Consider the following 144179-nt stretch of genomic DNA (forward strand, 5'->3'; position numbering starts at 1 on the left):
TGCCCCCTGCATGCTCCGGGTGCCCTGTACCTCCCCTGTGTGCCCGGCCCTGCCCCGCCCCCGCCTGCACTGTGCGCCCAGAGCCGGGCCCGTGGGCAAGACGCTCGCTCCGAGCGTGACACCGCCTCCTGTTAGCTGGGCGGGGCTCTCAGGACCCGAGACAGCAGCACGCGCCCCCCGCCCGGGAAGGGGGCGTGGCCTGTGCGTGCTGCTAGGGAGACGGCGCGCGCCTCCCTGCGCCGGGGCCGGCGGTTGCCATGGTGACGGTAACGCCGCGGGGCCCGGCCGGAGCATGTCGGACCTGGGCTCGGAGGAGTTCGAGGAGGAGGCGGAGAACGACTTGGGGGTCAGTGCGGGCCGCGGCCGCCGGCGCCTCCGGCACCCAGCCTTGCCCCTCCCCCACTCACGGGCCCTGGCCGCGGCGCAGGAGGGCGGAGCTGATCCTGCCCCCTCCCCCCCCCAAGCCCAGCGCCCCTGCAGCCCCGGCCCACTTGGGCCCCAGCAGCTGGGTGGGGCCGCGCCCCTTTCCCCGGGGGCTCTAGGCCATCGCCCCCCCCCCCCACAGAGCCCATTGGCAGCTGGGCAGCCTGGAGAGCAGCTGGCACCAGCTTGCCCCAGAGATGCCCTTCATTGCCGCCAAGGTACGGGCCCCGCAGTCATCAGGGCCCTTTTAAGATCTTCGTAGGCCCCCACTGAAATAACTAATTTGATTTTAAGCTGTTAATAAATAGTTTTTAAATAACAATAAAAAATTATATATAAAAACTTTTTTCGTAGGCCCTGAAAGTTTTGTAGGCCCTAGGCACTGTGCTTAGTGTGCCTAATGGATAATAGGGCCCTGGCTGTTATATTAGCCTGGGGGAAGGGGGTGGGGGGTCATCTGGTTGTGCCTGTGACCAAAGGGAAGGGGAAGGGATGACTTGGTTACAGTCTGTCATTAGTCTCCTGGGGAAACAAATATTTAATAATGGACTCTTCAGTCTCGCAGATAAAGGTATAAACACAATCCAGCGGCTGGAAGTTGAAGCTAGACAACATTCAAGACTGGACATGAGGTGTATATTTTTAACAGTGAGAGTAACTAATCCTTGAAACAACTCTCAAAGCGTCCTGGTGGATTTTCCATCCCTGACAATTTTAAACCAAGATGTTTTTCTAAAAGATCTACTCTAGGAATTATTTGGGAGAAGTTCTATGGTCTGTGCTCTGTAGCGGTCAGATTAGAGCAGTGGTTCCCAACCTTTTTGGCTCGAGGGCCACAGATATTATTTTTACAACCCTGAAGGGCCACCAGTGTCCCCCGCAGACCTCAACCTCCGCCCCTACTGCAGCCAGATGGAAGGAGTCCTCGCTGATTTCCCATCCCCCTGGCTGCAGCAGGAAAACCGCACATATCCTGTAGCCCCATGTGCTCCAACTGGGTCTCTAGGCAGTGGCTCCCTTCTGCAGCCAGGGGGACGGGAAATCAGTGCTCCCCTCCTTCTGGCTCCAGCAGGGCCCCAGTGCCTATGGACCCAGGTGGAGCGCTTTGCGTTCTCCCTGCTAAAGCCAATGAGAAGGGAGCGCTGATTTCCCATCCCTTTGGCTGCAGCAAGGAGCCTGTACTGTTCTTGTAGCCCCATAATAACGCGCTCCACCTGGGTCCTTAGGCAGCAGCTCCCTTCTGCAGCCAGTGGGAGGGAAGCGATGGGCCACTTTGAAAGATTCCACGGGCCACTTTTGGTCCCCAGGCCACTGGTTGGGAAACACTGCATTAGATGATCATAAGAGTCATGTTTGGCCTTGCAATCTATGAATCCTCTCCTTTCCCTGACACAACCCCAGTCCATAACGATGTTGAGTAATAATAAAAAAGGACCCCTTAGACACTTACACCAACATATCTTTGGTTTTGTCATCTTAAAATAATTGAATTTGTGATTACTCACTGTTACATATTTTAAGGTGCAATCTTGCTCTCATCAAAGTTAATGGAAGGGTTGCCACTCCTGTCAATCAAAGTAGGAGCAGAGCCCTGGACTAGGATCACACAGGATGTTGGATGTGTGGTACTAAAGTATGGGTGACTAAAAAACCAAAAAGTTAATCACTGTTATGTTGGGATCCTCAGAGCCATGAGATGTGTATCTCAAACAAAATGTTTTTTGAAATATGAAATAATCTTATAAATACAAAGATGTTCTTATTTCCTATGTTCTGTCAGAGTATATACATTAGTGATACTCAGCCTTGAAGAATTGCTAAACTACTGCATTAAATGGAGTAGTAGAGATAAAAAGGACTTGAGTCCTGCCATTTTACTAGGATATTTAGTGTCTGTTTTAACTTGCTTCAGTTTATGCAGCAAGATTCCAGCCCCCAACAAATTTCAGCAGTTTACAGGCAGAAGACACCTTTGGATACCAGGTAGGATCTGGTGGTTTGGTGCAAGATACTCACTGCAGTTTCCAATAGATTTCTTGCCCAGGCACCTTCCTGAGATTCAGCAAGAAAAGGCAAACGGTTGGCTCTCTCTTTCTACTTATGTTGGATTCAGTTTAGAACCTCTGTCTTTTAACTGCTGAATGGCTTGTTCCATTTAACTAGGAATATGAAGGTGAACGCAATGCAGCAGGTGAACGACATGGACGTGGAAAAGCACGATTACCCAATGGTGATACATATGAAGGAGAGTATGCCAATGGTCTGAGAAATGGAAGGGTAAGATAGAGGATTATGTTGAAAGCCATGCATGTGTTTCAGCAGTTCCATTAATTTAGACATTGAATTAAAATGATTATGAAAAGAACTGTATCTATCTATACCAAATATGTTTCAGGGAACCTACAGATTTAAAAATGGTGCTCGCTACATTGGAGAATTCCTTGAGAACAAAAAGCATGGTCAAGGCGTTTTTATGTATCCAGATGGATCAAAATATGAAGGTAAAATATGTATCTTTTGTGGTTGAACATAATTATAAAGATTTAAATACTTGAGAAGATGAGGCGCTTCAGTGAAATTATGGGAAACAGTGACCTGGGTAGCATATTATTGCCTCAAGAGGTTAAAATTGTCACAAAACTCTTTTTTCCTCTTCATTCTGCCTCACCACAGGTGTTAGGAGAAGAGTTGATTGAAGTTTTTGGCAGCAGTTTATTCCTGCCAAATCATTTGATCAAGTGGAATACTTCAATTTATATTTAGTATTGAACAAATTCTTCACATCCTTAGTTACAATCAGAGTACAAGAGAATAAATTACGTTAACAACATCAACAACCCAATAACAGCATCACAAGAATATTGGTTTACATGTCATGATTATATTGACAGTCAAGTTCAGTCCAGAACATTTTCAGAACCTTTCAAAGAGCTTTAGGTTCTGAGCTTTGTAAAAATATAGAATTCAGTTCTCCATTGCCCCCAAGCAAAGCAGAGGAGACTGAGGGGGAGCTAATCACAGCTCACCGTTTCTTAGCCACCTTGACCTGGTGTAAGTTGAAGCTTCAGAAAGGCAGTTTTAATTTACCTTGTAGAAAATCCATCCCACTTTTTTCCTGGACATGGCTCCCTCACCTGACTTGTCTTCATTATTCTATACCAAACGGAATACTGCCAGTGGAATTAGTGTAAGATGTGGCAGAACTTTACACTGGCAGAGATTCCATGGAATTTTCCAAAGGGAATCTGTGGCTAGAGAGCTTAGACTGAAGAATGGTTTTTTTTTTACCCTTTGGGTGAAACATATCTTTTATTGGTGAGAATGCCAACAGCAGGAGAGGAGACCTTAAGACAGTAATTCAGACCACATTCCTTAACATTCACATACCTAACATCTTTGTGTCAGCTATAGCAAATGCTTACATGGAAAAAATATTGCATATATATTGTTTAATATGATGTTAAAACACCAAGTGACCCACCACCTCTCTGTGGGCCACCAGCAAATGCTCTGTGGTCCACAATTTGAGACTCAGTATGATAAATATCCTAATGCAGCTCCTACTTCTGGGAATAGCAAGAGTCTTTTCCCTCTTCTGTGTACCTCTACAAGTGTGCAGTTCAGGAGAAGTGAGAGATCTCAGAACAGAAAGATTTATTCATTATAGATAGATAAGAAGTCTGCTACTTAATAGGAGCACCAGCACCAAATGTAGGCATTCTATCTGACTGGTGATTAAGTATTCACCAGAGAGCATCACTGAACTGCTTTAATCAGAACATGGATTGGAAGGCATGGGAAGATTAGATTTACACTGATGCGTGCTGCAGTGCAGAAGAAATAGATGTCAGCAGAAGTGCAAGAAAGAATTAAGTGATTTGCACAAACATAGGTTAAATTAATTTGTTTATGGCAGTGTCTTTTGGCCTGGTTCATGTACTAGGAAAGCCTATGATGGATTGTTTGCTCATTGAGGAGCAATTACTTAAGCAGTACCTCATTGTTATGGGGTACAATGTGGAACTGCTATAATCCCTTAACTCTCCAGCCTGGGCTGTTTTTCACAAAGCTATGCCAGTGACAAAGAGCAACCCTACCTGGCACTGTGATCAGTCAGCACTTGGAGACCCACACCCAGCTAAATTGCATGAAGTCTCTCCAAGCCACTCATGAATTATAAAGAGAGGCATCAGCCAATCACCCCAGCCCCCAGTCTTGCACTCCAAAAATATACCATCTTAAACTGCTCAAGACTCTGTTGGACAGTGCAAGCTCATTAATTCCAACCTGAAAAGTCTCAGTCTTATTAATCTCTCTTTATATGGAAGCTTTTCCATACTCCTAATCATTTTGGTTGTCCTTTTTTATACTGTAGGACGGGCTCCTGCCCGGTCCAGTCCTGGCGGCCCTTCCGCGGGCCCAGGCTCAGAGGAAGGCCACTGCGCCTTCCTACACAACAGGGGAATGGCAGGGCGGGCGAGCCAGGAGTCTTTCGCCCCGGCCCTCAGGCAGGGCGGGCGAGCCAGGAGTCTTTCGCCCCGGCCCTCAGGCAGGGCGGGCGAGCCAGGAGTCTTTCGCCCCGGCCCTCAGGCAGGGCGGGCGAGCCAGGAGCAGTGAGCTCGAGTCCAGCAGGCGGTAGAGGCTATTCCCCCTTTGGGGGTTGGCAAGGATCAGGGGGGAGGGGAGGGGGACGCAGGCCCACCCAACTCCACTGCGTCCCAGCCCAGGGCCCTAGCAGTGGCACGGGTGTTGCCACTCAGTCGGCGGGACTCCTGCCGCAATACGCTGACTGGGCGTTACCCCTAGTACAGCCACGCCTCTGGCTGTCCCTGGGCTCCTTCCTCCCCGGGTTCCCCGGTACCTGTGTCTGTCGGTTCCTCCGGGTCGTCGGGGTACCCCGCACGGGGTAGGCCAGTCAGTCCTTCTGCGTCCACGGGGGGGGGGGGGGTAGATTGGGAAGCTCCTCGGCGAGGGGCAGGTCCTCCAGATCGCAGGGCTGGGGGTAGGGTTCAGCCTCCGGCAACTCCTCCAGGTCCGATCCTGCCTCCAAAGGTTGGGCATCCGGCAGCTCCTCCAAGTCCGAACCGGCTTCAGGGCGGAACTTCCAGCTCTCCGGTTCAGGGGGCTCATCCCAGCCACTGCGGCCTCGAGGCTGGGCCCAGCGCTTCGGGCCTGCAGGCCTCGGCCAGTCCAGGGGGCCCGGGGGCCCGACCCAGGCCTTCGAGGTGGGCTGCCGGCGTCACTCCTGGGGCCTCACGGCCGGGAGAGGCTTATCTGAGGCGGAGGCCTGGCGTGGTTCGGCCCTTCACTGCAGCCAGCAAGACAGCGCATCTGCCTCCGTCGGCTGCCTTCCTTTTTCTGAGCTATGGGGCCTGCTTTTTATGGCTGCCGTCCTCCCTGAGGCCCCGCCCCCCTGCTGCCGGGTTGGCCAACCGGCCGGGCCTATTGGAGCCCAGCTGTCCAGTTGCCGGGCAGACTGGGCTGCCGGCCTGTCTAGGACCTGACTGGGTGCTTGCGGCCCTTCCGCGGGCCCAGGCTCAGAGGAAGGCCACTGCGCCTTCCTACATATACCTTTTCCAATTCCAATATAACTTTTTGGAGATGAGGCAAACAGATCTGCACGCAGTATTCAAGATGTAGGCGTACCATGAATTTATAAAGAGGCAATATGATATTTTCTGTCTTATTATCTATCCCTTTCCTAGCAATTCCCAACATTCTGTTAGCTTTTTTGACTGCCACTGCACACTGAGTGGATGTTTTCAGAGAACTATCCATAATAATTGCAAGATCCCTTTCTTGAGTGGTAATAGCTAATTTAGACCCCATCATTTGATATGTATAGTTGGGACTGTGTATTCCAATGTGCATTACTTTGCATTTATCAACACTGAATTTCATCTGCCATTTTGTTGCCCAGTCACTCAGTTTTGTGAGATCCCTTTGTAACTCTTCACAGTCTGCTTTGGACTTAACTATCTTGAGTAGTTTTGTATCATCTGCAAATTTTGCCATCTAACTGTTTTCCCCTTTTTCCAGATCATTTATGAATATGTTGAACAGTACTGGTCCCAGTACAGACCCCTGGGGGACACCACTATTTACCTCTCTTCATTTTGAAAACTGACCATTTATTTCTACCCTTTCTTTTCTATCTTTTAACCAGTTACTGATCCAGGAGAGGAACTTCCCTCTTATCCCATGCACACTTACTTTGCTTAAGAGCCTTTGGTGAGAGACCTAGTCACAGGCTTTCTGAAAATCTAAGTATGCTATATCCAGTGGATCACCCTTGTCCACATGCTTGTTGACCTCCTCAAAATATTCTAGTAGGTTGATGAGGCATGATTTCCATTTATAAAAGCCATCTTGACTCTTCCCCAACAAATTGTATTCATCTACGTGTCTGATAATTCTGTTCTTTATTATTGTTTCAACCAGTTTGCCTAGTACTGAAGTTAGGCTTGTTGGCCTGTAATTGCTGGGATTGCCTCTGGAGCCTTTTTAAAAAAATTGGCATCACTTTAGCTGTCCTCCAGTCATCTGGTACAGAAGTGGATTTAAATGATAGGTTACATACCACAGTTAGTAGCTCTGCAGTTTTACATTTGAGTTCCTTCAGAACTGTTGGGTGGATGCCATGTGGTCCTGGTGACTTATTACTGGTTAATTTATCAATTTGTTCCAAAACCTCCTCTAATGACACATCAATCTGGGACAGTTCCTCAGATTTGTAACCTAAAAAGAATAGCTCAGGTTTGGGAATCTCCCTCAAATCCTCAGCCATGATGACCGATGAAAAAATTCATTTTGTTTCTCCACAACAGCCTTATCTTTCTTGAGTGCTTCTTTAGCATCTCGATGGTTCACTGGCCCCAATGGTTGTTTAGCAGGCAGGCTTCCTGCTTTTGATATACTTAAAATTGTTTTTGCTTTGAATTGTTAAGTCGTTGGCTAACTGTTCTTCAAATTCTTTTTTGGCCTTCCTAATTATATTTTTACACTTCATTTGCCAGAGTTTATGCTCCTTTCTATTTTCCTCAATAGGATTTAACTTCCATTTTTTAAAGGATGCCTTTTTGCCTCTAACTGCTTCTTTTACTTTGTTGTTTAGCCATGGTGGCACTTTTTATGTCCTCTTACTATTGCAAAACTTCATGACTTCAGATATAATGATAGTACATACAGTTCAACAGGATATTAATGTTCAACAGATCAAGACTTCTTAAATGATACTTCATAGGGCATACTTTGTACAAAACATATCATAATCATATCACAGTAGTGAATATGGGGGTTCCAGGTTGCTATTTTGTGGTATCGAGTGTCACACTCATAGTTTGCTTTCTGAGGCTAAAACACTCCTAAAATAAGGTCAGACTATATTTTACGAGTGCAGTCTTTGTTTTATATTTTCCCCTCAAAGGAAAAGGGAACTATTGACTGATGTCATTGTGATCCCCTTATTTCCTATCTGCACGTATCTTCAGTATGATAGTAACCCCCCAAAAACCCAAGAACCCTAAAGCTAAATCACATAGGCCCAATCTACAAAGTTATTTAGCTTCTTTACTGCCATTGAAATCAATAGCGTTCCATTGAAATCAGCACATGCCAATTGTTCTCCTTCCACCCCCAGATGCTCTTTTAGGCTTCTTGTGCAGAATTGTTTGATCTAGATCTTTGCCCTGAACAGGATTTCAATATTAATCTGAAGGATCACTACAGCCTCTTACAAATAACAGATTATTTTAAGGATGCACTTTCCTTCTATATGGTAGCAATGTCTAGGAAAAGCAACAGTTTAAGCAAGATATTCTCATGGGAGAGAAGAGCAGAATATTATTAAAGAGTCTCATGGGATGGAAGTGTAGAATATTGTTTGTCCAACTCCTGAAATAGAAGCCCATAGAGAATATTTCCCCACATTTTAGTATTAGGAATGACAGGTTCAGTGTGATTCCTTTCACTGTCTCCTCTGGAATATGAGGAGACAGATAAGACAAGTCAGACTCCATCTGCTTCATTAACCATCTTTAGATAATTCCTTTACAGGATGGCATTTAATTTGAAGATTAACCTAGTTTCTGCAAAACATCAGGAGGTTGATTTGATGATGTTTTTTATTCATTTCTTTCAATAGAGTAATCTGTACAGTATACCATGAGTTTTGAAAGAGGTCAGAACCAAAGACAAAGTTTTTAAACAGGTGCTTAATTTTAGGCACCCACATCCATATTTAGGGACCTAAATGAGTGAACTGATTTCCAGATTTTCTGAGCAACCCAGCTCCTATTGCACAGTATCTGAAAATCAGAATTCTCAGTTTCCAGTAGGTGCCTGAGTTTAGGCACACAAGTTTGAAAGTTTGGCTTAGGTTGTTCAGAACCCATTAAAAGATTATTTCAGCTATGGTCTAAGACTTCTTGGAAACATTCTGCAATAATCCAACCCTATCATTTAATCTGATATGTGTAAATTCTCTCAGATCTTAAAGGTGACCTGGAAAAGAAAATAATTTGCCTAGTGCTCCCTTTTTTGCTGCCTTCTGATGTGCAAAGAAGGCTGGAAAGGTAGGGGTTGTTTTCTGTGTTAGAAATTTAAATCTTGTATAGACCAGAAGACTCTATTTACTGGAAAGCTAGTGAAATGGTGATAATCTGAAGTGTCAGTGTAGTGAACATTGAGTCAAGAGAAGAGGAATTGTAATTAGATTCTTTAAATCTATAACAGAACTGCCAGCCGCTCCTTTGGGTTGGGAGGGATGGTTGCCCCAACTAAAGACAGGTCCCACAAAAGGAACAATAACAACAGTATTTCAGGCTTAGCAAAGTGAAAATAAAACAGGCACAGAGTAGCTACCTTTGGCCACAGGGCAAATGAAACAAAAAAACACAGCACAGTTTCCTTCCACTTACTCCAAGTATCCACAAAGAACACAGCGGAGCTTTCTTCACTAAAGGGAAACAAACAGAATTCAGTTCTTACTGTGGTCACAGCTTCTTGGATCCAGCATAACTTTCTGTATACAAGGCAGGCAAATAATTCCTCAGTTCCTCCTGTCACTGAGTAAGAAAAAGACAAATAAGGCTATGACCTCTTCCCTTTTTGGAGGGCTTTATTGCCTTTATATGGCATCCTGCCTTCCTAACTTCTCACAGCTGCCAGCACTTCTCTTCAAGTTCAGCAGCTCAAACAGCCGTTAAGGTTGGGTTTCCTCTTTTCTGGCTAGTGAAGGTGTTAACGTGCTGGTTTACATAGGGATGGGGCACATAAACCCATCACAAAAACTTTGCTTTATTTATTTTTGCTAACACCCATTTAGCTTCAATGACTAATTAATATTTTGGGGGAAAGAAAATATCTGTTTAAAGATTCAGCACACTCCACCCTTCAGGAAAGGTGTTAGCCGTTGAATAAGTGATGCCCTGTCATTGTCAAATTAATGCTAATCTACTGGTACATTCCCTAAGGTCTACTTTTAGATTTTGGTGAACGAAATACACAGCCCACACTACAAAATAAGACTATAAGATACTATAAAATGTATAGTCTGGGAGGCATGGACAGCAAGTGCCACATGTTACATCGCTTGGCCTATCCATCAAAACAAATAAAGATATGTATGTAAGTATGAGCATATGTGAGAACAAATGGAAGAATGTGTTTAGAGTGAAAGAAATATCAGGCAACTGTGTAAGTATGTGTAGAGAGGGGCAGAGAGTGAGGAGAGGGAAAAGTGATGGTTGAGATTGGGGCCCAACCAACTAGGGGAAGAGGATGAAAGACTAACATAGGGAAAAGAGAAAAGAGGATAAGAGGCAGAACAAAGGAGCTCAGAATGAGGAAAGAAGGGAGGAAAGAAAAGGTACTAGTTTGTGATAGTTATGCTTAGACTGAGGACCTGTATGGCCCCCTGTCTGATCACATTGCCAGAGCAGAAAGCTATCCTAAAGGGAATCTAAGGATTCCTCCTGTGTGGTAGCATGTTGAAAATTGCCTGGAGGCAGTGCATTGTTGGAAGGATGCAGTGCATTCCACTGATATTCGGCTGGCGGAATAGTCCCTAGGAATGGTCTAGAGGACATAAGTTAGAGCAGCCTTGTGGTTGGGTCTGTGGCCCAAAGAGCTGTGACTTTAAATAAGCCTTCTCATTCTGTTCTTTAAATCATCAACTAAGCAATTAGATGACTTTGCATAGTTCAGACAACAAAATGATTGCATTTTAATTACATTAACAAGGGAGCACACTATAAAGAGCTTTTGGGGCGGAGACAGCTACCATATGGAAATTCTTTATGTGCAGAAACATTCTCCTGGTAGCAAGTAATCTTTCAAGGCATGAGTAACAAAGAGCACAATAACTGAACAGAGGTGCAAAACAACCTCACTAGTGAGAACACTACTTCTCCCATCATGCCCCAAAGTAAAGTAATGCATGCACAGATATCCAACTTAAGAGCAAAAGTTATGGTGTACTCTGTCATACATGGCGATCTATTGTCAGTTCTACACTGTGTCATCCCCAATACCTTTAATTCTCAGACTGTTCCAGAGAGGCATAGTAGACTACTGCTGGCTAATTCTAATTCTGTAGTTATCTACTGGCCAAGAAGATGCTTTTTGGCACTGATCAGTTCCATAGTCCAGAACATTCTCCCTGCCCTTTCTAGAAGAGTGAAGCCCTTCATTTATTCAGTAAGAAAATAAATGTAGCATATCCTATGAATCTGTGCATGCTGATGGCTTTTATCCTGACCTGTCAAATCTTTCCATCTGTTAGAAAAACTGTACTAGTAATATCAATATTGATATAGTGACAAATGGTGGACTTCTTTCTGTCAAAGATTGCCAGCACTTCTCTAATTTAATTTATTCTGGAGTATGACAAGACTACAATATATATAGTTATATTTAGCATTCACTTGGCAGCTATCTTTACCATTTACATAGAAGTTGAAGATTACTGAGTTAGATCTTGCTTCTGCTCCCACTGAAGTCAGTTACAGAATTTACATGATCTGAATTTACATTTTCATTTTCTAATACTGTGTATTCTTCATTCATATCAAAAGCTGACTAGCTGTTTATATGATCATTCTAAAGGCTGACTTATATGACAGATGAAATTTATCACGTCATTCTATTTTTAATCACATCCATTGCAGGAGAATGGGTGGAAGACCAAAGACGTGGCAATGGAGTTTACTACTATGTGAATGGAGACACCTATACTGGTGAATGGCTTAACCACTATAGGTTTGTGACATTACTACAGTGAACTTTCAAGTTTCAAGTTAAAAAAATGTTATCTTTAGAGTTGTGGTTATCTTTTTGAAAGAGAGAGCTGTGGGAGGGCCTTGGCAACCAAATCCAGTTTGGAATGGGAAGAAAGCTTGCAGTAAGACAACAGCTCATTTAAATAGGGCCAGACACAGAAGGCAAATGAGCATGAATGTATGAAGAAGATGTGCTTGGGATTGGAAATCTAGATTAAAGTAGCATTTGTTTTAGTCAGATGTTTAATGCATTACATTTGCAAAGAAATCCTGCCTTTTTAATTTACAGTAATATAAAGTAAAATTATTATTTGTCTCTCATCAGGCATGGGCAAGGTACATACGTCTATGCAGAGACTGGCTCTAAATATGTTGGTGGCTGGGTAAATGGGCAACAGGAAGGAGCAGCTGAACTTATTCATCTAAACCACAGATACCAGGGCAAGTTTGTGAATGGAAATGTAAGTATGTTGGAAAATGCTATTTGAATTTGAAAAACTAGCACATATTGTGGTTCTGGTATGGACTGTTTACACTGAAAAATTAAACCAGGTTGCTCATTTTGCACAATATTCTTTGAACCATAAATGTAACAGATATAACTGAATTAAGGAGGATGCAGTCTCTCCAAAGGTTAGTTTTCGCATTGTGTTTTTATTTAATATTGTGTAAATTACATAGTACAGTGTTAGGTAATCTTTCGTTTTTTCATTTACTCCTTTAGAGTTTGCGAACATTAAAGTCTTGCTATCTTCTTGTTTCTCTTTGTACAGCCGATAGGTCGTGGAAAGTATGTCTTTGATATTGGGTGTGAACAGCATGGTGAATACACACATCTAGACCAGGTAAATAATATAATACAGACTATACTAAATGTTAGAAAACTCAGCAAGTCAGGTTAACCTACTCAGGTGTAGTCTGCCTAGCTCATTACTGATACTGCATATTTAAAAGTCAAATAGCTTTAGAAATATGTGCTTTTCTAAGCACCAGGGTCAATACAAACCTTGTCTGGTTACTGTGCTGTGCAAGCCCTGACACATGAAGGCCCCATTTATGCTCTCATTGCAGACACTAGAAGTTTTGCCATTGATTTCAGTGAAAGCAGGATCAGACCTCAAATATGCTAGCCTTCTGTAATAGAAAAAGCCAGACAGAGTTTTGAATGACTTTGGCCTTTATTTTGACAATATCATGTGTATCAGATATGTATTGGCTACAGAGCTTGCTTATATACACCAGACATGTTCATCATAAGATTCTTTAATGCTGTGCTTGGTATAGTTGTGGTTCATTTAAACAAGGTATTTTACACGCTGTGCCACTTAGTGGCTGAACAGTATAATACATTCTAGCATTCCATTTCAGAAGACCTGAAAATAAAAATGTAGTATTAAGTAATTCTAAAATTTAGTGAAAAATTACAGATGCAAATTTAGAGCCACAACTGAGGCTACTTTTGAAAATGTGCCTCTTATTGTCCTGATCCTGTGAGGTGCTAAGTAGCCACAGCTCCCATTGATTTCAATGACAGTTGTGGGTGATTAGTAGTGGGGAATGATTTTTCTTCCTGCTTTTTTGAGTATGGTCTTTCAGGCTCTTTTTGACTATCTAACCTACATACTCTAGTTATATAACAACAATAATAAAGGTCTTTCTAATTTTTCCATCTTTCTGCAGTTAACAATGTAGTCTGCTTTTATTTCTCCTCTTTCATTGATTTGCTTAGCTAATACAACCCAAGGACAAGAGAAAGGCCAGCAAAGAACTGCCTTCTGTTCCAGGGTATGAGAATCCACCCACCATTGAAGGCGGTATCTTCATGAAGCCTAGTGTAACAGAGGTGCTCTCTGGGCTTGAATGAAGTGTTTCTGCTGCATGGTTTACCTGCATGTAACAAAAACTAGAAAGGATCCCTTCAGAATATCAGTTTGAATGAGAAACTTTTGCTTTACCTTTAAAATTAACTCTACCTGTTCTTGTTTGTTAAGACTGGTTTTGAGAATCATAATTCTATTAATATTTGGAATTGTCATATTTCCTATAAAGTGGGGGAAACAGTGGGTTAAGTTGTGTATTTTATCATTTTCATATGTTAATCAATTATCACACTGCCTTTGTATATGAAATACTAATATAATCATTCTACAGATAGAGAAATGGAGGCACAGAAAAGATAAGTCATTTGCTTAAAGTCATACTGTGAGTCAATAGCAGAGTCTGGGTCCCTGATTCCCAGTCTCTTGCTCTAACCACTAGAAAACTGCCTGAGAAAGTGTTATTACAGTTTTCTTCTGTGCCAGAAAAAGTTACCATTAGAGTAAGTGATTTTAGGATGAAAAGGGAAAATCCTTGGACTTGTACCGTATGGTATAAAGTGATAATGTGAACTAGCAACTACTAGCAACTAGCAACTACTAAATAGCGTACAAATGTATTGCCTAACCCTCACAATTGGAATAATAAGCAGCAGCATTGTCTAATGAATTGAGTATGGGACTGCAAGCTAAAAACTCCTCAATTCAAACTATAGTTCTGCCACTTACTGGCTATGCAGCCTTGGGCAAGTCACATAAACTTTCTATGTTCCTTGTCTGTAAAATCATGATACCACCACCTACCCAAGACCAATGTTGTGAGGATTAATTAATGTTTGTACACTTGAAATATGAAGCATTTGTAACTGCAACTGATTATTATTTCTATTGTATTGCATGTTTTGGTAAACAGCTAAATAAGATGTAAAAAATATGCTTTGGCTTTGTTTTTACTTTCATTTCATAATCAAATTGTATCGGCCTCCTTAAATGACAAATAATGCTGGTTGTTTCCTAAGTGGAAGTATTTATTTCCTTTTTTTCTGTAAAAATACTGCAGTTACATTTTGAAATGTTTAGATATTGTTAGACAGGTCACTAGGAAAAATAACATCCCAAGTATATTTATAAGCAATAAGATCTGAGGAAGTGTGTATGGTTATAATGGAAGATTTATGTGTGGGATGCATGAAACCTTCAACCACCCAAGTATGAGCAGTATTCATTTCTTCAGATTTCTGTAAACAAGGAACACCTTGCAGCTCCACACCAGATCCCTGAACAATAGTGTGTGGTGGTAGGAGTGCCAGAGCCAGAGTCTCTAGTGCTAGGGGTCCATGTTGGGAGAACTTGGGGCTCTTGCAGCCTCTGGGTTCATAGCTGCTCATTGTGTCTGGGAGGAGAGGAGGAAAATATCTCCCCATTCCCTACTTCCCCTGCATCCTCCCAGCACCAGGCCTGGCTACTTTGGGTGTGCTAAGATTTGCCCCTTAGGATGTGTCTACACTGGAACTGGAGCTGTAATTTCCAGCTGAGGTAGACATTCTTATGTTAGCTCTGATCAAGATAGAGTGCTAAAAATAACAGTGTAGCCACAGTGGTGCCAGCAGTCGGAAGGGTTGGCCGCCCACATGCCTAGCATTTCAGATGTGATTGCACTGGGGATGGGGTTCCCCTCCTGCCACTCGTGCCTCTGTGGCTACACTATTTTTAATGTGCTAGCTTGATCAGAGCTAGCACAGCTACATCTGTTTGAGATAGGAAGTATATCCCTAGCTCCAGCGTACCCTCAGGTCTTAAATCTAACTGGTGCTGGTTGAGATGCATTGAAAATTAGGGCTCAATTATGGCCTGTAAGAGCCTGAACCGTATTTGGAAAGTGAAGAGGTGCACTGCTGAGGATGTTGCCTGTGGACATTATGCCTTTGTAAAATTCTAAAAATTTACATCTAAAATTAGGCACTTAACTCCATATTTAGCTATCTGAATATGTAGCTTGACTTTTACAAGTGCTGAGCACCCAGCAGCTCCCACTGATTTCAGCAGAAGCTGATGGGTGCTTGGTACTTTTGAAAATTGGGCCATTTTTATATTTATATGCATTTAGAAGCCTAACTTTAAGCACTCACTTTTGGCAGTCTTAGCCCTGGACTATAGCAATTGCTCTCAAGTGAATCCTGTGATTATTATTTACTATAGATCACAATGCTGTACTCCCATTACAGTAATGAGAATAAACAGTCAGAAGGTTGCTTGTTTGCTGTACTTGAAATAGTTGTAGTACAAGAATCATTTTCAAATAACATTGTTTTACGAAAAGTTAGCTTTCAATACAGCTAGCTATTCTATTAGTTAAACTCTCCCACTTTTGTATAAAACCATTCTTATTTGAAAGAAAGTGACAGAAGGGTCTGATATTGAGAGCACAAAATCTCATGTACGTTACTGAATCCTTCATAAGTTCCATGGGTCTTACCTGAGCACAGACTGCATGATTTTGGGAAGCAAAGAACAATTTCGTATTGCATTTGCTCTTGCTTGTTACAGGACCAGATGGGGATTGGCCAGAGAACTATATCACCTCACTGCGAGAACCAGGATGCATTCTCCCTCCAGGGTTGCGAATGTCTCCCTGAGTGCCTTGTGTGTGCCAGACCTATGGTGTAGACTGGGGTGAAAAGGAGGCGGGTAATGATCCTGCCTCTTCTCCTTTCCATCCCTTTTGTGGCATTGGGAGAATAAAACAGCCCAGTCCCTGTAGGGACTGCTGTTAGGCCCAGCCCTTCTGTGAGTTGCAAAATGATTAGGGAAAAAGGTTAAGGCTCTTTGTCCCCTCATGGCATCTCTGTTCAGTTGGTGCCAGAAAGAACCTGACCATAAGAAAGAAAGAAAACCAGCAAGCATTACTTTTGAGACCAACATTTTAATTGACTGACTGCCTCAAAGTTTTCTACCTTGGAATGGTTTTCTCTCTCTCTTCTAAAGTTTGTGACTATTAATGTTGTTCAGTTGTTGTCACATATTGGCAGCTTATTCTAAAGAGCTGTATTGTTACCATTTCAAACTCAGGGTAAAGAGGTTTCAATACATGGAAACAGGCTCATAGTTGTCTTGACATATCCAGTTGTGATGCTGGATTTTTTATGTTGTTTGTTTTTTAGGATAAAGGGGAGGAAGAAGAAGAGGAGGAATCTTTGTCTATTGTTCCAAAATGGAAAGCAAAAAATATTACTACACTAACCCTGTGGACACCTGGTGTTGAAGAGCCCCCACCTGCTGAAGAGCCCCCGCCTCCTGAAGAGCCTCCACCTCCTGAAGAGACTCCAGCAGCAGAAGAGATGCCAGCAACTGCAGGTTTGTCCTGATGAACTGTTGGAAACCCTGGTCCCCCAAAATTCCCCTAACTGTTTCTGCCAAGTTAACTTGCATATGTTATAATAAGAGAGTTGTACTTTTTGTCAGCTTACAAGGTCCTAGATATTAGAAACAACTAGAACAAGGGTGTCAAACTCATTTGCTATGGTGGGCCAGATTTGAATTAAATGTACTTCAAGTGGGCCATACATACTGTCAATCGAAATACTAGGCACAACCATTTTTATATAGTATTGTATTTTATTTGCTAGATATCAGCGATATAAAAACTGCAGTAAATTAACTTCCACACCTACTACTATTTTACGATTAAAAGAGTCTATCAATGATTAAGAATTATAGTACTGCGTGATGCCCCAAGACCACACTGTCCCCTCTCCCGCCTTTTGGAGCGCTGCACACAGTGCTCCACGTGCTGCCGCCAGAGTACCCAGATCTTGTGGCAGCGCGTGACACCACGACATCTCTCGGTGTTGTACTCTCTGGCAGCGTTGCGCGCTGTCACGAGATCTCGCGGCGTTGTACTCTCTGGCGGCAGCGCGTGATGCTGCGACATCTTGCTGTAGCGCGTGCCGCCACCAGAGAGTACAATGCCGCAAGATGTCGCGGCAGCGCGCGCTCCTGCCACGGGCCGGACCAAAAAGATTGGTGGGCCATATCCGGCCTGTGGGCTGGATGTTGACACCCCTGAACTAGAAGTTTGAAGGTTCATCTTACTGCAGCACATTCATATGCTGCACAATGCATACTGAGTATACTTCCATTGGATATAATGTGTTAACAAGAGACACTGCCCTGGGAATGTTCCTACTGTCTTGTAACATTAGAGACATTATTATAATCTGGTTCAGGGCCTGATACTACAACCCTTCTATAAGCAGTCCCAGTGAAGTTAATGGACTACTTACATGAGTAAAGGTTACAGGATTGGCCCTAAGATGTTAGCTGTTACATAAGAATAAAAATAATGGCAATGAGCAGATCTGTAAAGTTCTTCTTCCCCCTCATAGTTTGGCATATATCTTCTTTTCTCCCATTCCAGTTGCTGAGGAACTAGGTGAGGGTGGGGAACCTCCTGCTGAAGCTACAGAGCCCAGTGAAGATCTGTCCCCACCTAAGGAGGGAGAAGAAGAGGAGGAGGGGGGAAAAGAAGATCAAGTGGATCAGGGTGAGGAAGAAAGAGAGGAATGAGTGATTGTAGCTGGTCATCTGAAATGATGCATATCTACTAGTTGAAAATGTGTCACTGTTTGGGGGCATATTATCATTTTGAAAAGATAGTAAAGTCTGTTTTTCATAAAGGGCCAAATCTTCAGATGGTGGTTTCTAATTTTGTATACTCACGTTTGTGTGCATTACTGTTTGCACATAATGGATATTTGAAACTTGAATGTACAAAAATTAGAGGCCAGGTTGACATGCCTCACAAAATTTGGCCCCTCAGAGTGGAGCTTTTTCCCCCATGAGAGGAATGTTTTCCTTACTGGAGTGAAAAATCAAAACAGAACAAAAATATCCTAAGAGATAATGAAACAAACCTTTTATATTAATGTAAAATTTGTTTGTTTAGAAAGCAATAACAACATACAAGACTTCAAACAACATCACTATCACACAAAGTTTTGTTCTGAAGAAAAGAAATATTACTATTGTTGGGTCTGATCTTTGTAATACACTAAATGGAACACCAGAGCTAGCCAACACCAAAACCTTGGATGTTTGAAATCTACGTATGGATTTTGAGGCTTGATTCCATTGGTTACACGTGCATACTATCATTCAGGAAGCTAAATGAATTATTAAAAGAAAAACTAGTTTTGAAAATGAAGTTACTGCTTTTTAAAGTTTGGATGTTTAAGTACAGTTTCTGAATTTTCGGTATTTTTAAAAATTACTATTTCAAATTATTAATAGTATTTGAAGGTATTATAAAATGAGGCCCGTGTTAAGCTATATTTTATGAGTAAATCTCTGCCTAATTAAAATATGGACAGTATATACATCCAGATTTGTAAACTTTTATTCCAGTGTTTCCAACCACCAAGTGTTTCTCAGTTTTTCATCAATCCATTTCATGTTAAGGTGAGGTGCAGACAGGAGCCAGAAAGACTACTGAATGGCTTGAAAATATGCTGAAACATATCCTAAACATGTAGGGCCAAGTTCTTTGATTTCAGTGGAGTTACATCTGCAAAGAGTTTGGCCCGTAATATACAGAATGTGATGATGCTTAGCGTTCTTGTAATTTTTAGGCCTCATTATTATGTTACTGGTGAATGTTTCCTAGTAATAAAATTGACTGAGCAACCTACCCCTCAGCAATTAGTATATTTTGTAATAAACAGAATCTGTCCATTTAAATCATGTGGCATTCTGTTGATGAGCCTCGGACTATGTGTATGGATTACACACTTATGTCCTTATTTGCTTACCATAGGGTCTTTACTTTAGTAATGTGAATACAGTAAGTGGACTGTAAATTTCAAACAGTTTAACAGTAATAGGGATTTTGTTATATCTCATATATGCCTATCTTCTATGCCCACTCCTAACAAGTAACTAGACAGTATATGTAAGAAGCCCACATTATGTTTTCCCGGACAAAATATGACTGCAATGAATTAATTAATTTAAAAGATTTCAAGCACTAGTAGTTTATTATAAAATGTACCCTAAATTTCATGTTTTTCCTCCAACAGTAAATACTAGTTTAGAAGAGAAGGAGGAAGAAACAAAGGAATCAGAGGAGGCAGATACAACTAAAGAAGAATAAAACTGAATAAGGAAATTACACAGAAAAAAGCTAGGTACCATAGCCCTGTATTATTATTTAGTTGAAAGCTCTATTACGTTGTTTTGAATAAACATATTTTTCTGGGTGCTTTGTGTAGAAAATACATTTTTAGATATTTCTCTGAACTCAGAGTTTATGATTTCCAAGTCCATTTTATTTGCAATATACAGTAGGTGTAACCATTGGATGAACTCACTGGGACTCCTCACATGGATAAAGTTATTCATTTGTGTAAGTGATTACAGGATCGGGGCATATCTTTGGACTCCTTCAGATTATCACTTTAAAATGGAGCATATGCAAACAAGGAGAGAGAAAATTTTCAGTAATTTCCCATAACAGATCATACCATTGTTTGCTGAAGTCCATAGTCTAACTGTGGCAGCGGTCTATGCCTAATTCTTCGCAGGAAGGTGAACCTTGGATCTTATAGTCCTCAAAGTCCTTAAGAGCCATCCCAAAACACCACCTTTATGTTAGAAACTAAATCACACCATCAAAAATAGTTTTGAAATTATGATGTTACAACACAATTAAAATGACATGTACACCTGCTTCTTCAGCAGTTTTACTAACTTCAAAGTCTATGGCAGTGTGGAGTTGAACAAAAAAGATTGCACTAGTGTACAATTCTATAGCAAGTTTCTGTATATCTTCAGTGATTGAGTGGAATAGCACAAAAACAGATGCAAAATCTCAGTGCTGGATTTTTTTTTCCTTTGTAGAAAAACAACATAAGAGAAAACTAACTACAAAATGCTATGTTAATGCACTGTTAAAATAGCAAATTTGACTGAACAAAAATTCAGACAATACAAAATTTAAAGTTCTCATAACAACTAACTCCCCCATGTTGATACAATGTTTTGGCTCTGATCCGGCAAATACTTCAATGCTTGCTTAACTTAAGCATGCAAGCAATCTTATTGACTTCAAATAGGACTACTCATGTTCTTAAAGTTAAGCCAAGCGTATAATTATTGGCAGGTTTGTGCCTAAGATACTTTACAGGTCTCTTTTGGGGTAAAGTAACAGTTTCTAGCCCTGGTGAGTCATGAGATATCAGACCAATGTTACTGAAATACCTAGACCTCAGACCAGGATAACTTGAGTGACATTCCACATTAAAGGGGAAAGGAGGACACATTTTAGTGGCAGGTTCTTTTTATTGTAACACATAAGCTATTTGAAACTGTGATAGAGGTTTGAAATTAATAGTAGATAGTTAAAGGAAGGAAGTGATAGGTGTAAAATAAATACAGTTTATCACTTGGCTTTGCAATGTTTCTCCTGTCTAAAATTTCTTATTAAGGAAATGCTCATTTAATTTTTTTCTCCTATCCTGAATTTTGTTTGCAGTTCATTATTACATTTTAAACTGTGCTTCTTATGCAGTTATCTTGTTTAGTTATTGAATATTCTCCTCTCTCCTTACATGGCTTCCTTGGTGAATGGAGATATTATATTTCCATTACTGGCACTGCTAGATTAAGGAAAGCGTGGCTTACTAGTGTAAACCTTCTTTCTCTTTTAGAAGAACTCACATAAATTAGAATTCTATTATATGCAAGCTTTAATATAGTCTGTTGCAATTTGATGAACAGCTGCATGATATATTTAATTAGTTGCTGCTATCTCAAGGTTGTCTTCAGTTCAAGCTGAGTTCATTCTTGGTAGGTTTATGAGATTACTTTTTCCTCAGGCTCATCATGAACTCTGACTCCCGGAAACAAAAAGCATTTGTTTTGTGAGCATATTTACTGGTGCATTTGGACTGTATTCCTATTTCTGTAATCCTTACTGGGGATATGGTACAATCTCAATGTGCAGAGCAAATTATCAAACCGGAAGCCACCCAGAACAAATAAGGATATAGCAATCAAAGTTCAATCCACAGGCGTATTTTATTTTGCGTTGTTCCTCGTGTTGCTACAGCACCATTTTTATCCTTAGCACTGAGACACGCATGACCTCTAGTGGTATGACTACAAGCTTCACATCCTCTTAGCTATCGTGCAGTCAAGACTGCTAAGAACCTTTCCCTATTTTCCTCATAGGCCTGAACAATATCATTGTTGTTTCAACATCTTTTAGCAGTATGTTTCAGCTTGCTTATAGCTAATGGCTAATGAGAGTTCTGATCCTGAAGTCAATAAAAAGTTTGCCTGAGTAAAGACTACAAGATCAGGGTGTATGTCAGAAACAAGCACCTCAGGAGCCTAAAAATGGATTGCTGAGATACAGCTGCCTCTCCTTCCCTCTTTCCTTCTCATCTTCCTCTCAATTCTTCTTCTGCTGCACTAGGGGCAGCTCATTTTTTAGTGATGAGATTATGACATCACAACAAGATGAGGGCTCAGTGATGGAGTACCATCAAACAAGGTTCTGCAAATGGATTCTGGATACAGATTAATTTACCTTGTTCGATATTTATTAGTGTGGTTTATTACACTTGACTGCACTTCCCTAGCAATTGAAACTACCAAGTATATCGTCTGATTTCATTGTAAATTCAAGAAAAAAGAACATAGGACATTGGACTGGAAGCGACCTCCTGGGTCATCATGTCTAGTACCCAACTACAGCATGCAGCCCCATCACAGAATCCCATTCAGAAATGTATTAATAAATATGTATGCATGCTGTACTGAAAGATTATTTTTTAAAAATATTTTATATTTTAACTACATTGCATCTTCATCTTAAAGAGGTAAAAATATTTACGAATATCTGCGTGTTTCACTGAGATGCTGAAGCCTTTCTCCTCCATTTACCTATTTCACTTTTAACATCACATATTGAGTAGAGACCATGGCAGATAGCACCAGTTCAGCCAGATCTAAGACTACCTCTTCCTAAATATTGTAGTCAGTGAGTGTCTGACAGTGGGAAGGTAACTCTCTTTGGTCTCCAGATATTGTAAATATCTTCCTAGTTTTTTATATTGTGGCATCTGAATGCCTCATTCCTGAAATCAATGGGAGCTGTAAGTACCCTCAGAATAAAAAATCAGGCAATTTTTAGTTGTCTGATTACGGCTTTAAGTGTCTAAGTTTATGCCTCCCAACTTTTAAAATGTTAGCCAATACAGATGAATTTCTGAAGTCTTGATTCAAAGCCCACTTCCAAATATGAATCTGCTTTATAAACAATGTAACAGAGAGCTCACTGATACCCTATGAGGAAAAGGCTCACAGCAGGCTCAGGAAATTCCACCATTTTTAACTCACAGAATTGGAATTTGTGCCCTTTCCAGAGTGGAGAAGGGGGCAGGGCCTTGAGTGACTATTACATTTGCAGCAAGAGCATGGAGTTCTCCCAAGGCCTCCCAAGACAAACCCACACAGGGAGACAGGGACTACCTTCTGGGCCCATCTTTTGGCTAGAACTCCCTCAAGATCAACAATATCATGAAATGCCACTTTGTCCAGGTCAAACTTCCAACCTTACAGTGAGTTTTGCATCACCGACGCAGAGGCAGCACAGGATAATACAGACAGAGTGAGTATTTCCCTGCATGTTTGAGCTGTTGTAGAGCTGCTTCTCCTGTTCAGCCACTTCCTGACAAAACCAGCCAAGCCACTTTTAAAAATACTGAGACATACATGCAGGAAATGCCCCTCCTAACTGCTACACTTTGTCCTGTTTACTGATAAACTCCCTTTTCCAGCCCTCTGCATGTTCTGAGCGATGGCTCGCAGTCCCTGTTTTGTTCTTCTAAAGAGTCTTCCTGGGCAGCAGAACTTAAATGGACATCTTTCTTTCTCCGCTTTTCTAGCAAGATTCTGCTGCACAAGCTCCTCCTGCCAATGTCTGGTGTTTACAAAGAATGTGGGTTCTTCTAATTTAGCAGAAACTTTTTTTAGGTGTTCAGATTGGGGAATATTTTATCCCATAGAGTTTGAAAACAAGGAAAAGATACCAATGTTAACACTATTTTAAAAGACTTCAGAGATCAGAAGTTAAGGGAAAGAAAATGAATAAAGAATCATGAAGTTGCTTCCTGGATTTTATACACATACATGTATACACACACACACACTCTCTCTCTCTCTCTTACAGAGTTATTTTCATTGGCTGCAATTTTTTTCAGCCAACTTCTTCACATACCACTCTTTGGAGATTTTCAAATAGCACGGTTATTCTCCTGAGCTGTACTATGTTACTCCTGAAACATCTTCTATGTTAGTGACATAACAGATGATTTGCGTCCTGATCTTGAATACCATACAAGATAATAATGATTTCCTCAACTAAATCTATAGGAGTACAAAATCCCATTTTATATGTATCTGGCTCATTGGTTTTTAGACTGATGTTTTGGCAAACTTATATAGAATCAAAAGAACTGATTTGCAGCTTCCACTTCAAACTTTTTCTTTTGCCTATAAGCAAAACAAGAAATTATTAATTGATCAGTTTCCCTTTTTCTCTCTCTTCAAAACACACACACAAGACTGGCTCTTAGACTATTCTTAATTTTTGCTCAAAACAAGGAATACTGTATTTTCCTCTATTAATCTGTGAGAGGCAGTATGTCACTTAAATCAGGAATTCATTTAGAGACATGAGATTTTAGTATTTCCAGCATATTCTCTCAGTGTCCCTATAAGTTAAGGATGCTACTGAATTCTTATATAAAAATTCTCAAAAGTAACCTGCAAAGGTAAAAACGAATGGATTGCCTTTTTAAAAAAATATTAATTTTTCTTTTTTATGATTAGAAATTCAGGTCCTGTCTAGCCTGAAAGACTTTAGTGAAATAATGATATCACAAGAGCCAACAGAGAAAAACCTAAGAAATTAAAAAGGAAAGGATTTTTAGATAGACTGTTAAAAAGGAACACAGTTGGTTTTCTTGGACACATATTTGACTTCTGTGATTAACTATTATTTTGGAGAAAGGAAGCCCTATTGAAGATTCAGCACCCTTACTCCTTTAATAAAAATGAAAGCACTAACAATATATGTTCTTCAGACATTTCATAGAGAAGAACAGTGTTGACATTCCGAATATTTCTAAAGCAAAAAGAGCAACCAGAATTTTTTTTATAAAAAAACCTCAAGAAAGTATATAACCCTGTTTAAAAAATTGCTTTGCGGGTTTCCTTTAAAATCTGAACAGAGAGAGATCTAGGTACAACAAATTAAAATACAATAGGTTAAAGTCTATTTCCAAAGATTCATAAGAATCTACTTTTATCTACTTACATGAATCAAGTTGAAAGCTTTTGAAGAAAAGTCCATGGTTCTTCTTTGAGTGGTGTCCCGGTGGGTGCTCCATTCTAGGTGTCAGCACATCCTCGTGTCCTTGATCAGGGATTTTTACAGCAGTGCTCATTGGGTCCTAGATGCACAGCTCCTGTCTCATGGTGCTGTTGGCGCCTCTTTTGGCATGTGCAACCCAATCCCCTCAATTCGTTCTCAACCATCTGCAGTCCAAGATGGAGCCCTCAGCAGTTCTTACTTTAACTCATCCCTTTTTACTTATAATCTTTAGAAATAGTGTTAGTCTAGTCAGTAATTAGTTTCAGTTCAGTCAATAGTTAGCTTTACTTGTCTTCCCCTTCGGGAAAAGAAAAATTATTTTCTCTCCTCTCCCCCTTGATAGAGTAGATTCTGTTTTTTTATAACACCTGACAACATGCTTGGTTCACCAGGTTTTAAAAGGTGTACGTCAGGTAGAGATGCCATACCCAATGTGTCTGCTGCCTGGGTGAGGGTCATGTACCTCAAAAATGCGTACACAGCAAGAACCTCAAGGCAGAGCAAGAAAAGATAGGATCTCCGAACAAAACTTTTTCTTTTGGAAAAGTCGCTGAGTCCTTCCTCTGACCCGGAGCCAGACAATCCTGCTATAGAAAAAACAGAGAGACCCTCAAGAAAGAGAGCCTCAACCTCACCTAGGAGGGAGCCAACAAAGAAGAGGAGTTCACCCCAAGGGGTAACAAAACCCCCAAGATTAAGTACCTATTAGGTGCCAAGTTCCTCAAGTACCATGTGGGCCATATCACCGAAGAACTCGCAACATGTCGGTGTGGAGTCGAGGTAAAATTAAAACGACCTCCTCCAGCACGGCACTGACAAAAGAAATGGAACAGAAACCTCAGGCCAAACCACCAATCGAAAAAACTTCAGTACCAACAGAGTTTATGGCACCGACTGTGGCACCACATATGACAGCAGTGCTGATGATTAGCACAGAGCCGACAGTTGTTTGGCACCAGCGACGGCACTGAGATCAGTGTCGGTGCCAACAACTGACACGGCACAGACAACGGCACCGAAGCAGAGTACGGTACTGATCTGACACACGGCTCCAACATTGGCACCGACTCAAAATCAAAAGGGGAAACGGCACCACTGCGAGCACACTAACATCATCACTACAGTCACCACTACTAGAGAGAGATGCATCCCCAGCATCAGATAGATCACACTTTGCACATGATGAAGCTCTTTCTTCAATCCAGTTTTTTAGCAGAGATGACAGAAGGTGAGGAAGGTGAATTCTCTTCCCAGCATTCCTCCCCCACCAGACCAACTTCTGAAGTGCCCAGACAGGCACCACACTCTGGATGTCACACACATCCATGGTACTGCCCACCATGGTTTGAACCATGTCTTACCCCATGCAATGGCCAAGTTGGGACACGTGGTCAAACTTTACTAGGGCTTACAGTGGAACCTCCAGCCCCTACAGACACAGACCCAGGTCTTCCACAGAATCTGCTCCATCTGTCTCTGAGCCAACACTCGAAACGGTGGAGGAAGGGGAGGAAAGTATCAGCCAGGACACATCACCTGACATCACATGACTTCTCCTCTTCGCCAGATGAAACGATAATACCCCCTTCACCAACCACTGATGACTTTAAACACTTCAACGACTTGTTATAAAGAGTAGTGGAAGACCTGGAATTTCCTCTTGATGAAGTCATGGAATCCCATCACAAGCTACTGCAGATCCTCCACACCACAACCTCATCAAAGATTGCACTACCCATTAATGACACATTGATGGAGCCAGTCAACAATATCTGGCAAACACTGGCTACCATCTCACCTACCTGCAAGAGGGCAGATAAAAAATATTATGTTCTGGCCAAGGGAATGGAATTTTTATTCTCAATCATCCCCCGAACTCTCTGGTTATTGATGCCACAAACCAGAGAGGAAAACAAGCCAACTATCATCGACACCTCACGACAAAGACTGGAAAAGGCTAGATCTATTAAGCAGGAAGGTATATTCATTTGCAGTGCTACAATTAAGAGTAGCCAATTGTGGTACGGTGTGTTGGCCACCGGTGTTTATCAGTGTAGGCTGCGTGCGTGTGTCCCTATGCAGATGCTGTCCTAGCTCTGATTAGGAAACTGATCGAATGAATCAACACGACCACAGATTAGCTGAGCAACGAAGGCACCCAGGCCAGGTTTATTGTGTGCGGCACAATGAGAAGTGAACTACAGAGTATCTCTGGGTCAGTTTCGTATAGGCGGCGTTACAATGGCCACGGCCCAACGGCGGGACTTTCCGTTATCCCCTAGACCAGACGACGTTGTTCCCTCTGACACCCTCTTTTATACATTGTTACATACAATTTCGTTCTGCCCCCTTCAACGTAGGTAGTTGCCACCTTCTTGACGTAGTCTAATACCATCTTTTTCCGTTAATTGGCTGATTTGGGCAAAACAACTCCATTTATCACCTTTTAGTCATTTCTATTCATCAAAGTGTCATTTTAGGAGTTAGTTCTCTTTGGTATCTTGGTGCCTCCTGCACCTGCTACATAATTTGCATTTTAGTAATATTTTGGCAATGTATATGCTTGCAGTATCAGCACTTTCTTGTGCCAATTTCAGTTAACTTGTTTTTTACCCCCTTATACTCCTGTTCACTTGGCTTTTTCCACTTAAGCCTTAGCCTGTTTTACAGGCCTTATGACTACATTACTTAGGTCTGATACTTACTACACAAACTATGCAGCTCTGTTGTCAAATTATGATTACAACAACTACACGAATATACCTGAATTTATTAGTGACATCCCAGTCAACAGAAAAGAGCAATTCAGATCTTTCATAAATGAGGGCCAATTCATTGTCAGAACAATTTTGCAGGTTTCCCTTGAGGTGGCCAACAATGCTGCCAGAACGGCTCCACTCTGCTGACCTTCCCAAGGAATTACAGGCCAAGATAGAGGATCTCCCTTACAGTAAGATCAAACTCTTTGCGAGAAAACTGATGAGGTACTTCACATGATGAAAGACTCACGAGCAACCTTACGCACCCTCAGAATTTATACACCTGCAACAAGGAGAAAACAATACAGGTTTCAACCATATCCAGGTAGGTACACACATCAGAGATACTATGAACCACAAAGGAACAAATAGAGGCTGTCAAGACGTCGACGACCTCACCAAACATCGTTGACCTCTTGACTCAACAACAATTTTTAAATCTCGCTTGAGGGTCTGAACGACCTCCCTCACTATCCACTGCCAACAACAATGAGCACCCGATTCGACTTTTGCCTACGATATTTCTATCACGAGTGGGCAAAGATAACATCAGACAAATGGGTCTTAGAGATCATCCATTCACATCTATACCTCCCATCCAACCCACCCTTCCCATCCCTCTTCAGGGACCTATCTGATGTACAAGCGAGCCAATGAGAAGTGAACCATCTCCTACTTATAGGAGCAATAGAACATGTTCAACAACACAGAGGGAAGGGTTTCTACTCCCACTATTTTTTGATCCAGAAAAAGAGTGGAAGATGGAGACCCATACTAGATCTTTGAAGAATAAACAAGTTTGTAAGACGACAAAGATTCAAGATGGTCATGTCGTCCACCATAATATTGGCACTGGAACAGGGGGACTGGTTTTCAGCCCTCAACATCCAAGACACTTATTTCCATGTCACTATCCACCCAGCACACAGACGTTTTTTCAGATTTACACTGGCACACAACTGTTACCAATACAAGGTATTACCCTTTGGCTTCTCTACAGCATCAAGAGTTTTTTTGAAAGTGCCAGCTGTAGTAGCAGCATATCTGCACAGGGAAGGGATCACAATATTCCCATACCTAGACGATTCTCTATTAAGGGCATACAACCAAGCACTAACTATCTAAGTTACACAACGAACGATATCACTGTTTCAAACCCTAGGACTCAGGATAAACATCAAAAAGTCCACTTTAAACCCAACACAACAATTGGAATTCATAGGAGCAGACCTGAACTGAATAACAGCCAGGGCATAATTACCAGCAGCCAGGTTCGATGCCATAATAGATCTAAGACTCTCTATAAGAAACAGCCCCATATTAACTGTGTACACAGACCTACAATTGCTAGGGTGTATGGCAGCCACTAGCTTCCCAACACACACTTCCCAACATGCTCTGCCTATAGGGATGGCTATCAACAGCTTACAAACCACACAAGCATGGTTTAAACAGAAGACTAATGATGCCAAAAAAGGTCAAAGAATTATTATTATGGTCGACTTGACCCACCAATATGATGACTGGAATTCCATTTTCTCAACAACCACCGTTGGTTATGATTATCACAGATGCATCCCTGCTAGGCTGGGGAGTACATCTACGGAACCATACAATACAGGGCCGGTGGTCAAAGACCAAACCAAGTTTACATATAAACCTCTTAGAGCTATGCACAGTTTGCAATGCGTGCTACCACTTTCTTCCACTCATAAAGAATAAGATGATCAAGATAATGACAGACAACATCGCATGCATGTTTTACATAAATCAACAGGGAGGCGCAAGATCCCACTCCCTATGCACCATAACAATAAAAATCTAAAATTGGTGCATTCAACACAACATCAGTATATCAGTGGCGTACTTAGTATTTAGCCAGAACACCACTGCAGACGCCCTCAGCAGACTATTTGGCCAAAACCACGAGTGGGCATTATATAATGTAGTTCTGAAAAACATTTTTTGACAATGGGGTCATTCAACTATCAACCTCTTCGTTACGATGCAGAATCATAAATGCCCCCCGTGACAGGGTGCTGGGTGAAAGCAGGCTGAGCCAGCCCTCTGCCACTGGAGCCCTAACTGAGGAAGAATTGGAGCCGGCTGAGTAATCCTGCACGGAATGGGCCAATAGGGGACAGCTACTGGGTTAGTTAGCAAGGCGCTATAAAGGATCACTGGAAGGATGTGCGGGGGGAGGGGCGGTAAACAGCCTGAAAGGCAGAAGCTTCAGAAGGAGGGTGAGCTAGCCTTGGTCAGTGGCTGAAACTGTGAGGCCCCTGAGGTTGTTAGGCTGGATTATGTGTCAATAGATGGTGGAGGCTGACAACCTGTAAATAAAACGCACTGGTGGGAGCACGAAGCCGAAGTCTGTGAGTGGTTTGTGGGAGCAGAGGACCTGTGCAGCAGAAGGGCCATGCGCTCACCTGCTACCCACCTTTTCTGCTCAAGAGCAGGAATGGGATGGGGTTTGATGGGGGATGCATTTCTTCTCAATTGGCGTGAACACCTCCTTTACGTAGTCTCACCCATTCCGCTGATACCCACAGTCATCCACAAGATAAGTATGGACAAGGCGACAGTGATAATGATAGTGCCCACATGGTCCCAACAAATCTGGTATTCCTGTCTACTTCAGATGTCGACGTACACACCGATCACTCTCCCACTTCGCAACAATCTCATATCTCCAGACAAAGGTCAGATCGTCCACCCAGATCTACAGAAGCTTCACCTAACAGCATGGCTCCTAACTGGTTCTGCCAAGAAGAGCTAGAATGTTCTGAACAGGTTAAACACATCTTATTAAATAGTAGGATACCGACAAGAAAAACTTATCTACAGAAGTGGGCGGATTTACTTCATGGTGCAAAGACAGGCACATCATCGCCACATTTGCATCCATTCCAACCATCCTGGACTATGTCCTAGAATTAAAAAAATCAGGTTTATTGATTAGCTTTGTAAAGGTTCATCTAGCAGCCATTATGGTCTTCCATGACAAAATCAATGATAAAACAGTGTTTATACACCCAGTGGTAAAATCATTCATCATAGAGATCCAAAAGGTATACCCGAAAATATATACTACAACACCATGGGATCTAAACCTAGTACTGTGGGCCATTACCAAAACACCATTTGAGCCCTTAGCAATGTGCTCACTTATGCATATGTCTATGAAACTGTCATTCTGAGTGGCCATCACATCGGCCCGCTGTGTAGAAGAAATGAGGCACTCATGGCCTATCCACCCTACACAATTTTCCACAACAAGGTCATGCTCAGACCTCACCCAAAATTTCTACCAAAAATTACATCGGACTTTCATATAAACCAGCCGATTCACTTACCATCTATCCAAAGCCCCATCTAATGTACAAGACGCTACACTGTACACTCTGGATGTCAGATGGGCACTAGACTTTTACCTAGACAGGACAAAACCCTTTAGGAAATTTGACAAACTCTTCATATCTATCTCAGAATGCACAAAAGGCATGCCCATCTCTAATCAGAGATTATCAAAATGGATATCAGGTTGCAGCCATTCATGCTACAAACAAAAAATTACAAGCTCCCTATGGGGTCAAAACACATTCCACCAGAACAATGTCCACATCTACAGCATTCCTCAGCAACATTCCAATTACAGACATATGCTGGGCAGCCACGTGGGCCTCAGCACATACTTTTACAAAACACTATGCCATTGGACACGATGTCCATGCTATTGGACATGTCAATAGGCCTGACATACTTTCATTTATTTAACTAACTAACTCTGACGTTCCTTCCACCAAATGAGGGGCACTGCTCTAGAGTCACCTAGAATGGAGCACCTGCAGGGACACTACTCGAAGAAGAAGAGGTTACTCACCTTGTGCAGTAACTGAGGTTTTTCGAAGTGTGTCTCCCTGTGGGAGCTCCAGTACCCCCCTTATTCCCCTCCCCTGTTCTCCCCGCTACTTCAGAGTTTGCACTATGGACTCTACAGTACAGAAGGAGGAGAGAGGGTCGAGTTGCGTGTGCCAAAAGAGGTACCAATAGCGCCATGAAATGGGAGCTGCACATGCGCCACCTGGACGAGCACTGCTGTAAAAATCTATCAAGGACACGCGGACACGCCAACACCTAGAGTGGAGCACCACAGGGACACACACATCTCGAAGAACCTCAGTTACTGCACAGGGTGAGTAACCTTCTGTTTTGCAAGTATTCAGCAGTTGGTTTCACATTTATGAATGCATCACATTGAACAGGGTTTCTATCACTTTATTACGCAATTTAATTACCTAGTGAAATCCCAGTGAATATCTTTTACTACAAAGGCAGTCGTCAGGCTTTAAGGGATATTGTCATGTTAATAATGTTGGACATAGTTTTTCAAACTTGGGACCGAATGTGGGTCTATATTTAGGCACCCAAGTAAAAGAGGCTTGATTTTCAGAGGTGCTCCTGCAGGTGCTCATCATCTTTTAAAGTCAGGCCATTCTTATATTTAAGTTTGAAAATTTTGGCCAGTATTTTTAAAGCAAATTTTCTTATGTATGTGACTGCTATCATTTTAGGCACTGACCCTGCAAGCTATTCTGTGTGTGTGGACCCCGGTGCTCACACAGAGTCCCACTAAAACCCAATGGGGCTCAGTGCGGGGGGTCCTCACGAATGGAACAGCTTATCCATGTCCTTAAATTGTTAAAACTGGAAGACTTTTAATTGTTCATCATTTATGCTGTTTACTCTTTTACCTCACTTGACATGTCATAGTTGCAGGTTCTGCCTGCAGTTCTCATGCATTAGCACAGTGCTGCAATATTTGTATTAAAAACAGCAATGAGATGTGTTTAAATCCAGGAAAACCTTCTATTTTCATTCAAATTAAATAAGTTAAAGTGCAATTCTTCTCTGAAAAATGCATGTGAAACTGGCACACTGAGATTTCATGTTTATTGTCTCAGTGATTTCCATATCAGTTATATGCAGCTTACAAATAACACAATTGTTTATAAAACTGCAAGCTCTACAACCATAAGCTGGAAATTGAGACTCAAAGGATGTGCATGCCTTCTTGCATATCATCACCTGCCATAAAGGTTCTGTTAGATATGTCCTTCAGATACACCTGTGCTAGGCCATTACCTTTAAATTGTGTTCTCAGTGATACCTGTGGAACCTTCACCCCACTCCTGTCAAGGAACTTTGTACAGGTGTAACTGATTGAAATTTAGTGAACAATTCTATTAATGATGCACAATCAGGAATAGAGTCCTACTCAGTGTCTCTTAGCTCCATTGGCTGCGTAGAAGTAATAGGAATAAAATATAATAGATTCATTTCATCGTTATAGTCCCCAGATGTAGCTGAAAGAGCAGTTTTGTTGAATAAGAAGATGCTCTTCTTAAATAGTCACTTTTCAGAGTTGGAAGACTTTAAAAATATTTCTACTTTTTTAAAGCAAAACCTTTTTATGAGCCCAAACTACCTGACAATGTCTGTAGTGTGCCTTGAGATCTCTGCTTGAGAGATGCTATATAAAGGCAAAGTATAATTATTTCAAAAAAGGTAAAGGAAAATGTCCAGTGTTTTTACAAGATAGACCATATTGATAGATAATTATATATCTAAAAAAATATATATGATTTAAAATTAAAAAAAAAAAAAGTTTAGAAACTGAGGAAGTTTTGCCTTCTCCATGGCTGTTAGTTTTGATCGTAAGTCCTGCAGGCAGGTATGCTGCATGACAGGAAGAAAACAGATGTGGCTATTATGAACTGCCTCTCTGCACTCTTTTGGCTGTATCCCCAAATAGGCAACATTCCACAACTCTCCTCTCTCACAAGGTGTCACTTGAGGAACAAATACCCCCTGCAGCCTGGACTTAGAGCACAGCCATCGTTCCAGCTTGAACTCACTCTTGCTACCACTTGGTAAATCTCCATACCTGTTTCATCCTTCTTGAACCAAGCTTGGGAGGCTTGCAATTTCCCTCTCCCTAAAGACAATGAGCCAAGGCCATTCACTAGGTTTGTAGAGGGGACGAGTGTGCTGTTGTGACTGACTTGGCCATTTTTCCATAATAGCAGGGAAAAGTGAAGTGGGATATGAGGTGGGAAAGGAGACCAGAGCGCGTGGCTATAGATCAAGGGGAAAACAAGTTGAAACAGGCTTGGCAGGATCCAAGGTCAGACTGCAAACTTGGTTTGCTGTCCATGTCAGGCCTGGGTGGAGGAGCTCTAGAATTGTCAGTTGGTGGGTGCTGTGGTTGATGGATTACATAAAACTGAAGGGACAGAGCTTGGTTCCAGATCAGGACTAAAAAGCACCTGTCCTGGTTCTAGGTGCATTGGATGTAATTTTACAATGACAATGCAATGACATTTTAAAATAAATAAATACATAAATAAAAACAGCTTCCTCAAAACCAGAAAGTCAAAATGAACCATCCAATGATTGACACTAGCCCACACACACCCACAACGCTTATCACAGTGAAAATCTAGTCCTACGTATATAAAATATTTTTCTGTCCCTTTAATGACCACTCTGACTGTTATCATCTAATTTCAGCAGGCTGGTTGGCACCTATCTTTGCAATGATCTCTTTGAATTTTTCACACATCTCTGTCTCACCAGAAGCCTGAATAAAAAGACAGGCTTTGCAGCACACTCAGAAAGTCAATGGAGACAATGTTAAGGCTTTGTGAGATATAAGGAAGCAATAGAGCTGTGCAAACAACGGATGTTTTGGTTTGGTGGTTGAACCATTAAAAAATGTTTTGGATCAACCAAACCATTTTTTTTGGTTTCCAACTTTTTTGACAATTTTAATTAAAAAAAATAATAAAATTGAAGTAAATGTTTTTTGAAAAAGTTGTTTCAAATTGAAAAGTTTTGTTTAAAAAATGTCAAAACAAAATAGTGTTTTTTCCAAAATTATTTTTAGTTTTTTCAACCAAAACAGTTTACTGAATTCAACACAAATTAGCAAAACGTTTCAATTGATGCAAATCTGTATTTTTTGGAGGAAAAATGTTTAGTTGAAAAATTTTGCTCGACTCTAGGAAGAAACAGAAAATGAACCATGTCTAAGAGTGACAAATAAAACTATATCAGACAACATAAGAGAAATAGGCACCTAATTTATTTCTCATTGAAACAAAATCTCCCATTTTCACATGGAATAGTCCGGGCATTATGAAGAGGATAGTTTAAAGAGGAAATATGAACCTTTTGAAGAAGAGTGTTTGGCACAGTTTGGGTCTGTATCCCTTTAAACAAACAAGTAATTGATAGAAATGGTGTACATGACTGTGGGTAATCAATAAACTTGTTATCGTCATATGTAAAACCATAAGAAACAAAGCTGTGCAATTCTGTCACATGACAGCCATCTCAGGAAACCTTCAGCAGATAGAATTGCCCACAACATGGGCTTATCACCAGTACAACAAAGTATTGTACAATCTTTTCTAGCAACCATAAGGCAATACATTCAGTTTTCTTCAACATTTTCTGCAAGTAATTTATTGACAATGGCACGATATTTGCATTGTTAGAGTCTCGGTGGAAAATCTTCTGTGATGGAATCCGACTGTGCATCAGAAGAAAATAAATAGTCTGTATGATACACTATCTCCACTCATACTCTGGATGAAATAAAAGCAATCAATAAGAAAACAAAATGTCTAATTCTTTATGATTGTATTTTGTTCTTGAAGATATAACCAGACGTTTTCATGAGTGCATCAAGCAACAAGGCTTATAGTCAGTTATATATTTTAAACCTTACAGATGTTAATCTAAATAAAGAGCTTTGAAAGTTCATTCTTCTGCACTGGATGAATTATCATTAGTTTATATGTCATTTAGTAGGTTCTTTCTTCTGAGTCATTGTAACAAAAACAGAACTCAGGCACAAAAACTCTAAAAGTGCCTTCTGTGCATTGATGATTCGTACTAATAATAAAGGATAATTTCCCCAAGTTCTAAATATTTTATACAGACCACTGGCCAGGAGGAAGAATATTTGTCTTTTCTTCTTTTTTGAAATATATCATGAATGAGTATAACTTCTAACTGTCCAGTAAGCCATTTTTCCAATTAAATGCTGCATTTGATCCATGGGTTAACGTCTTAACTGGTGGGTTAATCATCTGCCATCTATTTTCCTCTTTAATCTCTTCACAGAAACACATACCTAGTGAAGGTATCTGAAAAAAACAGAGAGATTTCAACAGGACTTTAGATTAGAACTTTCCTAACGACACTGGAAATGGGGAATACATACCATATAGATTGAAAACACAGTGTATTTAAATAGTTCTAATTGTGAAACACGAGTGTGTACCTTGAGACCATTTTAGGAATTCAGATCAAGATATTCTCCCACTTGATCTAAAATGAATTGGTAGCATAAGGGAGTCCTATGTGTTGGTCATTAGTGGAGCTTGTGTCAACACTACAAGCTCTTCCAGGGATCTGATGATCAAGCTGGGTTCTTTCTATCTCTTGTATCATCACCAATAATAAATACACTGCTAACCAAATTCTCTCCTTCCTAACTCCCGTGTAAGGGAAAATTTGTCTTACAGAATCTTTATTGCTGGTGATTATATACCAACCAGAAAGAACACAGCTTGGTCTTCAGATCCCAGGATGAGCTGGCAACACAGACACCTGTTTTTTCATAAACTGAGCAAATATGATTTGGACTCACTAAGACACTAAATGTGGCACCCCACTGTACTGCTTTACAGAATGACTTTTCAAAATAGAGCTGTGTTTTCATGACGTAGGCCACACAATACCTTGGGGGATGTAGAGGGGACACAGTTATCCATGTTACTGATAGAGAAACTCAGGCACAGAGGGGGAGTGTGATGGGGTGTACAAACCCCACACTGGGCAACAAGGGGTTAAGGAATTATTTTGGGTCCAGCTAGCCCTGCCCCACCACATCTTCAGCACATGCTCTGTTTGGTGGAGGAATTAAAAGACAGGGGAACTGCTCATTTGGTGGCAGACCTGGAAGAGAGCAGATCTGCAACCCATGGCTCCAGCCGCACAGAGCAGAGAGAAGGCTGAAATCTCTAGGATAATGCCCCAAAGGGCCCTCCATGAGGGAAGGAAGGACCCACCCCAGAAACAGAGAAGGAAGCATTCCCCTCTCCCCTGCATATGTACCCTGGACATTGGTAATCCCTTTTTACTTTCTTGGTGTGGACTATCCCAGAAGGGGAAAGCCTTGGACGGAGTTGGCCTGGGAGTGGTGATGCGAGGAAGTAGCCTGGAAGAGCAGCCTTAAGCAGCTTCAGTTGCCAGATCACTGGTAACCCCAAAGAGCTCTGGGTTGGAGCTTGGTGGAGTGGGAGGGCTCGGGCTCCCCTACCAACATTCCCCTGCTGGTCACAGGCTGTAACCCTGACCACTAGGCAACACTTCCTGACCAACCCCCGGGTGAGGACAGTTACAGGGATATTGTCAAAGGTACACCTGCTGGTTAAGTATGTACTTCCCTGTAACTTTCAATGGGAATTTGGTGCCCTGTGTGCCTTTGAAAATCTTCACCAGAGAGATCATGCCATGCCTATGGTCACACGGCAGTTCACTAGTAGAACTCACGTCTCTTGTGGGCCAATTGTGTGTTCGAACTACTGAACGAAGCTCCCTCCAGAATCAGAGAATAACTCTTGTTAGTGAGCGGTTGACAAAACAAACACATAGCCTACTGCTTGAGTAGGTTCCTTATTGAAAATATACCAAGGAGAAAATGGGGAGCAAGAGCTTCCTGCTGGAAAAACTTCTTACCTTTCTAACCAACTGGGAAAAATCATTGCTGTCTCTAGCTTGGAGCCCTAGTACAGGTCGAGTGAAGGAATCCAGGGATGAGCCATGACCCACCATCAGAATGATACCTGCTACATCAAAATAATTGAAGGAAGGAAGGAAGAAAGCTGTAACTTTGCAATTCACTGTGTTTTGGTTATGCTTATTAGCTGTTTTTGTGGTGTTCATCTTTGCAGAGCTGTGTGATATATTGACTGGGCAGGTGTAGCTAGGTGTAGCTGTTATGAAACGTTTGGTATGTTACACGCACTTGAGCTAGAGAGAGCAAGTATTTGCTGGGGGGAAAATTAAGCTAGAAAAGAAAAGTTGCATTACATCATCAAGTCACATCCTGACAAACTAAGACCCAGCATATAATATGATTTAGCAATGGAATATTTTACAGCCTTATGTTTAGTCTTATTTGTATTTTATGTATTATATATATATATATTAATTTAGTATGACAAAGGCTGATGTTTAATCATCTATCTCAAATATCAACAACTGACACTAAATGTAATTCATATGGCAAAGCTCTGTTTCCCATCCAGTCAAAGAAAACATGAGGCACTGAACACGAGAATCTGAAATATTTACCGTCACTTGTACAGGTACTGACAATCTGTTTTATAACTGCAGAGCATCTGCTTACATACTCTTCATAACTCTCTGACGGCACCAGGGAGGAAACTGGGAAAGTACATCTGATAATAAAAATCATAGAGGAGTCACTCATCTAAATAACATTTGATTATGTATTGGGACATTGTCAACATTACCACACCTCAGTAAACAAACTGGTACCTATACACCATCTCTACCTGAGAGACAGCACTGATATGAAACATGGTACTTCAGCTCACACCAAACAGTATCTCTGCAAGTAGTCCCATTGAATCCAACAGAGGAACTCACAGAATAAGTCTGAAGTCCTTACTCAATTCTTACCTGTACAGAACTCCCACTGACACTGATTATATGACTGATTCCAGGATTTGCTTTAATGTCCCTTTTAAAATCCCTACCTACATCTGCTTTGACAAAACAAATTAAACAATAAAAATAAAATCCTTGTTTGCTTTTTACTTAAATAGTCTCACTGGTCTTTATAAAGATTGATTTTTAATAATATGTGGTCACTCTTAGGATTTTGTACAGCTTTTATGGTTTCTTTTTCTTATAGATGCCCCTTGCATGTAAAAGATCATTTTTAAACACTACGGGCCTGATCTTCAGCTGCTGTAAATCAGCTTATCTCCACCGAACAGCTGAGGATCTGGCCTTAAAGATGTAGGGTTCTGCTATCCAGGCTGAAGTAAATGTACAAAGGAAACTTTTTATATCCTTCATTATTTCTTCCTATAATGTCACCTCTTCTGTTAGCTGGAGACGTGCATAGCTGCATGTTGCAAATGTGCTCTGTCACATGCAATGACTGTTTTCCAGGAAACTATACCAGCTAACTTCTTTCAACCACACAGAAGATCAGAATCTAATCAGCTTATCTCACCCATTTAAAACCAGCGTGCAGAATGAACAGTGAATAAGTAGAAAGTAGATTGATGTACTGTAGGGCTATCTGTCATACTGTACAAATGACTTAATATATAAGTGAAATTCAGACTGTCATCAGAGCTTTTAAACCATGGGATCATCCCTGAATAAGAGATACAAGTACATAAATAGAGGGTTAAATGTACCTCCTTTCCTTTTATAGGGACGCATTCAACATAGTATCTAAGCACCAATTCAGAAAGCAAAGAATAAGTGGTAACTAAAAACCTGTGAGGAGTGCAGATATCTTTCAGTGTGTGATCATTGATACTAGATTATTCTGTGTATTACAGTAGTACCAAGAGGCTCCAAGCGAGATCTAAGCTCCATACTGCAGGTACTCTACAGATTGGCTATATGTGGAAGCAGTCCCTGCCGTAAGTAGCTTACAATCTACATAGCAAGAAAGACAAAGCGTGGGAGAGGAAACAGAGGTAGAGAAGTTAAGTGACTTGCCTAACAGATCAGCGGCTGATTCAGGAACAGAGCCCAGGTATCCTGACACCCACTCCATGACCCTATTCACTAGACCACTGCCTCTTAATGTCACAAAAGATTAATTTAGTTTAGACTGAATAACTCTACTGATGGGGAATGATCAGGGACCTGACCATAAGATGATCATGACTTTTACTTAAATAATCTAAATGTGAATCAGTGGATAGAGATATCTTCTTACATGACTTTGCAGAAATCTCACCACTAAGCACAGTCCTTTCAGAAAGGTTACAGACTAACTCTCCTACATGACAGCACCTCAAGGTATGGTATTATCTTCTGCAAACAGTACTAGGAGTGATATGAAACCTTGATAGTGTGTACTAATTTGGAGAGCCCACATGGTGATGGAGTATTTGAGGAATACAATATCTGTATAGTAAGGATCAGCATTACTGAGCAAGAGTCAGTGATGGAGTCAAAAAGCAAAGCATGGACCTCAATTGGCCTGCTGTAAACATAGAAAAGAAACAGGTGCAATGGCTCTTCCCAAAAGAAAGAATAGTGAGGATGCTGAAGACAGGAGGAGCCAACAGGGTTGGAGGGATGGTGTTGTAGATTACATGTATCGGGAGAATATATTAACAGTAGCTACTGGAGCCCTGTGGATTTTGACCCTGGCCATCTGGATTTTAACACTGACTTACGGCAGATGACTGGAGCTAGGAAATAAGAGTCTTTTATCAGCACACACATGGGGACAGAGAGAATAGGAATGTGAGTTGATTGCTGTATCCCTGAACGGAACTTAGAGGAAGGAGTACAGGTTTCATCAGGGAAGGGTTTGGAGAAGGCACCAAGAAGCCAGTCTGTGTGCCCATGACTAGCATGCTAGCTGCAGCTGCAGCATCTCTACAAACAATTCTCTAAATAAAGAGCCAGTTTTGTTTCAGAAACATAGAGACCTCTCATGTTATCCAGCACGCGCTACATGAAACATTTGGGGAAAGAAGCCACACTGTTTTCATTGATGTATAAAATGCATGTTTATAGTTTGTTTAGATAATTCAGTTGCTGGCTGGCTGCAGTGTTGCAACACTTTACAGTTTTCCCCTCCACCTGTTAAATGCTTTACCCATCTTCAATCATGGCCTGTCTCTGCTGTGTCTTATATCAACTGATTTTGGGGGCGGGGGATTAGTGAGTTTGTATGGAAAGTGAGAAACTAGGGAAAAGAGTAATTTCGCTGTGAATGCATTTGAATCTAGGAAAATGAAAGGGTTGGTCTATTCACTCATTCTGAAACTAAGGATTTTTTCTGTGTTAAGAAATACAGTAAAGGCACAACACTTTTTTATTTCTGTACATATGGGAAACCCCAGAGTTACCTACTTTTATTAGCTGAGTGATTTTCTGGGTTTGGCCATGTACTGCAGGTGTAATGCAGCTTGGCACTGTGAGCAAGATCAAAGGGAAGAATAGATCCAATGTCTGTTGTCATTTCCTGTTCTGCTGTGGTTTGCAAAATTCAGAATCAGCACCAAACCACAGAATTGCATCGTGGAAGGCAGGGACCAGAAAAGCAGACTTATACCGAGTGCAGTGATTATTTTTGAGCAAAACAAAAAATACCACAGAATTCAATGTAGAAATCTATTTTAATGGAACATTAATGTCCTGACAACCTATACAGTTAGAATGACAAATGCCTTGCTTTCACCTCTCTTTCCCCAACATGCTTGGGCTGCCCCTGGTTCCTACAACTCCCTGCTCCAGTGTGTGTGGGAAATGGGCACTGCCTCCCTTACACTTGCTATTTAGAAGGACTTAGTTGAAAATTGATGACTTTTTCTCACTGTTGAGAAGTTCATATGTGGAACTGTGAAAACCTTGGCAGCTATGGGATCCTGTGAGATCCTCATTCTTTACTCAGTCTCTGGTCTCACAAAACCCCCACTGGGACAAATTCTGAGGCCCTCACTCAACTTTGAGCTGTGCACCAGGGAAAGGACTTGCATCACCAAATCACAATACAATTCCTTCTTGGCTGAAATGTGACATGACAGGTGAATTTTTCACAATTAAAAAACATGGGTCATATATTTTTTAGTTAAAAGCAAGAACAAAAATATGGATGTCCATCATTAGAGTCTAAAATATTTATATGATCAACCATAGGCCTGATCTTGCAAAATTGCCATTCACTTTAATAGAACAAGATTCAGACTCTATGCACACACTCACCCACTTATCTACATGTATGAATTGTTTCCCTATCAGTATGTCACATTGCCAAATAGCAGTCAATCGTAGTTAAAAAAACCTATATATCTGCACATCCTCTTTTGGGACCACACCACATAGGCTTCATTCAGTCCCCTACTCTGTTTGTTAAAGTCAATGGCATAAATCCAGAATCATTGATTTTTGCAACAGTGGCTTGTGATATTTAAAAACTGCCCAAAACAGAAGAGGTATCAGAAATACACATGAACATACTGTACGTGCAACATTTACCTGTAACTGGTATCTATATTGTAAGTAGCCTCTGTCAGTTCTGTCAGTGCCATAAAGGAAGGAATTATTTTGCTTGCCTCCCATTTGGTCCATTCAAAGAGTCCAGGTTCTACCCTGATTTTAATTTTTTGTTCTAATTTAAGCCCTGTAATAAATAAGAAATTTTTAAAATGGAAAGGTACACTCAGAGCTTTAAGCTATGACTGCATGTGGCACCTGTTTCCCAGTAACAATTTGATTAACAAAATAAAAATAGAAGGTAAAAGAAAGAGCATTAATTACACATAATATCAATTACATGGAGTCTCAATCCTTCTAAATACCTTACTCCACCACATGCATAAACAGTACTTTGTAAAGTTCTGAAGCTAGCAACCTAAGGGGACTAGAAGAAAGTATATTATATTCTTCACTGTAAGTGTAAATTCTTAAACTATTATTATTTATGGAGTGGTTCCTCTGTGTTCTGTGGGGGTACAGAACACAATGGAGACAAGGACTCACCCTTCAGAGGTGCTACAGTGTAAATAAATATCAAGAAGAAAATTGTTTTATGCTATTTTTATATACCCTGTTGTGCAGTGGGCCTATGTGAAGCAATAAATCCAAACTTACAAACATAGTGTTAAAGAAAAATCTCCCTGTTAAAGTCTCAGTTTTACTCTGTATTCTCAGAAGGCCATACTGACTCATGTGAAATCCCAGAAGAAACTATTATCCATTGCTTTGTGATTTTAAAACAAAATTTTTGAGTGACCTATCATGTGGGCTTCTTCATTTAAAAAGACTAGTTTTTAAATAATTTGGAGGTCTCAAACCTCTTGTTTGCAAAGGCAAACTTCCAGGAGAAAGTCCTCTTTCTTTTCCAAGGTACCTGTTCCACAGCATAATGGAAAAAACTTCATTTTTGAACCAAAATCATTTGTAGAAGTGTTAGATATAAAAATTTGAGTATAGCCAATTAGTTAAATTCTACTTAATCTGAAATGCCTTTCGTCTTACATAATGTTATATTCCATTTTAATTTTATTGGACAGGATTCAATTAAATATGATTGTACTGGTACAGAGGAGAAACTCTATTACTTCTTCACATTATCACCTAGTCCTTGCTCTAGACAGAACTATGTGTCATCAGTGATTAAAGGCAAAAGTAAATATTCAAAAAGTGTTTTAGCTGCTGCACTGTCATTGGCTTAGAAGAAGATTGAATAAAAATGTCCAGTGTGGCAAAAGAACATAACCATTTTACTATCCTACCTTCTAGCACTTGTTGAGCTGTCTGAATGCAACGGAGTGCAGGTGAACAGTATATATGGCTAACTGCCTCTTGTTTCTCCAGCAGAGCTTCTCCTGCAAGGGAATGATGAATTGCTCTTTACAATCATTAGGACTACAGCAAAGTATTTTCCACAGATCTTAGTTTGAACTTTTCAATAAACTGACTTCGAATGCGCACATGGCCTCTTTTTAATTCACTTCCCACAAATGTTCTAGTGAACATGTTTACTGGCACAGATGTTTGTGGGAAGAGGAAATATTAAGTGAACACTAGAAAAACAGACACAGAAAGTAAATCTTCAATTTGTAAATGGCACTTAGAAAGTATTTGCACCACAATCTTGTTTTTAAGAGTTATGCTCAACAAAGCAGGGAACAGAAACACAGCACGTGAAACATGTATTCAGTCTGACTAACCAATACAGCTCAAATATCAAATACTCACAAGGAGCTGCTCAGACACAATCTACAGATCAAGAAGCTGCTTGTCCCTCCCCCACTCTAGCCAGCCCACAGCTGCTACAGTAACACTGTATCCATTTCAAACCAGAAGCAGAATGTAGTGTTGTAGCTCATTGCTCTAACCCTCCCCTGCCATGAGGTGGCAGGCTGGCTCTTGCATTCCATGAGCAACTGGCCCTGCTCCCCACCCAGCTGTACTGCTCCCCCATGAAAGAGCAAGGTCACTTTTTTGCTGTCCATAAAGAAAGTCTACCAGTTATGCTGATGGGAAGCATTCCTATGGTAAAATCAGACTTCTGTAATCTGTGAAAGCGCATGCTTTCTTCCACCCCCTTAAGTTCCTATTAGAATAATATCTAAAAAAAAACCCAAAACAACAAGAGTTCTGTAGTACTTTAAAGACTAACACATTTAATTTCAGCAGGCATAAGCTTTCGTGGGCTCCAGCCCACTTCCTCAGATGCAAGTGATAGAGATATACAGGAGGCAACACATATACCAGGCACCATATACATATCCAAGGGAAGTGACAACAATGGGGTAGGTGGATGAAAGCCGGGTACTTGAGGCCTAATTACAACCATTGAGTAGGAGATGATAATGGGTGATCAGAGGCAATTACTTCTTGTAATGAGATAACCACTCTAAGTCTCGATTCAGACCCAGTTTGATTAATAATATCTAGCTTACCTATAAGTCTGGACTGGAAAATACCACAGCATGATAAAGGAGGATCATCTTCAAAATGTTTGATGCCATCTTTTCGTTTTGGCAGACTGGCAGGGAAGTTCAGATCTACCCTGTAGTATTTTCCTAAAACAAAATAGAACATTTCATTCCCAAATACAAACGCAGTAGTAATGCATCCATACACATTTCTGTTATGCATGCACAATAATTTTCTTCTGCATTTTAGGTAGCCAGTTCTGAAAATCTGACTCTAAGTGTCTCCCTGGTGAAAAAAGGAGTGAGTGATTTCTTAATATTACCTTAGGGATGCCCCATTTTACATTTACCAAAGCAAACTAGGAAAACTATTGATTCTCTGTGGCCCAGTCTCATTGGATTCTGGGAAAGACAGCAAGAGGGAGAATCTTCTGACCCAATGACAAATCTCCTCTGAATTCCCAAGTAGTAGAATACAAGAGAAAACAGAGGACTGAAAACCAGGAGAAATTTGCTTTGTAGGATTCATCAGAGACATATATTCATGTCAGAGCTATGGAAACTTTTTTTACCATTGACAAAGTTATCAAAAATCAATGTTTTTGTAGCAAGAAAGAAACGGAAATAGTTCTCAGATTTTAAGGCCAGAAGTGATCGTTATGATCATCTTGTCTGATTTCCAGCATAACCCAAGAGACCATAGGCAAAACAAAATGTCTCCCCAACCCTCATCCCCAAATGTGTATATATAAAACTTTTTTCACATCAGAATCACACTTTGAAGGCCAAAAATACGTCAAACTTGACTTTCCACCAAAGCCAGTGATAACATTTTGTCATTTCCCCACAAAATCTCATTGTTTGCTTCAGTTATCCTTCAGCATTGTAATGTTGAAAAGCAATGTCTATCTGTGCAAAAAGGGGAAATTTGGCCATTGATCAATATTGTAAATTTCTGAAAATGCTGGTGAAAAATTCACATTTTGCACATCAACTCATGAGACAAAAATGTAGAGTTTCACACAGTTCTATTTGTACTACATAGGATTACTATATACGAAGTACAGTGACTAACAGAGTATACATTGACTGTGCATATCTCAAATATAGCTTTGAATGTATGATACTACTAGGCATTCTGCTATGAAGGGTATTTCTGAATAGCTGCTTTCTTCAGCACTAAAGTTTCAGTCTGGTTTACAGACATTTACAAGTAGTAACTTAGTCTTTATGCATCACTGCCATCATGATACAATATTTTCTTTTGAGTCTGGTTTAGCCAAGGACCAGTCCTCCCATTCTTTTACTTACCATCTGCAGTTAAGCATTGCTGAATCCAGGACTTCCCAAAAACCTGATCCACTCTTTCCCCATGACGCATCACCAACAAGCCTCTTCTGAGAGCAACAGTCTGAGAAAGCTGGATGAAGTGATACATTTACATTTTAGTATTTATTAATTTTATCACAGTAGCGCCTAGAACCTGCAACTGAGATCTGGCCTCCATTGTTTGATGTACTGTACACCAATACTAAGGGACAGTCTCTTCCCTGAAAGGCTTACAGTCATTTGAATAAACTAGACCGACAAAGGGTGGGAAGAAGGAAGTATTGTTATTCCCATTTTACAGATGAGATCCTAGACATATCCTAGACAGCGATAGAAGGCCTCATCCAAAATCCACTGAAATCAATGGAAAGAGGGCTGTGACTTAGGTGTCTATAGATTAGGCTATAAAACAGTGTTCACACAAAGAAAAAGGTGTGTTAACTAACCCATGTTAAAATCCTAGCTCAGACAAGGCAAGCTGATCGAGGAGAATTGGAATCCTTATAATATGGACAGATTTTGCTTTCAAATTCAGGCCCTATGCCACCAGCACTCCTAGCTATCTTCGTGATACCACTAACTTCCTGAGAAAACTACAATCCATCGGTGATCTCCCAGAAAATACCATCCTAGCCACTATGAATATAGAAGCTCTCTACACCAACATTCCACACAAAGATGGACTTGAAGCCATCAAGAACATTTTCCCTGATGATGATATGTCATACCTGACAGCTGAACTTTGTGACTTTGTCCTGACTCACAACTACTTCAGATTTGGAGCCAATCTATACCTCCAAGTCAGTGGCACAGCTATGGGCACCCGCATGGCCCCACAGTATGCCAACATTTTTATGGCTAACCTAGAACAACGCTTCCTCAAAATTCGTCCCCAAACACCTCTTCTTTACCTATGCTACATTGGTGACATTTTCATCATCTGGACCCACGGGAAAGAGTCCCTCGAAGAATTTCACTGGGATTTCAATAATTTCCATCCCACTATCAACCTCAGCCTGGACCAGTCCACACAAGAAATCCACTTCCTGGACACTACAATAAAAATAAAGGATGGTCACATTAATACCACCCTATACCGAAAACCAACTGACTGCAATACCGCAATGGAGCTTTCACCCTGGACACATTACATGATCCATTGTCTACAGCCAAGCCTTAAGATACAACTGGATTTGCTCCGATCCCTCAGACAGAGACAAAGACCTACAGGATCTCTATGAAACATTCTTAAATCTACAATACCCACCTGGAGAAGTGAAGAAACTAATTGACAGAGCCAGACGTATTTGAAAATACGTATTTTTTTCATTTCCCTTGCTATTTTTTACTGGCATAAGAAAAGGGTCATTAAGAAATGTAAAATCAATTTACAGAAAATATTGAGATGAAACTAAAGAGTGATATTAAAGGATCATTTAAAAATGTATTTGTATTAGCATTGATATTTATGCACCTGTCAAAGAATAAAAAAATGAAGAATTATTACCTGGAAAGCAAGCATTTTGGTTACGCTCTTTGTCATTATTGCATTATGGACTTCACCATTCAGTTTAGGGATAGGTTCATTTTCATTCTTGGGGAGCAGTCCTGAAGCTGGAGTGAAAGTGTATTCTCTGTGGGAAAAGTAGAAGCAACAGACAGACACACATGGAGAGATGGGATTTTTAAGGCCTGATCTTGTATCCAGGGAAATCAAAGACAAGATTCCCATTCACTTCAGTAGGAGCAGAGCCATAAAGAATTTTGATGTGCTTCACCAAATTGCATCTGACAAAGTCTGATCCCACAGCACTAGTCTAAGTGACAGTCTATTGCTAGAGTTTGGTTAATAAATAATGTTGCCCCTTTTGACCTGCGTGGCTAGTCAAAGTTTGGGGCCCTGGAAATGTTCCAGGGAAGCAGAAATTGATGGAATCTGGTATTTTCTTTGATGCCGTCTTGCTTATGTACAAGAAATGTACGAAGTCCTGCTTCTCTGACTGCAGGAGAAACCAACAATAAAAGGGCAGTTTTTAGTTTATAGCCCCTAGCCTCTTTAGCCAACAGAACCAAAAGGTCTCTCTCTGGCTTTTTCCAGAATCACACTGCACTCATTGACTCTTGCTTGGCTTTCTTGCTTTGCCTCTGCCTCCTTTCCTGTTCTGTCTGTTTTGAGTTTCTGTGTTTTTTGCCTCCTCTCTCACACACACACAAAACACCATACTCAGCAACCTCTCTCTGCTCACTCAGTCCAAACTCCTGAGTGGGTTCAAAATTCTCATTTGTCTTGGGTGGGGGGCGTCTGATTAACTCATCCTGACAGTTAAGTGAATTGAAGGGGGCATTCACACCCAATGTCAAAGAGGTTGGTGATTGATGCAGTCACCAGTACTGCTCAGCATAACCCTCCCCCGGTTTTAACTCTGCCTGCCCATCATTCTGATGGTACCCCAAAATAAAATGACGACGTCCTGTATGACTGATGCCAAACAGAAAGCAAATAAACAGGTTAGCAAACTAAAAATGATAGCTGGTTAACTATCTACATATGTTTGGTGTCTTTCTGTCAAGATGTTTTCACATCACCAACCCAAATTGATTTTAATTCCACCCAAACGCCTCTGGGATTTTTTACTCCCTGACTGATTTTCCTTCAGCCAACTGGGGAATGACTATTGTTTCTGTGGAATTTGCTGGCTGAAGCAGACCTTGCCCATTCGGTGTGAAAGGGGGTTGTGGGATTGACCTCTGTAACAACTTTTCCAGGTCGTGTCTACACAACGGCACTACACCAGCACAGCTACGGTGCTGTAGCTACGCCACTGTAGCACTGTAGTGCAGATGCTTCCTGCAGCAACAGATTGGGTTTTTCCATTGCTGTAGGAACTCCACCCCCCTGAGCAATAGTAGCTAGGTCAATGGAAGCTTTCTTCTGTTGACCTACCAGCAGCTAAACCAGGAGTTAGGTTAGCATAGATACAATGCTTGGTGGTGTGCAGACCAGGCCCCAGCCTCAACTTCCACAAATACATTCTCAGATTCAAAAGGGGGGGAGGGGGGAGGAGGCAGCCAAACTGAAATTCTCTCCCCCAAAATTGTAAGCTCTAGGATCGGTGTCCAATAGGAAAAGAGTTTTGAAATATGGATAGGCCAAGACGGGGGCAGTCCCAAGAGCCTTTTTCAATTCTGCAAATGCTAAAGCACACCCTGATGTCCACTGAAAGGGTTCTCTTTTTTTTTTTTTTTTTTTTTTAAACTATTTGCTGCTTGTCAGAAACACTGAGCAAGCCAACAGGGATCCGTCCTTGTTGCAGATCCACAGGTGCTTTAGCAGCAAAGATTCCCCCCCCCAAGATCCTGGGTCTTAGCCACTCTCTCTTTCCCGTGCTGCAAAGCCACCACAGTGTGATGCTGATAGAATGGTTTCTGTCCCCAGGGGCAGGCCAATTTGTTCATTGCAAACAAACTTCCACAGACTGAATTTGTGAGGGTATGTCTACACTGCCTGCTCCTTGGGGATCAATGCAGCGGGATCGATTGAGCAGGTCGTAGAGATCCTCTCAGTTGATCCCAGAAGTGCTTCCTGGTCGACGCCATTAATCCACCTCCCCGAAAGCAGTAAGGCTGTGTTGACTGGAGGGCGTCTCCCGTCGATGTAGCGCATTGAAAACACCGTGGTACGGGACAGCTTGCGTATCTCCCGTCGACTGCTGGCAGCAGTGTAGATCAAGCCTAAGACTCCTTTCCTAGCACTGATTACACAGTTATTAGCCATAATCAAATCCAAGTCAATTATTAGCTCATCCACTATTTCAGCCACCCAGACTTCTGGCTCTAATTCCAGAGGTCCAGTCTTCAAACCCAGTTTTCCCAATTTTTGGATGGGTTTCATTGCCTCAGTCACTGTCTCTATTTGAGACGAACTAGGGGGTTCAGTGATGGATCCCCTATTCCCTAATTTTTTTTAACATGTCTGGTTTAATCACTATTATATTTGAGCCACTGTCAATCACCACTGTGCATTTTAGAGATCCTATTACACACTCAATAGCCAAAGCCCCATCGTTGTTCAATGGCACAGATTGAAACAAAACCTGTGGGGCTGATGCTTGTACCTCCACCATTTCCTGAATTGAAAGGCTGTCACTACACGCTGGTGACAGTCTGTCATGGCGTGCCTTAAATTTCTAGCAATCTTTCTTTCTGTGGCCTTTTTTTGTCATAATCTCAGCATTTAACTAAATTGTTTCCTTTAATTTTTGCATTATTGCCAATTTCTCTTCTTTTAGGGACAAAATTTAACAATTTTTCTTATCATTCAATAAGATCATGAACCAGATTAGAATCCCTTCTTTCATCTTCCATCTTCCTCACTATCAGCTGTTTCCTCTATTGGTGCAATGTTGCAAAGAAAGATTCAAGTTCTGTGGAAAATTCCACAGCCTCTGAGTGTCTTTGATCTCCTTTCACTATTTTGATCTGCAAGTCCAACTTCAGCTGAGCGTCTATACATTGGTTCATCGCGAACGTATCTTGTATGGCCTCATTGCTCTCTGGGTCTGCCAGGAGCACAAGCCTCTAAAAGATGGGTTTTTTTTCTTTCCCTCTCTTTCTAGATCTTATCTGTGTTCTGGCCAGCTCAGATTGATAGCTATCTCCGAACTGCATGACAAGTGCTTGTACCAGGTCTGGATAACTTTGTCTTTTTTTCTGCAGGTAAGTTCTCCAGCGTTTTCAGAGCTGGGCCACCCACACTGGCTGCTAGTAACCCCCCTTTTCTGTCCATCTGCCCAGCCATTGATTTGAGCTATAATGTTGAACTGAGGCATATAAGCCTCTAAGGGAATTTTTCCCTCCCTTTTGCATTATTTGACCTGGAACAGCCCAAACTCTCCCCTCTGGGCCTCTGTGGATTACAAACAGGGTAGAAATCTATTGTAAAGATCCGGTCCTACCCAAGTCCTCTGGCTGGTTCAATTCCTCATCCAGGTGGGTGGCTGCCTGCCACTGTGGCACTTAGATTTCCTCTGGAGCTGAATTTTCAACTCCTTAAATCCTTGCTGCAACACATCTCAGTCAGCAAGTTCCAAATTGGCCAAAGCCTGTTTGATCTCCACTATTTTGTGGCAAAACTTCTGGCCTATGACAATGAGATTGTTAGTCATCTCATCAATCCATTTTTACCATTCCAGCCTAAGCATGTTTCCCAATCTCTCTGGGCACTTGTAATGGCTCTCCCAACAAGGATATCATCTCAGCCTGATGCAAGTTTTCTCCGAGCACTTTCTAGATCTTGTTTTTGATCTTGTCTTAATTCCTTTTGTGAAGTCTCCAGCTCCTGTTTTAGGCCTTGTTTTAATTCCTAGTAGCCACTTCTGATTTCTGTAGGTATCCCCATTATTTGTTCCATCTTGGTTCCACAGGAATACAACAATCTGTATCACTGGAAACTGGATCCTACTATTAACAGTATTGTCCCTTTTTGACTCATGTGACTAGTCAAAATTCAGGGCCTAGAAGATTAGTGTTAGTTATAATAATAGGGCCCAGATTTTCCTGGATGTGATAGCTGACAGAGTAAAATAGTTGCTGAACCAACAAGAGGGGATGCCATTTTAGATTTGCTATTGGTGAGTTGTGAGGATATCGTAGAAGAACTGGTTGTAGGGGACAACCATGGTTCGAGCGACAATGAGCTAATTCAGTTCAAACTAAATGGAAGGATACACAGAAATAGATCTGTGACTGGGGTCTTTGATTTCAAAAGGGCTAACTTAAAAAAATTAAGGGAATTAGTTGAGGAAGTGGACTGGACTGAAGAACTTTTGGATCTGAAGGCGGAGGAGGCTTGGAATTACTTCAAGTCAAAGTTGCAGGAACTATCTGAAGCCTGCATCCCAAGGAAAGGGAAAAAATTCATAGGCAAGAGTTGTAGACCAAGCTGGATGAGCAAGGATCTCAGACAGGTGATTAAGAGAAAGCAGAAAGCCTACAAAGAGTGGAAGATGGGAGGGATCAACAAGGAAAGCTACCTCTTGGCGGTCAGAACATGTAGAGATAAAGTGAGAAATGCCAAAAACCAAGTAGAGTTGGACCTTGCAAAAGGAATTAAAACAAACAGTAAAAGATTCTATGGCCATATAAATAGGAAGAAAACAGAGAAAGAAGAAGTGGGACTGCTAAGCACTGAAGATGAGGTGAAGGTTAAGGATAATCTAGGCATGGCCCAATATCTAAACAAATACTTTGCCTCAGTTTTTAATGAGGTTAATGAAGAGTTTAGGAATAGTGGGAGGGGGGCTAATGGATTTGAGGATATGGAGGTGGAAATTACCACATCCGAAGTAGAAGCCAAACTCGGACTGCTTAATGGGACTAAATCAGAGGGCCCATCCAAGGATATTAAAGGAAATGGCATGTGAAATTGCAAGCCCATTAGCAAGGATTTTTAATGAATCTGTAAACTCTGGGGCTGTACCGTATGACTGGAGAATTGCTAAAATAGTTCCTATTTTTAAGAAAGGGAAAAAAAGCAATCGGGGTAATTACAGGCCTGTTAGTTTGACCTCAGTAGTATGGAAGATGTTGGAAACATTTTTGAAAGAGAAAGTAGTTAAGGACATTGAGGTTAACGGTAATTGGGACAAAATGCAACATGGCTTTACAAAAGGTAGATCATGCCAGACCAACCTGATCTCCTTTTTTGAGAAGGTAATAGATTTTTTTAAACAAAGGGAATGCAGTGGATCTAATTTACCTAGATTTCAATAAGGCATTTGATACGGTTCCAAATAGGGAATTATTAGTTAAATTGAAAAAGATGGGGATTAATATGAAAATTGGAAGGTGGATAAGGAACTGGTTAAAGGGGAGACTACAACGGATCATACTGTTCACAAAGGTGAACTGTCAGGCTGGAAGGAGGTTACTAGTGGAGTTCCTCAGGGATCGTTCTTGGGACCAATCTTATTTAACCTTTTTATTACCGACCTTGGCACAGAAAGTGGGAGTGTGCTAATAAAATTTGCAGATGATACAAAGTTGGGAGGTATTGCTAATACAAAGAAAAACTGGGATATCATACAACGAGATCTGGATGATCTTGTAAACTGGAGTAATAGAAATCGGATGAAATTTAATAGTGGAAAGTGCAAAATCATGCACTTAGGGACTAATAACAAGAACCTTTGCTATAAGCTGGGGACGCATCAGTTGGAAGTGACAGAGGAAGGGAACGACCTTGGCGTATTGGTTAATCACAGGATGACTATATGCCGCCAACGTGGTGTGACTGTGAAAAAAGCTAATGTGGTCCTAAGATGCATCAGGCGAGGTATTTCCAGTAGATATAGGGCGGTGTTAGTACCATTGTCCAAGGCGTTGGTCAGACCTCATCTGGAATACTGTGTGCAGTTCTGGTCTACCATATTTAAGAAAAATGAATTCAAACTGAAACAGGTGCCAAGAAAGGCTACTAATATGATCCAAGGAATGGAAACTTGCCTTATGAGAGGAGACTCAAAGAGCTTGGCTTGTTTAGCATAACCAAAAGAAGGCTATGGGGAGATATGATTGCTCTCTATAAATATGTCAGAGGGATAAATACCAGGGAGGGAGAGGAGTTATTTAAGTTCAGCACCAATGTGGACAGAAGAACAAATGGATATAAACTGGCCATCAGGAAGTTTAGACTTGAAATTAGATGAAGATTTCTAACCATCAGGGGAGTGAAGTTCTGGGACAGCCTTCCAAGGGGAGCAGTGGGGGCAAGAAACCTTGTTGGCTTCAAGACTGAGCTTGATAAATTTATGGAAGGGATGGTATGATAGGACAGCCTAATTTGGCAATAGACTGATCTTAGGTTACTAGCGGTAAATATGTCCAATGGCCTGTGAAGGGATGTTAGATGGGGTGGGTTCTGAGTTACTATGGAGAATTCTTTCTGGGTGTCTGGCTGGTGAGTCTTGCCCACACGCTCAGGGTTTAACTGATCGCCATATTTGGGGTCAGGAAGGAATTTTCCCCCAGGGCAGATTGGTATAAGCCCTTGGGTTTTTTCGCCTTCCTCTGTAGCATGAGGCACAGGTCACTTGCTGGTGGATTCTCTGTATCTTCAAGTCTTTAAATCATTATTTGAGGAGTTCAATAATTCAGTCATAGGTTAGAGGTCTATTACAGAAGTGAGTGGCTGAAGTTCTGTGGCTTGTGTTGTGCAGGAGGTCAGACTAGGTTATCATAATGGTCCCTTCTGACCTTAGAATCTAGGAGTCTATGTTCTAGTTGGAAGCAGAAATTGATAGAGTCTAGGATTTTCTTTGATTCCGTCTTGTTTATGTACAAAGAATGTACAAAAGTCCCGCTTCTCTGAATGCAAGAGAAACCAGGAACAAAAGGAGCTGTTCTTTAGTTTACATCCCCAAGCCTCTTTAGCCAACAGACTCAAAAGCTGTCTTTGTCCTGGGTCACACTGTACTCGCTGGCTGCTACTTGGCTTTCTTGCTTTTTGCCTCTGCTTCTCTCTCTGTTGTGTCTCTTCTCCCTCTCCTCACACATACAAACACAAACAATACTTAGGAAGCCCCTTCTGCCTTCTCAGTCCAAACTCCTGGGAAGCTTCACAACCCATTTGTCTTTGGCCTGGTCTACACTGAAAAATTAGATGCACTTAGCTATGTCCCTCAGGGCTGTGAAAAATTTTGCACCCTGAGGAACACAGTAAGTTTGAATTAACCCGCCCATGTAGATGTTGCTAGGTCAGTGGAAGAATTCCTCCATTGACCTAGCTACCACTTCTCAGAGAGGTGGATTAACTACGTCAGTGGGAAAAACCCTTCTGTCAACATATGAAGCATCTTCTTATGGTGCTACAGTGGCATAGATGCAGTGCTGTATCTGTGCCATTGTAGATACTGTAATATAGACATGGTCTACATTGGGGGACTTCTCATTAACTCATCTGGACGGCTTTGTTAATAGAAGGGCGTTCATAACCAGTCTCAAAGATGCAGTCACTAGTACCTCTCAGCATAGCAATAATAATACTGTCATACCATATGCATTCCACATGTCCGCCTCTGTAATCTTGTGAACTGCCATATGGGGGGTGGGAAGGCGGCACATTCTGCACCTCCTCAAGTCAATGAGAAAACTTCCACTGACTTCAGTAGTGGATCAGGCTCTATATGGTTTTAAGGCTCACCCCAATATTCAGCCTAACATGACAATTTTGCACCATGGAAGGGATGGGATAATGTGCCAACCAAGAAGATTTCAAAAGATGCACTTTCACGCTTTTCTAATAATTGAAATCCCCAAAACATACATGTTTTTAAAAATCTGCCTCCTTTAATAAATAGGCCACCAGACTATGCAATGATCTGCTGATGTGGGAGGTATGTGTATATTTTTAGCTGCAGTCTCAGTACAAAGAATGAGTGCTTGAAAGAAAATCTGACTAACAAATTACAGTAAAGCCAACTCCTGAAATTGATCACTCTGGGGCTTTTAGTACACTCTAGCAGTGCCCACACAGGGCAATACTGCATAGCAAGCTAGTGTACTGTAGATTCACACCCTGGCTTGCTGTACAGTAACTCGCCATATAGGCAAGTGCTAAGCTGCACCGCCTCTGGGATAGCTTCACGAAGATTGTGCTTCAAAGACACCTATCTAACACAAAAGTCTCCTCCCGCTTCCTCCTTGCTTCTGGAGAGCAGTAATTTACTGCTGGGCTACATCAGCGCCAAATTACTACAGCGCACGTCCCCCACATGCTGGCTCAGCTGCTTGGCCATTGAGTGAAGTGTGGTGGAGCTGAAGTTTCACCCCTCCCTCACCTACCCACTCCTGGTCTGGAGACGTGGGTGAATAGACCTGCTACTTTTACATGGTCTGATCCAAGGACTGTGTAGTTCCAAGAGGGACATAAGTGGGTTCTTAGTCCATGGGTCTGCGTCCTGTTCCAAAGTATTTTATACACTTACCATACCATGCTGTTCCTGATCTAGGAATTGTCCCATGTAATATTAAACAATATTAAGTGATGGTAAAGAGAGTGCATAAACCTTCTGAAATGTGTCAAACAGGAAATTACACACAGTTAGCTCCCTCTCTTCAAGAATATGGCAAGGACTGGTTTGCAGCTTTTTGTGTAGAAAGCTAAGTTCTTATCTATATATACCATCTGCAGAGCTTGCAACTACAGAGAAAAGTTTAGCAGAGAGACAGACGACTTTGAAATGAGGTAAAATCAACAAGATCAAGGTGGCACCTACGTGGGGAGGCAGCCTCCATCTTCCCTCATTTCTTATTATCACTGTAACCTCTAAAAATGAAGAAGAGGAAAGAAGAAACAATAAAAAGATTATATGCCAAGGGGCCAATCTGTGCTGCAGAAGATTTTCTTCTAAAATTCAAGATTTTAAAGTTACATAAGGACCAAAAAGCATCTGCAGCCACAATCCTTTTATTTTAATGTTTCTGAGCACTCTAAACACAACTCACGCCAAATCTGGTATGAAAAGTGTTCCTGGGCTGAGTCTTTGAAGGCCAAATTTCAGTGTAGAGCAACTATACCTGAGTATAATGTATATACCTTCACTTATGCATAAGACACAAATTAGTTTCTGTGCCCACAAAGGAGACTCATGCACTCTGGAATTGATAGGACAGATACTCGTCTCCTGTGACACATGCACAGGGAAACAAACTGGTGAGTAAATGCAGCAGGGAGAAATGGAAATGGGAGATGCTCCAGTTCCAGTGGCTTTAAGTCCATGCAAAGTCATGCAAAAATTCTGCATGCTAGAGACCCTGCAGTTTGAGGGGTTGTACCAGGGCATCTGGAGGGTACAGATCTAGTGAGCATTCTTCAGGGTGTGTTCCCCCTCTAACCTAAGAAGATCTGCTAGCAGAAATTCCTGAAAGATCAACCTTATCTATACTTTCAACAGCTCCAAAAGGTGTGTTCACATGAGAACTTGAGCTACAGAGTCTCCAGCATTTTTCTGTGCATGGTCTCTATGGATTTCTCCATCTTATAATATGTTGAATGAAGAGAGCAGGAAAGAACCTGGATTTTGTTTTCCCCTCGCATTTGGCCCACATCACAAAATCTGATTCTAAAATAACCTGCCAATCCTTCCGGTGCAATAACATTTTGCATTTCATATAAATATAAGTTTATTTGAAATTGCTAATTTAAAGTAATTCATTCAGATTCAGTGAAACTATTATTATTATTATGAAGAAGATGTAATAGTGCCACCATAGTTAAGCTTGGGTTCTGTTTTTCACTTAAAGCAAGGATTCAGCCTATTTGTTTTATATGAAGAATACAGTACACCTTCCCAAAGTTTACTGCAACACCAGTAATGCAATTAACTGTTTTAATGCAACAGTACATAATCTGTTCAGTGATGTTAAATTTTCTATGAATTTTAAAAAACATTAATTAGTTTGAGTTATAATTTATTAAATATCAGCCATTTAAGAAAGTTTCGATTTTGTGTCTCAATTTTTCAGATCTCTTGGCAAACTGATTGCTAATTTTTGACACGTGAATATTGACCCACACGTACATAATGGCAGTATCGGAGAGAATGGCTACTTCTAAAGTTTATTATTATTTGCTTTTGATTTATTGAAAATATTCATCGTCATGTTTTTTCTCTATCAGGATGTAAGTTGACAAATATGTTTTCCTTCAAAGGAATTCCCTTGAATCTCAGCTTTCATTTTTTCAAAAATATGTTTTTATTTCCTATGTTTGTTAATAAAATCTTCAAAACACAAACCAGCATTTTATTCACTGGCTAGCGACGTTACATTTTTTATTCGCTATCTAGAAGTAGCTCCTCTTTCATGAAAAATAGGAACTAGTTGAAAGAATCCAACAGCCATAATGGGGTGTTGGAGATCCCTTCTAATATTGAAAGAACTGGGACATTCATACACAAGAACACAATCGCTTCTACACAGTTTTAGGAAAACGCATTTTTCGTAAAAGTGATGCTGGGGTATGTGTGTGTATGTGGGAGTCTGATGTGTTTGTGTGTTGTGGAGAGTTTATGAAAGGGGGGGCTGGAAGGCTGACATCCCTACTGGGGCAGAAATAAGGCTGTGGCGCAACGGCTGTGGTGCATGGTGTTTATTCTAGAAGTGAGGTGTCTCTCTTTGATGGGGGCATGCCGGAGCACAGCCCCTCCCCAATAGTTAGTGGGGGGTCATAGAGCTCCTCGGTCCTCTGATGGGGGCACAGAATGTGCCCCTCAATGCGCTGGAATTTCAGTTCCTGTGCATGCCCCTGATGTTTGGGTGGAAGAGTTGAAGGTCTGTACTGTCAGAGGTCTTACATTTTCATTGCCTTGCTTATGAGGTACATTTAACTGATGTACAATGTAAAGTTATTATGTATGAATTTATATTGAGGTAGTAACTAAAATACCCTAGACATTTTCAAACACATAAGCAGACAGTTTTTTCTCTGACAAGCTTAAAAGATCAAAAAAGAAAGTGAAATACAGGGGAAATGAAACATCCCACAGACACCGTGAGGATAAGCCTAGACTTTACTTCTTTTGGTTTGTTTGTTTGTCTTTGTTTTGTTACATGAGGGAGGCAGCAGTGAGATACAGAGAATGTCATGAGAGAGTGAAGTAAGAGGGGAAAAAGAGTTGAAAAAAGAAGGGAAGGAAAAGAAAGCCCCACAACTGATCCATACATGGTACAGGGTCAAAATTAAACTTCCCGCAGCTTGGCTTAATAACAGACAAACTAATGACCTAATGACAGTGTGACACAAATTGAAAGCTCACACCTTCTTTCCCAAGGTTTGATTGCTCCTAGCTTTCCTCACTGAGGACTGTTCAGCCCTCACTGGGTTACTTTGTGTAGTTATGGCTGCCACCACACTATACATTTGTACACTACATGCTCTGTTGTATATGAGACCCTCTCTGTCCAGAGACCGACTCTCACTTTCTCATTTTCCAGGTAGTGTTAAGAGACTCACTTCCTGTAATGCAATAATCAACTAGCATCTCTGCAGGGTTCCAGTATCTACCAACAGGGAGGGTCAATAGACCTCTATCACTGTGTTATAATATACAAGGGAACTACTATAAAACAATACCTATAACCATGCATGTATAGCTCTGGAAATTACGGAGAGGAACTTACTAACCTGTGTTTAACCCATGTATCTGACTCATTGGCTTTCTCTGTATAATTTTCAGGAAGAAATCCTCTGCAGCCAGTCCGGTGCGAGGTACCAATCACCCAGCCATCGCTAACATCAGATTGTTGTGATCGGTCAACATATATCAAATCCCCAGCATTCAGCATTAGTTCATCAATGTTCTGAGGCTTGTACTGAAAGAGTGCTCGCAAGATCTGGTGGGGGAAAGAAAGGAAACATCTTCAAATGCATGTCCGGTCTCATTTAGAAAACATTCATGTTATAAGTGATGGAGTATTTCAGAGAAGAGCTGCTTAGCTATGCACCGTAAATTGATTTTCTGTGTTTTTAATACAGTAGCTTGTTCTTTAATGACATTTTCTTTAGCATAGAGAAAAAGAGGGTAGTGGACTCTTACAACTGCAATATATATAAAAATTTACATTTGTTCATAAAAATCTTATTTTCTGTAACAAGCATAGAATAGTTTTAAAAAGAACAAAAATATTTTTAGGTATGTTTTCCATAATTTACAATTTTCTGGCATGTGAAAAAAAAACACACTGTAAGATTCATAGGGACACATTATTCTGTGCTGTTATATTTTGTCTTATAATTAGATTGTAAGGTCTGTGGGGCATGGACTGTCTTTGTGTCCTGTTTGCACAATGCCTAGCACAATTGGGTCCTTGTGATTGACTTGAGCTCGGAGGTGCTACAGTAATTCAAATAATAATACAGATATGCTGGACTGAATCAGCTGAAAAATGGTGAAAATTTTAGACTTTTTTAATGAAAAAACTTCATTGAAAAGTTGAAAAATGTTGAGCAATTTTAATCAAGAATCCTTTGAGCAGAAAATCATCAGGGATATAGTCATGCCTTTCTTTAGGGTATTCAGTCTTTACAGATTTTTTCCAAGGTAGGCACAGTCAAATAACTTCTGTTTTTTACTGTTAGATAGTGATCTTGCCTGGAAGAAAGCCAGTACTTTCAAATACTTCTTGCTTATTTTCTGTCTTCTTATTTTCGCACTCCATAATAAATTAAGTTTTTCCTGTTTGAGTTTGGAACTAGAGCTGGTCCGTCTGCATATCAGGCAGCCATATAATACCACATGGTTATCTTCCACTGATTTGAGAATACAAATTTTCAGCCAAAAGAAGCACCTTGCATTGTACTGTATACTGAAACAATGAGCTATGCACACATTTTTTTCATAAACAAACAACAAATCTGATTTAGGAAGGCTTTTAAATATGTGACTACAAAAGATTGAGTAATACTGAACAATGTACCTGGTAATTTACAAAGCGCATATCTCTAGAATACAGGGCAGCTGTCCACAGGCAGCTCTGTCCTGGGTTGATAGATCTGGCCAATTGTTCCAAAGTCTTTTGATGGTGTGGATAAAATTTATGAGCCAGGGTAAGGTGGAGCTGCTTTGTACAGGGTTTCACATGGCAATCTAGGAATAAAATAATAATCCTATAAGATCACAAAATGAGGTTAAGGTTATCTAGGCTGTTTCTTTAGCACCATGAAGCAGAATTTTATTCCACAGACTTCTGTGCAGTATATGAAACAATGTAGTAATCACAAGTGATCTTTCAGGCTATGACACTATTTCCAAGTGGACATTCTTAATCTGGTGATATGCACAATTCACCCTTGCTGTAAGAAAAAATATTTTCTTTCTTTCTGTTTCACATAATAAATACTCTCGTTTTCTTCTACAAAATATTACTTCTAAAAAACAAAAATTCCATCAACCAAATTCCTTAGGCTGATACTTATTTTACACAGCAGATATAATGTAAGAAAGCAGGACTCAACTCATCTCATCCCCCACCCCTCACTTTCCCCAGACATGATTTTTTCAAAACTTTGGGGCAGGATGGTTGCAGGAAGCTAATAACAGGATCTGATCTAGCCCCATCAGAAATTCAGGAGATACTTAAATTGCTACAATTTCCAATTGACATTGATGGTACCTGCCAAGATCGAAGCCTCAGTAGCAAAAGCCACAGCAAACTCTTTGATGACGTTTGCATGGGCATCTTTAATGAAGAAACCAAGGTAGCTGACAGATGAATGTAATGATAGAGAAATGACTGGTGGGAAACAATTTAAAAACCTGTCACCAACTTTCTTTAGGGCTTCATGCAAGAATTCCACTTTCTGGTCTTCACACTACAAGAAAACATATGAAGAACATGCATTACACACCATCAGTGGCACCCACCATCTCTGGCTTACCTCATAAACAATTCCAAATTGGGCAGGTATCCAAACCACAAAACCACCACCATAACTCGGTATTAGTTGGCAGTCATAGTAGAAAGGACAAGTATTGAATATTCACAGAGGTGAAATTACTTTCTTATCCCTTGAAATATTCCACCTAGAACAGGATTGAGATACATTGTGTGGAAGCTTGAAAATACTGCTACCTATGCATACTTTCTGTGGTTAATTCAGACTTTTATGTCTGACACCTTTCAAGAGCTCTGCATTCATTACAAATTAAAAAATGTTTATTTCCTATAAACGTTATGAATGGCCAGCTAGTACCACAGCATTTGAAATTTTGCTATGAAACTTGTTCTCTTTATTTTGTAGTCTTAGCAGCATTATAGAATATGAAAGTCAAATGAATATAATTTGTTTTTCCAACTGCTCCATCACTGCACTCTTCATGTTGCTTCAACAGATCTCTGATGAAGGTAAGGGTGAAGTGCTGCAAGGATGCTAATGTGCAACTTTGCCAGCAGTGAAAGGTAGCTTTCAAAAGTCTCTAAAACTTTTACAGATCAATATAGTTTTAGTGATACCCATACCATTATTCCACTGAAGTGTACACATTGACCTTTTACGGGGGACGCAGCCCCTCACTATGGTGTTTAAGACTCATTTTGTAGAGATCCTGGTATTCATAGAGCATATTATTTCAATTATATTATCTTTAGATTCAGAAAAAAAACTCTGATCATAGGTCAAATTTTCAAACACCTAAGTGATTTAGGAGGCCAAGTTCCATTTAAAAAACTGATTTAGGTACTTAGGATCTTAAGTCCCATTGATTTTCAGTTATACTTAGGCTCCTTACTGACAAAGGGCCAGACACACTGTCGGTAATGTAGACACTGCAGACAACCAGTGTAGACACACTGAATTATACTGAAGCAGAAAACAGTTGACCGTGTGTATGTAATCACTGTGGACCATCTAATATGCAGCAGTTAGTGCACAAAAACTCAGTGCAAAATAACCCCCCTAGGTAGACAAGATAAAAGGTATTTAAAAGGTATTTAGGCATCAAAAGCATCTAGTTGAGTTTTCTGCTTAGGAACTTTTGAAAATCCCCCTAGGTGCCTATCTGCATCTTTAGGCAGCTAAATATGTAAATCTGGCTCTAAGGTACTTTTGAAAATAGGGTTTAGGTTCCTAAGTCACCTACACACTTTTGAAGATTATAACCCATAGCAATACTAAGATATAGAATGTAAGCTGCGATGGACAGGGGAGCAAATGCAGCACCAGACAAAGCAGGAAGAAAAAGCAGAGAGAACCAACTTTTTCTCTATAGCTATTTTTAGTATGTGGAACTTTCTCAACAGTGAACTGAGAACAGTTACTGTACTTCCAGTCCACATCCAAAACCAGTGAGAAACGAATGCACAGAGGATGTTATGTAGATGATATGTCTGAGGGTTTGCTTTTCTGTGCACAATACATATGCAACTGCTTGCCTAATTTGCATGCTTAGAAGGCAAAAAGATATACTACTGACTACTTGCACACACAAACACAGCCGTGTTAGCTGCACGCACAAATTAGGCGGGCAATTGCATTGACATATTCCTACATAGATTTTAAATGATCAGACCTCAAAAAAGCCTAAATTCTGCCACTCTACTCTCGCAAGACTTGAAAAACTCCCTCTAATCTCTGTTCCTATTCCCTAACATTCGTTGACCTAATCACTCCTCAGTATCCAGCATCCAAATATTTGTATTGATATTTGTAAGTGAAGAGGGAAATAAATGCAATTACTTTAGCCTGTGTCCCAGCATACTCTGTGATGGGAAACTGTTGCTGGGTTTTCAAGACATGGCACTCATTTGAACATACTGAACTTTGCATATTGAATTCCTCGTATACAACAGTTTGTGTATACAACTGATGCATGCAGAAACCCTGTGTGCCTATAGCAAACAATCACACATGAGTTCTATTAATTATGTGAGGAAGTTTTAGTGCAAAATAATTGTAAGCGCAAGTGAAAACACATGCTCAAGAGAGCCCAGATTTCAATCTTAATTTTACATTAGCATGGTTTTGGTGCTCAGTGCAATTGTTAAAGGCTTTCTTACCGTAAAGAAATCACAAAGAGTTATGTGTGGAAAAATCTCATGGGCTTTGTTTCTTGCACACTGGTGCTTGCTCTCTTTCCAAAAATCCTGCAGTTTGTTATACAAGGGACCAGACGGACACAAATAGAGAGTGTATTCCTGAGGGATTGGATCATCCAAAGAAGGATCGTTACAATGAGAGTGCAACCTGAAATTGAGAGCGCATCGCGCAGGGAAAATTAAGGCACAATTGTATACACATTCCTCCATCACTCTGGTGAATACATCCAAAACAAAAGCAGAGAAAGAAAAACAGAAACAGTTGTTCTATGAAAAATACCTCATAATAATATAAGAATAGATTAAAACTAGAGCTAGTCAAAATTTTTCCCTTTACAATATTTATTGATGGGATAAGATTTTTTGTTTTTTAAATGAAAATTTTCATTTTTCTTGAAACTTGAAAATGAAAACATAATTTTCAGTATTTGAAAACAGAAACTTGTCATTTTGTTTGTTTCATTTTCTCCCCCATTTTCTATTTTGCCATTGGAAAAAGGAGGAAAACCAAACCATCAAAAACTGAAAAAAAATGTTGGGAGATAATTTTGAAAAAATAGGTTTAAAAAAATCCTCCAAAACTGGCATTTTTTCCCAGCTCTTGTTAAAACTACAAGAACAAAACAAAACACCCCTACCAAAAAAACTAAATAATAAAAAAAAAAGTATCAACTGAGATTAATAAATCATGCTCCAATTTGTAACGACACTCATTTAGCTCTGGGAATTGCAGCATGATCTGCATCCAGTCTTTTCAGTTCACAGCATAAAATAATTTCAGATGGAGCTTGTTTTGTAGCATAGCTGATAGACTGGACACGGGCTGGGATGAACGTGCAATCCAACACTTGATCACCACTCTGAATGTCAAGGCAAGTACTTGGCACATATCAACATGTTTTACAACACATGAACCCAGATCCAAAAACTCCAGAACCAGTATAAAGGCTAAATAAAAGTCATAACTTGTGTCATCTCAGCCTTGCTGGAAACCACAGCAAAGAGGTACATACAATAGTCCATATTTCAACTGTGCAATGTTCTGAATCTAAGCCTTTGCAACTGGCTGATTAACTATACTTGCCTTACATGGCCCCATTTGGAGCAACATCAGTTGCTTTGTAGGAGGCATTGCTGCTGCCGCCGGCTGCATCTCAGAAATATCAGCAGAGAACGTGGGTTTGAGATTTGACTCAGTCCTGGTCTACATTTAAAAATTAGATTGACCCAGCTACATCACTCAGGGTTGTGAAAAATGTTGTGGCCTGAATGCCGTAGCTGGGTCAACTTAATCCCTGGTGTAAACATGGCGAGGTCAACAGAAGGATTTTTCCATCAGCGTAACTACTGCCTCCCAGAAAGATGGAATAACTACATCAGTGGAAAAACCCCTTTTCAGTGACGTAGGAAGCATCTACACTACGGCTTTACAGTAGCACAGCTGCAGCGTCGGGGCTGTGTCGCTGTAGCGGCTATACTGTAGACATACCCTTAGATTTGTGATTTAAATTGCAAAATAAATCAGCATCATCAATATCTCAGCATTCCATCATCAGCGTCTCAGGCTGGTGAAAAAACTCAGTTGGTTCAAGAGTAATAATTGACATTACCCATGGTCATGCCTATCCAGGATTCTCATGTTTTAAACTGCGGACTCTTAGCTATTCAGCTTGATTTTATGGCTTTTCCCACCTGGGGCTGTGTTCCCTCCAGTCAATGCCTTTTAACTCAGTGTCTTCTAAATGCCTTTACTATTGTAATCTCTCTGATTTTGAACACCTTCTTTTCTACGTTTGCCTTCCTTTCCTCTCAGACTTATAGTCATCATCCAGTTTTGTGAGAATGAGGCTTTTTTGGGCATGAGTGTGAGAAGTTGGAGACATTTTATTACATAATGATTCATCCACAATCCTCCCTTCTTTGACTATGTCAATATTAGGTATCATGACAGTATCCATCCTCCCCTCCACCTCACATGTTCTCTCATGTTCCATAAAATGGAACCATTTTCTAAGAAGCAAAAACTCTGCTCTTGCTTTACTTTGCACTTTTTGCAATTAATTTTATGCCTATAAGAAACATGATCAAATAAAACAATTCCTATAGAGCAAAATAAAGATGAGCTCAGGTTTGATTTCATTTTTACCTTGAAGTCTGCTAAATCCAAATCCAGTGGGAAAATGGCCCATAAGCAACTACATTTCATTCGGTTTCATGTGAAAGTACACCTTGGGGGACTGTAAATCATATCATACTTACCACCTTGAAGCCTCTTCTATTGTCTTGTGTCCAGTAGCAGCCAAAGCTTTTTGTCTAAGGAAAATAAAATGGATTCACCATGAGAAAAAAAATAGATTCAGAAGACAAATGCTAATAGCAAATTCTCCTTTGAGTTCTGGAGACTTTTCCTTAATACACTGTAAGAGTGATTTATATAAGAGTGATTTGTAGTGTATATGGGCCCACATTATTATTAAAGATGGGGCCAAACAAAATCCCAGCTCCAAATATTATAGCAGGCAGAGCCATAAAGGTTAGATTCAAACACTCTTATCCTTGGGATCTGGAAATCTGGATCCACATTTTCCCAAAGGAGTCAGTGTTTGGATTCTGCCCATTAGAGAGATAGATTGGAGCCACAAGTTCAGATGCAAACCCAGGTCTGGGGTTTTGGTTCAGGTCTATCTCTAATATGTAATTACTGTTTCTGGAACCAAATTATATCCGAATTCAATTTCTTTTTCTATCAGGGCAGTATGTTCCTGCACATACACGTCTCTGAGACAAGAGTTGTGTTTCATGGAGTTGGGGAGGTGGGGAGAAGTCCAGCAGAGTAAGTGAATCTGTACATTTCAGCCTGTCCACAGTTCTAGAACTCACTATGACTCAACTGTTTCTTTTGCTACACCCATGTTATCACTTGAGACAATATTTTCTGCCAGTTGAGATCCTGACGCCAAATTTGTAACATTTAAATCCCTTCTGTTCAAGTTCTTATACTGTGCTATCTGCGCACCTTCCATCAGCGCATTAAACAATGCAATAGAGTCTTTGTTTCATGTGCTTATTTCTGTCTCCCTCTCCCCAGGGAGAAAATTGTATGTGGACTTGTAAATAAATAATTAAATGTTTTACTCACATATGATGTGCTGTGGCTTTTTATTACTGGAGGCTCAACATGACCAAAATATAACTCAATCTGTCCGTCCAGCCCTCCCCGCTACTTTCTTTCTTGAGCACTGTGGACACCACCACAATCCTTCCTGTCACTCAGGCCTGTACACTGGGTGTCATCTTTGACTCAGACCTCTCTCTAGGTCCTTACAGCCAGACTATGTGCAAATCTTACTGATTCTTCCTGCATAACGTCTCTAAGGTATGGCCTTTCTCATCCATCCTCACAGTTAAACTCTCATCCACGCTCTTGATTGTTGAGACATCTGTCTCTCTGGCCTTGACAAATGCAATCTCACCCGACGCGTATCCATTCAGAATGCTGCTGTGAAGATCATTTTCCTAGCCAGTTGCTTTGACTATATCACCCCTCTTTTTGTCTCCCTCCACTGGCTCCCCTTTCTCCATAGCATAACGGATAAGCTGTTTGTTTTCACTTCCAAGGCCCCTCACAAGCTATCCCTGTTCTGCCCATCATCTCTCATACATTATCAAGAATTGACTCTTGCCTGCTCTTTGCCAGTGCCAGCTTCCATCACCCACATGTTAAATTTTCAAATGAGCTTTTCTACTTTCTCCCATGCTACCCCTGACTCTTGGGAAGAGCTCCTGTTCAACATCTCCAAAGCCAAATCATTGTTCTCCTTCATTTCCCTCCTTAAAACTCTCCTTTGCCATTAGGATGTTTGGGAAATCAGTGACCTTAATACTGCATTTTTCTTTAACACAGAGTCAAATTCTGCCCTCAGTTTCACTGCTCCTACACAGGGGGTTGCCAGCATAACTGAGGACAGCATTTGCAGGACAGCATTTAGTGCTTTTTATTATTTTTCATGCATATACTATCATCCCCTCCCTCTTGGCATGTAATTTTTTACCATGATTCTAAACAGAGAAAAATTCTTTATGGAATGAAAAAGTAAAAACAACAGTCATGTTAAATAGGTTCATATGGTATTTCTAAACAGGAAAACTAAGTTTTATGAAAAGTAAACCAAGTCTCTAATGTCCTACATATGGCGACATGTTATTGTTGTGTTGTAGAACACAGCATAGGCTAAAAGGTATCTTTAAATTTAACTGCATTACAGCAAAAGAGATGAATGCAAACAGTGACTTGTTTTAGGTAATACCGTGGGAGATAACTGTGCACGTCAAGCGTTTAACAAGTTTTACAATCTCTCAACTCAAACAATGGATAGTTTTTTGATCTTAGATATAAAAAAATGGATGCACAGTTGTTTTTGTTAGGATAAGATCAACACCCCGCAAAAATGCTATAAAAGAAGCCCAAAGCAGGAGATCATCGCCATGTACAGAAACATTCCCATCAAGCAGATGCCTGTTTTCTCTGTTAAAAATGCAAGCTGTCCACGTTCACATTTTATTGAGAAAATTCTTTTAATATATTGAGTTAAGTTAAAAATACTACTCACGCTGTATGTGCAGGGAATCCCATGGATAAAAGAGATTCCAGTAAAGTGCAGGAGCTTTTGTTTCTGACTTTGTTGAAGATCTTTGAATACAGTTGTGTTTCAGCCACTGCCATCTCTTCCACTCCTCCTGTGAATGTATGTTCAGTGCAAGCAGAAATCAGTAGAGAGAGAGAAAGACAGACGCAGCTAAGGTAAAAAACCTCAAACCCCTTGTGATCTTTTTGACAAAAGCTGATATCCTGTTTTCATAGCATGTCAGTCTTTGCATTTTTGTGTTAGGGTGGTTGAAAGGCAAGAAATATAGGCAGTCTTTGTATGCCTACCGTAGCAAAACCTAAGACTAATTTAATATATGTCCACAGCTAATAACAGGGAACTGAATTTCTCACTTTCAGATCACCATTTTAAATCCACCCCAAGCAGTAATGAGGCAGTGAGTGTGAGCTGCTGCCATGTAATGGTTGTTCAGTGGCCCATGTGAAATCAATTGGTGGTCTGAACTTGGGTCTTAGTGGACAGATTTCTGCATCACAAAACCAGCACCACAGCTGGGCCCCTTGTGGGCATCCCCAGCGAAGAGGCCAAGAACTGAATGAGCACGGAGGATGAAGTATAGTTTCTCCTTTAAAGAGGGTCCCTCTGGGTCAAGTTTGAAGCCCGTAGGTTAGGCAGGAAGGGAAGAGTTGTACTCCCACAGCCTGTGCTGCTCTTGGCAATAAATCACTAAAACAAATGATATACTGGATCTCGGCTTAAATTCTCATAGACTATTTCCCGGAGCTCCCTCATGCTCCTGACCCCAACATGCTATAAAAACTCCAGGGCCCAGCGGGGGGCAGGGGCTTGGGACTCTGGGTTTCAGCTACTGGCTGTGGGGCAGAGAAGAGCTCAGGGCTTCTACCTTGCAGTGGGCTGGTGGGGCTAGGGACTTCAGACTCGTGGGAGGTACCGGGGCTCTGCCCCGCAGTCTGGAAAATATTTACCAGAGCTCCTCTCCAAACAGCCCTGGCTGAATTTAAGCCCTGTACTGAATAAACCAAAGCATTCCTTCGATGACCCAGAAGCAGGGAGAGACATGGGTGCCAGATTCTCCAATTTACACAGCGCAAAGCAAGTTTAAAATGGCCAGAGATTGTCCAGAAGAATTCCCCCCGTCAGGGGAATTTCCACTGAATCTTCTCTGCTCCCTGTGCTGCGAGGTCCCTCCTGGCATAAGGGATGGGCAGGGTATATATCAGGGGCTGGGAGATGAAAAGGGTTATCAGGGAACGGGAGAGGGCATGACACAGCAGCCCTTTGCTATGCCTAATTCTCCACTGCTGTAAGGTTCCTGAGGGTCCTTATGTCAGTGATGTAAATTAAAGATGCTCCCACACCTCACCCTGGAAGCTTTAATTTAAGCCAGGTCCTGGTGGCTGAGAATCAGCGAATTGTGACTAGTTCCCTAACAGCCTCCCCTCAAGAACAGTGGGGAATCAAATCCATTTTTTCCAAGGCTGAGCTCAGTGCAGCCAAGGATCAAGCCCATGATCTCTCTCAGTACCCCTGGAAACACTAGGAAAAAACCGAAATATTAGACATTTCTAGGCACAGACAAACCAATTCTGATTTCACTCCTGCCTCTATCTGAACCCAAACTGAACATTTTTATCAGTTTTCTTTCTTCCTTTCTTTCTTTCGGCCAAAATAAGGTAACAAAAGCTATTCTTGTCACCAAGCTGGCCTGACTAAGAGAAGGAAGTACCAGAAATATTGTACAACCTTTTTTTCTTGTAAGAGTTCAGCTTCCTTCTTGCACAGCCAAGTTTGAATAAGATTCCTCTCAAACTTTTGAGATTGTCCCATCATTAGCAAATTCCACTAACCTACTCGAAAATATTAGTATTTTCATTAGGGAAGCAACAGACTCTCAGTAGCCCTATCTTCACTTACACATCTCAGAATGTCTTTTTGGCTCACTTCGCCACCTCCCTCCCCCACTCCCCCCAAAAGAGGATCAAAACAAGATCATGACTATCCTCTTATTCTGACCAGGATTTTTCATTTCAGTTGTTCCATGAGCTTTTGAGTTTAGAACAAGTGGAATTTTCCCATCGGCTCAAGTGCACAATTTTCAAAATTATAGAGGTGAAATTCTTTTCATAGTTAAAATGCAGATCTACTCTGGGAACTATCTTTTGGTTTGCTCTTTGCCATGGGCCTGGTGGGTGCATTTAGCAAAGAGCAAACCAAATACACAAAGAGCAATGCACCCAGCAAAGGGTTTTATGCGCCAAACTGTGTAGTTTTGAGGGGCTCATTCACCAGAACCCACAATTCTGGCACATGCTTTTCTCCAGCCACTTTATTTACGACGAATGGAACAAGCAAGCACACCCATGACTCGATCTTTGCAGAGTTTCCTCTCCGACAGGTTCATGAAAAGGTTTACAGATACTACCGTATTACCTTACCTGATTACACTAATTAAAAGGGTTTCTGAGTTTTTGCCTTCCTGGTATCCATAGCCATGTTATCCTAGGATACCTGATCTCTACGACCAGGTTGAATTACACAGACCACAGTAATAATGTCATTTGCAACAGTGGCTGAGCTGGCAATTCTGAGTGGTTTGATGAAAATATTTCCTGAGCAGATGGGTTTAACAACAGCTAGCTTTCCATCTGGCTTATTACTACAATGAAAAGAGAACATACTTTTGCTTTTAACCATGACTTCTCAAGAGGAGGTGAGTAACGTCCTTGGCCAGAGTAAAGCCCTCTAAATAATGATTTTTTATTATATTGCAACTGTATGTCATGCTTCTGAATGCAGTTTTATTTCCAGAGCTGCAACGGATGTATTCTTTATGTTCAGCAACCATCTGCAGTAGGATGCCCTTTCCTTATTTCTGCCCTAAAACCAGCAGTTTATATAAAACCTCTGGAAATGTTTAGTTACCAGGAATGTATATTATATCTGATGGAATGAGAGAAAGGTTTTATTTTGATAGGCAATGCTTGCTAGATGGTGAAAAGATATTCTACGTTCCCTAAAAATTGGTGTCAAAGCTGAACTATACTTTGTCTAAGGCAAACACTTCCTGGGCCTGATATTCTGGATTTACAGCACACTAGCTTCTCTGATACATTACTCCTGATTTACACCAGTATGAGTGCAGAATCAGACCCACTATGTCATTGAATGATTGTACTGAGCCTTCAGTACCAGATACAGAAGTTTTCTGTATCCTATAACTTGATGTTAATTTTCAAACATACGGTTTATTTACCCAGAATTACAGTTTTAATTTCACTTTGTGCTCTATGTACAACACTCAAAGATTCTTCAGCATAAGTTTAATGCAAAGTCAGGCAGATCAGAGCAGGCTCTGCACAGTTCATAACTTGTACTTTCTTTTACTTACAGTAGCAATTAAAAAGCACCCTGTGAAAAATGCTTTCACATTTAAAGAAGGAACTTGTCATTTCTTGGTGTCGTGAATGAATTACTCTAAATAACTGTGGTTATGGGCAGACTCGAGCAACATTTTGGTTTCAGTAAATTGCTGGTTAATGTTTGCTAATTAAGAACCCATTTGTGCAAGTTGCTGAGTGCCCTAACTCTCACTGCAGTCAATGGGAATTGCAGGAGCTCTCAGTAACACACAGGAGGTTTCAGCATCTTTCGGGCTGAGGCCATTTTTAGGCAAACGGAGAGCAGGCTTGAAATGTCCATGGATTTGCTTTGGATCAGCTGTTCATTCCAAACCTTCAAGGGCCTTGAACAAAAAAATCATCCTCAGTAGAAAGACATTGGAGTTGTATGAGCAGAAAGAGTAGTTGGTTTTAAAAGTGACTTATTTTCCTTGTTGGTCCAGGTACTGGAGACAAACCCCAATACTGGAAATCTTGAAATCACCTCTATTACAGAAGACAAATTGCCAGAAGCCGAGGTTCACTTTTTCTACAAAAGATTTTTCAGTACACAACAAGCAAAAGTAGATCCCAGTGCAAATGAACATGGTAGGGATTCTGCAAACCTTTTCCCCTTTGTAATGGGTACAGATGGGGTAGCCAATTATTTCTTGTCAAGGTCGAGATTTGTTGGTCAAGGTACAGTCAAGGTCCAGACTCCAGAGAAAAAATTAAAAGCAATAACCATAATAATGATAGTAATAAGTAAATACAAAGATTTCAGAGTCTTTTCAAAAGCAGATCGGCAGTCCAGATTTAGCCCACAGTTTGCCTATTGACTACCCCTGGTTTATGTAGTACTTTAGTCTTGCAAAATTATACTTACACAAACACCCAGGGTAAACTTTATATATATATATTTTTTGATTAGTGAGAAAAGTAGCTCTTATTTTTTCACCAGCTTCATCAGAGTGAAGGGTAGATGTGGACATTTTTTGCCTGGGTGATTTCCATGACAGTTTTGCAAAGCTGCATTATTCATACAACTTCAGCCAGGTAGTAGATTATTTGTTTCTGACTTTAGATATGACACAATTTTGAAAGTTTTACATGAAACCTTTCCAAGTCTGGAAATTCATATTATTAGAAAAGGGCAATGCAGTAGAGTAGGTCAGGGATGGCAAAGTATGCGTGTTGGTTACATTTTACAGGCCTGGTCTTGCATCCATTGAAACCAGTGACAAAACACACATTAACTTCAATGGGAGCAGAATCAGACCTCAGGTCATAGGTAAAGCACTATTAATTTATACAGATTGTTTCACTATGACAGCTCTGCAAAATATTCATTATGACACCTGAAGCCAGATAAAATTTACCTGATTTCACATTTTGTCTGTCTAAGAGTTTCACTCAATTTCTACTGAACAGGTTTGAATAAAATTGGATTTTGTTTCTGATTTTACGTGAAACTGGATGAAACTCAGCAGTTTTGTCTGAGCTTCAAGTTTTTGCAAATCCAAAAATTCAAAGGTAAGTTTAGGGGTAAGGTGGGCAGATGCATGAATCAAAATTGAAGACTTCCTGCATGTGTAAATGGCTGAGTTTCACTCATTTCCATTATTTATACTTGATTTGGCTTTTGTCTATCAAACCAGAATAATTTTTTGTTTACGCAAAATCATCCATTATTTTTAGTGGAAGCTGTTGTCTCTCTTGTTGAACACTATTGTGGATTCCTGTTCTTTAACCCATTTCACAGGACTTGAGATAGGGCTCTATTCCTGCCTCTACCATTGATTTGCTCTCTGACTGTGACCAAGTCAATTAGGCTCAAATTAGCAAAAATCTCTTCTAATTTTGGGTTCAGTTTTCTATATTCTATATTTATTTCTAACTCTGCTGCTCCAATTAGCTTTGCTTCAAAAACCAAACATCTATAGCTTTACTCCTTCCCTGAATTTATGCTTTCTTCTGACATGTCCTTTATATGTGGGCCTGTCTATCATCTCTTCCAAAACACTGGCCAATTTTGTCCTTCCCTTGGTTTTGCCCTGCTTCTGTTTCAATTTTTAGCCACCTCTTAATCCCGTCCAGCCTTTCTCTCTGAATCTTTATTCTTCATACCTTCGGGAACGGCGCGTGCTGCAACTAGACTTACTTCCTTGTTGTCACAAGTGGAGCCATAGCACCTCCTTCCTCTTCACTGGGGCTTTCAGGTGTCTTGCATACAGTGCACAATGTAGCATCCAGCCGGAGATGATGTAACAGTGAGCATCAGAAGTACTGAGCTGATACAGGGGAGATTCAGAAGACATTGGTTAGCAGATGTTTTCATAAAAATGACATTCAGAGCCATTCATTCTTTGAAGAGAATTTTATCTGTCCATTTGAGAGTTTTGTAATCTATTCTAAAATTCTCTGTAGATCCTACACTTTATTCAGGGTTGATTATATAAAACAATTCTGAATTTTCTTTTTTCAGAGTCATTTAACTCTTTGAGAGAGACATATATTTTTTATGTTCCTGATTCTGAAGGTTTAGAAGTCAAGTTTTGAGTTCACTGGAGCTTAACCTACCCATTCGCTTAAGGGCCTGATTCAAACCCATCAAAGGCAAAGGAAGTCTTTCCTTTGCTTTCAATGGGCTATGGATCAGGTACTAAATGCAGACCAGCCCTTGCAAGGTTCAGAGCCCTCTCAACTCCTTAACAAGTTAGTCAGCATCTCAAAGGATCAGGACATATCATAACACGAATGGAACTATAACTACGTGTGTCTATTTTAACGTTAAAAAATATTTTTGCTGAAAATCCAAGCTTGTGTTTATTTCATGGAAGCTGCTGTTTCTCACTTTTCTGTTTGGTTTCTAGGAGCTATCCAACCATCTTCGAAGTGCCATGTTTTAGTCTCACTAAGATTTCTTCCATTTATCCTTGTTTTATTACTTGTAGTAATCCTAGCAGTTGCCATTGGCCTGGGTGGTGAGTACAACTAGTTATTTATTAGGTTCTCAATTAACAATTCAAGCACTTAATTTTTCATGAGTCTCTTGCTGAGAATGGAATTAAACTGCCACCAAAATTGTTTACTGAAGTAAAAAATCCTTTTGGTACAATGACTTTAAATTTTATTTACCTGTATGAACAAAATTGGTCTGGCACACAAGAGAGACCATTGGCATAACCTACACTCACAACACTGGGAAACCTGAAAAACAGTAAGGAACCTTCAAGGCAAATACTGAAACTGAAGATATAACTGACTGAAAACACAGGCATCAATGATTCGACACAATGATCCCCAGTCAAAAAAACATTTAAGCGGCTTGTGTGCTTGAGGAATAGAGACTGGGCTGTGGCTTCAGACAATGTATGTCATTTTTTGTCCTGTATTTCTTTCATATATACTAACAAAAAATGGAATCCTTGTGTTTGAGTGCTCTAATGTCCTTTACCCCCAACCCAAAAAGATGGGAACAGGAAAAAGAATGAGCTTAGTTGCAACTGGAAGGTCACCTGCACAGCTGCAGACACAGAGTTTGTTAGAGGTGGAGCAACACCTTCACCTGCAGAAAATTCATAGACTTACAAAGCTGAGATACACATTGGAGGAAACAACTCTGCACTGCAGCTCTGAGAAGGTTCTCCTTTCCTTCTTTGCTGATGAGGAGTCAATCATATATATCATACCCAGAATCTCTCCCTAAAATGAAGAGAAGTTGGAAAGAAGCCATAATTGACGACAATGCTGTTTCAGTATAGTTGTCATTACCAATAGATAAGTTTAACAACACTGTGTAGCAACCTCCAGACTGGAAGAGATTGGAAAACCTCCAGATTTCAAACATTCCTAGAATACAAGAGTTGTCTTTTCATTACCAACACAAAAGTGGGGCTATACAATCAAAGTAAGAAAACATACGTAAAGCACACAAACTAATATCCTGTTGTGTTCATGTTGGTGTGTTCTCTTTAATTCCTGGCAGTCCAGTACAACTGCATTGGGAAGTTTCGATGCAGATCATCCTTTAAGTGTATCCAGCAATCAGCGAGGTGTGATGGTGTCTTTAATTGTAAAGGAGGAGAGGATGAGTACAGCTGTGGTAATTTTTATTCTATTATGGATCACTTCTAACTCTTCGTGGTAAGAGAGTGTTTGGCATGTTACAGCAAAATGTGTGCTATAAAGACTTCAGGGGAGAAACAAAAAGAGAGAACTGAATAATGGAGTGACACACAAGTCAGCATTAGCGCTCAATGCAGTGACTGACCTTACTGCCACACATGAGAACCATGTGTCCAAGATTCCAACATTTCCCTGTAGCAACTTCTGGCACCTCACAACCATTTTAAATTGGGCCTTCTTGTGCTTTTTTATAGTAGCCGATTGTTGTATTTTCAACACCTGATAGGAAAATTAGAACCCTAATTTCAGTATTAGGTAGGTAGGGAAAGATGGATTGATTTTCAAATAAATGGATTTGTAATTTGGAATAATTTACATGCTGCTTATTTTGTTAACGATTTGGAATCCTAAACCATGTACACAATTTTAGAAAAGTTTTGCCCTTCCCATTTTTCAGCCTCTCCAATAAGGGGAATGAAAAGCTAATCTTAACATTTTGGAGCCAGATAACCATATACTGATCCAGAGCTGGATCTCTCCCTTTCCACTTGGAAGTGTGGGGGTGTGTTGCCGCAGCTCTGCCATTTCCCATGTGAATCCTCCTCAGCTGGAGCTCTCAAGACTATAGGACAGAACTGGGGATAGGAATGGATGGAGCAGGGGATGTGTTGTGTTCCACGGCATCATGTCCAATCTATTAGACTCATAAGACCAGAAGGGACCATCATGATCATCTAGTCATTGCAGGCCACAGAATCTCACCCACCCACTCCTGTAATAGACCCCAACCTCTGGCTGAGTTACTGACATCCTCAAATCATGATTTAAAGACTTTGAGTTACAGAGAATCCACCATTTACCGTAGTTTAAACCTGAAAGTGACCTGTGCCCCATGCTGCAGAGGAAGGTGAAAATCTGGGTCTCTGCCAATCTGACCTATGGGAAAATTCCTTCCCAACCCCACATATAGCATTCACAGTTAGACCCTGAGCATGTGCAAGATGCACCAGCCAGACAGCTGGGAAAGAATTTTCTGTAGTAACTCAGAGCCCTCCCCATCTAGTGTCCCATTGCCAGCCATTGGAGAGATTTGCTGCTAGCAGTTGCAGAGCAGCCACATGTTGTTATAATTCCCTGAATTCATATGGATCCTGGGTTTAGTGGCTCCCCCGTTAGGCTGAGGGAGAGGCCTTCAGATGTGGGCAGGCTTATGCCTGTCCGTCCCTGGGATTCAGTAGGTACATGCCATTGTAGCAGTCTCATCATACCATTGCCTCCATAAACGTATCAAGCTCAGTCTTGAAGCCATTTAGGTTTTTTGTCCCCACTGCTACTCTTGAAAGGCTGTTCCTCTGATGGTTAGAAACCTTCATCTAATTTCAAGCCTAAACTTGTTGATGGCCAGTTTATAGCCATTTGTTCGTTTGTCAACACTGGCACTTAACTTAAGTAATTCCTCCCCCTCCTTGGTATTTATCCCTCTGATGTATTTATAGAGAGCAATCATATCTCCCATCACCCATCTTTTGGTTAGGCTAAACAAGCCAAACACTTTGAGTCCCCTCTCATATGGCAGGTTTTCCATTCCTCGTATCATCCTAGTAGCCCTTCTCTGCATCTGTTTCAGTTTGAATTCATCTTTCTTAAACATGGGAGATCAGAACTACACCCAGCATGTGAGACTTCTCCATAGAAATCTGGTCAGGAAGTAATGGAACTCCAAGCTGTATTAGCTCCCTCTGGGGCCACTATGTGTCATCTACTGCTAAGCAGCCCATCAAAGCCAACCCATGTTCCTGCTGGAGTTGTGCTGGCTGATGAGAGGTGGCCAGTAGAGGGAGCCATGCAGCACCCAAAGTTGTATTTCTTCCCCCCACCCCCCCCAAAAAAAGTCACCAAGATCCCTTCCATCAGAGGGGCCATGCAAAGAAATCTCCACCAAGGGATCCTCGGGAGATCAGACTTGATGTGCTAATCAGGCCCGTCCAATCTTATGTTCCTACGACTATGTCACGCTGCTAATATAGTGATAATTACTTTTAATTAAATTCTTCTAAGCTACTCAGCTGGGGCTTGGTTTTTGGAAGTTCTGAGCCCATGCAGCTCCCATTGATTCCAAATAGCATGCACTTGCCTAGAAACTCTGAAAGTCAGGCCATTAATCTCTCTATTACAGCTAGAATTCTGGCAAAACTTTCTGAATCCATGGTCATTTATATAGGGACGTGCCAGGTATGTCAGACTGCACTAGTGAAGCTGCATTTGCTGGGTATCCCTCGGTATATTGTCAAGTAGTGAAGAAGGTAAAGGAAAATCAATTATCTATTTGGCAATAGATAAAGGTGAATTATGTCAAAGAAACAAGTGTTCAGAAGAGACAAGCAATTCAGACAGAATGAACCAAGAAATACAAAAGCTATTGTGATTTGCTTACATTGTTTTGTATTTGGTAGTTTTCTCAGTGGATTTTATTAACTATTTATTGGTGCTTTTCTTGTTTTTCTGAATCCCTCAGTCAGGCTGAGTGGAAAGAAGGCAGTGGTTCAGGTGTTTACTTTTGGTTCCTGGAGGACTGTCTGCTCAGATGATTGGAAAGATGAGTATGGAAATGCTACATGTAAACGCTTAGGTTTCTCAAGGTACTAAATAAAAATGTGCGAGTCTCTAAATGACATTTTAAATAAACCTCAGTTTTATTTTGTCTGATTAAATTTTGTGGTAGCACGGTATTTAAAAGAAAATATCTAAAAATCCAACTTCCTAAAATATTATGAGTGAGGAAATTTGAGATGGTTTGGATGGCAGTACAGGACACTAACATGCAGCAAGCACCATTAACATTTGCACCATGATGTATTCATATTGCAAATCCTGGGCTCCAGCGAAATACACTGATTGGCTTAAGTCTGTTTGATCAGATCTAGGTTCTTGAAACACATCCATTTCCCTTGTAACTGACAACCTGACAAGCCAGAGATGCATTAAGCGATGTGACTAGCATCTGTAATATATTTATCTCCTCTCACCAGTGGGAAAATTGCATATGGATTTTTAATGAAGTGCCATATATGCTTCTATTAGTGAAGCTAAGTCTCAAGTAGTACACCTTATATTTAGAGAGAAAGGTGGTAAGGTGTGAAGTGCTACTTAATTCCTGCAGGAATTCTTGCCAGGCTTGTCCTGACCCCTGAGAAAGCTCTACGTACTGCACAGACCAGCTTTATTCTTGCAGGAGTCCCTATAATGTTACCAGAATGCTTTAAGTCATCTTGCATAACGCACCTACTCTGATTTTTATACAGTGTTAGTATTAATCTAAAGATTCCTGAAACAAATGCTCACTCATATTAGGATAACATATTACCTGACTATTCAACTAAAAGAGGTGAAGTCAGGAGGTTTTATTTTCAAACTATACTACAGAGTGAATTGTCCAGCACCAAAGAGAATGCTTGAATAGGAAAATCCTTCTCTCATTGATAGAAGCCACAGTACTGGGCTAGGAAGGGGATAGTGGAGTGGTAAAAGCCACATTTCCTGTTGACATAAGACAGGATGGCCCAAGATAGGCAACTGTGTTGCACCTTGGGGAGCAAATTGGTGTTCCCAGTAGCTGGGACTAGACAACAGGGGATGGATCAATTGGTAACGGCCCTGTTCTGTTCATTCCCTCTGAATCATCTGGCACTGGCCACTGTTGGAAGACAGACTACGGGGCTAGATGGACCATTGGTCCGACGCACTATGGTTGTTCTTATGAGCTGGATCCCTGGCTGGCAGATATGGTAGAAGGCAGTGTGCAAGCTAACCAGTTAGGGACCTGGTCGTGCCTTTATTTGTCAGACTAAACCGCTTTGGGGCTGTGATGTACCAACCAGCACAGTAACAAGTTCCTATTAGGTGTTAATCCTTATGTGCTGCTCTCCAGCACACCTGCACAGTAGACAGAAGGATTTGGCCCTAACGAAATAAGAGCATGCTGTGCCATGTTGCTAGAATGTTCACCTCCAGATTCAAATTTCACCTGAGCTGATAATTCTCAGCTGTAATTCAGCAGATACTGGCCTCCTCTGTTCAGTCACATCACCTGCAACGAACTTCAGCCTAGAACTGGGAAAAATACAACAAAAGGTTTTTTTGGACCATTGATTCAAATTTTAAAGAAACTCAGTTTAATTGTGTTCCCACCAATTCTGTGTTTGCTTTCCATTTCCTAGCAAATGTGTTTACTTGATGGAAACTGAAAAATTTGAGTGATTATTGGAGAATATTTATGAGAGGTAAAAATTTGAAAATAAATGAGTATTTGCACCAGAAAACTGATTCTAAAATGTGCACATCTGTTCAGTACATAAACATCAAGTGACTTAGTGTCCAATTAAGTATAACCAACACAGCTTGAATTTCACTATCACTATTCAGAATGAACTAGTCACAAGCAATCTACAGACCAAGAATTATTTGAAGAAATCTGAAAAAAAATCACATTCTTCTCTGGAACAATTTGTAAACTGAAAGAGAAGCAAAATTTGTTGAACCTCCTCTATTATAAAAACTAAGTCTTATTCTAGAGGGAGAAGAAGAAATGTAATGTTAGTGTTACAGAAAATGTACTGACCAATTAAAAATAAAAAGTTCAGTACAAAAATAGAAGTAAAACTTATTTTCTCTGTCAAATTAGGGAGTCTGTTCTGATCTCAGTGTGTGTAACCTCCATACGTATTAATGACAGTTCCACGCAGGCATCATAAAGCAAATAGCCTCCTTTGTGAGAGATGACTGTATTGCTTTATATACTGATGGTATCAGACTGATATATTTATTACTTTGAATCTTTTAGGAATAGCCCCACTGAATTATTTAAAAGTATTATTGGAAATTTGGTATCAGCAAGCTGAGTTTATGATTTATTTGCAGTTATGTGACCTCAGGTAATCTGCCTGTGGCTGCAATTGAAGAAGAGTTTCAAAGACATTTTGTTTCGGTCAGTTATTGGTTATCCGCTGATCAAGTGACATCCTTACACAATGCATCATACTTAAGGTATGTTTCAGATTGTTTAGTTAAATGGAGGAACGTTATTAAGCAAATCAGAGTGTATATGGGGATAGAAATGATCTAAGTAATGGAATAAGAATTGATAATAGATTAAGTTTGTTGGTTTATTTTCTCAAGAAGTTACACCTTTACTCATGCATGTAGGCCTTCATAAGTGTTTCATGCTGTTATATAGCAGACACCCAGGTTCAGTGACAGCTTCATTACTCATTCCCCAAATAATGTGCATAAGGGGCTTGATCTAAGGCCCATTAAAATCGAACTAAAGACTCCCATTGACGTCAATGGACTTTGGATTAGGCTCTTTGTGCATCTGTAGATATATTCATACAAATGCTTAGAACCTATGCACACAGGGTATTTATATATGCATATATATACATACTCTCAACACACACTGTCTATACTTCTAATTAGATCCTAAAAATGAAACCAGATATATAGCCTAGGAATTTGAAAAACCAAAGAGCATGGTTAGGAACTAATATTACTGTCTTTTCATCTTAGGGAAGAGTGCTCTTCAGGCAACATAATCATCCTAAAATGTTTGGGTAAGTGTTTGTGAAAATTAAAAGTAACAGATCAGAAACTATCCTCGGCTACATCCATTGCATTTGGCTAATGTGTGGGGAATGATCCTAAGAAAATCCAGGAGTATATTGCCATGTTGTAAACAGCGAGTAGTATTTTTGTGATGTCCAAGAAGAACTGCCTTCTGTAAATAAAGTTTCAAGGAATTATAGGAGGTCAGAGAAGAATATGTGGAGTGAGGAGGTAAGTGATGGGGTATGAGAGCATACATGGGGAGAATTTACATACAAGCGAGGAAGCAAATATTTAAAGATCCCGAATGAGTTCAGTCAGTGGATGGATAGCATAATTCCAGCTAATTGTCACTGGGGAGGTGAAAGGGAAAACTTTGTCTTACCTGTGAATTTTCATTCTAGAACTTTCCAGGTCAGAGAGTCTTTAGAGTGGGACCTTCTCCGTCTCCCTGGCAAATACAAGCAGACCAGATCTTTGCTGTGAGCCTGGGTGTGCAACCGACCCTCAGAAAGAATTCTCCACAACGACAGGTTTCAAAGCTCAAAAATACTATATACGTTTAAAAGTGATACTCAGTTCAAACCATTTGCAGCAGAGCCTTGAAATGAAATGTAGGGATTTCCTGGAGGAGCACTCTCCTTCCGTTTCCTAACTACTTACCAAGTGAGTAATAGCCAGAAAAGTAATCTGGATATAATGCAGTCCTCTGAAGGAGGGTTAGGCTGTCTGACTCAGAGACTCTTTGAATGAAAATTCACAAGTAAGACAGAATGTTCCCTTTTTCAGATCCCTGCATGTCAGACAATCTTCACAGTGGGATGCAGAAAGCAGTAAATCATCTCTTGGGAGGGAGGCAGGATTCAGTTTACCCGTGAGGAACTAAAAAGGAATTCAAGGGTTATTGGGGCAGACCTTTCCATAACATTCTATCAAATGCTGCATCACCTGGGGTAAGGATGTTGACCTTATAGTGTTGGTGAAAATGTGGATAGAAGATTCTGTAGTATTCTTACAGACTTCTGCATAAGATGAATGTGATCTCTTCACCCCCCTCCCCAAATACTATTCTTTTCACAGAGTGCATAATAATGAGAAGAGTTGTACTTGAAACTTTGAAGGCCTCTGCTGTATACACCTTATTCCTCCCATTAGGCTCCACTGATATCTAACTTACGCATCTCTACTTCCTTAAGATGTTTGGATTCAACCAGAAGGGCAACAAGACCACTTCCTATTATATGAAGAAGATCTGACCTTGGTGTTATAACCTTGGGGATGGAGGCCTCCTTAATTACAATATTTGACAGAGTGTTTCATTGAGAGCTCACCAAGCTCCAAAATTTTCTTTGTCAAAGAGGTGGCAAATAGACAAAGATATTTTCAGTGAGAAGAGGAAGAAACCTACCAGTTGCAAAGCTGAAATATGGTTTTATTAGGACTTGTTGTACACAGATCAAGATCATGACATTAATCTGCATATTGACAGAGAACTGATAAGTGTAGTAGTCTTCAAGAATCAGTTTGTGATAGTAATGAGAGATTCTCACAAGTTTCTCACAGTGCAATATGCTTGCAGTCACTGACTAGTCTTTCAAAAAAGCATTGTTCTTGAGCCTCATGATCAGGTCATCTTGAAAAAAGATTGGAATGTCCTTTGCTTCAGCTGGCTTTGCCCTGACATTTTTCCTTTGTAACACCAACATCTAAATCCCAAGTGACACAAAGATATCACTTGTGAATTTCCTCCAAGATGGTAGAAGGATGTTCATTAACTTCTTACAATGACTGTAGCTGCTTCCTCTCAGCTTCCTACCTGATGAGTTAGGCAGCACTGGATTTTAGTTTAGGCTAGGTCCTGGTTGCACTGTGTTTTTTTTGTGCATATGTTGGCAGTTTGAGAAGAGGTTCCAGCTGCATTTAAATCAGGTCTGAGAACCAGACCAGAGGGTTAATGAGGTGGTGATTGCTTTCACTGTGGTTTATACCTTCACAATCTCCTTTACCATCTTTACTCTCAGGGGTAGGGGTAGGGAGAGGAAGGTGGGAAGACGCAAAGGAGTCCTTTTAGCCTACTTCTGAGATAAGGGGACTATAGCCTCTGTTTTTGAATGTCTCTTCCTCATTTAATACCACTTTTGGTTTTGCAACTGGACTTGGATGCAAATAGGTTCATTATCAGGCTTCAAACCTGGCCTGTGATATGCCAAAAGGCCAGATGGTCTAGATTGCATTCCCTTGGTTTTAACTATGTCTTGTTGAGCCAGCCAACCCCGACTTTCCTTCTTGGCATTGAATTCTGAGAAAGAGAGACAGAACTTCTCCCCAAGACTGGGACAAATCTACTTATACTGAAAGTTCTCTGCACTCTTAGCCGTTATATACACACCCCATGTTATGGAAGAACCATCTGCTGGAAATGGAGGAGTGAGTTTGATGGTCCATGGCACAAGAAATGTCTCCTCCTTCAGCCACATCCTACCAAAGTCAGATAGGAGTCTAGATACCTTCTTCTTCCCCTTCTCCTAGCTAGCTAGGTGGTCAGGTTGTCATATCAGTCTTTTCCAAGCTTGCCGGTCCAACATTTGCTCCATATTCACTGCATCTTCCTGTACAGGGTGTTTTGATTGTTTTCTTAGCTCTCCTCTTGTTTTCTGCCCATGAATTGTATTCTCAAACACCTCCCTAATGGGATTCCTTTCATCCATCCTTCATACATGCCCATGCCATCTCAAATTCCTCTCTTGCAGCTTGTCCCTGACATCACAAACCTGGCTGTGACTTCTGATGACATCATTTTGTATATGGTCCAGCAATGTCACCCCTCTCACTTCCCTCAAACATCTCATTTCAGTGGTGTCAAGTCTTCTCAAGTGCCTCTCTTTGGTCACCCATGTCTCTCTTTGTACAGAAGAACTGCTCTTCCCCTGTTTTGTATAGTCGTCCCTTAAGTAGTCTGAGCATCCGTTTATCATAAATCACTTTACTTATCTTGCATCAGATTTCTTGTATTCAGCAATCTTGCAGTTCTTTGTCGATCTCTCTATTTGCCATTAAACAGCCCTCAAGATACCTAAATGCAGAAATCTGATTTAGGCATTGGCTCTTGATGTTGATATTCATCTTTTTTGTTTCCTCGCAAGTTACCCACATTTGACTTCAGTCTTTTCTTTATTCATTTTGAGGTCACATTTTGTTAATTCCCTGTTCCAAGCATCAGTCAGCTGGACCAAATTTTCTTCACTACTGGCTATTGGCACAATATTGTCTGCCTAAATCAACTTCGTACCACCTTCCACTTGGATTTGCTTACTTATGAAGTACAGCCCCAGCATCTCTCACCATGTTCTAGAATCACTCATCACACCCCAGCTCCTCGGTATGGATCACATGTCTTTCCCCATGTCCCAGCTCCTCAGTACGGCTCTGGCATCCCTCACCACACTTCCTTCTCACTCTTCAGACTTCTCTGGCCCTCCAGCTTCAGTTCTCTCGCTCTAGGAGCCAGCAGGAATCCCCACCACCATCCGATGCTCTCAGACTTCAGCCCTCAGAGCTCCAGCGCTGGCTTCTAGCTTTCAGTCTTATTAAGCCTCCCAGCATTGGCTCCCTAGCACATGACAGTCAGCAAAGTTGCCCCTTCACTGGCTCCTTAGCCAATTCCCCCTTCTTCTCAGGGAGACCTGCAGAATTTTCTGATTCCTGCAGGCTCTCTCCCAAGCAGGTCTCCTTTCCTTTGCTGGTTCTGATTCATCAGCTCTGACTCCCTCTAGACCAGTGGTTCCCAACCTATGGCGCAATCAGCACACAGCTGTGGCCCATGTGACATCGTCAGGGCCATACAGGTAGTATTGGATGCAGCCCACTTAACACATTGTGGGCCACATATGCAGCCCACCGTGGTGAACAGGTTGAGAACCACTGCTCTAGGCTCATTTCCTGATCCTTTATAACCCCCAGGTACGGCGCCACACTCCTAATTGGCCAAATGGGAGCATGCTCTAGCACAGGGCAGCTGGACCTACCTCATTTACGAGGGCCAACCACCCTGTGACAGACAGCAGCTTAATTGCTCAGTAATTTGAACTGTCATATAGGTCACCTTTTTGTTTGTATGGTATGGACTTTGTCTGTTCTCTTGGGATTTTCTTTTCTTTTCAAACTGTGAGCAGGACTTGTGTGACCTCTCTCAAGGCTTTGATCATTTCCACTGTGATTTTGTCTGGTCCTGCTGCTTTTCCAGCTGCCATCTTCAGGATTGCAGCCTTGACATCTGCTTCTGGTAGGTCATCGACATCCATAATTATCAGTTCACACGATGGTAGTGTAGTACATAAAGGGTTCACCTCATTAAGTAGAACCTCGCAATATTCTCACCATTGGTTATGCACCACGTCTCCTGTAACAAGCAGTCTGTGTCAGGAACTCAGCTGTCTCCAGGCTTGGTTGTCCAGCAACCCAATGAGTTTAGCTGAGCCCAATAAACCCTCCCTAAGTGACTATGATCCCCCGATAGGTCAGAATAGCCAACAGATCACCATCACAGTCTGTCCCATGTATCCTTTATGAATGGTGTGTTCACTCCCTCTTCTTCTTTGGTTTCCTCTCCATGTGATCACATATATTTAAGAGCCTAGATATGCTCCCTCTATATTAGGTCAGGTATCTGCACTGATGACCAGCTTCTCTAGAATTGATATCAGATAGCTGTTAAATAATATTCAGAATGAATTCATCAAGAGATGCTAGTACTGGATCTAGATCAAAATCTTTATATACTGATTTGCTGCAATTGCAGGCTGGAAGTGAAGCAAGACTTCTGCCAGTTATACAAATGAGACCAACTAGCCTAGGAGCTGAGTCAGAGATTTTTATTTTAGGACAGTTGTGCTAATGTTTTTCAAAGCAGACACCATCTTCAGTCTGTCCTCTGAAATAAAGATTATCTTGGACAATAACATAGATGCAGAAGTTTGAGAGTGTCTCTTCCACTTGTTTGCTCAAAGTCAAGTTTCTGACAGCTTTTAGCATTGATGAGAAGGTGATTGGACAAAGGTTGGCATGTATCCCTTTCACCTGAAGGGAGGGATGATATGGCATTTGTGAATATCTGTGTAGAAATTATGAATCCAAAAAGGGAGTACTCTGTATTGAAAGCATTACTTGTTGTAGCAGAAGCTAAAGTATCTCTGGGTGACACTCCCTGATCATCTCTTTAGTAGTTCTTGGGATGTTTATTTTCATATTCTGAAGCTTTGGGAAGATAATGCTGTAATGATGGACTTCAGTATTTCCACCTGGAATATTTATCTCTTTGTGGGTTTCTTGAGAGCCCTGAGATCAAAAATGAACTGCATCTCTTTGTACCACAAAGAATCTTGTGACCTTATCAAATTATCTGTCTCTCCACAGAACTGGTTCTATTATTGCTAAATGTATAGGCAATTGCTAGACTACACTCGTAGTTCATTATTAAGAATGTTTAAGAGACCAGCTAATCAAGCTTAGCCAAATTTATTGTCTAAAGACAAAGCAGTATAATTCAGAAAGGAAAGAGTTAATATGTCATCAATCTTTCTGGGTAGCAGTTCTCCCAGCATTCAGTTCAGCTTATACAGAAGGTGTGCTCAAAAGTATGCCCCCAAATCTACCTATATTTATATCACAGATGTTTACAAGCTAAAAGCATTCCGTATATCACCCAACACTAAAATTTACCAATCAGCCTTTTTTCTTGTCTTTCTGGTACCATGTACCTTTCCTTATCTCTGTTTTGAATATTACATTCCAGAATGGCCAGAAGGGACCATTGAGATCACCCAGTCTGTCCTTCTGTATAACACAAGCTAAAGAACTTTCCCAAAATAGTTCTTAGAGCACAGCACATTCTTTAGAAAAACATCTAATTTTGATTTTAAAAATCATCAGTGATGTAGAATTCACAACATTTTGTAAACTGTTTCAATGGTTAGTTACTCTGCCGGTTAAAAACTTACACTTTATTTCCAGTCTGACTTTGTCTAGCTTCAACTTCCAGACATTGGATTGTGTTATAATTTTCTTTGCTAGATTGAAGATCCCACTAATAAATATTTGTTCCCCATGTAGATATTTATAGACTGTAATCAACCTTAACCCTCTCTTTGTTAAGATAAGTAGATTGAGCTCTTTGAGTCTATCACTATATGGCATGTTTTCTAATCTTTTAATCATTCTTCTGGCTTTTCTTTGAACCCTCTCCAATTTATTGACATCTTTCTTGATCTGAGGGCACCAGAACTGGAGACAGTACTCTGGTAGCAGTCACACCCAGTGTCAAATACAGAGGTAAATTAACTTTTCCACTCATACTCTAGATTCCTCTGTTTATGCAGCCCATGATCACATTAGTGCTTTTGGCTACAGCATCACACGGCAAGCTGATGTTCATCTGATTATCCACCATGAACCCCACATCTTTTTCAGAGTCACTGCTTCCCAGGATAAAGTCCCCCATCCTGTAAGTATGGCTTCTTTGGTCCTTGATGTATATTAGAAAAAAGCGTTTCATAAAAAAATTCCCAATCAGCTCTAATCTGAATCAATTCACCCCATGCCTTGATGCTAGGTCTGAGCTGACTGGGGACTGACTGACCAAGCAGAATGGACGAGTGAGCCAGAGCCATTGGGGACAAATGACTCATTAGTATAAGAAAGTTTGCAGGCAGCTGAGACCTTGTAGGTAAAACAGCTTGTGGGAAGGAGGGGGAATGCTTTGTGGCCTTCTCAATAACCTGGCCACAGATCTGTCTATGAGCAGGCATCTCTTTCTTCCTGGTTGTGATTGAGGAAATGCGGGGGCTTGCCTTCCCTTGAGATCCAGGAGGCTCCAGTGAAACTTTCCTGCTTTGATTTGCAAGCTGTGGGAACAGGGGTCCAATATCTGAGGGAGAGGCAGCAGAGGCTTTAAAGTTTACCCACAATGCTCTGTGAAGCAGATTTTGGCCTGGTCTCAGTGAAAGGAGCTTTGACTCATAGACTTTAAGGTCAGAATGGACCATTATGATCATCTAGTCTGACCGCCTGCACAACACAGGCCACAGAACCTCACCCATCCACTCCTGTAATAGACCCCTCACCTATGACTGAGTTATTGAAGTCCTCAAATCATGGTTTAAAGACTTCAGGGTACAGAGAATCCACCAGCAAGTGACCTGTGACATGTGCTGCAGTGGAAGGCAAAAAACCCCCAGGGCCTCTGCCAATCTGTCCTGGGGGAAAATTCCTTCCCAACCCCAAATATAGCGATCAGTTAAACCTTGAGCATGTGGGCAAGACTCACAAGCCAGACATCCAAGAAAGAATTCTCTGTAGTAACTCAGAACCCACCCTTTGATGTGGCCTGCTCGATTGTCTTGGTGTGGACCTTGCTCTGAGGCAAGCTTGGAACTGGTTTCACAGTGGCCTGCTCAATTGTCTTAGCTTGGATCTCACCCAGCCTAGCTGGGAGCTGAGCTCCTGTGGCCTGCTGACTGTCTTCCATTTCTGAGGGGAGAGAAAGCCAAAAGAATGGAAGGGGGTGTTTGTTTGTTTTGGGTTGTGTGTGTTTGTTTGTTTTTTTAATTTAAGTTTAGTAGTTTTGAGGAGAAAATCTTTGAAGTCACTGAGGGAGAAAAGTTACTGAGACATTTAGTTAAAATCTTTTTAAAATCCTTTGAAAGCTTTGCTCCAAAGGGAGCTCTGGAGTCTGCTGTATGTACTGCTTTGAGGCACTGAATTCTAAGGAGTTCTTCTTGTGGTGTGGTCCTAATCCCAGGCTCATAGCCAAGTCATGGTTTGCCTCCAGTTCCTATGGAGATGAGGAACATCTACCGTGAAGATTGTCTGACATGAAAGGGACTGAGAATAGCTGGAATTCAAAAAGGAAGGAATAAAGTTGTGCTTCACACAGATAGGATTGTGCTTGCCACGTTTATAATACTCTCCCAACCATTCTTTCTTGCCATCCATACAGAGTGTGGGACTAGGTCCAGGTATTCCTCACGGATAGTCGGTGGAAATGCATCATCACCCCATCAATGGCCATGGCAGGTGAGCCTTCAATTTCAAGGATTCCATCTGTGTGGAGGATCCATCATCACCCCATGGTGGATTGTCACAGCAGCCCACTGTGTTTATGAGTAAGTATCTTATCTACTTACCTTGTTCAGCTTTCATATAACTGGCTGAGTCAATTTGAGAGATAGTTGCTTTCATGCAGAGGAGGGATAATGGAAGCAGAATGACAAATTACTTTGAAGAAATGTTTTGCACAGGAGCGAAGTATTATCCTTATTTTATTAATTTAGTCCATATTATTATTTTCTAAATTTGCTCCAATGAAAGTATATTGCATATTACTGTATAAAGTGAAGGCACTTGTTGAAAGAATGCAGACATCAATAATGGTCTAACTGTTGTGACATCAAAATTTTAGGTCAAATCTGGGAGATTAGGCCTGATTTTCAGTGGTTCTGAACACTCAAACACCAACTGACATAAAAAAGAACTGTGGGTGCACAGTGCCTCTGAAAAAAAAAAAAAAATCAGGCCATAGGCCAAAATTTCTAAACTTGGACACCTAAAATTAGGTATCTAATTAATCCTAAAATAAGTGACCTGATTTTCTGATATTCTGAATATGCATGGTTACCAATTAAGTCATCTTTAGTTCCTTTGAAAAACCAGGCCTAAGTATTCCTTTAGGTGCCTGACTTTAGGCACTCAAGTTTGAAAATGTTGACCTTATTGCACATGACTTAATAGTTTAGGAGGAATTTGTACCTGACCGTTCTTATATTCAGAATCTCCAAAATTATATGAGATTACTTCAGCTTGTACAAAATCAGTTAGTTGTAGGACTGCTTACAATACAGTGTGCAAACTATAAATGGGTAAAGACTTGCTTAGACTTTTCTTCTTAGAGTAACATTAAATCTGTTCCCTCCCTTCCTTACCTGTAATGAGCATAGTCTCCCAGTCAGAGATCTTGTTTGCACACCAGCATTGGAAGGCTCACATCCTAGAAACTCCTAGAAACTTACTCCTAGAAACTCAGTTTAAGGATTTGTGACTTGTCCAAGGTTCCACACAGAATCTGTAGTAGAGCCAGAAACTGAACACACATCCCCCGAGTCCCAATACAACATGTTAGCTAACCCATAATTAGCATCACAGGCCAAACCCTAGAAGAGACTGAAATTACCTGATGCCTTGAAGGCCAACAGCCATGGATAGTAGTGAACCAGTGAGTGTGAGTTCCAGAATGAAGGTCCTGTCCCTGAAAATGCCCTGCTACTAGCCCCCTTAAATAAGTCTAGTGACTTACTTTGAGAACCCCCGCTGATCTCAACCACTCTGATGTCACAAGCGACAGAAATGTTTTTTCAAGTAGGCAGGATGCAAAGCCACAGAAGTCTTTATAGAAAGAATCCACACCTTAAACTGCACCAAACAGACAGGGAGCTGGGGCAGCCTTTAGAGCACTAGTGTAATTTGCTATATATGTGTACTCGACTAGTCACTATATGTATGTTTATTTATGAAGTGAAGTTTAAAACATGGCTAATATTAACAGAAAGCTGGATAAGTAGTGTAGATTGTAAATATTCCAGTTCCTATAATTATCAATTTTGCATGTAGGTGCAGTACACAATTTACAAACTTGACATTTATTGAAGTTTTCTCCCTCTCTCCTTCCTGCCCCTTTGTTTCAGTTTGTACTTGCCTAGCTCATGGAGTGTGCAGGTGGGTTTTGTGACTCAACAAGACCCTTCAGTTAATCCGTATTCAGTGGAAAAAATTATATACCATAGAAATTATAAACCTAAAACGATGGGGAATGATATTGCACTGATGAAGCTGGCAACACCACTTGCTCTCAATGGTAATTTTTTTCCCCTTTTGCTTTTTTTTTTTTTTTTAATTTCAAATTAAAAATAGGAGGAATTTCTAGTAATATAGAACAGAAAAGCCTATGAAGCAGAGATGAGCCTGAAGCAGACCACTGGGGAGAAATCCTGGCTCCTCTGAAGTCAATAGCAAAACTCCTATTGACTTCAATGGGGAACACCCAATGAGTTTTGGGGAAGTTCAGATCCAGTCTACATCCAACACTGCAGCTCAGGACTATGTCTGTAAAGCGCCTTCTAATAGCAAACCTGACACAAATGTCTGGAGAATTTTTGATTTGGATCCAAACTGGATCTGAACTTTGAAGGGCAGGCTCCATTCTATGTCAGAGAGGTTGCAAGGCACAACTGTCTGCTCACACTTTACCATCTCATTGGCCATGATTCAATGACATTAATGGAGAAAGTCCCATTGATTTCAATGGGTGTTGGATTAGGCTCACAGTGTAGCTGGACTAGTCCCAAAATAACTAATACTAGGAGCTATCCTGTACTTAATATATCTAATTCACATGGAAATGAATATCATTTTAAAAGACACAAACTAATCTTTAAAAATATTGCCAGTCCATTTATATACTGTTTACAATGGTCACCATTTTACCACATGAATATTGAATTTATGTGGGCTGTTGGGAGTCACAGATAGGGAGGAGGCTACTTATCTGAGCCCTTTATTCTTTCTCTTCCAAACTAATTTTTCCACCCCTGATAGAAATGAGCTAGCCTCTCATCCATCTTGCTCACTGTTGAAACTAAAGTATGAAATTATGCTGCCCTGCGCCTGCCATATTCATTTCTGTGAATACATGGAGGTCTGCAGAGCCCAAGGCTTTGAATCTGGCACCTTTCAGGAATATTAACATTTCAAAGAAAAGTCAAGACAATTAAAATAAAGTGATGCAATTAAATTAAAAACAAAACAAACACCAATCTTACTTTCTGAGGAGAAGGCCAACTTCAGCTGACATCACTGGTGAACCAAAATCTGCAAATATCTCCTCATCAAAGATGGTGTCTCTCTTCCTGGAGGTAGTTCCACAAATGTTGTCACTTCTCATGTCCATGTTTTCAAGTTCCCCAACTGGCTCTTCTTTAGAAATCATTTCTACTCTCTGATTAAATGAAATTAAGCTTCAGGTTTTTTTCAAAATCTCAACTACCATATTTAAAAAAAAACAAAAAACTTTTAGGATACTATCAAAATACTATAAAAACTCTGCAATACATGGGACCATCTCTAAACTTTACTTACAGAGATCAGAATGTTTGGAATGTATCTAAAGGCAACTTGGAAGGCTACATACTTGTGGCCAGATGCTTTGTACAGAGATAATTTCATGCTGGAGAACTGAACAGCTTGCGAGCCCCCGCGTGCTACTGGTATTTCTACAAGGAAAACTTCCCCTTCTTAGCATCAGTTCATTTAAAACATGTTGCAATCTACAGCTGCAAACATACAGTGGTAACAGAGTCATCAGTAAAGTGCATCAAATAAATTGCACAACATTCGTTGTCCCAAATCCTAAGAAAGTCTATATACTTAGCTCACTGAAGGAGATAAAAGCACTTGCAGAGTACTGACAGTCTAGCCGGTAGAAGATAGTAGTGTCCTCCCATGACCTACATTAATTACTACATATGTACTTTAGCAGGTAAAATGGTATAATGCTCTTTTTAGATGCTGTTTTGGATTTTGCCCGTGGGAGGAGAGATGTAAAGAATAGCCAGACTATTCTGTGTTTGAGATGGATTGATTTTCATTGCATGTTTACCTCGAGACAAATCTTGAAGCCCTTACTCAAGCATAAAACTCTCACTGAAGTAAAGACTGAATAATAATAATAATAAGAAAAATCTTCCAGATTTGGTACTATAGCAGTTTTAGAGCTGTTCCTATCAAATACCTAATTCATGCAAATACAGCTTTTCTGAAGTTACACTTTCTTGTTTTAAACATTTCAAGACATATGCTCCACTGCTGTAAATTGATTAATATCAGTTGAGGATCTGACCCAATTATTTTATATGAAATAATAATATTACTTAGCTCTTATATAGAGTTTTTCATTGGTAAATCTCAAAGAATTTTACAAAGGAGGTCAGCATCTGATATATGGAGTAATATACAGCCACACAAGTACCCCTTCGCCACCACGTGTCATCCTCTGCTCATTTTAAGAGCAATTGTTTCTTTTTAAATAGGCCTGATAGAACCAATCTGTCTGCCTAATTTTGGTGAACATTTCCCAGAAGGAAAAATGTGCTGGATATCAGGATGGGGAGCTGCAGCAGAAGGAGGTGAGTCTTTTTAATGTCCATTATTAATTATATGCATTAAAATAAGTCATGTGATATATGTACAGTATTTGGCAGTCACAGTATTCAGCATTAAATCTTCCGAAAAAGCTGGAAAACAAAGCTATTCCTAAATATAGCAATAATCTAGGGTGAAATTCACCCATGTGCTGAGGGTCTAAACAAGGCATATGCACTACTTAAACCCTCAAAATAGGGCTATACACAATGTAAAATTCATCTCTAGCATATACCACCAGAGTATTATTTATTTACCTAATTTGATTGGTTTAATTATTTATAACCTCAAGTAGCGGGAGTACAGCATGATTCCAAGAATAAAATGTACATTGTCTATACTGATGTATTTTAGAGCTGTCTGGATAATAAAGAAAATGTGTGAACAAAAGTTCACTTGACTATGAATCATGGGGCAAATCACTCCATGAAAGTGAAAGTTTTTGAATACGCACAGTGGAAGGGCATTATTCAGTGTTCACTAGTTTCCTGTTTAAAATGTTTCAATCATTCAGTCAAAGAGCAGAAACACTAGGGGCCCATGTGATAGGTGCCTTAGAAAAATCAAAGAAAGAGAAAGTGGCAACCAACTACACAACATGAACGGCCAAACCGTCAAAGCCAAAAGGTTGTGAACAACCCCTATTGTGGCAATGATTTATCCAAACAATTTGGTCAATAGTTACAAATTATGAATACACTCAAGAGAAAAATCAGGCTTACTTTGCAAATAATTTGCTAACTAAACAGGGGTCTTAATTAACAAGTATTGTTTGTAATGAACAGTTTGACTAGCTCTAAAGTTGTTTATGTCATCGTCAGTTGTCAAGTTTGTACAACCACATAATGCACAACTTTCATGGCTATATGGTGTAGCTCATCATTGGGTAATGTTGGTAAGTGACAGGATGCCTAGATTTCCTGTTTGTGTATTATCATGTATCCATGTCTTCCTAATTCTTCATATCCTTAAATCTTTGTTCTTTACTATAGGACATCGGTTTTAAGGAAATAATAGCACTGTAAAAATTATAGGACTTTAAATAAAGAGAATGATCTATGTTTTGAAACAGGTGATACCTCCGAAACCATGAATTTTGCTGGTGTTCCTTTGATTTCTAACAAGATTTGCAATCACAGGGACGTCTATGGGGGAATCATAACTTCTTCAATGCTTTGTGCAGGTTTTTTAAAGGGAGGTGTGGACACTTGTCAGGTATGGAAGTTTCTTAACTACAATTCTATTGGTTAACATTGGCTGTAAAACTAAGAGTAGTACATTATCTAGAGGCAACTCCCTGCCTTTTTCTCAGGAAATATTTGCAGAAGTTTACAGTGTATGTATACCAGTTACTGTAATTGCTTGCATTCATAAAGTATGCCAAAGTATGGCTTCCTTCCTTCTTTTAATCTGTGCATTTTATCGGCTACTGCAGAAGGTAAACTTACAGTTCTCTTTAAAAAAAATGTACTTAAGATATTTTCAGACTTCTCTTATGTGTGTAAGCATGGTGCCACCCATTCTCTGCTCTGCTCACAACCACTGGCAAGAAGAAGAGTTCTCACTTAAATCAGCTCATAAGAGCTGCAAGGGGCGGAAACTCGATGGTTAACATATAGCAATCAGAGCATTTCACTTTGCTGACTGACTCTAGAGAGAAATGGAAATGTGTAAGTCTGGAAGAGAACTAAATTTGGAAAAACTAAAACTGGATAAATCAGAGGATTGGTAATGAACTATGGAGTCTTTTACAATACCTATAAATGACTGGTTCAAATCCAGCCCTGGTTAGTGACCAAAAGTCATTATTTATTTGTATTATGGTAGCACCCACAAAACCAATGAATTACGTACCAAAAAGTGCAACTATACAGCCAGTGATCATAGGGTTACCAAAAGATTTGTTGGTGCAGTAAGAGCACCAATGATGGACATAAACTGAATATCCAGGCAGATTATCTTAAGGACCTAGCTAGAGATTGATGTGGGTGGCCCTTGATCTGCAAGAAGGTTACATTCCTTTGGGATTTGCGATTGTGATAATGATGAGGACCCACAATGTACTAGGTGTTGTCTGAATATACAGTAATACTGATAATACTGCCCCGATCTAAGAAGCTCACAAATGAAGGGCAAGGAAGAGGAATAAAATATACAAGTTTACCAGCCCTGATGTTTGCATTGAATCTTCATGTTTGGAAGTTGCATCCCCTGACATAAAGAGATACCTCTGGAACTGCTGACAGTATTGAGTTAATTAGGAAAACAGATGGGCTTAATAGATATGAGACAGTTAGGGTGCATTTTAAGGATTTTTATACTTGTCTAACAATGGACATACTAGTAGCACAGTAGATTGGGAATTTGACTATTTATATCTATTATTCTGTGTTCATACAGTGCATGGCGGAATAGGGCTCCAGTCTTGGTTGTTTCTTAGACATTTCCATAATAAACAAAAGAAATGCTACCCTGAGAAGCCGTACTTCAGAGTCACTGGGTCAGGCAGCCCTGGTTGTCAGGTATAGTGATGCAACTTCATAGATGGCATTTCCCCAGCAGTGACTCAATTATGATGGGTACTCTCATGCCTCAGTATACCCACATGTAAATTGATATCTGTGGATTTCCCATGAGCAGTTAGGAGAAGCAGATACCCAATCCCTATGCATCTTTAAATAGACTCTTTATCTATCTATCCATCCCCAAAGAATCCTCAAGTAATGTTTGCTCCAACACGATAGAGACCCCAATTTGGGGATATAAATTCAAAGCTTCTACTTCTCAAACCATTAAACAGTGAGAAAATCATAGGCAGATAGTGTCCCATAATTGTAGGAGCATTGAACTCTGCTATCCTATCATATGTAGCGTGAATGCTGAGTAAAGCTGAGCAAAAATCAGAATTGCCATCCCATGGGAAATTCTGATATTTCAACATTTGTTTTCATTTTGAATTGGGACAATAAGTTGAAATATCAAAATTATTCATAGAACAAAGAAGTTCTGAAAAATTTTTATTTGGAACTTTCAACATTTTACATCAAAACAAAACATTTCAATGTTCCCAAATAGAAATTAGTTTGGTTTGTTGAACTGACCCAAAATACTTTGTTTCAAGTCAGTTCAACATTAAACTACATTTCCCAGCTATGGGAGTTATAGTTCAAGTTGCTTGATGCCTCCATTCTTTGCTATGGGCCAGGCTCTCTGGCTGGTCTAAATCTCTCGTATGGCTCTTGTAGTCATGTGATTCTCATGATGCACCATGCCATTCAGTGAGAACACTGTTGCATCATAGGAGATGTAGTCCAGCCAGGGAATTCAGCCCATAAGAGAGAATGGGAACCTGAATGACAGCTCCCATGAGTCATCACACCAAATAGGGAAATGCAGTTTAATGTTGAACTGACTTTAAATGAAGATTGTTCAAGAGGGGGTTCTATTTGACACCTCAAAATATTCTGATTCAACTTGAATCAACCCAAAACTAAAAATTTTATTTTGGTTTTCTTAATGCAAATCGTTCCTATGGAAGATTCCCTACCAGCTCTAACACCTAGTACTTCTTTGCACACACGAATGAGAATAGGCAGATAACACTTTTTCACAGCAAAAAGAGAAGTAATTTCATGTGTACTTGTCCACCCTATAGAACAGCCACTTGCCTGTGAAAGTGAACATCCCATTAGTGTATGTTCTTCATAAGATTCAGAAGGGAGAAGAATTAAGAAACTCTTTTAATCAGTGGTATTTTCTATGCTCCAAAGTAAATAGATCCTCTGATCGTTTCTTTTTTGGAGCTGCTGACCATTTGTTTTATTTCTTTGGTACTTCAGGGAGACAGTGGGGGACCCTTAGCATGTGAAGATATGAACACCTGGAAGCTGGTAGGAATTACCAGTTTTGGAATTGGCTGTGCAGAAGTAAATAAACCAGGAGTCTACAGTCATACCACCTCATTTCTGGACTGGATACATGAACAAATGGAGGTTTGTTATTCCCCTCCCATCTTTTGTCTGTTAATCAAATTTTGCCCTTACTTCAAGTCAGTCTATTGTTCAGAAAATGAAAGGACTCCAACAATGCCTATACAGGCAGTGCAGCTACCTTACTGGGACAGTCAACATTTTAGTTATGTCTGAGAGACACAAGGAGAATGGAGGGGATGACCACTTAGGATGATTGCCAGGCTATTGCTAGAGGTAGCTGACAGAGTGAAGATGCTAAATTTCTAAATGAAAAATAAGTTTTAGCAATAAAGTATGTATTTCAATTTTAACATTTCTTATAAAATTTCAAGCCTTTGTTTAAGTCTGATATAGTTCTGCCCTGCTAATAGCTTGATAGATTATTGGTGAGGAGGGTAGCACTGACCACTATTAAGGTTGCCCAACACTTCCCTTTATAAGACCTTGTTTTTCAGTCATTTATAACTTTGCCAATCTCTAATTGTTTGAGTTGAAATTTTCCATGCTGGGTTGCTGCCTCAAGCTGAATTTTTTGGAACATTTAAGCCAAAACAGTTCAGCCATTTCCAAAAACAAGGATGCGGGGCGGGGGGAAAATCATTGTGTTTTCCCAAGTTAAAACATTCTGGTGACCTTTTCTTTGAACAGTTCGATCAACTCCATGCTTTAGAGAAGGAACTTGAAATATGGGACGGGAGTGGCCTTTGTATCAGGGATCTGTCTTTTACTGTCGCAGTGAAATTCTGACCAAATATGGCCAAATTATAAGCTTTAGAAAAATCATACTTTGTACATTTTGACTAGATACCTCAGATTTTAGCAGCTAAACTCCCTGGAGACTCCATCTGCATTAACCATGTTACAGTGCAGGACTTTCCCCACAATTGCAGCTTTGGATTGCTGCAGGCTGTACTGGGTACCACACACCTGAACACACCTGAGAGTGGATAGCTTGTTCTCTCCTGTCCTCTCAATGAACCCCTGCTGTTTTTCATATCTTCATCCAACCTCTTGTCCTAAGGTGCTCCCATGTGAATGGGGGCCATCAAGGTTTAATAATCCACCATTGTTCCTGGTCTGGGAAAGATTGTGCCACAGCCCTGATGGCAGATGGTGGATTCCACATACACCAAGGCATTCAATGACACAGCAATTTCATAAAATCAACCAGAATTAATAAGTGGCACATAGATTCCCCAGGTTGACACTTAAAGGACTTAACATGAAAAAGCTGGAAGTGATGCACTGTCTAGGGATATGGCATTTGCATGTACTTTCCATTTTCTAATACGAAACTTCATTTAAACACAGTCAGACTCTGACTCAGACTTCCAGAAGCACACAAATGCTTTACTAAACATCTGTCTGCTGTAAATCATAATGAAATCATAATCCTATACTACCTAGGGAGAGTCATTTGACATAATTTTAATGAGGTGTTTTCCAAATGTTACGGCTAGGTTTTCCACCCCCCACCTCCACACCCACCCCTGTTAGGAATGACATATCCCAATGTGGAGGAAATGAAACCATATCAGCACTTGACAGAATGTAACTGATATATTATTAACCTAAATGAGTTACACTTTGAGGAATATTACACATTGCCAATTAAACTTGAATTAGTGAGACATGTCCCCATCCCAGCAACAAAACCAAAACCCTACCTAGCATCCAGTACCAACCACCTGCACCCATACCTATTAGTATTTCCATCAGCCCTACTAATGTGGCCTTCAGCCTCCTTATACAACACCCATACATAGTCCCAGTTTTTGTGTTCCCTACCTCCAATCCCTAACAAGGTTGAGAACCACTGAATTAAAGCATTCAAAAGTATCCATGAAATTTGGTGAGCAGAATGATGTTTGTTCAGATTCTCAGTAAATAGAATGAGAGTTAGTCTGTACCATTTTTCAATTCAGGGCATATTTTTCTGAAGAGTTCTTACTATAATCTAGAATTAGAGGTAATTTCAGTAGTCGTTTACCATTCCATGTGGATTAAAGAAATCATGTGACTTTAGAATAATTTCACGAAGGATTAAGATGAATATTTTAAAAGATGCAAAATTGCTTTATATTTTTAGAGAGAAGAACTGTGAACCTGAAAAGAGCATTGAGTCACTGCACTTTTGAAAATTGATTTCAAATTCCCGCTCCAAAGGATCATGTACCCCTCCCATTAGAGTCTTATGTAATATTTTATATTAACAGCAATTACTTTAATCTTTTAATTGGTACTTGTAACTTACTGTATAAAATGAAAAAGAACTGGTCTCCTATGGTTGCGTTCAACTCATTTCAGATGTAAAAGGCAAGTAGGGTTCTGGAAGATGTGCATGTATGTTTCTTGGCACCTACACAACTCATGTAAACAAAAAGGCAGCAAGAAGACTGATAATACAAAATGCTACAGGAATTAAAAATTGACTTGGGTGATACAATCTAAGGATTACAGAGGAGGAAATTGAAATCAGGGCCTATTTTAATACTTCCTTTCCAGGGAACCGAGTACAAGTTTATTCTTCTCTGAGATCTGTGCACATTCAAGACACATACTTCACTACATGGCTATCAGATTTCTTTGTAACTAAATTGACGGAAACAAATATCTGGTAGTTTTTCAAGTATGCTCATTGTTCTCATTGTTAAGAGAAATCTTTGGGCCCAGATTTATTTTCACCTTGATGACTCAGTTTGACTCAAAGATTTCAGAGATTGTAAACAACTGGCTCTGAAATCGGCAAAACACAACTTTGAATTTTGCACATAAATTCTGAGCTTGTCTTGAAGATAGTTTAGCAGAGTCTCCGTTATTGCTTTTTGATGAATTATAAAATTGAATACACATGTTGCTACAGATAAAGCATGCTATACAACACAACAGCACAACATATGCTGTGTGACACAGTATGGTATAGAGAACCACAGAAATGTACAGCCAGAAGGGACCTCGAGAGAACATCTAGTCCAGCTTCCTGTGCTGAGGCAGGACAAAGTAAACCTAGATCATCTATGGACCATCTATAAATATATCCAATGTTTTAAAGACACAATATATAAAAATGACACAATATAGCCCACAAAAGCTTTCTGCAGAGGGAGCAGTAGATTCTCCATTGTTTGTGTCCCCCACCCAAAATAGTATTATGCAAGACAACCAGCTTATGAGGGAGAAAAGCATCTAAAGTGCTGTTGTGGTTTCCTGACGTATGAGTTATTAATACAGCTGCTGCTTGTGGTTATGTTACAAAATCCCCTGTATTTTACATCCGCTCTTTCTAAAATTATAGCAAACTAGGTTATTTCTTATTTTAGAAAGCAGTTGTGGGAGCTGGCTAGCTCATGTAATTGATAATGGTATACAGAACTTTTACTCATTGATTCAAATCTGGTCCAAGCTGATATCACCATTTGATGGCTGACTGCAGGACGATACGTTTGTAATGAGGTCTGGACACAGTCAAGTTGTCAGTGGATAGATATCCACATCACAAAAACCCTTCTTGGTCATCTCAGCAGAGAGTGACAAGGATGGAACCTGAACTACCGGTTCACCTCAAGAGATCAGGTCAAAGTTGAGAGACAACAGTAAAACAATGTGAGGAAGTTCGAATGTCGCTGCCCATGTTGTGCTGTGGATACACAGAAGACTTTGGTTTCCAAAGGTGGCTATGCTAGTACCTTTCACCAGGACTAAATGCACATAAAAGAAAAGTACAGTGCAGCATAAATAGTATTTCTAAAAACTGAATTTAATTACAAAGAATAATAAATTATTCAATTAAAATATATTGAGTGTCTGACATAAAAACAACAGGAAGCTGCCAATTTGATAGACTTAGTAGCAAATTAGGATTGGAAGAATTCAGATCTCATTTTTGTGAATCAGAGTTTAAATTTGCTTTATGGTTTAATTGCTTATTAATTTATCATTTGGTTATTCTAATAGACCTAATAAGTCCCATATATTGTTAAAATGGCAAACACCAAGAGACAAACCAGTACTATTTACTGAACTGAGACAGTGATATATTTCTAGAAACTGCTTTGAAATTCCTTTTAAACTATTCTTATTTCCTAAGAAAGATTATATAATAAATAATCACTGCAGTTTTCCTTTAAATTAAAAACAACTATACTAATGCGAAGTTCAGATGACAATCCTTGAAAGAGAAAATGAGGTGTAAAGATGAAAGAAAAATAAGGATGGCTTAAATGGGAAGGGGGTTAACTTTAAAAGCTGGGGACTGGCCTGAGAAAAAGACTTCAAGATCTGGTCTAATAATTCTAGTGTCTGAAAATTCTCCACTAGGTAATTGAATTTCTAGTCTATACAGGTGGGCAGTTTTGCAGTTGTAGTTAATGTCTAATTTGTAGGATATTTTTAGGACCATATTGTACATGTGTAAAACATTTAAAGACCATACTGGCATGTCTTCAGTTCTTGCTTCTGGCCATGACTTCTGTTCTTTTCGTCTAATGGCTATTTAAAAAAAATATGTGCTACCCTTCTCCCCCCAAAAAGGGGACTGGGGTGAAAAGGTTTCACTTTAATTAGGTTTTCTCTATAATTCCCTGGTAAGTGCCTCTGTGTTTAAAAATGTTTGTACTAAAGACATGTAAATTTGTTACATTATTAAACAAGCTGATTAAACAGTTTAAAATTGCTAACTCAGTCCACAATTGAAAGCATTGGGTTTGACACAGGATTACATTACAGTCAAAGTATTCCTTAGACATATGATACACTTGGCCTGACATGCTATGGGCAAGGATAGACAGCAATACCTTTAAAAAGAAAAAAAAAAGACTACAGTCTCAGCAAACTAAATTGATTAGTGATTTTAGTGTTAAATGTGCAGCATATTTCAAAAAATCTTTCACCAGCATCAATGGATGGCAGAAGAGAACCACAGACTTCATTAAATCAAAAGGAGGCAAGGTTAAAAATGTGTTATCATGAACTGGTAATTATAAAATGGAAAATTGTACTTTCAATTGGCCAGTCAAGAATTCATTTTTTGCTTAAGATGTTCAAAAGAAAATGAGACAGGTGTGTTTGATTCTTTTTTAGGTTAATGAATGACAGCTGTTTTGCTGTTGTTTTTCTTTAAAAGAAAGAAGAAAAAAAAGAATGTATAAGTTTGGTTCTCCACAAAGTGAGAAGATTTTGAGACATGTACATGGTTTTATAAACTATGCCTATTCTATGTTGATAAACCCTTCATAAACAGGTTTTTGCAGCAGTATCCTGAAAATGTTGTCACTTGTCTAGTTCTATGCTAGTCTGAAAACACAGATGTAAGAACTGCCTAGTGGATTAAAAAAAAAGGCAGAGTAGCCTCAACCAATCCTTTTACAGACTTGAGGGAGCTGAAACTGACCTGAATAAAAAATGAGTGCAACAAGGGAGTAGTTTGAACTCCTGTGCCCCGTGTGCCTCACTGCAAGTCTATAGGATTTAGCTGTTGTGTTGATGGCCAGAGCAGCATTCGGGTGTAGTCTAATCATCAAGGAACATGCTGTCTCTGATACCTCTATTAAAAGTCTACATTCTGCTTCTTTGGAAGCATTTCACAATATGAATATTGGATTTCTTATTTTCAACAAAGGGCAGGCACATAGCAAGGAAAGCAGTATCTCGCTTACGTGCAACTGAAATCTAAGATATTACACACAATCCAGGAAGATGCAAGCCAAAACCATCTGTTTAACTTTAGGGTAGGTACACGGTAGCCTGTAAGGCAGGCCTACCTCGATTGTACCTTGACTTTGGTCTGAAGAGACACACCCAGCATCCACCTTTAATCTCCATTTTCATGTAATACACGTTGCTCTGGGCTGAGGAGGCTACTACTAGGCAGTTGTTGCTGGGATTTTTTATGTTTGCATTGTCTTTCTGCAATAAGTTTTCATGCAGCTGTTGGACACCATTCTCACTGATTGAATGACAATACACCTTTGCCAATTTGGAAACCAGTTGGCAAGTGACCTTAGTCATTATGCTTCCAAACCTCATATAGGGGAAGTAAAATACAGCCTCACAGATTGCTCAGAAAAATGATGATCTGCCCTACAGCCAGATCCAATTCATTGAAGTCAATGGAAAAGCTTCCACTCATTTAAAAGGGAATTGGATCTGAACCTTAGTCTACATAACGAGTGCTTTGGAAATGTATCATAGACTTGGACATACAAAGTGATGATGTATAAACAGTAAAATGAGCAGTTAACTCCAGGCTACTTATTGTAGGCTTTTACAAGACACATATTATGTATGCCTTCAGTGTTTAATACATTCACACAGTGAAAATAACCATGAAAGAAAATTAGGAGGTACTGACAAAAGCAAGATAATTATAATAAAGGATTAAACAAATCATAACTAGGTGCAGTTTTGTAATATTTGGGGTCTGATTCTGCCATATGTACTTATGTCAAGTACCACGCTCGCTGACTGGATCACTAGCACAACACGGTGCAGCTCCCTGGGACCGGAGAATGATCAGATTCTAGCTGCTGTGCGCAGTGGTGGCACTTCTACTTTGAACTTGGAATTAATGTGCTGGTGTGGGTATGATGGTAGCACCCAAAGGCCAGAGTGGGAACTAGGTTCTGTGTAAATATATGGTCCAGGGAGTCTAAAGATGAGATGCAACAAATGAATGTGAAAATAGGAGGGCAAATGAGAGTAACACAATATCTTGCAGTTACATAGTAGGCTAACAGTGCAAATAACTTGAAGGGTTTGATTCATTTACATTTGTAAAAATTCTCCATTATGTACTCCATCATTTTGATGGACCAGTAAAAGGGCCAGGGATCACTACCGATAGTGTAATATTGATTATCATACTCGTTGCTAAGAGCAGCCAAAATCAGTAGGCCTTTTGGCAGACTGCATGGCGCTGACTGCATGGGTACTCATGGTGCTAACTGTATGGCACCGACTGCATGGGTGCTCAGGGGTTCAAGCACCCCGGGGGGGAAGAAGTGGGTAATCAGCACCCACCAGCCTGACTGCCAATCAGCTGTTCCATGCAGAGCTCCCAGGAGTGGAAGGGGCACTGCGGCAGCTGTCTCCAGCAAGAGAGCCTACCTGTCTGAGCTGGGCTGCCCGAGACAGGGGCTGAGTGAGCCGGAGTCACAGGAGGAGATTGCTTCCTCATTCGGGCAGGGGAAGGGGCGAGCAGTAACTCCAGATGCTCCAGATTCCCACATGCGGAAACTGACCAGCAGGCACAGAGTCCCTGGAGTTACTACTCGCCCTTTCCCCAGCCCCTGAGGAGGGCATGGAGAACTGTTCGGAGGGGGGGAAGGTGGAAGGGCATAATCGGAGACGCTAGACATTCTATGCGTGCCAGTCAGTTTCCTCATGTGGTTATGGCCTAATTTAGCTGTGTTTAGCTCCTGCACACAGAAAGCTGTTTTTTAAATATCTGTTCCTTTTGCCTGTAACTTGCCTCAAATTGTTACAATACTAATACATAGCAAAACATCTCAGCTGCTCTCAATCTATTTCAAATGAAGGTTAAGAAGTGAAGCAGTTATTCCCAGGTGAAGCCAATGTCACTGCCATGAATAATTTATCTAGAGAGCCTTAACCTCAGCAACAACTTTTACTAACACAAACAAAATAGAAACACTGACAACAAATCATAAATCCACAGAAGCCAGCAGTATGTCAAAATTTGATCTATATTACTACTCAATTTCTAAGTACTGTACAAGCTGAATCTATTCAAGTGGTAATATATGTTTCAACACAGACCCCTACACTAAATTTTGCAAACTTTCGTATATAAATAAGTGGACTGATTTTTCAACTCCCACTTAATCAGTGGAAGTGCTTATTGCTCTGCACTTGGAAAAGCAGGTCACTTTTGCATTGGTGCCAACATTACGGTAGCCAACTCTCAAGAAGCAGCAGTGATGGACAGGTTCAAAATATTAATGTACTAAATTTAAATTTCTTTATAAAATTAATTAATGTCATTAAAATATATCTCTAATTAAAATACATAGACAGGTTCTGGTCCAAAGGAATAAAAATTACATATATTCTGAGGTGCATTCAGAGGCAGATACTCAGCTGGTGCAAACTGTTACATCTCCAAAGGATCTGCTCCTCAAAGTGTGATGCAATAGGCCACCATATTTCTTGTGTTCAATTTCTGAAAATTATTGGCGGAAGTGGAAAACTCATCAAAAGATTTAAAACTTCAATTCAGAACTAACTGAAAAGCAGGAAAAATCTTTGGAGGCTGACATTCAAAATTTCAATGAAAATATTCATCTACAAAAGTCAGGATTTTTTTTTTAACCAGATCAGTTTCATCATCAGAAGCAAGACCCATACATTGTTCAATACATGTCATATGCAATTAATTTACAAAGGTTAAACTGAGTAGTATCACAATGGTGAAGATGGAATGATGCTTTCCATAGCTCTTTGAGGCACTGGCAGCAGTATATGCTGTTGCATCACCTAGTGAAAAGATCTCTGCCAGTTTTTAATGAATCTTTGCAGCAATCTATCATTGCTACAGAATTCTTTGCAATTTCATCTGCATTGTCATCAAAATCAGTGTATGTGTTCTTCACATATAAATATTTTACTACTAGAAGAAACATACATTGTGAAAATGTACATTGTGAATTTATTTTATTTGACACTTCACTTGCAATTGAATAAAGGCTTGCTGTGCTTTAGCTTTTCCAGGACCATATTAGTGGAATGGGGGAGCAGACGCATTTTCCACAATCCTCTCATAGTATGGAACACCACAGTGGAATTTCTTACTGATTTTGGAAATAGTGCCCCTCTTTGCTTGAAAGCTGCTTGTCACAGTAAATTGAAAAATAATTGTGATGGAGAAGGGCACCAATTCTATTATCCAGGGTTCTGCCAACCCAAAGCTCGTGGTAACTTTACTTTGTTCGAGGTGGTGTCAGGAAATAAGTCAAATGGAGACACGGCCGTCTAGCCAATAGATGGTAGAAACAGTATAACACAACAGTGCTCTTACTATAAAGCTATGCTTTACTTAGGCTCAAGCACCTCACGAGTGTGCTCTTACTTTGAAGGTATACTTTTACTTAGACTCAAGCATTTACACATGTCTGCAATAGGTTGGTAAAATACCCCAACCCTCAACCCTTAATAGTTACCGAAGTCTGGGGCAACTTTCAAGTGGAAACAGCGACGGCTTTCCGATTGGTCAGATCTTCCAGCTGTCATTGTAGGATCCCAAATCTCGGTCCAAACAGAGATATCACCCCTCTTCCCCCATTTATCCTTGTAGTAGACAATAACACGTCAAGGAAAAAGAAAAAAAAAGTTTCAAAAGCTAGACCTAAGGTTACCAGAGTACTTAATTAGCGAGGTATGTTCTGACAGAATTTGCATATCTTGAGGCTGGGACAAACATTTCCCAGGGGGCAGGCATAAATAAGTTTATTGGTCTTTTCCTGAAACACAGATCCCAGCATGTCCACCAGAGCATCAGGGAGGGGCACAGGGTCAAGCAAAGGTTGATAAAGGGGCTCCCCTCCTGGATTAGTCATGCCCAGGCTGCACAGACCTGCTGAAAGACCTATCAATTTTGACTGCTGTTAGCAACAAGTATGATACACTATCACGTGGTCCTTGGCCCTTTTACTGGTCTATTCAAAATCTCCCCATACAAAGACACATAAGCAGAACTTCAGATGCTGTTATTTTATCCTTTACAGTGAAATACTTAAACATTGCCAATCACAAAAATATCCTGAGCACGATCATTATAATTGTTCCGAAATTCACAATCTGGAACCAATCGCCGCAAATGACATGCACATTCAAGTATAGTTTCCATAGGGCTGCTAGTAAGCTTCAAAAAACATTTTCTTCTAACAGAACAATCTCCAGTGCCAAAATACTTATTAAGGCACTGCAGAGCTGCATCAGAGGAGGACTTGGAATCTAGGGCTTAGTCTACATTTACCCAGCGATTCGGTGGCAGTCGACGGGAGTTACGCAAGCTACGCAAAGTAGCTTGCGTAACTCCCGTTGACTGCTGTACTTCTCTTCTGCACACCATCTTCACTGCACTGTGCTGACGGGAACCGCATTCCCATTGATGCAGCGCTACGCCACTTGAGATGGTGGATTAAGAGCGTCGACTTTTGGCTCGATTGAGTGGGTCTTCACTGATCGCTCAATCGATCCAGATAAGTCGAGCTGATGGTGGCGACTTTGCTGCTGTCAGTGTAGATGTACCCTAGGAGTCCATCATAAATATCAATGCCATCATAGCCTAAACAGCTGCGCAACAAGGGTAACTTAGCAACATTGGAGAGTTGCACAATCTGCACCTTGATCTGAAAATTCTGAATGAAGTATCGGCAGCCAATAGCTGAAAGATGCGCAGATAGCCTGGGTTGCAGAATAGAAGCACTCATTGTCATGGCGTTATGCTCTGATGCACCCCAGAAGAGTAATCCAAAACCACAAAAAACTCAAAGCAATACACACAGGGATATGCTGTTAATCAAAATATGTAATAACCAGGAACCAGTTAGGTCAGCAACAGTCTAAGAATCCAAAGAGCAGATATGTAGCAGCAGGCCCTGAGTAGTTGCACACACCCAACACTATGCACACACACACACCCTTAAACAAGAACACTGAGTTCTGGGAGCAGGAACCAGAAAAAAAACAGGAATACCATACACCAACCAGTCATCACAGGTTGATTCTTAGACCAGCTTAAGACACATTTCCCTCCACATGTATCTGTACTCCTGACTGCCAATTGGACCACGAGTTGTCTCTCAGAGAGGATGAACATTAAAAGATGATTGTATTGAAGTCGATGCAGTTACATCATTATAAAACTGATATAAGCAGAGGTTAAAGTAAAGGAGAGCATACTCTTCTTCTTCCAGAAGAAGAGGAAAGAATTCTTCCTCCTTTCTCTCGCCTAGATTTGGGGGAACACATCTCCATTTCCTCCCACTTCCCACTGACTGGTGAAATGAGGATGTATTAAGCAGGAGAACCTGCAGTGGGAGCAGCAGCAAGAGCTGTACCTGCCTGGGAAGTTTATGAAGATCCAGGCCTATCCACCAGTGGGTGTGTGATGAGGTAGATAAACCCCACACTGAAGAGAAAGGAGTGCAGGAACAACTCTGGACCCAGAAAGCCTCACCCCTGCAGGACTGCTGGTCACGCTCCAGTTGAAGAAGGGGCTTAAAGAAGGAGTCTCTTCAGCACGTCAGGGTGGTGGGTGGAGAGAAAAAGATCTGCACTAACTGCTACAGAGAGGCTATGGCAGGAGCGTATCCCCAGAATGCTGCACTAATCTGGGAATCCCCAGCCTACAGAGGCCCATGGGCCAAGTTGCAAGGGACAACTGCAAACCACAATGTGCACAGAGATCCCAGGGGAGAGTGTTTGCTGGCCCACAAGTAGTGGATGCCTTCCTTACGGTGCCCAACAGGGCCCCTGGGTTAGAACCCAGTGGAGTGCGAGGACCAGGGCTTCTCTATCCCCTACCACTAAGTGAGGCCCCTGCCAGGGACTCTCACCACTAGGCAGGGAGCACCCCTGCTCACATTGTGGAACAGCACAGCACCTGATGGGAGAACTGTCCAAGGTGGGGGTCCCCAATCTGCTTCCTTTCTCTGCAGAAAAATATGTCCTGGTTCCCCATCATCTCCAGAGGGACAGAGAAGGAAAGTAGTAGAGGTGGCATGGGAACAAAGAGCCTCTCTGCTAGCCAAAATCCAGGAGAAGTAGAAAGGCCCTATCAATTCTCTCCCGCTCCTGGCGCTCCACAATGGGATGTACGTGTGGGGAGGGTAATTGGGATCACAAGAAATATTCTCTTGCCCTGCTCTGCACTCTTTGTGGGTACAGGCCACCATGCTGATTTGACTGATTGTGGACTGCTTGGGATAAAATTTTCAAGAGTGCTCAAGTGAGTTAGGAGCCTAAATTCTACTGACTTTCAATGGGACTTAGACTCCTATGTCATTTCGGTGCTTTTGAGCATTTTAACCATTGACCCCCTTTTATTCTCTTGTGATACCTTTAGAAACATCCTTTTCCTTGTGCCATGTCCCACCAAACTAGAAGATGCAGTGTTGGTTTACCACATGATGTCATCACCCATGACAACATAAAAGTGCCTTCCTATTTGGTTGTACTTAAACAACAAGGTTTAAATTAAAAAGTGAAGCCCATAGAGTTTCCTGTCTCACTATTTTATCCTGTACACCTGTGTGAAGTCTAAACAAGGAGTCAGCTTCTTGCTTGAGATAGTTTTTATCTCCTTAACCCTGAATTACGCACTACTCATAAAGTGCTCAGATACTAGAGTGATAAGGGTGGTATAAGAAGCCATATAGAATAGAACTACTGTCCCAGACATATGGACACCGATGCCCACATTTTTAAAGGTATTTTGGTGTTGCAGTGCTCAGCATTGCAACGCCTAACTGATTTAGGCACTTAGGAGCCAAAATCCCATTGATAGTTTATGGGATTTAGTCTTTTAGGAGCCTAAATCACTTTTGAAAATGGTATCTGTGCTCTTTAATCGATTAAGCATTGCAATGCTGAGCGCAACACCTATGTTGTTTTAAAAATCTGTATTGTGATGACTTGCTAAAAATATCACATTTCTTTTATATTAAAAGTAATTGAGATTGAAACTGGCAGAATGCAACCCTGATAGACTATAAACTGACTCATTAGACGGTTAGGTTGACAGCACTTAATGTAAAACCTGATTGCCACATAAGCTTTAAACAAAGCTTTATATCTACAACAGCATTTTCCCACTTTCAAATACTTATCACTTCACTGGGCATTGTATGGGCCTGCAAATGTTTTAATCAAAAAGAGATAAATGGAGAGAACTGCCAAAAAATGCCTCCTTAGGTAAATGTTATTTGAAACTATTTGATCAAACATAGCTGATATAAAGCAAAACCCTCCAACGACCTTTTCAGCCATAGACTCTCATTCTTCCTACAGACTGAACACTGAGGACTGCGATGGAAAATAAGGTGTTCTGGTTACTGACCATTTCCCTGATTGTAGGGCTCAGCAATGCCTTGCTGCGTAAGTGCATGTTTAAAATATTGTGTTCAGGGGGTGTGCCGTAAGTAAGCTCAAACCATCTGAAATTAATCAATGCTAATTTTGAGTATTGTTAAATAAGATATTTCTCAAAGATCTTGCTTTATAATTTCAGTAATGTTAAATATTAAGAAACCATGATGTTAATTGTTGTAATGTTATGTTGAGATGTAAAATGTAATGCACTTCAGCTTTGTAATGACACCAGATGCGAAAGAATGAAAATGAGGAACCCTCTAATATTTTTCTTGTCATGAGGGAGAAAGAGGGAGCAAAAATATTTGAGATCTAATAAATTATGTTTCTTTCTGTAGCACGGTATTAACTACATAAGGTCTATCCTTCTAACAGAAGTGTTTTTTTATCTGGAGAGCTTTGTCCACATTGGGCCCAATTTTGAGCAGGAGTTTGTGCAGAGTTCTACAGACTTCATTGGAAAGTGTTTGTATCTAGGGAAAAAATTTAGCCCAGAGATGAGAAAAATAGATCTGGAGGAATTAGGCATAATACAGCATTACCTAGTGTATTAGCAGCATACAGCAATTATTTCAAGAGCTTAACTCATGTTTTTGTATTTGAGAGAGTCCTCTTGCAGAAATGTTTGATGGCACTGTCACAAAACAGATTGATATGATAAAAGGATGACCATGCCCCCAAAATATATAAAATGTAGTCTTTGGGGCCCATCTACCCTTGCATGGGTGTGCTTGGCCATCTGTTCACAAAAGAGAATACAAAATTTGCAACGGAGCAAAAAGTAATTATTGATAAGGTGAAGCATGTTTTACAGACGGTGTAGGATCTTATTTTTCTGTGGAGTTATTTTTAGTCAAAGAAATAAAGTCAGGTACTTCAGAACTAGACTTAAGGTGTTGCAAAACCTATCAGGAATTATTTCATAATTTTATAAATTTATAAACAGTTCTTGTTTTGGATTTAAGCTTCCAGCAACCCAAACACTGCAACATTGTTCTATTGCAGAAGAAGCAGATAGTGGAGCTAGCTTCCTAGCTTAGAATTTTATACTGTTGCCTATCCCCATATTGTCTGAAAGCCTTCCATGAATATAGGCTAGCAATAGCGAAGCCCCAGAGGACTTCATGCTAGACTGACTACTAGTCCATTTTCATTGTCCAAGTTAAATGCATTCTAAAAAGTGTATAAACCCAGCATACATCATTTAGATACTTCAGATTTGTAGCTATCTGAACATTGTTAAAAACACAAGGATATTTTTAATACACAATTGTATAAGACACAGCACTGCAAAATCCTCATTAGGCAAACTTCAAAAAGCTTTTCCTAAGGCCCCGATCATGTGCCCATTGAAGTAAATGGCAAGTTTCATTGACTTCCATGGGCAGGATCAGGCCTTAGGAGCTGCAGAACCAGGTCGTGCCTATTTGTCCTCATGAACTAAGAGGGACCCATTACAGGAACCCACCCAGCATATGAACCCGTCCCTCAGAGTCAGGATGTGAGTGTGTCTTAAATGTGTAGCACCATGCACGTACACGGTGCTTTACAAAACATGCGCAAAGTCAAGATTCCTGCTACATGGAATTTGTCTAGAAAAGGTGAGAGAATCATGTCAAGATTCAAATCTCCAGAGAGTCTAGGTTATTTCAGACTTGAAGTTTAGGAAACACACCATTCCCACTAAATAATTAGGTGGTTTACATCAGCTACAAACTTAGGGACAGATTCATCTCTGGGGCACTTGCCCGGGGAGCTACTGACATAGCTAGAATTTGGCCCTCTTAGTATTTTACAATTACAACTTTGTATTATCAGTAGTTGTATAATTTCTGTAGTGAAGTAAAGTTACTGTAATGCTCACTGTTACTGTGCAGGAGGCTTCTTTTGGAGAAAGATTGCCAACCATGCAAAGCTGTGTAGTGGTTTCATAATAGTAAGAGCAAATATTCAAAAGCCTCAGGACGCTAGACTCATTTAAATTGTGAATTTGAACATATTCCTCCTGCAATGCATTTCATTGCTTGGCCCCATGCTGAGGGACTGTTGGGAGCTGGGTCTATTTATAGTGAAATGTAATACATTGCTTAGGTGTACAAAAGTGCTTGATATGCATGAAAGTGTCATTTACAGAACAGTGCCATTTTGAATACCTTAAATAACCGATGCATAATCATTTAATGAAAAATATGATACGTTGTATATGTTGTATACTTTGTTTTAAATAGCTCCAGGTGAATGTGATGTGCAGCCAAAAGCAAGAGAAAACTGTGGGTATCCAGGCATCACTGAAATTGAGTGCAGTGCAAAGCAATGCTGCTTTAATTCAGATGCCCCAGATAGCCCCTGGTGTTTCAAACCGGTTCCAACAGAAGGTAAGTATCTATATGAAAGATGTCAGTTTTCATTATTGATGACAGGGGAAAATTAAACTTAGTCCTAACTTTCAGAATGAAGTCACAGCATTTGTCAAGTGGGTTTTGTTAAAATTGTTCGAGACGGGTAATGTACTGTGCAGTGGTAATTTTAATTTTTTTCTTCTTCTCCCAGAATGTCAACTATAAAATGGATCTTCTCTAGAAGCCTGCCTCTCACAGTGGAGTTCTTCATTAATGACAAAGTGCTCACATCTCTACAATGTATTTAATCTATAATGATGCTGATTTCCATACAGGTCATTTCTGATCCCTCTATTTTCTTTACAATGACATAGTTTACCACTGCAGCCTTTTTTCTATACTTTATTATTATGTACCAGCCTGAAACAATAAAAGCAGCAAAACAAAATTGCAAGAGGCTTCTTTGGTATTTTTGTGATCTAAAAAGGCTGACTGGGATATGATTATTTCTCTCTTAGACGTCAAGAGAAACCAATTAGCAACAGTTCTGGAGAAAAACACATCATCATATTGTCCATACAAATACCACAAATTAAAATATTACCAAAAAGATTAAACTGGTTCAAATTGGTAATGAATTAATGAAAGTTATCAAGTAAAAGATTGTTCTTTGGCCTACGTGATCATAGTCTATCTCCAAATGGACAAGTATCCACATGGTTAACCCATCACATAAGGCATTGATTGATAATCTTCTTGGCTTTTGTAACAGAGACACAAGGACTGAATGGAGCAAGGAGACTGAACTACCTCTTCACCCCTAGAGGTGGCTCCTCCAGATCACGGTTTAACTGCCCATGCAGCATTTAAAAGATTTTAGTCTCTAGGGCTTTCATATCATAACTTTTCACCAGTATTAGATGTATTTAAACAAACCTTGTATAGATTAAAAGAACTGAGGAACTAAATCAGACAATTCTATGTCATTTAGATTTGATTTTATGATATGGGCTTGCAAAGGATCCTTGTCATGGAGGATCCTGAAGGAAAAATGCCATGAGCTCAATCCAATTCCCACTGAAGTCTTTTCACTGACTGAAAGTTGATCAGGGCCCATGTTTGTTCTGAACTGGAGCTTGGAATCCATCTCTCCAGTCACACCCTCATCACAGATTTCCTGTGCCTTTAAATTCAGCTTTCTAAACTGTGTCTTGGAAAAAGTAGTTCATCTCTATTGGCATACCAGACATATCTTTGTGCTTTTATCCAGTACAAATACCACCCCTGATCGTTGCTAGAAAAAAGAAAGAAATGGCCATTTAAGTTTTACGTTTCTCAGATGCAACATTGGAACAGCATGGTCAATTGCACAGCATGGTCAATGGCAATATTTGAGAAATAGCCTGCCAATTTCCACATTTAAAACTGAACTCATCCTGTAGATAGCTTTACCTTCTATAGAAGTCAGTAATGATTATTTATTTCTATTTATGGTCACACTCCCTAGAGGTCTGGGCCTTTTTCTCAATCGCCTTGCGTCTTGTGTAGTCACACTTATTTGAACTGGGTTAGATCCTGGACCCTGAAATTTTGCACCAGTGGTAAAGCTTCCTTAACCAACCAGCTGAAGAGTCCCCTGTTAGTTCTGGACCATCTGCTCCAGCTCCACACTTCTTCTTCATGCCCTGATATGGGAGCATGATCAGGAGCATGTTCAGATGGAAGAGGCTGCATACCGAGTGCCCCTGAATTCTGGTTATTCCACATTTCCAGAACAGCCCCGTGGGTAATAAGCAACTGGGCACAGCTTAGATCAGCCCAAAGGCTACTCCAAAGTGCAGAAAGTCAAACCAGCTCCAGGACTGGGGAACCAAAAATGTGGCATAAAGTCACTTTTGTTTCTCCTCCTCCTTGGAGTCTAGATGGACCACAGCTCAGCAAGACCAGATAATCATCTCTAGTAAGTGTGAAGTAAGTGTAACACACTACTATTCCGATTTGGTGGTATTTAACACCTGCTCTGCACAGGTCCAAACAACTACAGCCAGATACAACTTCAACTACAGCCTATCGTGTCTGTTTGTGATGGACCACATTAAAGAGCTCTCACTAGGATGGTGACGCTCTGGGCTGGATCTTTGAGGGTCTATGCTTTGTTGGTAGGATAAAACACAGAAAGCTATGAACACTATTTAAGCTAGAATGCAATTTTTCAAATATAAAACCATTGTCATATGTTCTAAAAATATGAAACTTCTGCTTTTACATATAGCAGAGATATTGGATGCTACCAGCCAATATAGTCAGGGAGGTTACCAAAGTGACACACTTTGTTTTGACTGATGTGGGAGGGACCAAGACAAATATATTTTGGCTGGCCATTTTAGTTTCTGTCATAAGTTATCTTGATGTATTTCCACACATCACAATTTCTGGAGCTAGCCTTGCTACATCATCCTCTTCAACTGGAGAAGTAACAGGTGGGAGGTGCAGGGGGCCCTTTGCCATAGACGTTACCACATATTCACATATGTATGCATAGAGTGACTGTAAACTGCTCCCAAACCAGAATGTCACTCAAACACATCCTCAATAAACTGAAAATCCATTTGTTATATTTGTCCTCTGATGTATAGCCATAGACTTATGTTGAATATTGCGGTCTGTTTGAAACTGACTTCTATGCAGAAGCCAACACAGAAGCCATCAAAGTCTGGCTTAATGAAGATTTGAGTCATGGGTAGGTCTTGTGTTGACCCTCTGTACAGGAGTGAATTTCACCCGTAATGTCTAGCACTGTATGTTACAAACTTGAACAACTTAATTTGAAGCAAAACAACAGCACTTGTCTCACGGTTCTAAGAAAGGCAATCTCCAGTGACTAAATACGTTACTGTTAAATTGACTCATGGTATCAGTACACCAAGTTCAGTATCAAACTGGCATCTAGATACATTAATGGGTAAATTATATGAGCCTGCTCTTGCTCCCAAAGAAGCCAGGGGAAAAACTCCTATTAACTTCAGTAGAAGCAGGATCAGACCGTATATGTAAAAGCTGACATATATTTACTAAGAAAATAAGAGTAGAAATATTAGGGGCTAGAACTGTATTCTTCCTATTTGATAAAAATGCAGATAATGGTATGTAAACATTTATTCCCTCTCTGGGATTACAAAATGGTCCAAACCAGTGGTTCCCAACCTTTTTGGCTCAAGGGCCACAAATATCATTTTTTACAACCCTGAAGGGCCACCAGTCTATCAACTCATAAAAAATGTATTGACATATACACCATTATGGACTGCAAATCACTACTTATTGAAAGTAAACATTTTGATGCTACTGTGCTCATTTTCACATTCACTATTTTACACCTACAAATGACTCGCAGTATGTCACTCGCTCACAGACAAAGCACTACACACTGAAGTACGTGCCTGGCAGCTAAATCATGGTGGGTGACAGACGGGAAGGCACTGATTTTTAGAGTCCTGCCCTTCCTCAAGCATGGTGGGTCCTGGCTGCTATGCAAGCAGCCTCCCTTCCTCCCCTCTGTCCCCCCTCCCCACTGCAGCCAGATGGAAGTTCGGCAAGGAGGCTGCCTTCTTGCTGATCTCCCGTCCCCCTGGCTGCAGCAGGGAAACTGCATGCATCCTTTAGCCCCATGTGCTCCACCTGGGTCCCTAGGCAGTGGCTCCTTTCTGCAGCCAGGGGGATGACAGATCAGTACTCCCCTCCCTTTGGCTCCAGCAGGGCTGATCTACTGTCCCCCTGGGTGCAGCAAGGAGCCTGCACCAGTCTTGTAGCCCCACGGCAACGCGCTCCGCCTGAGTCCGTCTGCAGCCAGCAGGCGGGGAGCGGCAGACCACTTTGAAAGACCCCACGGGCCACTTTTGGCCCCTGGGCCACAGGTCGGAAACCAATGGAACAAACCCATCAATCAATATGGATATTGAAACAAGAAAGGAAATGTCATTATATTGCACAGTTACCTAGAATCTTGTTGATCAGAACTTGCAGCAGGGAAGCAGTCTTAAATGGATACATCTGTGCACACCTAACTTCATACAAAGTGCTCTGATTTCTGGATAACACATACACAATCACAGACCAGCTTCTAGTCAGACTGAACTTCATCAGAAATAAAACTCAGATGGGAATTGGAGAATTCATTTTTTAAGCTGTAAAAAAGAAATAATTTAATTTTCTATTATATTTGTACAGAATGTTATATAAATTATATTATATAGAATATACATTATTCTGTATATTTCTTGACTATATCCTTATGGTCATTTCATCTCTTCATTGGCCAGTCTCCTAAAAGTCTATGCCCCTCCTTGCTTTACACCCTAACTTCCATCTCTATAATGAAATATTGGAGATAAGTCACTTGGAGCTTTACTCCTTTGCTAAGTGAATTCTGTGGAAATACCTACCTCTAGGCTCCCTGTTAAATAATCCTTATTGTTTTCTTGCAGAGGATTAGCTGGAAGCTGCTAAGCCCACAGGTCAATAGATACACCACAAGTCTGTTGTCTATTTCTCTTTCACCTCTTTTATTTCTATTCATACCTTATTTACTGGACTGCTCTAATGCTTCACTTTTTCTGTCTTCCATTGGACACAGGCTGTCCTTTAAAAAAAAATGACTAGTATTTTTAGGTGCTACTATATACTCCACTACATTTAAATTTAAGGTTGGGATGCCTGGAGGAAAGCCACCCCGAAGTGTTTCTTTCATTACACTGTGTGTTCCTTCATGTCAGAGCTTTGCAGTTTTCCAAGTAACTTTAAAAATATATTTTCTTTAACAAATCTTTCTTATTTTGAAATGTTTGGAAAAGATATAGGGATATAAATGCTACTAAACTGTTAACCTTGTTTCACAGATGCACAGTCTCAGACTGGGAAGGATCGCAACCACAGCTTTTTTCCTTCAGTCTGATGATTGTCTGGCAACTGTAAATTTACTAACACTTCAGTATTAATTAAAGAAATATCAGCTCTGGCACTCTGTCTAGAACAACATAGCGGAAAATGATTGTTCTTTATGGCAGTGTCTAAAAAGCACCTTCAATGTTTCTTAGAATTTAGCTAAAATATAAGCCTTTTCAACCTAGCAGTCACTGGTTTGGACAAAAATTGGAGACAGAGGACTGCATTTGTTTCTTGAAATGCAAGTTGTAGTTACTAGGAAATCTAAATTAAGGGCAAATAGTATGGACATGCTGTGTGACCTTAGGGAAGTCATTTCATCCCTGTGTCTCCATTTCCTCAGCTATAAAAATGGGTATAGTGATGCATACCCTTCTTCTCAAAATGCTTTAGATCTGTGGCTGAGGAGTGCTGAATAAAATTATATAAAATGTAAGACATATTAAAATATGAAGGTTTTAAAATGTCTCACATGTAGTCTACACTCCTAGATAACAGTCTCAAATATTTGTGTTGAATTCACCGAGTTGTTTTGGCCGAGCCTTCCTCATCAAAAGCCAAAAAAAAAAAAAAAAAAAATCAAAAAGTTGTGCTGACATTTTTTAAGTGAAACATTTCGATTTTTTTTTATTTGAAATGACTTTTCATTTTGAATTTTACTTCACTTTTATTTTTAAAAAGGCAAAAAAACTCAAATCCAAAATTAAACGTTTTGTTTTGGGTTGAGCAAAATGTTTTGTTCAATCCACAATGATTTTTAAAAAACTTTTTTGGCTTGACCAGAAAAAAAATCAGTTATTCACACAGCTCTATTTGACAGGCCTCCAGCTGTTATATTCAGGCATAATACTATTACAGTGTACAACTGGTGTAGATAACCAGGAGAATCGGGCCTAGAGAGTTCCAGATTTGTGCCTGTTTACTACAGACAAATGTAACAAAACAATGCTCTTCTTTAGCCCTGCAATGGACAGGGCTTCTCCTGAAGGAAGACTCACTTACTTGGGACTTGAGTTCTGGCAGCTCTGGGAGCTGCCCTCTTCTCCCCCATGAGCAGTTTTGAGTTTACCACCAACTACTTTTCATACTCTTTCCTACACACAGAAGCCTTTTACAGCTCTCCTTCTTTCCCCCTGCTCCTTGCTTTTGCATTTCATTTCAGGCTTCTACGGTCAGCCAGGACACATCGCTTTTGGCAAAGCTGTTCCAGGCTGACTTCTCTTCCTGGCCCATCTGCTCTGTTGCAGATGGTGTTTTTTAACCACCAGGGCTCTTGGAGTGACAGGAAAAGTGACAAAAAGTGACAGGAAAAACACATGACTAAATATGCCCACATTCATACACACTTATCCAAAGGCACATGCATCCAGCATGCTTCTTTTGGCAGCATGTAGATTACATGCATATGTAGTCCACTCAGCACAGGTACAGGTACATTCAAATGTGGCCCGCTGGTGGAATTGAGTTTTTCCCTGGGTGCACACCCTAATGAAAATTCCCTGGGTGCACACCCTAACGAAATGTGCTGTGCACGCCTATGCATAGGTATAAATAGCAGTGTAGCTGTGAAGCCTGGCTTAGGCAAGTAGAGTACGGACACAATGTGACCACATACCCTCCACACACTACTTGCCCAGTGCGCCCTCCTGTCTGCAAGGCTATTTTTAGCAGTGTAGTGTCCTGCTGCCTCCACATGCTGCCGCCTTTCCCTGCTGCAGGAAGAGATTCCCCCAACTGGGAAAGAACTAGCAGGCGGCAGAGAAACACTCTGCCAGCTCCCCACTGCTGGAGCCCTTGTCCACCCCAGGGAAAGGCTTCAACAGCGAGGAGGCAGTGGGGAAAGACTTTAGCAGGGGCTGAGCCTTTCCCCGCTGCCTCCACCTACCAGAGCCTTTCCTCAGCATGGTGAAAGGCTCTGCAGTGGGGAGCTTTTCCCCACTGTCTTCCTTCCTTCCTTCCCTCCCACCAGAGCCTTTCACTAACACAGGTAGCTACACATCACAGGGTGGACACAGCAGGCTGTTCACTGTGTTGTGTAGCTACACATACCCAACACGTTGCCACCAGTGGTGTGCAGTGAGGGTTCACCTCATTGATTGTATGCTGTTCTGTCCCACACCTTACCACCTTTTTCCTGTTACAGTCAACATAAACACTGGGCCAGATCATCAGATGGTATTAAATGCAACAGACTGGCCTCCTTTTTGTCAAAGATTATTTTTTAAAGGAGTGACTGTGAAGAAAAGGCCATGATACAGCAGTCATGCTTCTATTCATATGAAAGTGTTTCTTCCCTCAGCAAAAGATGGGATACGTACATTGTCAGAAAGGGGGTTCAGGAGTATGAAAGAGTAAATACCTTGTCACTAGAGCGGATTGAAAATTTTCAAAATCTGAAACTGTGACAAAGTTTCATGCTGTAAAATGTAGAAGATTTTCAAACAAACAAAAATCCCCACTCAAACCACTATTTCTGGCCAGCTCTGAAAGATTCAAATATTGTTATATCCTGAGGGAAGCTGTGTACCAGCTTGTCTATAGGTTTGACCAGTTGCAACAAAATAGAACCTTAATCAAGGTGACTACTGGACCATTTCTGTCTGAACTCTCTCACTTTTCAAGTATCTGTTGTAGTTTCCCTTCCTCCAGGTACAAACTTACTACTGGACTTCTGGATAAAGCAATAAAATAAACAATAAGCTTTAGCAAAGAAAGCGTGTGCTGTTTTTAATGTTCCTGACATTTTCTCCTTTTAAAAAGGGTATATTTTGTACTCTTTGGATTAGAAGGAAGTTAATGTAATATGGGGCATAGAATAATATATTTTTTTAAATATTGAAAAGCCTACAAGATAGTGAAAACACAGAAGTACTGGCCATTACGGTAGAGGGGGAGCCTGCTAGCTACAACTTAAGGAAACCCAAAATGTAAAAAGACTGTTTCAAATCTCATCTATGTTGAATGTCCTTGAGTCCTTTGCTAATTGGGGCTTTTATCATATATCCCTGCAGCTAGCTCCTTTAGAGACATCTGCTTGTAGAGCAATGTTAATGTTCTTTTTTTAAACATCTCTGCTTTTAAACACCTCCCCACAGCACCCACTTTACAAGCTCCTCACCCCCTGCAGGATAGAGTGGCCATTGCTGAATTTTAGAGTAAGGAAAAAGAGTAGATTCATTTCTGGCTTTTGGTTTTTTATGACATATTTATGGGGTAGACTAGAGTCTGACTATCTATATGCTGTGATAGCAACAACTCAGAGGTGACATTAGCTGTGAGTGAGCAGTTGAATATTAGATTGGGGTGGCTCAATAAGTGATTTGCTTAAAATGCAATGTTTGGCTCCACACCTGGATAACTATTTCCACAGAGTTTGAGTGTTCAGAGTGGGGATTTCAGTCCAGGGACCACTGACAAGAACTTAGGAGTAGTTCATCTGTGTTTGAGCAAAGCTGGCGGTAGTGACTGAATTGAAGGGATAAAGACATATTCCCTCCACCCCAACCCCTGATACAGCAAACTTCATAAGGAGAAAAGGAAAGTTAACTGTTCTATATAACATGGGTATTGTCTGAGCCTTGCTGGGAACAGAAGTGAGAAGACAAAGAAGGAAATTACACCTTTGACAAATATTGCAGCCATGTGCAATATCTTTACAGACTGTGAGGGAGGGTTACTGCAGCTCCTCCAGGAATTAAAAACAGTGGTGTGTGTGGAGATTGATTATGGCAGTTGCTGTGACTTCTAAACAGCTCCAGAGAGGTACCATCCTCTGGGGTGATTTGCATATACAGGTTCAGAGCAATCCCAGAAGCGCGATGAAGCACAAAGAAAGAACTTTGGGTATAAAAGGCAAGTTTGAACTGAGAGAGAGACCTTTCTTTTGATGCAACAAACAGACATGACCCCAAATGACCTAATCCATAACGAAAGAGACAACGTGGGTGACAATATCTTTTACTGGACCAACTTCTGATGGTGAGAGAGACAAGCTTTTGAACTACACACGCCTCTGTGTAGCTCAAAAGCTTGCACCTTCCACCAAGAAAAAGTTGGAATGTAGTGTCCAAAACAAAACAAGTTAAGGAACTGGTCCGAACTCATCTGTTGCATCTTTGGTGATACATAGGAAGTCCTCTAAGGTGTGAACAGGTCCAGTATAAACTGGTATTTTTGGGGTTATGTTTTGGGAGCACACCTTTTGTGTAAAGTGAACTGAACATACAGTGAGAACCTGCTTCCCAGGATTGGTAATGTATTAACTCATTCTTTCCTATACTGTACTGCTTTTTATTGCACAAAGAATTGGCTAAGCTTGGTGATTTGATCTCTTGAACATTTTTAATACCAAACCACAAGTGTAGTCAAGCAACTAGCTATGCATTTTAGCAGCACAGTAAAGTACAAGGGACAATAGACTAAATCCCTTGTCAGAAGGAAGCAGCTAGAGGCCCACCAGAGAGGACATTCCTTCAGTAGACTACAGAGGAGGTTAAAGGTTCAGTTATCCTGCAGCTGTGATACACTCTAATTCTGCTTTCCATCCGCTGTACTCTTCTGTACAGAGGCGGTTTGTTATATTTGATTAAATAATATTCCCAATCTGCTGTGTACATAGGGTTGGGCGAGGAAGTCAAACGGACAAAACACAGCGCAAACATTGCACGCAATAGGTACCTTAAGTAGAAGGAGAGCAGACAGCAAAGGACAGATATGGTCCTATGAATGAAGACTTTCCTTTCTGTGACACAGGATTAAATCCAGGCTGGTACACTAAAGAAAGAAAGTTGATTACCAGCTGTTCAGCTGGTCATGTGTAAAGTGAGTTAGTCAGGTCAGTTCCTAGTAGGACAGATGTCCAAAGCACCCATCCCAATGCCATTGGCAGTACCTGGCCTTCTTCAATGTCAGTATCAGCATAAAAGTTAAGACCTTGTTTACAACTAGAAAACTAGCTGCTTTAACTATGCCAATACAGTTAAAATAATACGTCCCTCCCTAGTATGAAGGGAGTTATTCTAGTATATAAAAGTGCTCATAGCTTCCTGAACCTATAACCTACAATGATATGAGACACATTTATAGCAGTATCACTGCATGTATATTAGGGTTTGTACTGGTATAACTATTTTGGTTAAAAAAAAAAAAAAAAGACCCCTAACTGACAATTATACCAGAACAATTTTTAAATATAGGTCAGGCCTAAGGCCTGAATGTACCATGAAAACTGACTTCCCCTCTCATCCCGACTCCAGGATAAGTCTGAAGTACCTAGACAGAGACAGTTTTTATGGGAAGCTTGCATTGCTGCTACCTAATCCGGCTACTGCTATAGGCAGGATACAGAGTTAGATGGGCCTGACCTGGAGTGGCAAAACTGAAGTGGATAAACAGAGACCTAAATGTCCGGAGTGCTCAGACCAGCATCGCTCACCAGCACTAAGTTTACCTAAAAATGTTTTTTAAAAAAAAAACAAAAAACATATTTCATGGGAGCTCACAGCAGGAAACAAGCACAAGAGATTTCCCTCAATTCCCTACCTCAGTCCCTGTTGACTCTGCCTCTTTCTTCACCTCCCAAGTTCAAGGCAGTCTGTCTCTTTCCCCTGAAAGCCCTCAGGGATATGGAAGTTTTATTGATCTTGTTGTTTCTCTCTCCTCCCACTCTGGTACCCCTGAGGCTTCTATCCCGCGGACTAATTAGAAGGAAGAGAAAGATACAGATCTTGGAGTCTAATTTTTTTCTGATGTAGCAGTAGCTTCTATTGGACCATCGAGCACTTCTGAGCTTGCTGGATTAGCCTATGTACCCTGTAGGTTTGCCCCTCCACAATACCTTCCCAGCATCAGCATCTGCCACTGATGAAATATCCGAGCTGCTGAATACCTGGGTAATTACCAAAGGGTGTGCCATGTAGATTTTAATCTCCCCACCTTGCCAGCAGCATATGCCACTGATAAGGAAAGAGACAAACAGGCTGTTGAGAAGTTTATCCACTGAAACCCCCCTCTTTTAATGCTAGTGCCATTGATCAGCTTCTGACCAGGAAAGTGAACTAAACTTGGCTTAAATTCTAAACACACAGGGGAAGTCTGGTACATAGACAAGAAAAGGTTGTGTCCAGAGGTTATGATAATTAGCAGGACCTTTAAAAGGAGTTTTACTTTTTAAATGTACTGTTGCAGGAGTACAACGTCAACTAATGCACCGTGGATATGTCACGTTTCCTAAGTGCAGGTATTACAACTACGTGTGATGAGAGGCCTATACCAGCCACGTTACATTTATTTTCAAAGGACACTGCCATCTTGAATTTTTTTAAACTGGCTAATTTGAACAACAAATCAAATGTCTGGCCCTGTTTGAATAATATATCTTGATTTCCTTCCCCCTCCCCCTCCCCGCAATGATAGTCTTTTCAGCAGGGACGCATGGGCACTGGCCTAAGAGCAACACTGCTTGGCCCAGCTCTTTCCTCCTGTGTCCATGCCTGCCTATTAGCCTCCTCAACAGCAGCATTTACCCCTTGCTAGAACCAGGAATGGAGTCCTCGGCAGTGAAGAACCACCCTTTCTGCTGCCCCACCCCCACCCCCTGCTTCCCATTGATCTCTGGCTGCACTGTGGTCCCGGTCTTGCTAATCCCCAGAGCTCAAAATGAGTTAGAACCCAAAGAGTCATGAGACTTTAAAAATAATATATTTTAAACCTTTAAAATTGCCTTCTAGTTTTTCAAGCTTTAGGGTGCACTCAGGTCACGGGTTCAAGCTTTTCTCTGAAACCAGATATTTCTAGATATTTCTTTTTTTTTATGAAAACTGAGATTCTCAGGTAATCATTTGACTTCAGGAAGTGAGATTTAAGAAAAACGCCAAATTTCATGACACTTATGATAAAATTGAAAGATGGGGCAATATTGAAATTCAAACACATTAAGTTGAACATTTTCTAAAGGAATGTTTTTCCATTGGAAAATATCAGTTTGTCAAAAATCAAAACATTTTGCAGGAATGCATTGATTTTGATGAAATTTCATTTAGAAAAAAACTGACATGAAGAGTTTTGATCTGGTCAAAACATCACTTTTAACTTTATAAAAAAATTCAGTTTTTTATTTCAAAATTACTTTTTCAAAATTTTAAGTTTAAATATGAAATAGTCAAACTCTGAGTGAAATGTTTCAGTTTCATCTAAACAGTACATTGATAGACCTGAAATTAAATTTTTTTAAAATGTGTTTTGTGGGAAATTAATTGTTGTTTTGATTTAGAATGAGAACAAATTTCACGTCAGTATTTCCTGCGGACAGATATACAGAAATTGCCTGATATACACCTATCAGTTTGTCACAGTTTTGCTCCTTTGTGACGCAGAAAAATATTTTTAATTGATGTGTGGATTTAATGGGAAAATGACCCTTAGATATTGGTTTTCCATTTTTTTCTTCCCTCAGATTGTTCAACTAAATCTACCCCAGGAACTTCTCTCTCAATACAACCATTGAAAAATGAATGTCTTTAAATCTGGTAGCTTGTACTCTGTAATAATTCTGATTTCCAGGTCATTCCTGTCTTGGATTTATTACTTTACAATGGCACAGTTAATCTGGCCAGGGGTGGCGGTGGGCAGGGATAGGAATGGGTACCAACTCATTTAAAAAAAATCCTTTCTATTGGTTTAGTATTGGACAACTGTTTATCATTTTAAATGAACTGAAATAAAATATATAAATTCTGTGTTGCATGCTTGTTTGTTTTTAGTATTCCTAACGCTTCCTCTTCCTTTCAGAATGATGGCCCTGATTCTCCACTTTGTCTGAACTGTATGGTGGGCCGTGATGGCCTCAGAAAGCTGGCTGCAACTCTCTGATCTGTGACTGCTCACACAAAGGGAAATTAGAACAGCAGAAGGCCTGCTTTAACTTCTGCCTTTGGCACAAGTAAAGCTTACACCAAGTGGGGGAACAGACATAAGTGGAGCCCGATTCCATTGCACCCCAAAATAAGAACGGACGTACTGGGTCAGACTAATGGTCCATCTAGCCCAGTATCCTGTCCTCTGACAGTGGCTGATGCAAGATGCTTCAGAGGGAATGAACAGAACAGGGTAATTATCAAGTGATACATCCCTGTCATCCACTGCCAGCTTCTGGGAGATAGAGGTTTGGGGAGATAAGGAGCATGGGATTGCGTCGCTGACCACCTTGGCTAATAGCCATTGATGGACCTATTCTCCATGAACTTATCTAATTCTTTTTGGAACCCTGTTACACTTTTGACCTTCACAATTGGCAATGAGTTCCACAGCTTGACCATGGGCTCTGTGAAGCACTTCCTTTTGTTTGTTTTATACCTTCTGCCTAATAATTTCATTGGGTGTCCCCTGGTTCATGTGTTATGTGATGGGGTAAATAGCACTTCCCTGTTCACTTTCTCCACAACATTCATAACTTTATAGACTGCTATCATATCCCCGACCCTTAGTCATCTCTTTTTCTAAGATGAACAGTCCCACTCGTTTTAATCTCTACTCATTCGGAAGCTGTTCCATGCCCTTAATCATTTTTGTTGCCCTTTGTACTTTTTCCAATTCTAATATCTTTTTGTGACCAGAACAGCACACAGTATTCAAGATGTGTCCATCCCATGGATTTATAAAGAAGAAATACAATATTTTCTGTCTTCTTATCTATCCCTTTCCTATGATTCTCAACATTCTGTTAGTTTTTTGACTGCCACTACCCACTGTGCAGTGCTTTTTCAGAAGACTATCCATGCGGAGTTCAAGATCTCTTTCTTGAGTGGTAACAAGACACAAACCCCATCATTTTGTATGTGTAAACAAGGTCTGAGTGGCCCTCCCCTGCTCAGCCAGCTGAAAGGGGGAGGGCACTTTATTTGCATGAGTACAACTAGGTGCTCTGCATGATTGCACTGTATCTACATAAGCACACCTAGGTCCTGAGCATGATGAGAAATGGTCAGTCTGGCTGGTATTGTGTTACAAATCACTTTAGCGTTAATTGCAGGGGTAATGAAATGTCGTTTCCCTATTGTATAAACAAATGGCAGCAGAACGGTGCTTAGCCTGTTCTGATGAAAGATTCACTCTGATCTGAACAGAACTCAGCAAAGGAGGCGTTCGGATGCCAGAGACTGTAAAATCAGCAGGGATGGGTTAGGGTTCTTATTACTCAGGCTACACACCCTTCAGGCATTGATTGATTATCTCCTTCCACTGTTAAAAGGTAGAATACATTATTCCTTGTAGAATCTTTTGTTTTGTTAAAAACAGGGACAATTTTCCTGTGTCAGTAGAAGGTTTTTTATGGGCTGAGAGCTGAAATCACGGGAGGCTGAAATCACTGGAAGCTGAGCTCACTGGAACTGGAGTTGCTAAGAGAACTGGGAAACCTTAAGAGACTGGAAGCCAGCAGAGGTGGCCAGCTGTGGTCATGCCCCACGTTTGGTGGGAGTCAGGAGAGGGGGCTGGTCGTGTCCTGTGACTGAGAAGTGGATAGTGCACCTCTGAGGGGTGAGTAGGGCAAGGAAAAGTGAGACAGGAGAGGCAAAGGACATGCCCCACAGCCCCTGGGGTAGGGGTTGGGGGGTCCTGCTTATTGGGTTTATGAATTCTGTTTGCACTGTTTTCCCAAATCAGTGCTGTGTTAATTCCTTCTTTTTATTAAAATGGTTTACTTCTTACACTCAGACGCTGTGTTACTTATGAATCATTTGGTTTATGTTTTCCAATGTGCATTACGTTGCACTTATCAACGTTGAATTTCATCTGCCATTTTGTTGCACAGTCATCCAGTATATGAGATCCCTTTGTAAATCTTTGCAGACAGCTTTAGACTTAACTATTTTGAGAAATGTTGTATCATCTGAAAACTTTGCCACCTCACTGTTTTTCCAGATAATTTCTGAACATGTTGAACAGCACAGGTCCCAGTACAGATCCTTGGGGGACCCCGTTATTTACCTCTTTCAATTGTGAAAAATAACCATTGATTCCTACCCTTTGTTTCCTGTCTTTTAACCATCAGAGGACCTTCCCTCTTTTCCCAGGACTGCCTACTTTCCTTAAGAGCCTTTGGTGTGGGACTTGTCATAGGCTTTCTGAAAGTCCATGTACACTATATCAATTGGATCACCTTTGTCCACATGCTCGTTAACATCCTCAAAGAATTCTAATAGATTGCGGATACATAATATCCCTTTACAAAATCCCTATTGACTCTTCCCCATTGTACTGTGCTTATCTGTGTGTCTGATAATTCTGTTCTTTACTATAGTTTCAACCAATTTGCCTGGTACTGAAGTTAGGCTTACCGGCCTGTAATTGCCAGGATCATCTCTGCAGCCTTTTTTAAAAATTGGCATCACATTAACTATTCACCAGTCATCTGGTACAGAGGCCGATTTAAGAAGTTGCTTACATACCACAGTTAGAAGTTCTGCAGTCTCTGCTCCTCCCACTTATACTGGGTTCAGAGGGCACCTGATGTAAGAAACATATGCTTCCTCCTTAAGCTTTACACTGGAGACAAAGAATCCCCCTCCGCAATTCAGTCGGCATAAAGCGAACTTGGTGGACTGGAGAATCTAACTCTCTATGTACTTTTGACCCTTCTGCTTAATAACATTTTTGTAAAAAAAATAAAATGCAGTGTACATTTAATACGCAGTCATTTAAGACTAGTACTATGCAAAATGAGAGGCTGGGTGTGGAGAGCTCCATACTTAAGCCCTGTGAAAATCAGTCCCCTTCAAGGTGCCTGAAGTTGGGTGCTCAGAATTGTTAGTTATTTTTGAAAATCTCGACCCTACATGTTTTAGTGTTTATAGTCCCAAATTAGAAAAATTATTATTTTTAAAGATTCAATGTGTTCAAATTGGCATTTTCTCATGGAACATGTCCATCCAAAAATTTCAAACCAGCGCTAATAGTAGTATTTAGTTTCAGTGTCTTTTACAGCAGTAGGTTCATCTTGCAGACTAGTTCTCGTTAGTCAAATCATGGTCTGATCCATTGTGCTTTCCCTGCCTTTTTTACGGGTGACTTTCTCTTCATCACCACCCTTAAAGCACATTTAAACCAGGAGCAACCTGGGGCTCAGGCACTTGTTACTGCCAGCTTTCCCCATGCTGGACTCAAGCAGTAACCCTCTGCTGTAAGGAAGTTATGAGCCCAGCACCATCAGACATACACTGACTGTTCGTCTCTGCTGCTGTCTTCTTCATTATCCCCCAATGAAATAATTCTTCCAACAAACACAGGATCCTTAGTGGAGGGGAACCCTTGAACACAGTCCTTGCTAGCAGGGATGCTCTCCTTGCCCTAGAGTATGAGCTTTGAGATTGTGTACAGTTAGGGAGACTCCATAGTGTTACTGGAGGAGTTCTGCATTGAAATTTTAAGTAAAAGGGCATGAACTTCAGCTCTGAATCCAGCGCTGAAGTTTCACAACTTTATTGTATATTTCAATTCAGGTTTTGGAGTTGGGCCCATCTCCAGGCTATGTATGTGTGTACATTTGGTTAATCTGAGGCACTAATCTTTCCACTTTATCCCTTGGGTGTGACAAAAGCCCCCTGCCAACACTGACTCCAACCATATAATATATACCACAATGGACCAGGTATTATTTTACAAGGACTTCTTAAATGAGTCTACAGTGATAGAATTAAAGTTAGTTTTGGCATATGCAATGGGATATTTTACAGAGGTACATTTATCTAAGAGATTGTACAGACTGTGTGTGTTTTGGAATATTTTATCTTCCCTTAACTGTTCATTTCTGGACTTAAAATGCATAAATACTTTTATCTATGCATTCCTTCGTAGATATGCAGATAGCAACCTGCACTGAGAGAGCCTTTGGTCTGTTAATTTCCACGGTTTAAAAACACATGAAGCCAGAGACCTCTCCCTGCCTTCAGATCAGGAGCTCAAGGGTCTCTCCACCTCTGCCTGGAACATGGAACTTTGGAGGTTTCCTGGCTCCCACAGCTCATGCTGCCCTCCACAATCCATGAGCTCAGAAGGCTCCTCGTTCCTCACGCGTACCACTGGGCTGCAGGTTTTGTTCCCCTGACTCATTTACACTGCAGAGGCTGGAGAAAGCCACCAGGGTCCCTGGAACTCCCAGTCCCTCCTACTCTGAAGTGCACTGTGAATCTTAGGCATAATCCACAGAGCTCCCATTCCTCTTCTGCTTCTGCTTGCTCTGCTCAGACTCTAGACTTTATAAAGCATTTGTTGGGCACTGGGGGTTTTATAAGGCATATCTCACTGTGTAAAATAATAATGGCAATTCTTGGTAAATAAATATTTACTTTTTAAAAAATAGAAGTTGCCTATGCCACAAATTTCAATGGCTTGCATAATTTCAAGTTAGGCAATCATAGTTTTGTAGTTAGAGGAATACAAACAGATTTATGAAGTAAATATTCAAAAAGTAGTGTCATTTTTAATCATCACTCTCAAACATGGTTTGACCAATTGTCTTCAGATATTGTCCAGAAAAAGTCTAGGCTATCCTGAAAAAAACCACCAACACACCCTCCCTGGGCAACGGGAGTGAATAGAGAACTCTTGAAGAATTCTGGTTGTCCAACCATTAGCATAGAGCTACTGTGAGTGGTTCCATTGGGTAATAATTACTGTAACACAAGAATAGTGTGAACTATTTTACTTACACTTTGTAGAAACAAAACCATTAGGTCCGTTGTGCAAAAGAGCTATTGCTACAAACACCACAGTTAATCCCCACAAAGCCATAACTAGAACCTTGGTATTTTAACTTCAGAAACACATACATTTACCATTTGAGCTAAAGAATAACCTGTTTAATAGAGGTCAAGTAGGAATCTGAGACCTGACCTCCTGTATATATAGAGCAGAGTTGGTTTTTGATACCATAAACCTACTCTGTACTACAGCTAACCTTAGCAGGTTAAGCAGCTACCTTCTGGAAATTTCCATTCCTGTTCCAATATGTACCCCTAATATTCCCAACAAGGCTCTTAAGGACAGTAAAGAAAATTGGGAAAATTGCCAGTCTCAGATTTTCACATCTGTATTATGTCATTTGCTTAGCCTGAAAACTGCCTTCACCTGCGGCCAAGGTCAGGGCAGAATGAAATCAGAAGTGCCCCCCGCCCCCCCATCCTCACTATCCTTAGGTGGGCTGAGTGAATCTCAGAACCACCAAAGAACTTTTCCCCACATTTTTTTATCTATTAAAAACTCGACTTGTTCAAACTATTAATGATAGCAGCAAGCAAATGCATCATCATATTGTAGCGTGCAAAAGTAAGCCACATAAATGGAATGGGGGTAAAGAAAACATGAGCAGAGTGAGAGATGGAACAAATCACATTTTAAATCAGATAATCTCAAAATTTATTAAAAGCCTAATCTAATGTGTTCACAATATACAAGAAACAAAGCTCTGAGCAAAGGCAATATTGTAGTGTACCCAGATAAGATGTCAGCTCTTCATCTACATACTGATACCCACATTAACTGAACCCACCCCACCCACACACCCAGCTATACTACAAGCACACAATATCTACAGTGTGTGCATGAACACTTGTATATACACTTCTATATAAACGGTATCTAAAAATGCCATATCAAGCACTGTGTTTGCCCGCTTATTCTGTTTCTCTCTACACATAGCTCTGTGTGTTCTTGTGTATTGATCAGAGTTCTCAATTGTGTAGCTTTGTCTCCACCTATCAGCCCCAAAGTCACAAACAAATAGCAGAAAACCACACAAAGTCCGAGTCAAGGGGCTGTGTGTGGGATACTAAATGGGAGTCGAGGAGGCTGGGATTCAGTACTCCCAATCCGTGAACTGTCCACATGGCTACCATAGAGCCCCTCTGCAGACACTACCCCAACCAGAGGCAGGAATAGAGGCCCTTGCCACTCTACTTCTCCTGCATGGGATGTCAGGGCTGCTGGATATGCATAGCTGGAGATCCCGTGGCCGTCCCCAGACCACCCTCTCTTGACCCATCCCCCCAAAACTTTCTTGAGCACTGCTCTGTTTGCGGCGGGCAGGGAGCTCCTTTCTGCAGTGCACAGGAAGTGCAGAGATCCCAATGTGTGCCCTGTTTTCCTGAAGTCCCTTGAGTTACTTCTTGTCCAGACCCTTGCCAGGCCCTCTGCACCATGTGTGAAATTTACTGTGACAGAATTGGGCTCCGGCACTCATGGCCATTAAGGAGCTTACATCACTAGTTTTATGGGCCGCATTTTGCTACTTTTACACCTGTTGACTAGCGCCTTAGTCTTCAAGGCATCTCACTGATTTCAGTGTGACTGCTCATGAAGTAAGTGCTATTTTGTGCAGGGAAGGATATCAGCATCTGGTCCTACAAGAGAAGTATTAGCCCCAGTGTCTTGGTCAAAAATCTATCTGGAGCAACTGCATTGAATCTATTGAAAATTCTTCACATCTCCTCCTAAAAACTGTCATGTAGTGTTGCTAGACTAAAATTGCTGCTGTAATCTGGGTGAAATGTAATGACCTGTGTTTATGCAGAAGGTCAGACTAAATGATCATAACAGTCCTTTCTGCCCTTAAAATCTATGAACGAATGTATTCTGCCCCAGGGGTGCTGCTTTTCATTGTTGGGTATGAGATCTTTATAGTCTAATAGCTAATTTAGCTCTTTTGGATATTACAGAATGAAAGGTGCATTATATATGTAAAGTATTTGTAACTGATGTTATGTGTCTGAGTTAATGGGTCAAGATTGTTGAAAATAAGAAGCTCAATTGGAATTATTTAATCTAAGATTATCAACCAGAGATAAGTACGGCATAGACAGAATACAGAAAGAAATAGATATGTTACCACACTCTGTTGGCAGAGTAAGAACTGTGTCTCTCTCCTGCAACTGAAAAGGACACACAGTCTTCATTCCCCCATCTAAGTTTTCAGACCAGTATCATTTTATAAGGTTTTAGACAAAGGAAACCTCGTTGCCAAGAATATTCTCCGAGAAACATAGGTAGTGATGTCATTTCTATACATTCTCAGTTTAACTGATTTATGTGTGAAGGCTTCACAACAGATAAAGTGTTTTAAAAACTGAGGCAGTGAAAGAAAACACAAGCCCTAAATTAAACTCTACGTTTGCTGCCTCCTCAGTGTTTCACCCCTTTCTATGCGGAGATCAGTTTAATTTTTTATATAGATAAAATGGGGATTTTAAGAAAAATTTTTATTTACATTTTTAGTTAAAATTGCATCTGGGAGAAGCACTGTTTGTCAGTTCAGTTTATAAGACCACTGGGACTATTTCAGAAATAAGGTACTACTTAACTTGAGTAAGTTGTAAGGGTGTGTTCTGACAATTGGGCCTATACATTTATCTGAATTCTGAGCGGAACTGTAAAAAGTATGTAAAAGTTCATAAAATGTCATAGTAACCTGTAATAACAAACGTTGATGGGAAAAGATGCAAAAAGGAGATGGAAAAATTGAATTAGTCTAACCAAAAAAAGGCCAAGTTGTTATGATTTAAGGATGGTGTTGAAATGCTGCTTGTTAAAAAACAGGAGATATGGAGTTGGAAGTTAAGAAGTAAGGACATGAATTTATCACAGAGGTCTTGGATTCTGTGACTTTCCCGGACCTCTGTGACTTCTTCTGGGGGCAGCGCTAGAACAGCTGCAGATCCAGGGCCACTGAAACAGCAGCCGCGGTCAGTCCCACGACCACCAGAGCCGTGGCCAGCCCCAAAGCAGCGGCTCCCAGAACAGCTGGCCAGAAGCCAGTCCTGGGGCCTGCTGGAGCAGCAGTTTCCAGCCCCGCCTGCGCAGCGGCTTGGATTGAGTCAGCCCCGAGGTCTTCATCATCCTGATCCTGAGAGGTCCTGACCAGAACGGGCCAGAGAGAGGGGCCCCAATGACACTGTCCCCCCTGCCAGCTTATACCATGTGGGATGACAGATATCATCATCTTTGATACCATCGAAAAGACTGTCAAACAAAGGGGTCTTTCCTTCTATGATTGGATGTAAACAGCAGCGACATTTCAGCTCATCTTAACTAATTCTCTTTCCCCCAAAAGGACAATTACTGCCATCTTTGATACCATCTCAGAGATGGACAAAAAACAGGGCTTTTCCCTTCTAAAACATGTCCAAAGATAAAGGGAAAGGGAACAAGGGACGTTGTTACAATGAAAGCCTTATTTAATACTTGCATTTCACATGCGTTAAGTGTTTTTCCCATGACCTTACTGAACACTCTTTAATGCTGAACAGTGCCTGGGTTATGTTAACATCTTCAGACCATTTACTCCACCTAAATTAATACAACAGGTGGCAGGAGCCACAGACACAAAGGATTAGATTGGGCACATTACACGTAGCCTGCAATAAGAGACGGCATGGAGCCACATTGCCACTACGGTCCTGTGTCCACAGAAGAAGTGCATACACTGCTATATTCCTTCATGGGGTGCAGCACACTCCCATTGTGTGGAGTTCTGTCTCCTCCCAGGACAGTGAAGGAGCAGTCAATGTGCTCAAACAAGCACAGAGATACACATTATGTTTGTCTCTTCCATGGTCCATACAATGATGGACAAGGTTCGTTACTCTGTCTCCCTCTCACAGACCAAGAGGAGCAGAGAGGATCTAGCCCTAAGTACAACAACAACATGGCAACAGGAATGACAGCAGACTGCCAAGGAGAGTAGCATAGAAAGGACGGGGGTGGAAAATATCCCCCATATCTAAATTTCATGAATAGTCCCTTAAACACGGACATCCCTGCAAAGCTGGTGGCCTGAAGTCAGTTCTTCATGTGTTGGTATTCTGAAATAACCACTACTTCCGACCAGTTTCTTTTTTCTTCAGAACAAGGCATCTCTCTGAAACAATAAGGGAATCCAAACAAGACTACTAAGATTTGTAGTTTTCTTTCTTTTTCTCACCCTCATTTTAGTCTTTTAAGAGGATCCCTTTGAGTGAATGCTTTAATGCTGCCAAAAACGAGATAGTGTATATGTTTCCACATAACAAATTGGGCATAAATATTCAATAAGTGTTCAATGCTCAAAGCTTGCAGTGAGGGATTCAGTTTAAACTAACCCTATCCCTCTGAACCCCTCAGACTGCTCTGGGACTGGTCAGACAATCCCTTGACAATTGGCAGAAAATTGGTTCCAAAAATATAAAAAATACAGATATATAAAATTCGATTGCTAGCCGAAGGAAAGGAAATAAATTTGCTCCTGGGAAATCTGAAAAAGCTTCCCAGCTATTATAACAACGGAGATAAACAGATTGTTAAATTCTTAATCATGTGTTTGCAAAAAGAATAGAAGCCCATAGCTTTCAGATTAAATTATTTGTTAAGGGCCCAATCCCATACTCTTTACATAGTTAAGTATTCAATGAAAGTTTTGCTTTTGTTAGTAGATAGGGATTGGGCCCAACAGTTGAAAGCTGATAGATAACAGAGTTAATAAATTATTTATTAAGAAGCAGGATTGACAAATAAAATAGGTACTTTTTATGAATTATATCAAGATCTAGTAATCAACTCAATACTGCTGCAGTGCTCTGACAGCAACAAAGTTCCTCACTTTTGGATAAAAAGGAATTAATTTATTCATTTGCTTTTCTTATAAAAGAAGAATGTTTCAGCCACCTATGCTTTTCCTATGATCTGATGCAGCAGCAGCTCCCACTGAAGTCAGAAGAGTCTCAGAAGATCTATGTAACTCCTGAGTGACGAACCCACACAAAAGTGATGTGCGCGGGTCATCCCAAATTGGTGCCAATAAAACCTTTATAGTAAAGTACACCATTGCGTTTTCTGCACTTGCCACATTTTACATTAAAATAATTTAGCTGTTATGTTCACGTCATACAATACACCACAGGCCTCAAAGGCAGACGTATTCTGAAAATTCTAAATATGGAAAAGCTATCTTAGATTATTCACAGTACCATCAGGATTTTAAGCTCTCATCATAGTTCTCAAACAAACCACTTTCTAAGGAATGTCACTCAGTTTAATCCCATAGTTCCCTACATTCCGCACGGATATGGCGTCCCGCTCACTTTTTTTTGTTATGTTTCACAATATGCAAACAGAGAAGCCAAATAAAAACAAAATACTCTTACTGGAAGATTGTAACATTACACTACATAATTTCTTAGATGTCAGAACAACAACACTCAAGAACTCAGAAAAAGAGGGAGACAAAGCAGGCTGCTCCCTAAAACAGAGGCATCACTCATCCCACCTTACTCTAAGCTGTCTGACTGACTGTTGTTAGACCCACATTGCACGTTTCCCTACAAAGCCATCTAGCCTGCAAGCAGGAACAGGAAACCTTTTACTCTTAAAGTAATAATGTTAAAATTTTACACAGTCTTCAATACATGTCCCTTGTCTTGAAAATTATTTATAGCAGAAGTTACAGGAGTGATTACACTATTTAGGTGAATCCCACAGTATTTTAACCTATCTGCATAACTAATTTTATGCCCCTTTTTGGTCTTTGTCGAATGGCCACATTTGGGCCTTAGCAAGTTGAGAGGTATGAGGCTAATATCACACAGTCTATCGGAGTTAGAAACAAATTGATAATCCCATCGGATTCTGGTGTAATAATGAGGACTATCAGGCCTGCCCCAATTGTGAGCACAACTGTTAGAAACTTGGTGAAAGTTCATACGATGTTACCATCACCTATAACAAGTGTTGATAGAAAAAGGTGCAAAAGGGAGACAGAGACTGGTTAGGACCATACAAAAAGCTCTACTGACACAACCCACAGGCTGTGTTGAGATCCTCTTTGGTTAATAAGAAAATGGAAATTAATGGACCAAAATTGTGTTGGAAATTAGGGCTAAATGGTGGGCAAGTAATGAGAGGAGATGGGCTATTCTACCGATCACTCCCCTTTTAGGGTTCTTCTAAGAGGGTCTCTTAGGGGGGATCAAATAGGGAATTGACTCCTGGAGGAATCCTTTGAGCTAAGGCCATCAGACCTGTGCTTCATTCCAGAGACTGTCCTTCACTGGTGAACCTTGGTCATCAGTGTGTCTAGAGCAGCACACCAGTGAGGACACCTGACCCTCACTGCTGGACCAGTGAGGATCCCAGCCTGATATACGTGAGATTCTACCCTATCTTCCCTTTCCTTTGCGCAAACTACTCTATTCCTCCTGGGCTCTGTCTGTTGGCTTTACACCTGAGACAGAGACCAACTGTACCACATGGCACCAGCACAAGATTAAATGGCTCACTGAAGTCTGCCCAGCCTGAGAGAGATGGATAAACAAGAGGCACCTGACCAGCCCAGCCATATGACATCCCAGACCAGGGAAGTGAGCTAGAACAATTCCTCTCATCGCTAACCTCACAGTCCAAAGCGTTCACCTGTGGCTGACCAGCCCATTTGTACTGTGAGAATGTCAAAAAAGCTTATTTCTCCCAATTTTACTATCTTTTCTCTTCCTCCCTTTTCTTTCTGTTTTGCCAGAAGCAGAAAAAGTAACCACCATTATCAGAAGTCAACTCAGTATACAACCACAGACCAAATATTTTCTTCTCCACTAAGAGGGAATGTTTGATGAAATACAAGACTGTCACCAACAACTTCTCTCTCAGAAGTTTGGATTCTCTCTCAAAAGTTTGGATTAAATTTCTTTTGCCTAAACCACTCTGTTGCAATGTGCTTTTTTTCTTGTGTATCCTGGGCAACACATTTGTATTTCCAAACTTTGGCATTTTTTTTGAGTGTTCGCACCTTGGGATTAAGCTGGCCAAGGTCTCTGTACTCATAACCCCAAATCATGTTGGTCTATTTAATGTTGTACAGGGACAGAGTCAGGTTAACACCTTTGACTCTCTGTCATCCTCATTTTATTGGGTTCAGTGCACTGACTGAAGGAGATAGAGGGGGACCAGGTGAAGTATGTTTATTTGCAAAGGTGATTGATAAATGTAATTTATGTATTTTATTCAGAATCCAATTGGAGCATGGCATTTATTTGGACTGCAATGGAACAGAAGGGGATCTGGTTACTCTCTGTCTGAGTGCACTGACTGAAGGAGAAGAGGGACCTGTTTATTTGCTATTGTATTCAGAAGCATTTATTTGGGCAGCTGACTTCTTTTAGCTCTCCTGTTTGTATGCAATAAAACATTAATATTACATCTCAAGGTACTGTTCCATGATCCTGATCTGGCTGTGACTGAATTCAGTTGCATGAATCCCACTGACTTCACTTGGAGCAAGGTTAACTCTCTCATATTCTTAGTAAACTAAGCAGCAATCTACAGAAAGGAGTAGTAATCAACATCTAAGCTGGTACTACCCATTAGAAAACTGGAAAGATCTTGCCTCATGATGTACTACTGTATCCATTTCTCTCTAAAAAGGACACTGTTGCTTTATTTAACCTATGCTAAATTGTTGTGTCACTACAAGATGAAAGTTGTATATAATACTGCATAATCAAAGAAAGATATTCAATTAGAAAACCCAAGAAATGGGCAGCAATAAACTAGATTTGATACATTTAGGCAGTTTTTATTGAACCAGATGCTTCTACTGCAGGATTATAATGTTAAAATGCCAGCTATTACAATTTGCATATAATCCCTGATTTTACAAAAGGCTAACTACTATATCTTTGTATCTCCATAGCTATACTCATTTGCATCAAACCCTTCTCTCTCTTTCTTTGGAAGAGATCAGCACAGGTGTCAAAATTTGCTGGATCTGGAATAGTAAATGACGTCTCATTCTTCCTCCTGGGCCTGATGCAAAGCCCACTCAAGTCTATCGGCCTCCATTGACCCGACTGGGCTTTGGGTTAGGTCATTAATTCTTAGTGGGGGAAACGCTAGCTCCACTGAAGTCAATAGAAGTTTTGCCGTTGGCCTCAAATGGAGCTAGTATCTCTACATTAGTGAAAAGTTCTAGACCAAGTGATTTCTGGTTTCAGTGGGTCATGGAGAATTTATATTTGCAAGATTGTTTAAGCTCAATGATATTGATAAAAAACATTAATAGGATAAAGAGGGACACACAGTAACATTGATTTTTGTGCAAAACAGGTCAATGCCAATGTAATGTGGATCCAAAATCCAGAGTGAACTGCGCGCCTCCAGGAGTCACTCCTCAGCAGTGCTTGAATGCAGGATGCTGTTTCAGTTCAGAAGTTGCTGGCGTCCCTTGGTGCTTCACTCCTCTTGCAAGACAATGTAATGTATCTGTCTGAAACATGTCTGATTTTCCTAGCGCTTAGCTATGTAAAAATGTGTCCAGGAGGGAAATGGTGCTACTTACACAATAAGAAGGAAAATGAAATTGGTGCAGACTTCTATTAGAACTCTGCAACAAGCACGAACAGTGAAAAATACTAGTGTAGACAACATTCAGCCTTACTTTCAAGGCTCCTATATCCCCATTTTTCTCAGATGCTTTACACCAGTCATTTGCTTTCCCTCTTGGATAGAAGTTAGCAAGTAACTAATAGGGGCCCCCATCTGCAGTCTTGTTGACTAAAATTAGGAATGTCTCTGTTAATTTAAATGTATTTCCTAAATGGATATCCAGGGCTAGAGTTATTCCATATCAAGTCTTATCCAATGTCAGAAAAAATAAATCTTTAAGCAGACTTGAATCCATCTTTAACACTTTAGTGTCTTCCACAAATGGCCCCTGGGTCTATCTTCTCTCCATTCTCCCCAAATTCCTGATGCTTCTCTCTATTCTCACACACCCTCCATCTTCACTCCAGTTTTCTGTTCTCCTTCCCTCCCACATAGTCAGTCATTGCATCCCCCCCCATTATAATCTTCAGGTAAGATATCCCAACTGCAGAACCTCAACCCCTGCTCCTGTTTTAGCTTCTTCCTTGAATAAACAATACAGGGAAGCCTAAGATCCTGCATTATTTTGCTTCTTTCCTTAAAATTTGAAAAGATGTTCCCAAACTTTGTCTCTAAGGAAACCACACCTGACTGAATAGGAACTGTAGAGCCATGGCTCTGATCTTGCAACATGAAGCATACAGGGCGATTCTGCTCACATGCTGCATATCGTAAGATCTGAGCAATGGATGTAACTCAAGACACTAAGGATTTACCTTAGGAAACGATTCTATAGAGAATCCAGACTAGCAATAAAAGCTCCTGCATAGAGTGGGGCCCTATATAGAATAAATTATTTAATTTTAGCCTCAAAATCATATAGTGTACTTAGCAAAGACCTCAGGCTATCTGGTGTCCATTTGGGTATTTATTACTACTAAGGGGTTGCCTTTTCCACTGGTTTTATTTGATCCATAAAACTCTTCCAGTTCCTTAATACTAATTTAGTACTACCCACTAAAGTCAAGAAGGGCAAGGCAATCTTATCTGTAAATGAAGCCACCAACTCTTAACATGAGTAGTTGGAGAATACTGAATATGTAAACTTGAGCGAGTTTGTTTCTGGCTAGTAAGAAATAGACAGAGAAGTAGCAAAACCCCTGCATTCAAGAATCTCCTTTCTTTGGTGCCCAGGGTATTTAGGCCAGAGAATTCAAGTCCTTTTATTTTAGGGCCAAGAAAAGTAACAAAATCAAATAGACATGGGACGACACCCCTTTTCAACAAGGAAGAGGTGTAGTTTTACCTGAAATGTGCTTGAGAACTAGAGAGTTCTTAAAAGAAAGAACAAGCACATTTCAACCCTGCTTACAGCAACTTGTGCCAGAGGAGATTCGTACCAAGAACACTCAAAGGGCAGCAAACTGTGTGTAAAGTTATTCCTGTAATATCAAATATTTATAAAATGTACTGACTAGGGGAGACAATACAAAGCACTAATCAACACTAGAATGGTAAGTCTGGAAACTCTCCTATTAGTCACACAACTACTGCACATCAGATCTGCTGAAGTAGTTTGGTTCACAGACACCTTGATACTTCCTGTAGTAGGTTCAGCATCCATAAGACATTTGGTCACTGCCATGAAGAGTCATTTTTATATCTTTCATAAAGATAAGATGTATCATGCTTCCAATCCGGCCTCCAGGTAAGGAGCCAGATCTCTGTTTAGCAGTGAAGAGGATAGGGTGGAAAACAGACAAAAACCAGGGCCAAATAGAAAACAATATTAATGTGATTCAGTTCTGAAAAACAAGCAAACAAAAAAGGGAGCTTCTTGCTCAGCAGATTTGCTCCCCACATTCAGTTATTTCCAGTTACCTTAATGACAAAACCAGCTCTATATTTCTGTTACTCCTGAAGGGCCACCGCAGCTCTGGGAGTAAGATGGGTTTTATTCCTTCTTGTGCACCACCACCAACTTTCTGCTCTAAGTTTTACTTAGTTAAAGCCATGCAAACTCATTGCAGGCAACTGGAGTTGCACATTTCTCACTGAGGACATAATTTGAAGATAGTGAGGCTGCATAGTTGTAACAGGCACAGTGTGTAGCAGAATCTTTATTATAGATTGTATGACACATGATATAGAAGGAACCCCGGTAAGTTGTCAGAGCTTCAGCTGATTTTGCACTCTGAAAACTACGGGGAGGGGGTATTTTATTTTCTAAATGGAACATGTTTCTTGTGGGAATCATGAGAAGCAGACTGCAGAATCACACAGTGCTGTTTTTACAGTTTCACTTTACAGGGCACAACTGTACTTCAAGAAATATTCTAGTGTAGGAACACTGTCCCTGGGCTGGGATGGTGGGGAGATAGGCCCACAGAGATTTTTCCACAGCTACTGCAAGGGAATTGGGGTTGTTCCATTCTCATTCCATAGGGCAAGGGCAGACAGCACCACAAAACCAGTGGAGGGAGGAAGAGGCAATATCATGACTCTTCCAGCTCCTGCATGCTAGGTAGTTCTAGGAAGCATTTGGCCTCTGCGGCACAATTATTCTCCATGATCCCCCTGATGTGGGATGCTCCCCCTCCACTTAGTCTGGACCTAAGTTAAACAGCCATGGCCTCACCCTGACTACACTGAGAAAACTGGGGTGGCTGTCATGTTCCCTCACTGGCCAAACCACCCAAATGTATAGTTTAAGCTCTAAGCTGCATTGTTGTCATGTTAAACATGCCCCAGGTAAGAGACGTTTACAATCTGTACAAAGCCAATTATTACACTCTTCTTATAACTTGTCACCTTTTGTTTCCAGGTCCTGAGATCTGTTTTTGATTCCTTCATACTGCTGGGATATTGAAATCAGGTTGTTTCTGCTGTTAGCACCTCATGTAGGAACTGCAGGCCAAATTCTCTTCCCCACTGAGCTCCCTTAACCTCACTCAGAGCAGTGGGCGTGGCCAGAGCACCAGGCACTCCAGCAATCCCCATCCAGCAGCTGTTGCCTAGTTGCTCTAGACAGCACCTGTAACCAAGGCTGGGTGTAGAATCAAGGAGCTGTAACCAGCTCCCTGACAGAACCCAACCTCCCCGCCCCCAGCCACCTCATCTTCTGCCACATTCAGTGTGTGTTTGATGCAGCAGGGAATCTGGCCTCTCTTTCTATAGCCGAGTCCGGTGCTATTAAACTAACAATTTCAGTCAAATTACAAATAAACATCATCTGCGCCTCCCTCTAGCTGTCTCTACCCAGCTGTTGGCTCTTGGCTTAGATTGTCAGCTGTTTGGGGCAGGGACTGTGGTTTTTGTGCTGTGTTTGTACAGAGCCTGGCGCACGAGGGGTCCTGGTCCATGTCCGGGGGCCCTAGGTGCTATGGTAATATAAATAATCAATAGGATAAATGAAACAGAAGGTAACGTGCCTCTTTTAAAAACAGATCAAAAGGTATGTCCAACAGAGGTGAAACTCAGAAAGAACTGTGGTCCCCCCGGCATCACTGCTGACCAATGCCAGGCAAAAGGATGTTGTTTTGAGTCGTACCCCCCTGCCGTCCCCTGGTGCTTCCATCCTATTGAGGTGCCAAAAGGTAACTTATCTGTGTGAAGTAAAGTTAATTTTCTCGGTACATGAACACCTAGAAATTTGTAGCTGGGCATTGCTGGGGGCTGGGCAGGATGGAGGCAAAGCGGGAGGGGCAGGAGACATGAGGGGTGTCAGTGCTGGGTGGAGGCTGTCTATGGCAGGAGAGATGGTAGGGAGCATGGTCACAATGTTGTGGATGGGGCCAAAGTGAGATGAATGAGGACAATTACTGCAAGGCACTAAAGAGGTGCAGCATAACAAAACTTGCAGCCCAGGGAAAAGGGACAAAGTGGTTTAAAGTCATTTTGTATCCTCCAATGCCTGGGCTGGTCTGGGAGCCAGAGCCGCCAATGGCGAAACTGACACAGCACCGGAGAAGAGCCGGATGTTGTTGGATGCCTATATATTGCCGCAGTGCCCAGAATCTCTGCAGTGTGCCCCCTTCCCACACATTTACGTCTCAATTTAACAACCGTGAAATCTAGAGCTGTTTAACAGTATGACTGCACAGTAAATATAATCCACAGTTAAACCCCTGCCTTAACTCGTTTTCCTTCTTTCTTCCCTAGCTTGTTAAAGAGAACTTGCACCAGGAACCTCTCTGTCAACATTTCTGCTCAAGCAGGAAAATAGTAGAAACCCCTCTCATCTTATACTTCACATTCTGTAATAATTCTGATTTTCCAGGTCATTTTTCTCTTGGATTGACTCGTTTTTCAATGACCCAATTAATCATAACTTTTATACTTTCCAAATGGTTGGTACCAGACAGCTGTTCAAAGCAATAAAAGAATAAAAAAAAAAATATAAATGCTGGGTTGTCTTCTGTTTTTAATTGTCCCAATATTTCTCCCCTCCTCTATACATACATACTTTAGTACCATGAAGATGCAAATTTAGTCAATAACATTTCTGACACAAACCGCAGCACTGTCAGTTGGGGTCAGATTTACTAGAAGTGGTCAGGAATCTTTTGATTAAACTGTTGCTGTAAGATGCTGATTTTTTTAAACAAACTTTTCACAAGTGTGACAATTTCTACAATACTTTCATTGGGGAGATTTCTTGGGTCCAAAATGGACTTTCTCTTTAAAATGATAATGGCCTATATGGGAACTGGGAGTCTTAGGTTCAGACCTATGTTCTGCCCAATTGAGAGCAGGGACCCGAACTGGGATATTGCACATCTAGCTGTGTGCTTTAACCACTAGGCTATTGCCTCAGTTAAGGGTCTCAATTTTGTCCCATTGATGAAGGGAAATATAATTGACCAGTAAACCCTTTCCCATCCAGCTCTAATTGTTACTCATAAAGGCTCACTCACTTTTAAGGTTCCTTTACACTGGCATGGTAAAGGACTAATCAGGCACTGCCAGAACAAGAAGCACAAGTGTCTACTATTTGAGCTAAAGAAACACTCTTACTAACTAACTTACATTGAGCAGTGGGTTAGACTCTAAGAGCTGTAGCTTGAGGCAGATTAA

General features: G+C 40.6%; 3 protein-coding genes across 4 annotated transcripts; 2 read left to right on the forward strand and 1 right to left on the reverse strand.

The window, feature by feature from the left end:
• The first annotated feature begins 226 nt into the window (after positions 1–226).
• RSPH1 (radial spoke head component 1) lies at positions 227–19773 on the forward strand. Its single transcript, XM_067545328.1, has 9 exons — positions 227–346; positions 2587–2700; positions 2819–2924; positions 11592–11682; positions 12028–12163; positions 12476–12547; positions 16681–16873; positions 17937–18062; positions 19594–19773. The coding sequence occupies exons 1-9, from the start codon at positions 293–295 to the stop codon at positions 19665–19667; spliced, it is 966 nt and encodes a 321-aa protein (XP_067401429.1). The 5' UTR covers positions 227–292; the 3' UTR covers positions 19668–19773.
• A 15019-nt stretch (positions 19774–34792) lies between these two features.
• Positions 34793–68114, reverse strand: UBASH3A (ubiquitin associated and SH3 domain containing A). 2 transcript variants are annotated; one of them, XM_067545329.1, is made up of 14 exons: positions 67998–68114; positions 65647–65700; positions 63349–63535; positions 60967–61165; positions 60271–60440; positions 58979–59187; positions 47303–47429; positions 45778–45886; positions 44491–44613; positions 43318–43410; positions 42059–42203; positions 38147–38253; positions 37529–37638; positions 34793–35931 (listed from the first exon to the last, which is right to left on the reverse strand). In XM_067545329.1, exons 1-14 carry the CDS (start codon positions 68108–68110, stop codon positions 35794–35796), a joined length of 1884 nt encoding a protein of 627 aa, XP_067401430.1. In that variant the 5' UTR covers positions 68111–68114; the 3' UTR covers positions 34793–35793. The 2 variants fall into 2 exon arrangements, with proteins under 2 accessions (XP_067401430.1, XP_067401431.1); XM_067545330.1 differs by having other exon boundaries at positions 34794–35931; positions 37529–37635.
• A 2593-nt stretch (positions 68115–70707) lies between these two features.
• Positions 70708–113028, forward strand: TMPRSS3 (transmembrane serine protease 3). Its single transcript, XM_067544989.1, has 14 exons — positions 70708–70725; positions 71857–72001; positions 74266–74376; positions 75381–75497; positions 78036–78159; positions 80438–80563; positions 81086–81129; positions 89115–89280; positions 90856–91025; positions 93256–93351; positions 94440–94582; positions 97207–97359; positions 112677–112823; positions 112999–113028. Exons 1-14 carry the CDS (start codon positions 70708–70710, stop codon positions 113026–113028), a joined length of 1590 nt encoding a protein of 529 aa, XP_067401090.1.
• Positions 113029–144179: the final 31151 nt, after the last annotated feature.

Source organism: Emydura macquarii, unplaced genomic scaffold (assembly GCF_026122565.2).
Source record: "Emydura macquarii macquarii isolate MOO-44397 ecotype Brisbane River unplaced genomic scaffold, CSIRO-AGI_Emac_v2 contig_1043, whole genome shotgun sequence".
Lineage (NCBI taxonomy): Eukaryota > Metazoa > Chordata > Testudines > Chelidae > Emydura > Emydura macquarii.

What these genes read in the sequence shown, in the direction of transcription:
- RSPH1 (XM_067545328.1), top strand. Translation starts at nt 293, where the DNA reads ATGTCGGACCTGGGCTCGGAGGAGTTCGAGGAGGAGGCGGAGAACGAC. An exon ending in ATGGTCTGAGAAATGGAAGG is followed by an intron (nt 2,701 to 2,818) that starts GTAAGATAGAGG and finishes AATATGTTTCAG; the next exon opens with GGAACCTACAGATTTAAAAA. An exon ending in AGATGGATCAAAATATGAAG is followed by an intron (nt 2,925 to 11,591) that starts GTAAAATATGTA and finishes CATCCATTGCAG; the next exon opens with GAGAATGGGTGGAAGACCAA.
- UBASH3A (XM_067545329.1), bottom strand. Translation starts at nt 68,110, where the DNA reads ATGGCAGTGGCTGAAACACAACTGTATTCAAAGATCTTCAACAAAGTC. An exon ending in TGAGGCTTCGATCTTGGCAG is followed by an intron (nt 60,441 to 60,966) that starts GTACCATCAATG and finishes TTTTATTCCTAG; the next exon opens with ATTGCCATGTGAAACCCTGT. An exon ending in CAGTACCTGTACAAGTGACG is followed by an intron (nt 37,639 to 38,146) that starts GTAAATATTTCA and finishes ATTTTGATGTAG; the next exon opens with CAGGTATCATTCTGATGGTG.
- TMPRSS3 (XM_067544989.1), top strand. An exon ending in TCCCAGTGCAAATGAACATG is followed by an intron (nt 72,002 to 74,265) that starts GTAGGGATTCTG and finishes TTTGGTTTCTAG; the next exon opens with GAGCTATCCAACCATCTTCG. An exon ending in AGTTGCCATTGGCCTGGGTG is followed by an intron (nt 74,377 to 75,380) that starts GTGAGTACAACT and finishes AATTCCTGGCAG; the next exon opens with TCCAGTACAACTGCATTGGG.